This window comes from Gallinula chloropus, assembly GCF_964237585.1.
Source record: "Gallinula chloropus genome assembly, chromosome: 9".
NCBI classification, from domain to species: domain Eukaryota; kingdom Metazoa; phylum Chordata; class Aves; order Gruiformes; family Rallidae; genus Gallinula; species Gallinula chloropus.
Genome location: NC_140094.1, coordinates 3,934,088 through 4,056,219, shown reverse-complemented (window position 1 = coordinate 4,056,219; position 122,132 = coordinate 3,934,088). Strand labels below are relative to the sequence as shown.

The following is a 122,132-nucleotide window of genomic DNA, read 5'->3' as shown; positions in this document are numbered from 1 at the left end:
TGCTCCTGATCCCCACAATGCCCGTGTGAGTCAGACAAAAGAAGTAAGAGTTCATCTCTCCACCACACACGGTGTATCAGCATCAGCCGTTGTCAATAAATAAATACTTTGTTTTCTTTGTCTTATTTCTTTATTGCTTTTCCTATACCACTAGGAAGAAGCTCCAGTTCCTGGTTGCAAGCTGTGTACACATCTAAATAGCAGGAGGGGAGTCTCCCAACCCTCAGGCCCTGCAATCCAGCATTTCCCCCTCTGCTTTTCCTTACCTCCTCTCAAAATGAATCAACCCCATTACTGATATAATGTCATGAGTTAAAGGAAATTCTTCCCAGGAGGAAAAACACCTACCCAGAATCTCCTTCCCTGAAGACGTACTTACCCCCCAAGGTCCACGTCACCAGCAGAACTGTGATAAAGCTCAACATCCTCTCTGCAGGTTGCATTGGGCACTAGGTCTTTGGAAGCAGCCACCTGCAAAGGGAGAGGAGAAAGAGGGAGCTGGAGCTGGGCTGCTCCAGGAGGTTGGGAACATGCACAGACCATCATCTCAGCTCCCTCTTGTGGTTTCTGCTGCCTGGCAGAATCCCGCTGCCGTCATGGTCCATCAGCAGTATCCCCTGGTTTGGGCTTTGGCAAGGTGATGGGGGAAAGCAGCACCCCCCCCCCTGTGAAAGCTCTGTCAGGAGGTACCAGCTGGTCTGAGAAGACTTTTCTGCTGGAGCAGGACCAGTACCCCCACCTTGGGGTACTCCAGCAGTATGTCCACAGCTCCTCATGCATGGCAGGAAGGCACTGAAGGGTGCCAGCTCCATTACAGACACACAATCACACTCTTCATCACAGACACATTTCAGCTGGTGATTCCCAGCTGATGTCCCATCCCATCCCAGCAAAATCCAGGCGCAGACAAGATGGGATCAGCCTTATCATGGAGTCAGGCACCCCAAAGTGTGCCAGTACCACACACCAAGACCTCTTGATCATCTCGATGGCACTCTCATGCCCAGCCTTTCTCATGATGTGTCACCATCTCACTGGCCACAAAGACCCTGGATGCAGTGGGACCTGAACCTCTAAAACCCTGGCCAACACCTCACTGAGGAGAGGACTTCCCACCCACGAACAGCACAGGTTACATTTAGTCTTTGGCCATGAATGATGCCATGCTGCTGCTGCCTTTCCATGCCCAGGAATGCCTTAACTCCAAGACAGTGCTTCCCACCAAACAGAGAGGGCTCTTGGCCTCTCCTTCCAGCCCTGGGGGTGCACCCAAAGACCAGCATCACTTCAGGGAGAGCTGTGCTGCCAAAAGATGCTGGCATTGCACAGGTTTTTCCTACATCACTCTGCTGCAAGCCAGAGTAATGCTTTGAGGGGCTTTTTTGGGAGGCAAAAGGGGTTGTTCTTTATTGTTTTAACCAAAGCATAAGGAAATGCTGGGTTCAGAATGGCTTGGACGTTGCCAGAAGCTCTGGAAGGTTTATTTCTGGTTTATTGGGAATTGCTGCCACTGGTGCAAACTGTAGAACCTGAGTCACTAAATAAACTGTCCACCTGAGATTTAAATATCACTATTGGCACCCGCATCAGCGGCGCCCACAAAACAATGCCTGTGGCTGGGCTCTGAGAGCAGCCCCAGCTCCCTCCTGCCAGGCATTCCCATGCTCTGGGCCTTCTGCACCAGAAAGTGAGCTGCTCCTCCAGAAGGGACGTTACCATGTTCCTCTTCAGCTTTGGTGGCTGCCCATGACATGGCTTTAGCGTTAAAACAACCTCAAAGCACCTCAGCTCTGGCTGTATCTTCAGCTCTGGACTCTGGAACCTCCTGTATGAGGAAGCTGGGGCTGCTGGAAGTCTCAGAGCTGCTGGGAGAACCATCAGGAGGTGTTCCTGGCTGCCCAGTGCCACTCCTGTCCTCCAAGAACACTTCCCTGGGTGAGGGACCGCAGGAGCTCTTCCACCCCAGCAGCACTCTGTCTGGTGGATGAGAGGTTTGGGTTGTGCAGCTGGGAGGAACCAGAGCCAGGTGTGAGCCCCCATCCCATAAGAAGAACATAAAAGTTTGGCCAATGGGTGAAGCTTGGAGATGCCCAAGACCCCTGGCCAGGAGCTGCGGAGCCCTGTCACCATCACCACAGGGGACTCTCCTGCCCCAGAGCTCTCTCCATTGAAAACCTCTGTCCCCTGCTGAAAGGGATGGGAAGGGCTGGAGATGTCCTGAGCAGCCTGCAGCTGCTGGGGGGCTGCTTGTGCACAGAGGTCCACGAGGCCCCCTGCACTGTAGGAAGGGGGTCACCATAGACACAGGTGGAGTTATATCCTGCTGACCTAAAGCACATGGAATGACAACCCAGCCAGGGTCTGAAGGTGCTGCAGAAGGTTGACCAGGAAACATGGAGCAAAGCCAAGGCTGGAAGTGTGTCACCACAGTCACAGCTCAGAACCCATCTCACTTCCCCATGGGTCCTGTTTCCAAATTCCCGCTGTCCCTGTGCAACCTCCCCTCTCCTCAGATAGGGAACTGCCCTTGGGCCACGTCATGAGGTGACACACCAGTTCTCACACACCTATCATCTCCTTGTGACCCAGCACCAAAACCCCACTATTGCCTGGCCAGTCCCTGACCCTGAGGGGTGGTGCCTGGAGGCTTTCCAGCCTCACTCATGGCCAACATGAGGCAGTGACAGCGGTGGTCTTGCTCCAAGCAGCAGATGGGACCACAGACTCCTAAGGTCCTTTCCCACCAATATCCTTCCCATGCCTCCATGCTGTCTTTGTGCCTCCCCATGAGCCACTGGGCACACCAGCAGGATGTGTCTCCCAACCGAGCTCCTTGAGCCATCTCCTTTCCCCTGAGCAGCTCCCCATGGCAGAACTTGGTCTGTAAAGATGTGGGGAAACAGTGCCACCACATCTCCCCTGCCCATCAAACCTTCTCCAGCTGTTGCTGGGAAGCTCCTCACAGGCAAGGCTGGATCACAGCAGCCCTTACTGGATCCTCTCAAAAAGAGGAACACACACATCTGGCTTAGGGACCCTGTGTCCAAGGAACATGGGCATCTCATGAGTGGTGTCCCACAAGCTCCTTTTCCACACTTCAGCTGAGAGCTCCAGCATCACCCTTCTCACTCTGCTCTCCCATGTGCTGAGAGACAGTTGCCAAACCTCCTCCAGCAAGGAGCCCCCTGCCCACACACCTGCCTCCCAAGCCTCACAGACCACCCAGGGCAGTCCTTCACACAATCACACCAGACCAACCATGGAAGCCCGTGGTGCCACTCACTGAGGGAAAGCTCTGCAGGCTGGGACCAGCTCCACAGACTTGTGAAGCATCAGGAAGTTTGTGAGGTCTGGTGAGCCCCCCAGGCTCCACTGTTTCACAGATTCCCCGTGCCACCTTTGGAAAGTCATTCCCTCCTTCTGCAGCAGATGGAACCGAGCAGCCACTTCACCAGCCTTACCTTCTCCCACCAGAGAGGATCCCTGTGCCCTGCCCAGAGTTGGAGCATCACACCCCTCCAAAAAATACGCTGCGTGGAGTGCAAACACATGGCTTTGCATGAGATCCCAGAGTGAGGATCTCCTCCTTCACCTGACCTGGGCATATTTGGCTCCCCTGAAGTTTGGGCTTCAGCCCCCAAATGCCACCTGTCACCTGGGATTCCAGGACACCATCAGCATCCCCAGGCAGCAGCATCCCCACTGCAGAGTTAACAGTGACCATACAGGCAGAGGAGAGCAGTCCCAAAGCACCCGAGGAGCCTGGAGCCCACTCCCTGTGGAATCACTGACAGATTGTCTCTCATTCTCCCCAGCACTGGGGGTACAGACTGGGGAACGTGTCGTCCCCCCACCCCCTTCCTGGATTTGGGACCAGGCTGCATCTCCCTAACCTCAGACATCATCCAGAAAATCCCAAACCTGTGCACAGGCTCCATCATGTGACCTCATCCCCCCTGTCCTCATGCAGGATCTGGACACCCCCTCACCCCCCACCCCCCAACACACCTCCCAAGTGCCCCACGCAGGCAGGGACGGGGCTGGTCCCAACCTCCTGCTGCCCCACGCAGTCGTGTGCGTGTCCCGTGCGAGCAGGGACGTGACCCCCTCCTCACCCCACCTCACCCACGCGGCCCCACCTCCCAGGAACCAAACGCGTGCCCCGACCCCTGCCCCCCTCACGCCCGGCCCCATCCCTACTTGTCTCCACGCTCGGCTGCCCCCTCCACGGGCTACGACGGGCGCACCCGTCCCCACGCAGGCAGCAGCGTGCGTGGCCCCGGCTCCCAGTGCCTCACACCAGCGGGGTCACAGGTGGCACCGATCCCCCCACGCATGGCCCAGACCCCCGCCCGACCCCCCCCCACACAGGTGGGGACACATGTGGGACCGATCCCCCAGATCCCCATGCAGGCAGGGTCACGCGTGGCACCGAATCCCCAACACAGGCAGGGACACGTGTGGTCCCGATCCCCCTCAGACCCCCCCTCAGACAAGGACACACTTGGCACCGACTCCCACACACACCCCCCCACAACACAGGTGGGGTAACACATAACCCCAGTCACCCCCCAGGACACCCCCCACGCAGGCAGGGACACGCGTGGCCCTGACTCCCCCAGCACCTCCTCATGCAGATGGGGACACGCTTGGCACTGACCCCCCACACCGACCCCCACAACCCCCATGCAGATGAGGACACAGCTCCCCTCAGAGACCTCCCCACAGGTGGGGACACGTGTGATCCCTGCACCCCACAGATCCCTCTCACAGATGGGAACACACGTGACCCCTGCGCCCCACAGATCCCCCACACAGACAGGAACACAGGTGACCCCTGTGCCCTACAGATCCCCCACACAGATGGGAACAGACGTGACCCCTGCACCCCACAGATCCCCCACGCAGACAGGAACATGCATGTCCCTGACCCCCCCCAGGACCTCCCCCGCAACTGGACACACGCGTGCCCCCGACCCCCCCAGGACCCCTCGCAGCTGGTCACACGCATGTCCGTGACCCCCCCCCCCAGATCTCCCCCACAACCGGACACACGCATGTCCCCGCCTGCCCCAGGACCCCCCCTCCCCCGCAGCCGGACACACGCGTGTCCCGGCCCCCCCCAGGACCCCTCACAGCCGGACACACACGTGTCCCCAACATCCCCCCCCCGCAGCCGGACACACGCGTGTCCCTGACCCCCCCAGGACCCCCCGCAGCTGGTCACACGCGTGTCCCCGACCCCCCCAGGACTCCCCGCAGCTGGACACACGCGTATCCCCGCCTGCCCCAGGACCCCCCCTCCCCCGCAGCCGGACACACGCGTGTCCCGGCCCCCCAGGACCCCCCGCAGCCGGTCACACGCGTGTCCCGGCCCCGGCACCGCCACTCACCTGCGCGCGGTGCGGCGGGAAGTGCTGCGGGGCGGGCGGCGCCGGCGTTTACATAGCGCCCCGCGCCCGCCGCCGCCTATAAGAGCGCGGTGCGGGACGGAGCCGCCCGAGCCCCGCCGCTCCCGCCGCCGCCGCCACAGGTAGGTACCGGCTGGGGAAAGAGCCGCCGCTCCCCCCACACACACCGCCCCGCACCCTGGCCGGGCGCCCCGCCGAGCAGCCCCGCCGCCCCCCACGCTGCCTGCCCGGCTTGGTGGTGAGGGGGGGTCCCGGCTTAGGCAGGGATGGGGAGGAGGGGACGCGTCCCCCGTGGCTTTTTGCACCCCCCGTGGCTTTTTGCACCCCTCTTTCGGGGGGGTAGGGAAGCTGTGGGAGTTCCCTCCCACCCTGCTGCTATCCCTGAGCTGGTGGCTCTGTTACCAGGGGGCTGGATTTCTCTTGTTTCCATGCAAAATACCGACCTGCAACCCTGAGCAACCCCTAGACTCTCCTCTGCCTTGAGGAGGCTTTGGCTGGGCACGGCCCAAAAGGTCCCTTCCAGCTCCAGTCGTTGCAGGGTTGGAAAATGGGGTGTCTGTAAGGAGAAGCTGCTGGGTGTTGGGAGAACTTTCTGCCTCCTCCACTTTTGGCCCTGGCCAGCCTGGGGTATTGTAAGCAAAAGATGAGTTGTCCATTCCTGCTAAATTACACAGCCATACCCCTACATGGAGGATGCTCCCCAAGGCCCCACAGCCTCAGCTTCTCCCACCCTGAGCTGCAGGCGAGTGTTTTCCACTCCGGGGCTGTAAGAATGCCAAGGGAACTGGTCTTCTGCACGGGGCAATCAAGTGAGAAAGTTTGGACAAGCATCAACAGCAATGCTTGTTTCCCTGGAAATTCTCTGTGAGGCTATTCCGAGAAGCAGCGAGGCGCAGAGGGAATGCCAACCAACGCCCCTCCGTGCTGCTGGGGAGCTGGATTCACATTTAAACCCAGCAGCATTTGCCACGTTATATCCTGGGCTCTTGGGTGCTTGGGGTTTATGGCTGAGCTGTTTTGAGCTGTGTTTGGGTGAGCCCTGGCTGGGAAATCCTTCTTTGCCACCCCGAACGGAGCGTGGGCAAAGAGGCAACCAGCGGGATTGGAGCGATCAGGGTTTAACTGGGCTGATCCCCTGGTTTATTCCTTCTCTTTCAGACACTCAGTGCTGCTTTTGTGGGGACCCTGCAGCTGGAGAGTTGGGGACCGACTGCAAGCTCCTGCTGATCAGGTAATGGTAGGGAGAGTGGGGCTTGAGGGCTGCCCTTCTCCGGGCATGCCTTTCCTGGGAAACAGCTCAGAAAGGGTTACACAAAATAGCCTGATCTGAGATCCATCTGACAGTTCCCTTGGTCCAGGGCAGAGGGTTGAGGCAAGGTCAGGTCCAGGTCGGTTGTGGTCCAGGGGTAAAAACCCAGCAGTAAAAAAACCAGCCTTAACTTAAGGTGGGCAGCCTTAAACCCAGTTTAACAGGGTTAAACCGTTTGCTGTAACGATCTGGGTTACTGGGCAGGGAATTGTCCCGAAATCAGTGACCTCGTGCTCAGGGGAGACTGTTTTGTGAAGCTTCTTGTAGTCCCCACCTACTTTGAGGGGTTTGGGACCCCCTGTTCTGTGTCTGAGTGGCTCTGGGCTGGGTGTTACCCTAAAGCCAGGATTGATGATGGGAGAAAGCGGGACTGAACCCGACTGCTCCGTGCAGGGACAGGATGAAATGGTCTGTGGTCATGAGTCATGTTGGCTCCGGCATTCCCTGGCGCCGGGAGGCTTCCCGGGGTGCTTACGTGTGGAGATGCTATTAGAGAAGCAAAATGAAAGGACTAAGCATGTAATCAGCTTTGAAAGGAAGGATCTAACCTTGGAATGGGGAAGCTCTGTAGTTCCTAGAGCTGGTGGGAATTCGGAGAGGTGTCTGTGGGAGTTCCACAAGCTGTCATCCCGTTACCTGGGTCGTCTTCAGCTGTGAGATGTGTCCTTGATGTTGGCGTGCCCCTTGGCCCCACGCCATAGGTTCAGGGGTTGCTTTCTGGTCCCTCTGGACCAAGCCCAGGAACAGCCCTCCCTCCTTGCCTTGCTCCTCCCCACAGAGCGCTTTGGGGCTCCCAGTGAAAAGCCTCTTTGAGGGGAGGGGTGGGAAATGGGGGTGGTGGGCTTTCGTTCTGCTCAGCAGTGGTGACCCCTGCCCAGGGGTGGTTTTGCTACTGTGGATCCAGTGTCCTGGGTGATTCCTTGTCGTCCTGGAGGAAGGTGGTCTCCCTGGCTCGTGGGCTCCATCCAAGGGCAATGCCACATCTCCCACCTGCTGTAGGGAGAGACCCAGCTCTGCCTGGGGAGGAGCTGCTCGACGGGTTTCTGGGCTGGGGCTGCTCCTTGGGCTGCAGCAGGACAGTGGCTTCTGGTTCCCCTGGCTGCCACAACCCCTCCAGGCTGGTGGAGCCCGGCCCCAGGCGCCTCCTCACCTCCACCAAGGAGGTTTTTTTGGGTGGTGCGTTTCTCTTTGGGGAAGTATTTTGCCCTGCCCGTTTCCTCACTGCGTCACGTTTCCTTGTCCCTCGGGGGAATTTTGAGGTGGACCTCCTGGAGCTTGTCATTCCAGAGCTGAGCCAGGGCTGGCCAACCACCAGCTGGAGGTGCAGGGACCCTGCTGTGACCACCCATCTCCCACAGGCTGCCAGAGGCACAGGATGACGCTCTTCAACGGCATCTACCCCTTCTACCCCCAGCAGAGGAAGGCCTTCGTGTTCGATGTCAGCACCATCATAGTCATCGTGGTCTTCCTCACGCTCGCTTGCAGCTTCCTGCTCATCATCCCAGGCATCCGCGGACGGGCGGTGCGTGACCCCTGTCCCTGGGGATAAGCATCTGCTCCCCACCTTTTTGGATGCTGGGACACTGTTTGGGTTTGGGTCTGACCTCTGATGTCCCACCTCTCTCCCTGCAGAGGTTGTACTGGACTGTCCGGGTTCTCCTCAGCCTCGTCGTGGGAGTGGTGATCGTCGGTAAGTGTTGCGCAGCCCTCGGAGTGTGGGTCTGGGGGGTGGGCAGGGTTTGCTGTGGGGTCTGACCTACCCCCCCTGCTCTGCAAAGCGGTCACATGGCTTCTCAAAAGGGCTTCCCTGTTCCCGGTGAGGGGGCTGAAACATCCCATGGTCACCAGAGAGTCGAGAGGGAGCTTTGCTGGCTGTGGCGGCCCCGTCAGTGTCCATCAATCCCAGCTCTGGTGGGCTCCAGTGGGCCCCCTTGTTCCTCCCAAGCTGCCCACTGCTGAGGGAGCACAGCCAAGCAGCTCAGAGGGTGGCTCCAGGAGCCTTGCAGTGGCATGGAGAGAGCAGGATGAAGCCTAACACAGGGCAGGGCAGATTTTGGGGTGAGGGGGGTAAAGACCTTCCAAGGAGCAAGGTGGGAGGGGAGAAAGGACCAGATTGGATTTAGGGGAAGCCGGGAACTCTGCGATCAAAGGGGCTTGTGGTGGGAACTGGGCTGTGGGATTTCCAAACCGGGCAGGGCGCTCAGACCCGTGAGCTGCGGATGTGGCAAGATGGGGTGGAAGGTGCCCGGTGTGGGGAGCACCCAGCCCGGACCCTCTGTCACAGAAACAGTGCAGGGCGGGATGGGTCACAGAGCTGCCTGGAGAGGGAGCGAGCGGCGCAGCCGAAATGACTCAGCCCCCACCCAGCAGGCAGCCAGGCTGTGGCCAGCGGGGACGCACGGGCGAGTCCCGCTCGCCGTGGTCACCCTCCACCTGGGGATGTCCAGGCGCTGGGAGATGCCACCCGAGCTGCCTGGGAATACCAAGGCCACAGAGAGGTGGAGAGCCAGGACTTGTGGAGCCATCCAGCGCTGCTCTGGTGATGGGGAGGCGGCCGGGCGCTGCTCGAGCAGCCAGGAGGAATTAGTTGTTATAAAGGCAGCGTCAGGGCTTCTGTCTGGCTGCAGCAGAGCACGTTCAGCCCCACAGCCAGGAAGCATCCCCGTGGGGCCGCTGCTGGGTCGGTGCCCTCACAAGCTGGTTCAGCAGCAGGACTGATTTTTGGGCAGGTTTTCTTTTTGGGGTGTATTATAGTCCTATTTATAGAGTTTAAAACCTTCACCACCTGCAACCAAAGCATTCTTTTTGCAGGGTGAAGGGATGCAGAATTAATTGTGGCAGGTGCTTCAAAAGACTTAATCTGCTCTAGAGTTTCTGCACTCTGAAAAGCAAATCGCCACCTTTGCTTTCAGCTCTTTTCATTGCTGGAAAACTCAGCCTACTGCAAAGTAGGCTCCATTCCAAGAAAACATATACCAGAAATGCCTTGATTTATTGGTTTTAGGGATTTTCCCCTTTCTTCCCCACCCCTACCCATGCTGAAAAGCCTGTCAGAGCTGTGACAGCACCTGTCACCCCGCTGTGCTGTTGGACACCGATCGTCACTGCTCACTAACAGTGTGACCCAGGGAGCTGGGTATTTGGAATGCAACTCACCCCTGTTCCCGAAGCTGAGGAGAGGACTCATTTCCAAGCTCTGTCCCCAAGTGCTGTGATGCTCACCGTGGTGGGGAGCTTGAGGGGAAGTCCCGGAGAGGTTGTCCAAGGAGGAATCAGGCTCATGGGGTTTGTCCCTGGGGATCTGATCTGTCCTGCTCCCGGATTGAGGGAGTGGATGCTCAGCAAGGGGAGGACATGAGCTCTTCCAGGGCGTGGGAGCTGGTTGGGGCACGTCTTGGTGGCTGAGTCAGCTCTCCTGCCCTCCCTACACTCCCTTCCAGCGCCGCGGAGGGAATGCCACCGTTCGTGCTCACCCACCGTTGAGCGCAGCAAAGCCTGAGACCAGCCCGGCTTTAACCCCAGCTTTGCTTTTCCTGGCAGCTGTCCAGTTCACGGGGGACTGGGAGACAGGATGGGTGACAGCAAACACCTCCTACAAGTCCTTCAGCCCTGCCCTGGTGAACGCGGACATCGGGCTGCACGTCGGCCTGGCCGGGGTGAATGTCACGCTCATGGGTGAGTCTGGGGTCCCCATTTGCAGCTCTGGCTGTGGCTCCAGAGAACTCCAAGCAGGATCTGGGTGGCTCCAAGTGCAGTCTGGGTGGCTTTGACCTGTGTTTGGGTTCCTGGGGCTCTGCCATCCTTGGGGTGCCTGTGCTCCTGGCTGGCAGCTGGGACACAGCAGGGACCTCAAGTCTTCTCCCTCCGTCAGGAAACCCAGTGCATCAGATCAACGAGACCATCGACTACAACGAGCACTTCTCCTGGAGCTTCGATGCAGACTATGACCACAGCTATGGTGAGGGCTTGGAGAAGGGGCTGCCCAGCCCCATCCTCTACGTGGCAGAGAAGTTCACCAGGCACAGCCCCTGCGGCGTGCTCAGCCAGTACCGCATCTCCGGCCACTACGCATCGGCCACTCTCTGGTGAGCCTTTCTCTTGCCAGGGAGATGTGAGGACGTAGGAGGGGCCCTGCTGCCTTGTCCTGCTGCCTCCGATAGGGGCAGCGATGGCACGCTGCCATGCGGTAAAGCTGGTGGCCCTGTAGGCACCTTGGGGGGAGCAGATAGGAGCTCCTGGCTCTCTCTGCTGTTCAGCTCCACCATGGCTGCACACAGGAGAGTGGAACCTGGTGCAGGTCCTTGCTGTGGTGTGGTGGTGATGGCAGGGATCCACCTCCATGGAGGGAGTTGGAGCTGCTGTCCTCAGTGGCCCAAAGAGGGTCATGTGTAGAATTCTCCCATCCCTATAGAATCCCAGACTGGTCTGGGTTGGAAGGGACCCCAGGGATCACAGAGCTCCAACCCCCCTGCCACAAGCAGGGCCACCAACTTCCAGGCCTGGAGCTACACAAGGTTGCCCAGGGCCCCATCTGTGAGGGTCTTTAGTGCCTGGGAGTGGGAGCAGAGGAGGATGAGCTGGGGATGCTGTTGCTGTGGGGCCAGTGACAACACTTTGGCAGGATCTGCTGGGCAGTGACATGTTGCTGCTCATTTGGGTGGAAGGAGAGCTGGTCCACAGCTGTCCAGAGATGGTCCCCTCTACCATGGGTTGTGAAGAGCAAGGGCCACATCAGGGCTGTTTGCCCTGCTCTTTGATGGCAGGAATGTGGAAAAGAGGAAAGTGGCCTGGCAGCACCATGGAGCAGGAGCTCCTGGCTGAAGGCTTCCCCTGCTCCTCAGCCAAGTCCAGAGCTGCTGCAAATGACTTAGAACTGTTTCTGCAGTTACCCCAGTCCTGTGTGCTGCTCTCTGGGGTCTGCACTGCCCCACACATGGAAGGGTGGGGAGCTGGGATTGTACAGGTACACTGAGCAGGGTGCTGTGGCCTTCATGGGGCTGGTACAGTCTGCATGAACAGTGGGAAGATGAAACCACATGGCTTCTGTCGTCTGGAGGTAGCCATGTGAGCATCACACATCTGGCTCAGCCTGGGAGGCTAGGGATTACTGCAGCCCCCCCATGGGGGTTCTTGGTTCATACAGTGCAACCTGGAATCCAGGTTCCTCCTCCCAGGTAGAGAGAGCATCCTAGTCCCTGGCACTTGCCCCACTCACCCATGGGTCTTCTCTTGTCTGCAGGGTGGCCTTTTGCACTTGGCTCATCTCCAACATGCTCTTCTCCATGCCTGTCCTGGTCTATGGTGGCTACATGCTCCTGGTCACAGGGGCCTTCATGATCTTCTCGTTGCTCTCGTTCTCCACCGTGAGGAACTCCCTGGTGTGCCCCATCCAGTTTGGGACTGCAACACTGCACACAGGCTATGGGGGGTCTTTCTGGCTCACACTAGCCATAGGTAAGGATGCCAAGCTACACCAGGGCACATCACCTTGTCCCTCTTGGTGTGCAAGACCCCTGGGGCTTCCCTCTGCCTCCAGAAATGGAGGTGAGGGAGCTTGGGGAGTGCAGCCCACCTTGGTAAAGCAGACCCTGGCAGAGGTGTGGAGAGGACTGACAGATGGGGAGGGACACTATCCCCATCTGAAGGGCTTTTTAGTCCCCGAAGTGTAGTAATGCACAGAGATGGGGGTTGCTTGCCTGGGTTTCAAGACACTCAGTGCAGCAGCTGAAGCCATCTCATAGAGTAGAAGGCCATCTTCCATCAGAGAAGTCATTGCTCCCTGCCAGGGGGCCATCAGAGAAGAGGTGTGGGGTGGGAAGGGTGCTGGTGTTTACAGGCACACTCTCAGAAAGCACGTTTTCTTCCAGGCTTGCTCTGCTTTGTGTCTGGGATCACTGTTGTTGCACTGCACTACTTCAACCTGGACCTACTGAAAACCTTCTTTGACCTCCGTGAGGAAGCAGCAGAGGAGTGCCTGGAAATGGACGAGGTGTATGTCAACCCTTGTTTTGTGAGGACAGGGATGTCTCTTCCTCAGCTTCCCAAACTCAACCCCAACAACGCCTAGAAGAAAGTTCTTCCTGCTCCTTCCCTGAAGGGGGCCCGAAAGGGCAGAGCACAAACGCTTCTTGATGTCCTCTGAGACCCATTTCCCCATCCAGCTGCCTTTGAAGAGTCTATGCTGGGGTGGGTACTGGCTGAGCAGTACCTTCTCAGGCTCCATCCCCCTGATGGTGCCCTCCCCAAAAGGCCAGGCCTTGCAGAGGGCCACCAGGCTGCACTGGGAGCTGCTCACAGCTCTGGTGACTTGAGCCACACACTCACCTGGGGAATCTGTCCCATGAGGAAACCCCTTCCTGCTCCATGCCCTGGCACAGCGCGGTGCCATGACTCTCCCATGGCCAGTTCCCACACCAGAAACTGAGCTCACCGGAGAGGTTTCTCACGGGGAACACCCAGGACTCCAACAGCCATTGATTAAACCAGCTTGTTTCTTTCCCAAGCCCTGAGATCTAGTGTAGACCTCTAAGTGTACCTAGGAAAGCCAGGCACTGACCCAGACTCCATCCAGCTGGATGCTGCGTGGGCAGGAGTGGAAAACAGCTGCTCCAGAGATACAGCCTGAGTAAACACCGGATGGAGTTGGCTGGGGGGGTGGGGGGGTGTAGTGATGTCATTATTTTCACTTTCAACTTGGGCTTCTTTAGACAAGACTTGTAGCCTAGCATGGGCCTGAAAGGATGCTGCAAGGAAGGAAGGAGAGGGAAGGATGAAGTTACCCTCTCCCAGCCGGAGCCTGGGTGGGCTGGCTGGGCTCACCGTGCAGCCAGGAGGCAGGTCCAGCCAAGGTGAGAAAGGAAGAGCACCAGGTTGGGGTGCTGCAAGCAGAAGGTGGGCTTCAGCACCACCAACCCCACTGGCCTGGCAAAGTGTCCATGAGCTGGCATGAGGAGATGGCTTACTGGAGTGCTGGAGGCCCGAGCAGCTCCAGCCCAACTGCTGGCAAAGGGCATGGGCTCAGTGTTTCAGCTCTTTCCCTTCTGGGAACAGACCCTCACTCTTTGCTTTCACGTGATGGTTGTTTCACTGACATGACTTGTTGAGTGCCAGAACTCTCATTTTCAAATAAACTTCACTAAAATCCTGCCCCTTTGGAACACTTTGGCTGGTTTGGGGGGCGTAGGGGGTGTGGTGGTTTCTTAAGAGGGGTCTGTGGGGCATACCTGCTGGTGAGACCCCCCAGCTCTGCCCTGGTAGCGTGGCCTGGAGGAAGTCTGAGGCCTGCTGCCATGCTTCCAGGGGGCCCATGGAGAGAGGCTCGTGGTGGGGAGCAGGAGAGCCTCCCAAAGATTCCAGCTAACCGTGGGGCAACGACAAAAGCCTTTGAGATTAAATCAACAACACTCCCTTGGGGTAAAACAGGGCGCTTTCTCCTGTCTGTCTTGTGTTCGGGTGTGTTGGGGCTGGAGACATCATGGGAAGCTGCTACCACTGACCACAAGTGCCTGGCTCTGGCGTGGGGCAGACCCCGTGCCCTGAAGGCACAGGAGGCTGGGGGGTTTCCCTCCCTTTCTGGCAGTCTCCAGCCTCATCTTCCCTCTCCTCAGTGGTGTCCCCACCAGCAGGAGAAGCAGCAGCCTGTTGCATCAGGCGTACGGGGACATGAGCCCAAACAAAGCAGAAGCAGAACTCAGTCTGGGTGGAGTGTGGAGACACCAGGCCCCTCTGTGTCTTGCCTGCTTCCTGGCACATGTGGAGCAGCCAGGGTTTCTGCAGCAGACCTTGCAGGGGGCCAGCAGAGCTGTGGCCATGGTGGGGGATGCAGAGACCCGCTGACACACCATGTCTCATGCAGAGCAGGACAAGCGGGGGCTGGCTGTGTCTCAGCAGCCAGCCACAGGCAAGGGAGACTTGCAGGCAGAGGGTTTCTTCCCCTGCCACCTCAGCAAGGTGCACACATGAGGGATGTTGCTCCAGGATGTTGTCACAGCAGCTTTTTAACATGCACAGCAAGAGCTGTGGCTGTATGACCCCGACCCCCACACACCCTGCCCCCCCCTGAGTTGCATCACTCCTCCTCTGTCCACCACAGCTCCCAGCTCAGCTTCCTGGCTGGACCCAGCCATTGTTGGGCAACATGACATAAAAGAATTGCCATTAGCTCCCTGGCTCTCAGCTCAGGCTGCCTCTGGCCCCGTGGTGTCCAGGGAATGTGGCATCTCACCAGAGTCAGTGCCAACGTTGGAGCAAGCTCCATAAGTGTCTCGGGGAGGTAGGCAGCCTGGGGGTCTGCAGGGACCATGCTCCCCATGCCTGGAGGCACTCCTTGCACCAGGACCATGAAGCCACCATGCCACTGAGCCAGCAGCAGAGCTGCCCACTCCTCTGACCTCCTGCCCCAGGCTGAGCTGCTCTGGGGAACATGCCAGGGAAAGGCAGAGGTTTATGAAGTCTGAAGTTCAAGTCAACAAATCAAAGAGGTTTGGTGTGCTTTGGCTCTAGTCCAGCTGTAGGCTGAAACACCTCCTGGTAGATGCGATTGGGAACATCCTTGTTGAGGTTTCCCAAGCCCAAGCAGTTCAGCTCCAACCTATTTGTAAATGCTTGTTGGGTCTTCTGGGTCCTCATTGCAGGCTCTTCCATCCAGAGTGGGATGGCCAGGATGCCATAGATCCCAGCACCCTCTCCCCAGACAACCTGCCCCATGGTGTTCCTTCTGCACACCTCTCTGCTGGGATGGGGATTGCTCCCATCAAACCTTCCACACGTGGAGGGTCACCCAGCAGCTAAAGTCCTCCTGCTCTTTTGCCTGGGGATGCTCCCATACCCTGTTTACTCCCTGTTGAGTTGCCCTCATTGCCCATTGTCAACTAGCTGGGGTCAGGTGCTCCATACAGGACCACAGATGGTGCTTTCTTCCCTTCCCCATGGCTACCATGTCACAGCAACGAAGCACTTGTAGTCTGCCAGCCCTCAGAGGGACAACCTCTATCAACAGCCAAGAGGTAGACCAGGTCCAACTTATTTTATTGAGACAGAGGGGCAATAAGTGTGCAGGAAACAGGAAAGAGAAGAATTGAGAGAGTTGCAAAACCCATGAGGAGGTAAAGGGGTGCAGACCTGAAACGTGCTCCCCTCCCTGCGTGGGCAAGGTAGCTGCCAGCTGTCAGCAGCCAGGAGTGGGTGGCTGCATCCACCTTGGGTGTGTAGGATTTTGGCATCGTGAGCCCCACGACATGGCAGGAGGAAGCCCAGCCTCCCAGACCATGCATGGAGCTCCCCTCCTGCTAATCAATGAGAGATGCTCTCCAGGGCACCACAGAGCTTCCATTTCCATCTCCTCCTCCACTTCCCTCCCACCAAAACTTCTTGTCTTCCTTCCAGAGGCTGCAAAAGCGTTGATAACTCACTGGGGGGGGTGGCTGCAGTTTGGGGGTGTTGCACCAGAAGAAGCAGGAGTCAACCAACCAACCCCCTGCCTGTGCCATCTCCAGTCCAGTGCCATCTCCAGCCCAGTGCACCTTGCAGACACGAATCGAGCTTGAGCTGTGGGGTGTCAGGATGGCTGCCCAAGGTCTGGTTCCTCCAGCATTGTGGACCTCCTTGCCAACCTGCTCTTCACCCCAGACCCAGAGGAAATGCTGGATACAGGGCATCCTGGTGAGCACAGTTCTGCTCGCTCTTCCTGACCACTGATGGGAAGAGCATCCCTGTGCAGAGGGGACTTCTCCAGGCCTTCAGGGTGGGGGTGGTGTTGCCAGGGCTCTACTTCTTCAGCTCATATCTATGTGTCTGCAGTCATTTGGTCTCTCTCCAGTTTGTTCCGGTTCAGCCTCTGTCTTAGGGAGGACACTTAGGGATTTTTGGGGATGGACTAAGGGGAAGGACAGTAGTGCCATGCCTGTGACTGGACAGCCAGGGATGGGGCATGGATTCTCCTCACCCCAAAACCTCTTCCAGCTGCTGGTGAGTAAAACAGCCACAAAAAGAGTAAAAATTTTTTAAAAATTATAAAGATGAACCTGTTTGAGATGCCTTTCCAAGCTTGGATACTCTTGTCATCCAGCTCTTGTTATGTCTCCTTCTTGCCTGTGCTTCTGGAAGGGTTGGACCAGCACATGAATTTGGGAGGGGTGTCCCTGGGCTTTGCGCTGCCTCCCCCCAGTGCCCTACAGCTGGGTGGATGTCACCTCACGAAGCTCACCCAGGGGGACCATCAGCACATCCTGCACGGAGGAGCTGGGCTCAGCTGACAGGTAGGATTTGTCCCAGCCTTCCTCTTCTTCTCCCTTTCCCTGGTCCAGGTTGAAGACAAGCTTCAGCTTCTGCGGGCGCACGGAGTTGAGGACGATGACGCCCAGCCCCAGCAGCAGGCACAGCAGCCCTGCAACCCACAGCAGGGAGACACATCAGCACCTCCTGCCCGCTCTGTCCCAGCCTCATCCAGGACTGGATCCGGAGCTGAAGGCTGATGGCAGGTCCATCACCCAGGAGGTCAAGGGAAAGTCTTATTTTCCTCTCCACAACTGGACTCCGCCACCAGTTTGGGCTCCCCCAGTACAAATGTGGGAGCAATGAACGAAGGGCTAATGGCCCAGAGAGTGTGGGGGGAAAGGCTGGAGGAGCTGGGCTTGTTCAGCCTGGAAAAGAGGGGTCTGCAGGGGGACCAAACTGCCATCTCCTGCCACTGAAAAGAGCCCATCTCTGCTCAGAGATGCACAGCTGTAATGTGGGGCATTCTGGTTTGAGGAAAGGAGGTGACAGCCACCCATGAGGGGAACAGCTCTGGGACAGGTCCTGAGAGGCACTGAAGGGATCTCTAGCCATTGGGACAGCCACCACCAGACTGACCAAGGCTCTGAGATTAGCCCTGCTCTGGGACAGACACCTCTGAGGCTCCTTCCAGGACAGGTCATCCCCTGACGCTGAGATTCGTGACTTTGATGACACTCCTCTGGGCACACCTCCATGCAGGTGACATTGGCTGTTCAGATCTCCTGGCTGCTCAATTCTTCCCCCTCCCTGAACACTCCCCACGCCCCCCCAGTCTTGGTGATGCTGTCCTAAAGTCTTGTGTGTGATTTAATAACAATTAATTAATTAATTAGTTGATCTGTGACCAGCCATGGAGACAGAAGTGACGAGGCACTGCTGGTGCACCGCTGAGCATTATCACTGCAGGGGTGGAGAACAAAAGCCCCAGGACCATGCTGGGCACTCACCTGTTGCCAATGTCAGCCAAAAGGACCCACCATAATCTGTTTGCAGGGCAACTGGGCCAAACTGGACGGGACACTTGAGGGTGTTCCTCGCGGTGACGAAGAAGAGCAACGAGAAGAGCATCAGCGCGGCGGTGAGCAGGAGCATGTAGCCACCGTAGAGCAGGATGGGCATGGAGAACAGCAGGATGGAAATGAGCCACGTGCAAAAGGCCATCCTGTGAAAGGACCACAGAACTGAGCAGCAAGTGTCATGCTTGGAGCCCCTTCTCAGGATCTCCACGTCCCAGTGGAAGGACGCAGCCCTGGGCAACCGCTCTGGCTGGCCTTGCTTGAGCAGGTGGGCTGCACAGGCTGAGCTAAGGAGGTCCCTTTCAACCCAAATGATTCTCTAACTGCATGGATGGTAGAGCTCTGGGACAGGTCCTGCAGTGGCAGAGAGGGATCTCCACACCTGGGGACATTCAGAGTTGAACTTCCTGAAGCCCTGAGCACCATGACACAGCTTTGGTGTCAGCCCTGCCCTGGGCAGGGGGCTGCAGTAGAAACCTCTGGAGGTCCCTCCAAGTTAACTCCTCTGACTCCACCACTGGCTGCCCCCAGGCATCTCCCTCCTGTCCAAAGGCAGAACATCAAAGAGAGACCTTTGCTTGGAGAACCACACAACAAGCCATGCCCACATCTGATTCAGCATCTGGACTGAGCCCAGCTGCCAGCCCTGCCCTGTGTGTGGGGCTGGGGTTTAGCTTGCTGGGGAGGTGAACTTAACAAACTGGTCTGATTCCAAGAACAATAATTTGAAAAATGACATCAACCTCCCTGCTGTGATTTCCACCTTCTCAGGAACAGCAGGATTTGGGCAGGGCTAGCTACCTTTCCTGAAAATAAAAACAAGATGTGGGGAGGCACCCGGAGCCTGCGTCTGCAAGGGACTCACAACACTGACCCTTCTCTGCAGTGCCTTTCCCATGACCACTGAGGCACATGGGGATGCTCTGAGACTCCACCATCACAACACACAGAGAGGCCCTCAGCTTTACACTGCAAGACAGACTCTGAGCACCCTCTTGATGGTCCCTCCAGGTCCCCACCAGCAGGTCGTATGGTCTCTTGGGCGTGCAATAGGACCCCCCCTCCACTTTGGTTGGTCTTACTATGGCTCCAGATCTTGCCTGGGAGAAGATTTGGCACCATAAACCCCACAGAGTTGCACCTTTCCTTTAAATGAAGAATAATTTTTCTCCAATGGCAATTTTGCACGTCAGGGCAGGGGACACAGAAGAGGACTCTGGGGAGACGGGCAGGCCAGATGCACGAGCATCCCTCTTTCTTGTGAAGAATGGGTGCCAGAGACCATCCAAGGCTTTGACACGGGCTCATAAGGAAGAAGGAGGCTCCACCAAGCTTTCTCTGCATTGCCTGGTTCTTCCTACCTCTTCACTGAGCAGAGATAGGGCTGACCTCTTGCTTCAACTTCACAGGATCACAGAGTCACCAGGTTGGAAAAGACCTTTAAGATCATTGAGTCCAACTGTCCCTGTCCTGTGCTGACCCAGATCCCTGAGCACCTCATCTACCCATCTTTTAAATCCAGCCAGGGTCAGTGACTGAACCCCCTCCCTGGGCAGCCTGTGCCACAGCCCCACAACTCTGCCAGGGAAGAACTTTTCCCTCCCATCTGCTCTGACCCTGCCCTGGGGCAGCTTGAGCCCATTGCCCCTTGTCCCATCTCCTGTCCCCTGGCTGAAGAGACCATCACCCACCTCTCTGCACCCTCCTGTCCGGTCAGTGGAGGTGGGGAGAAGGTCTCCCCTCAGCCTCCTCTTCTCCAGGCTGAACACCCCCAGCTCCCTCAGCTGCTCCTCAGAGGATTTGCCCTCCAGCCCCTTCCCCAGCCTGGTTGCCCTTCTCTGGACTCACTCCAGGACCTCAATGCCCTTGTAGTGAGGAGCCCAGAACTGGACCCAGCACTCAAGGTGTGACTTACCACAGTGTGAGTGACGCGTAGTGGCCGGAGATGCGGTACTGGCTGAGCACGCCGCAGGGGCTGTGCCTGGTGAACTTCTCTGCCACGTAGAGGATGGGGCTGGGCAGCCCCTTCTCCAAACCTTCACCATAGCTGTGGTCATAGTCTGCATCGAAGCTCCAGGCAAAGTGCTCATTGTAGTTGATGGTCTCGTTGACCTGATGCACTGGGTTTCCTGAGGGATGATGAAGACTAAGGACCTTTCTCAGCCTCGGAGGCAGCTCCAGGACTTCCTGGTGTGGGGCCTCGAGGGCCCACAGCCCCAGTACCCAGGTGCATGGCTGCCAAACCTGCACCAAATACCCTCCTGTTGTGATGCACACTCACCTACCAGTGTGACGTTGACCCCGGCCAGGCCGATGTGCAGCCCGATGTCTGCGTTCACCAGGGCACGGCTGAAGGACTTGTAGGAGGTGTTTGCTGTCACCCAGCCCGTCTCCCAGTCCCTAGTGAACTGTATGGCTGTGAAAACTCCAAAGGTTAGTCACAGCCTGGTGACAAAACATCTACCACGATGGTCACCGTGGCCTGAGCATCACCTGCCCCACCTCAAGGAGCAGAAGCCTTGCACATCCTTCTGCAACGGCAGCTCCAAGAGCCTCACTTGGGTTGGTTCCTCCCCAGACACAGCTGAGTCCCTAGAGGCAATGGGGCTGATGTGTGGGCACTGCCTGGGCACTGGTCCTCACCCAAGCACCTGCCAGTTTGTCTGGGTCCTCTGACAGCTGGCAGTGTGCTTTCAGGGACTCCCCTGGAGATGGTCTGTGCATACCACCACCAGCCTTGGGACAGGGGACAGATGGGTGCTTGTACCTCCCACCACTTGCCGGAGCTGGGTCCCAGACACAGACTCATAAACTCATCCTTGTGATGCTTGGCTGCTCTATTCACCCTCCCTCCCTCACCTTGCTCCTCCAACCCTTGTGTTTTGGGCATCCTTGAGCTTCCTCCCACCCCCAGGTCCCTCGTGCTCACCGAGGACCACTGCTCCCACGAAGAGGCCTGTTACCACCCGCAGGAACCAGAAGAGTCGCTGTGAGGGGTGAGCAGAGGGAGGAAACTGGTCTCAGATGTTGCTGTGGGCACCCCAGCAACAAGAATGTCATTTAGAAATGTTGGCCAGTGAGAAACGGGCCCGTCCCTCTGCTGGGAAGTGACCCCATGGGGTCTGCAGGCAGCTGGCATTGGGGGGTATGACAAACGTGGCTGGGGCATCCCTGCCATGGGTGGGGAAGCAGCAGGGAGGATCCCTGGGAAGCCCTTCCCTTTACAGGAAGGGCAGTGGGACACTCCCTTCAATAGCTGAGGTGGGATTTCCACACCACTCCAGACCTCAAGTGTTTGGATGGGCTGACAGCCCCCCACGGCCGGAGACAAAAGCGGTGGCCAAGGGTCAGCAGTGTGTCCCATCAGCCAGCCCGGCTTGTGTAGCCAGGCATGCAACATGCATGGGCTTGTGGTGGTATTGGGTGGGCTTGTGGTGGTATTGGGTGGGCTCGTGGTGGTATTGGGTGGGCTCTGTCCCATGAGCAGCACTGGGGCACACCTGGTGCACCCCTCCTTCTTTTACTGGGATTTCGGGGAAGGTGGGGTGAGGTCTTTGAGCCTCACCCTGTTTTTCCACTCCCAGGAAATTACTTGGGCTTGCTTAGAGAGAAACCCAGCCAAGCTCAGGTCTGGGCACCATGTGAGTTGGGGATGATGGTGTTCAGTGTCTCCAGCATGGGGGTGGACTGGAGCTCAGCCCCATGGTTTGCTAGAGTTCCCAGAGCCCTGGCCAAGAACCTGAGGGCATGTTTGATCCCCAAGTCTGTTTTCGAGGCTGGGAAGACGGAGGGAGGTATGTAAGATGCACAGAGCAGGGACCAGAGCCCCCAGCCCCTCTACTTACCCCCCTGCCCCGGATCCCTGGCAGGATGATGATGAAAATGGCCAACATGGAGAGGAAGACGGAGATGATGATGGCCTGTTTGGTGTCAAAGTGGAAGCACGCCTTGGTGCTGGGGTAGAAGGGGAAGGAGCCATTCCACAGCGTCATCCTGCTGCCCAGGGTGGCTGGAAATCAGCAGCAGGAGAGATGCTGGGGGACAAAATCCCACACACCCAGCCGTGTCCTACCCACTCAGCAGCGCGATGCTTGTGCCGGGCACGGCTGTGCATGAACACGCGGTGACACATCAGGGCGTGCGCCCAGGCCTCCCCCAGTGAGTCCCTCCACCTCCCCAGTGAATCCCTCCAGCTCCCCCAGTGAATCCCTCCAGCTCCCCCAGTGAATCCTTCCACCTCCCCCAGTGAATTCCTCCACCTCCCCCAGTGAATTCCTCCACCTCCCCAGTGAGTCCCTCCACCTTCCCCAGTGAATCCCTCCAGCTCCCCCAGTGAATCCCTCCACCTCTCCAGTGAATCCCTCCAGCTCCCTCAGTGAATCCCTCCACCTCCCCAGTGAATCCCTCCAGCTCCCCCAGTGAATCCCTCCACCTCCCCCAGTGAATCCCTCCACCTCCCCAGTGAATCCTTCCAGCTCCCCAGTGAATCCCTCCACCTCCCCCAGTGAATCCCTCCACCTCCCCCAGTGAATCCTTCCACCTCCCCCAGTGAATCCTTCCACCTCCCCCAGTGAGTCCCTCCACCTCCCCCAGTGAATCCCTCTACCTCCCCAGTGAATCCTTCCACCTCCCCCAGTGAATCCCTCCACCTCCCCAGTGAATCCCTCCACCTCCCCCAGTGAATCCCTCCACCTCCCCAGTGAATCTCTCCACCTCCCCAGTGAATCCTTCCACCTCCCCCAGTGAATCCTTCCACCTCCCCAGTGAACCTCTCCACCTCCCCAGTGAATCCTCCCACCTCCCCAGCGAACCTCTCCACCTCCCCAGAGTACAACCCAGAGCAAATCAGGTTTGGAGCCACCGAGGCACCCACTGCGGTGCTCAGATTGTCCCCGAGTTATGCCAGGGAGCCACGCACACACAGCCGGCCTCTCGCTCCCCTCCTCTGCCTGCTCTCCACCCCTGGTCTCTGGCCTGTGCTCCCACCCTCCCTGGCTCAGCTCCTTCTTGCACAGCCCGTGGGTGTTGTGCTCAGGGTGCTGGGTGAATCACCACCCAAACACGGGCTGCGCCCCGGCGGCTGCTCCTCTCCGAGCTCCGAACGGAGCCAGCTCCTCACTCTCCAAGGGAATGGGAATGACCCAGAGGGGACAGAGAAGCAGCCTGTCCCTGGCAGCAGGGTGACCATCGCCACCCACCAGCCCTGTGTCCCGGGAGCTGGCTGGAGGCAGCGCTGTGCCACCCCAGGCAGAGGGATGCTGCTTTCGGGAATCTGACCGTGGTTTTTGCCATGGCGTTTGGCCAAGGCACTTCCCTGCCAGCAAAGGGCTCGCTCAGCACCCCCTGGGAGTGGGGACTAGTCCCAGTAGTGGCTGCAGAAACACCAGTGCCCCCTTCCCCATGCTGTGCCTACCTCTTCTGTGCCTGATCCCAAGGGCTGGCTGCTGTGCTGAGCCGCGGTGCGCTCCGGGATGCTGCTTCCCCTGGAGCTGGGCCAGGAGCCAGCCCGACGTGTCATGGTTGTATCTCTCCCTGATTTTTTTTCATGGTGCACGCCCCCAGCGCTGGCTGGATGCTGGAGCAGTTCCCATGGCTGATCATTCCCCTCCTGCGTGCCTGCTGAGCCCTGGGGCAGGCAGGAGAGCCACAGTGTTGCAGAGGTGAGCGATCCTGGGAGGCTTTTCCCTTCTTTTCCCCCACTTTTCCTGCAAAGCAATAAAAAGTCCAGCTGTTCCTTATAGTGTGAAGACCCTGGGACTGCCACGATCCTCAGGAGCTTCAAAGCCCTCACCTGCACTGCCCAGTGAAGCTTCTCTGCTGAGGTGACCTAGCAGGGCTTTGGGTCTTCTCGTTGACCCTGCTCCAGGCTTGATTTGGAAGGTCCCAGCCAGGACCACGTTGGCCACTGGGCAAGGGGACACAGTGGCTGGTGAGCGGGACCAGCAGAGAGGTGCAGATCTAGAGGGGCTCCAAGCCCTGCTATGCAGAAGATGCTCAGGTTACTAACTCCACCACGGTGTAGAGGTGATGGACACTTGAGCTCTGGGGATTCACTCTCATTCTGTGGCATTTTGGTTGGCTGAAGCAGGTCACATTGATGTGGAGAGGTCCCAGCATGGCAGGAACCCTCTCCTGACCCACGTTTTGGGGCTTCCTCTGAAACTGGCACAATTACTGCCATTCCCTGGGTCTTTCTTTCTGCAGCACAGTGGATGGGGGGGTCTGTCTTTCTGCATCACAGAAAGGGGCTGGGACCCCTGCAAAGGTAAAAAGAAGCTTTTATTTGTGCCCAGCAGGAACCAAAGACATTTATGGGCAAAGACTTTTGTTTCTCCTCAAGTCCCAGACTGATGCTACCCAATTTGAACACCAAATCCCTCCCCAGGGAGGGAGATGTCTGCTGGCACCAGGGATGCGGCGTCAGCTGCAGCTCTGGCAGTGTCTGCAGAGCAGAGGGAGACGTGGGCTGCCCAGCAAATGGTGCAGAACATCAGGAGCGATTGCTTGAGATGCACGTGGGGCTTTGGACTTCTTGGAAAGGTGGAAATGCCCTCCCTCCCACTGAGAAAGTGCCTGGTAACTGGCAGGCTGGGATCAGTTAAGGTGGGGAGGATGCAATCGTGTCAAGTGGGATGTGGGATGAGAAGGGGTCTGGCCAGAGGTTAGACCGTTACTCACTGTGCTCCATGGAGCTGGCTTGGCCAAACTAATGTGTGGGGTTCACCTGGGGAGATGCCCTGTCATCAAAAATGAAATCAAAGGCAGGGGGTAGTCTCCTTCCTTCTCTAGACAAGGTGCTCAGCAGCACAGTGCTTGTGTGCAAGGACACTGGGGAGCTCACTGGGCTGCACTGGTTCCCTTATCTGTCCCCAGCAGTGATGGAAATGGGGTGTGATGGTAGTGGTGGGGATGCTCCAGTTCCCTGGGGTGCTGGTTGGGTCATGGGATGGATGGCAAGCAGGGGAAAGCTGCTGGATGTACCCCTCACCCCGCACTCTGCACCCATGAAGAGGGCCTACAAAAGCCTGGGCCATGATGATAACTGGGGGTTGGGTTTTTTTCCCTCTCTCTAATTTTCTGGCTCTTTCTGCAGTAGTAAAGGTGTGTGGTTCCTTGGGTGGCTTCCAGGGAACAGGCCTGGGGACTTGTTCTTGCTCGCCAGGAGCACGCTGAAGGCGCTGCTCCCACCAGCAGCACCCTGCAGTCACTTGGGCAGCCCTCTGCTTCACCTGTGAGCCATGGACAGGGTGATTAGGGGTGAATCAACCCACGAAGGTCACCTGAGGGAGGTGGGGGCAAGGGGAGCAGCACCAAGCCCCTCTTGCACAAGCAGCCACACAGTGTTGGCTCAGCCGCCCTCTCTTGTGGTGCCAGGAACCAAGGCGGGGATGGCACGGGGACGTGCCCAGGCAGGGAGGGAGAGTTGGGGATGGAGAGGGAACCCTGTGCTTTGAAAAGAGGATTTCTGCCTGACCCTAATGAGTCAAGCATGGTGCTTCTGTCCAGGTGTCCACCTGTGCCATTGACTGTCCCCATTGCCCTTGTGTCCTGGTCCTCAGTGTGGGGGATGGGGTAGCTGGGGCCAGGTTGGGGCTCTGTGGTGATGGAGTCCATCCAGTGTCCCATCCTGACAACCCCACACCTCCTTGCCTGGGATTCTCTGCAACAGCTACATGACCCATGATGGAGCTGCTTGCAGGCCCTGCTGAGCAGGACCTGGGTGTCATGGTGGATGAGAAACTTAACATGAGCCAGCAGCGTGCTACAAGGGGGAATGAACTAAAGCTGGAGGAGAGAAGGGTCAGATGAGATATTAGGGGGAAGTTTTTTCCAGAGAGTGGTGAGGGGCTGGAACAGGCTGCCCAGAGAGGGGGTGGGTGCCCCATCCCTGGGGGTGTTCAAGGCCAGGTTGGCTGGGGCCCTGGGCAACCTTGTGTAGCTCCAGGCCTGGAGGTTGGTGTCCCTGCCTGTGGCAGGGGGTTGGAGCTCTGTGACCCTTGGGGTCCCTTCCAACCCAGACCAGTCTGTGATTCTATGATTCTATGACAGGAGGAAAGATGTAAAGACCCTCTCTGGCCAGTTTCCACCTAGCTGAGCAGAGAGGTTCACGGCACTGTGGCCATGGTTTGGCTCTAGGTATATTTGCAAGAAAGATCTGTTTTTCCATCTCTGCTTGGAAGTCACTTAGAGATTTTGAGAGAAGAGGAAGGTGTTGCTGCCCAGTACACTGCCCAGAGAGCTGAGTTTCATATCTCATGATGGAGACAGCTCAGGGTCAACTGAGATGGAGGTAGAGCTCAACAGGAGCCACCCATCACCCTAGCAGGAATTGAAACAGGAGGGGTTTCAGCCACATTTTAAGGAAATCCTCATCCAGAAATTGTCTTCAGCATTCTCCTTCCAAGACCCATCATGCAGGAGAGGAACAAGCATCCTGTGTCCTGGACCTTGAGAGGCATGTACCAGAAGAGCACCTCACTTGGTGCTGCTTCATCATCTTTGCTCCCAGCCCCTAAGAGCCTTTCAGCTCCTGCCTGTGGTTTGCCAGCTCCTGCTGCAGGTTTCCACGTGCTCTCAGAGGCCCAGGGGACAGAAACCCCGTTGCCCCCTTGTCCCTCTGCATATATACCCCCATCCCACCCAGAACCCCCCATCACCTCCCAGACTGCCTTTTTCCTGAGGGCCCCACTCATCTGACAGAGCTCTGCTGCCCCAACACAAGCATTGGGAAGCCTTTGGGACACACCTCATGAAGGATTTCCCCATCCCAGCCTGGGGAGCCCTGTCCCCACAGATAACAGCCCTTCCCGCTGGTTTGACGTCACCGCCATCGACTTGAGCTTCCCTGGGCTTTGCTGGGGCTTGTTCACGACCACACGTGGTAATTAGCACTTTCATCCCAGGCTTCGACTTTCTCTTGTCACCTTTGTTGTTAGAGACCTGATTAAAGCCACACACACTTTTCCATGGAACTCCTGGCTCCCTGCCAAGCCTTGGAATGAGCGCTCAGAGCAACGCTACCCCACCTCGGGCTGGGAAGCGGGTCAGTGGCTGAACACCCTGTGCCTTGGCTGTGGGTAGAAGATCATCTGAGTATCTGTTCCAGCCAGGCAGAAGCACCAGCAGCATGGGGTGCAATGAGAAAAGACCCAAGGGCTGCTCTGCTGTGCGTGGGCAGAAACACCACGAGATGGATTGCTGCAAACTCCTTGCTTAGTATTAAAAATACCCCAGCCCATAGAATGAAGGTGGCCTTCTAGCAGAGGAGGGGTTGCCTTAGCTTAAGTCCAATGAATGGTCCAACTGGAAGCAGTGCAGAGTTTTGCAGGGCCTCTGGAACCACCTTGCACATGGGTTTGGTCTTGCAAGACCCTTACAAGGTCTTCCAGGGACCTCTTACAGACTCAGAGTCCCTCCACGTGGGCTAGGACCATCCTGCTGGGGGTGAGCTTGGAGCAGGGGGACAACCATGTTGGTTGAAGATATCCAAGGTGGGTCTAGGTTGGCCAAGCCTCCCATCCATGTTCCCTACCAGCTTCAGGTGTTACAAGGGCTGGTGGATTGCAGTGCAGAGCTGCAGAGCTTTTCCTGCCCAGCAGTCCTGTCAAGCACCACCATGGGATAGCACATCTGGCAGCGGGTGACAATCCTGCTGTGAGCAAGAGGTTCAGCTCGAAGCCTTCAGAGATCTGCCCACTATTTATACAAGTCTGGTGGCTCTTTTCCTCCTACCCTAACTCACAGAGACCTCACAGCAAAGCTGCTTTCCTAAACCCTTCCAGGGCATGTGTCTCCCATCCTCCCCGAGGAAGGGGAGGAAGATGGGCAGCCAGCCCTTCATGAAGTGACGTGGTCTTTGAGATCTAGTGCTGTCACCTGGGTGTTCCCAGGCAAGAGAGAGTCCACCTTGGCCCAAGCCCCAGATATATATTCCCTAGAGTCCTGCTGCCCAGATGGGAGCTCTCTTAGCCCTTCCCTTCGCACAGCATTCACATCCAGGTCCTGGAAGGGGTTTCTGCCCTCCACACCAGCAGCACAACCAGGTTGGAGCTGCTCCTTAGGGGCATGATGGAGGTTGGTGGCTCCCTTGTCAGTGCCACCACCCTTGGACCAGTTTGTGCAACAGGTTTTGGCTTGAAAACATCCAGAATGAGCACAGATTTCCTCCTGGAGACAAAGGTCTTTCCTAGGTCATGAGATGATGGGGGATGCCAAGACCATTGGGGCACCGACAGCTGGGAATGGCAAAAACTGAGTGTCCTGAGTTCACACTTTCTAGATCCTGCCTGGAGCAAGGAGGAGTCCTACTCTGTCCCCTTCTGCCTGCTGCTTTGGAAAGGGGCCTTGCCTGAATTGCCCCTTCAAGTGGCTTCCACCACCAGGAAGACACCGCAGCACTGGGACGCTGACCAGTGTGTGTTCTGTAAACACCATCTCCTGTGGAGCAGACCAGCCAGTTGCACAACTCCTGCCACCTTTCAGCGTGGTACAAGGAGGCCAAAGGTTGGCAGGTTCCCCAGCACAGCGATGGGCTGGGCAGAGAAGGGATGGAGAAAAGCCCTGAGGAAGAAGGACTTGGGGGTGTTGGTTGATGTACAGGTCCACATGACCCCGCAGTGTGCGTGGGGAGCACAGAAAGCCCCCCGTGTCCTGGGCTGCACCCCCAGCAGTGGGACTGGCAGGTCAGGGGGGAATCTGCCCCTCTGTTCTGCTCTGGGACACAGACCCCCTGGCAGTGCTGCCATCAGCTCAGGGGTCCCCAGGACAGGGGGGACACAGAGCTGTGGGAGTGAGTCCTGTGGAGGCCACAGAGATGCTGTGAGGGCTGGAGCCCCTCAGCTCTGGAGCCAGGCTGGGAGAGCTGGGCTGCTCAGCCCGGAGAAGAGAAGGCTGCTTCTGGGGAGAGCTCCAAGCCCCTTCCTGGCTCCAGGAGAGCTGGAGAGGGGCTGGTGCCCAGGGCAGGGAAGGCCAGGCCCAGGGGAATGGCCTTCAGCTGCAGGAGGGGGATGGAGAGGGGCTGGGAGGCTGAAATCCTTCCTGGGGAGGGGGAAGGCCCTGGCACAGGGTGCCTGGAGAAGCTGGGGCTGCCCCAGGATCCCTGTGAGGGCTCAAGGCCGGGTTGGATGGGGCTTGGGGCACCCTGGACTGGGGAGGGTGTCCCTGCCTGTGGCAGGGGAGGACTGGGGGGATGCTGAGACTAGAACAGTAAGAACTGTCTGGATGATAAGATCTGTGTGGACCAGGGGAATCTGGCTCCCTGTCACCTCCAAGGAAAACCAGGGAGGTACCAGATCTCTGCCAGGCCTCTTACTGTCTACGAGAGCACGCCCCTCGCTCATCTTTGGCTGAACCCCTTCTGAGGGTCCTCAGCTGCCAGCCAAGGACCTGATGCAATGAACTGCTTCACTACAAGGTCCCATATCCATGTTTTCTAAGGTGGAAGGTGGTACATGGCTCAGATCTTCCTCCACTTCCCTGGAGACCCCATCCTCAGTGCCTAGAGCTGAAAGCTGGCCACCTGAGTGTGTGTGATGCTCCTGGACTACTGTGAAGGCACCAGTGCTGAACTGCCATCCAACATCCTCTGGGTGGATGGAAAACCACCCATGGTTTCCCACTGCCTGAGATCCTTCTGTGTCACTGGAATCCCCCTCTCTTTCCACGTTGCCAGGGCTTTGCAGTGAGCTGATGGGACTCACTGTGGGGAACAGGTCTCCGTATCAGGATGGTTCACAACCCTACTCTGCACCTAACCTTGGCTCCTCTGTGCCAGGATGCTCTGCTCCCTGCCACCTGCAGACTATTTTCAAGACAACAGGGGTGCCAAGTGCTGGACACCCCTTTCCTTGGGCTGCCTCAGCCTCTCTGCTGGTTGGGTTTGCCTTGGCCAGGTCAGGTTTTGCTGTCCATGTCAGGATAAGAAGAGCTTTCTCTGCAGGAGTGTGGGGAAGGTGTTCAGGAGATTAAGATTTGCCTCCTGATAGCACCCCACGTCCTTCTCCACCTCTTCCTCTCCCTTCACCATTGCTGGGTTTGTTGGTCTCCAGTGGAAGAAGGGGGTGGGGGGTTTGTCTCAAGACCCCTCGAGGGGAAGGAACACGCCAACCTGGGACCTGCTGCCTTTGCTGAGGGCACAGCAGGAGAGCCAGTCCTGTGTGAAGGAGGGTGATGGGGAGCACCTCCCCAAGCCTGGGACACCAATGACACCAAGCGGTGGCAGGGGACTCTCACAAGCCTCCCCAGCTCCTCCTCCTGCGGCAGCCCCACAGGTAAAACAGGAGCAGACATCGGTGGGGAAGGGGGCTTGTCTCAAGTTCTCTTACCTCACTTCATGTCCTTTTCCTATCCCTGGGGTCACAGGTGGCCACAGCCTGTGGATGGATTCCAGGAGACCAGCTATGGGCACAGATGTCCCTGCTCTGAGCTGTCACAGTTTCTGAGGCTCTGTGCTGTGGGTCTGCTCTGAGGTGGCCTCTGTGTGACCAGGGATGTTATCCCAGTGACCTCTCCCAGTTGGCTCAGTGTCCTTGTGGCATCTCTGCTTGCAGGGTACAGAAGCTGAGAGCTCCACCATGAGCACGTCCCTGGGGCCAAGCAGCTGGTGGTGGTATGGGACCATCAGCTCACATCCCAGTCAAGCTCATGGGAGGGTGACCCATGGGAGGGAAGCCTTGAACCAGAGCAGCAAGGGGAACAAACACAGCACTGTGGGGAGGGGGAAGGATAAGCAAAAGGAATTGTTCATTTCCCCAGCCCAGACACAAAGCTTTGGTCCTGGAACCCCTCAAGGACTATGACCCAGTGAGCGATGGGGAGTTGGGCTGACAGACTCTGCATGCTGTGGACTAGTGGGTGAATGTTGGAGAGGCAGATGTCAGGGCAGGGCTGGAGAAAATTCCAATGAACAGTATTCCTCAAAGGTTCTTCTGCCCCTCTCAGAGGGTAACAAATGGGACAGGGTTTGGGGCTCGAGAGGTGGCTTGCCAAGCAATGGAGCAGCTCACCCAGTCCTCACACCTGGGGGTTCCCAAGACCTGGGTGACCTGGTCTGACCCCAGGACTGACCCTGCTTGGAGCAGATGCCTGGACTAGAGATCTGCTGAGGTCCTCTCCAGCCTGGGACATTCTATGTTTCCAGGATGGTGTCCAAAGAGGTGCTGGGCACCTTCCTTTTTGGCAACAGGTTTTTGGGGTTTGTTTCCCAAACCTGACTCAATACCCAAATGTTTTAATGTTCCCTTCATTGACAACAAATTCAATTCAGGTCTGGTTTGCCCATGACAGCGATGGCCAAGTGGCATGCCCACCTCTGCCTGGACCCACAGGATGGTGGTGGTGGGGGAGATGGGGGGCAGGCAGCCAGGCAGGTTCTTGCTGGGAGGTCAGGAGAAGGAGGATCCCACCTAGGTATCTCATGCCAGCTTTCTGCTGTTATGTTGAGGACCCTGGTCACCCTCCCATGAGCCTGACTGAGTGGGATGTGAGCTGGTGGTCCCATGACACCAGGTCACCAATCCCATTAGGCTGTGGGTCCTTCACTCTGCCGGCCCAGAGGCATCTGGTCTGCTCCAGTGTCAAACACGATACACTGTGTCATTACTTTCCTTCTTTCTAATTAGTTTTAAGCCTGGGCTTTGCTACAGCTAATGAAAGGCGAGCTGGGGGTCACCCTCATCCTAGCAAGCCTGGGCAGAAGGAAAACAGGTTGGAGGAAGGTTTGCTGCAGCCCTGGGGACGAGTGGCTGCAGAGGGACAGTGGGACACCTCTTGAGCGAAGCTGGTGGGTAGGAGACCATGAAAGACACGCTGTGGGAATAGAGGTTAAGCTGCTGTGGTGCTACTGGTGGGGCTGGTGACAGCAGGTTGGAGAACCTGCAAGGGCTCCGAGGGGTAGGGAAGGGATGGTGTCCCCAGGGGCTGCAGCCACACGATGGCTCTGGTGAGGCAGGGGAGGCTTGGCACGGCTGAACCATCATCGTGTGCCTCCTGGAACGCTCCCTCCCAGCCTGGTCCTGCTCTTCTGGAGGATGAAGGGCCCTGGCTTTGAGGCATTTGATGGGGAGGGTTTGGAAGGTGATGTTTGGGGGAACCTCACCCCAGCAGACACAGGAGTGTCTAACAGGGGACAGGAATGGAGCCCTGTGAGCCACTGGGCAGACAGGCAGCTCCACAAATAACCTGCAGCCTCATTCTTTTTCCCCAAACATGAGCTGGTTGTGCCCACAACAGAGCCTGCACCCAAGGCTGAGCTCAGAGGAGGAGCTGTGACCCCATCACACAACATCCCTGCAGTACCCCTCTTTCAGGGCCCAGAGCTGCCAGCCTGCCACACAGGACCTGGGGATCCCGTGATGTCCCCAGCTGTCCCCCACACTGGTGGCTCCAGCTCTCACCTGGCTTAGGATACCCTGTGTACCACTGGCACGTGGTTTGCAGCACCATACCATCCCCTGAGAAGCATCTCCAGGCCTGGGGCTGGGCAGGAGGCAGCGCTGTGCCCTAGTACAAGCAGGTCAGGGTGTCACATCTGCCCCAGGATCTCTCCCAAAGCTCCCCAGAGCTTGTTTAGGACCAGGAGCCTTTCCCTCACTCAGGAGCACGTTTCTGCAGGAACAATACATTCATAAACACCACCTGCACTGTGAGCCATGTCGAAGTGAGAGGGAGCAAGGCAGGAACACCTAGCACAGCAGCCTTCTCCCCTCTGCTGGTCATAAGCACACTGTGATGCTGGAACATCCCTTGACGCAGCTCTGGGCTCCCCTGGCTCTTGGGAGCAGCACTCTCCTCCCCCCAGGAGCTCAATGGTTTGGTTGAATTGAGCACCAGAAGGTGCACGTGTAGAAGCTTCTGGTTTCATTTGTGACATGGCTCTGGGAGCTGCTGGCAGGGCCACCTCTGCCTGGGGACAGCCCCAGAGGTGGCTGAGAGACAGAAGGGGCAGCAGGAGGTCTGAAACCAGACCCTGCTCCCAGGGCTGTGCTCCATCACCCAGTTTGGGCAGCCCTCTTCTTCAGCTGCCCAAATGCTTGCCCACACACACAAAGCAGAGGGGCACCAGGGGATCCTCCCAACACAGGCACAGCCACAGGCTGAGGGGCCAAGGCTCTGCACCTGCACACAAGGGACAGCAGAAGGGACAGCCAAGGCCTCTGAGCCTACAGCAAACCCTGGGGCACGCCCCAAGGCAGGGATCCTGCTTGAACCAGAGCTCCCAGCAAAGCCCCAAGGAGGATGTTTTTGGGAGAGCAACCTCCTTGCAGCACAGAGGGTTAGCACGATGCTCCAGTAAGCGAGCGATGCCATCAGCTCATCCAAGCTCAGGTCTCCTTCAGTGAGCAGGGGCTGAATCCAAACCCCTCCTGGCTGCAGAGAGCCAGGAGCTTCCCACAAAGCCACTCTCACTACACCCTCTCCCTGCCCAGGCCCTGGGGGAGGTTCTGCCTTCCCCCCCCCACCCCCCTCCAGAAGAAAAAGGCGGAGAAAAGCATGTGCAAAGAGCCAGTTTTATTCACAGGGGCACATCAGGGCTGGGGAAAGCAGACAACATACAGGGAATATACAGGGAGGCTCTGCTCTGCATAGGAGCAATCACTATTAACAGAGAGAATAAATACAAGTGATGTTGCTACAGTAACCCACATGGACGATGCTCTCCTCCCCTTGGCCGTGCCTGGCCGAGCCTGCAGACCTCATCCTCCTGCTTCAGTTGGAAAAGTACTTCTCCAGCACCTTGGTTAGAAGCCCTGTCTCCTAGAGGAAAGGCAGGAACATGAGACATCTGTGCCCACCAACACCACCCACCAGGCACCACGGGGCAGGAGATCAGAGAAGTGTCCCGTTCAGACCACAATGGCACTTTCAGGGTGGCTCAGGACAGCATGTGAGAAGGAAAGAGCCAACAGCCTGACTCCTGCCTCCCATCCTGTGCTCCAACAGCTGGGCCACAGCTGGCAGCCAGTGGGAAACTTCACCAGCCTGCTGGGTTGGGCTTCAGAAACAAGAGGAGCCTCGGGGCCTGATTCAGCAGAGAGCTATCTGAGAAGGCAAAGACATGGGGAACACAGCAGGGAAGAGGGACAGGGGGGATTCTGGGGGACAGAGGGGGGATTCTGGGGGACTGCATACAGCTCAGAGGTCCCAGGACTACGCCAGGCAGCATCTGCCTTCATGCAGGAGGGCTCTCCCCACGCCCCTGGAGCCACACCACTCCATGCATGTGGTGTCACCCCACTCATCTCCCAGAGAAACACTGCCACACACCCAAGATGATGGCAAGGGATGCAGACAGTCCTCCCCTACCAGCCAATTCCTTGTCACGTGCAGCAGCGGGACGGCAGCGTGAAACCCCGGTGTGCTGAGAGCCAAGCCCTGCCTGCCACCTGTGCTCAAGGGGGGTGAAAGAAAAGCCCCTGCTCACACCCCCCTTCTGCTCCAGGCAGCTTCTGCCACCACGAGCACAGAGCAGCACCCAGGCTCTTGCTTTGCAAGGGATGGGAAGTGCCTTGAGACAACACCCAGCGCCAAGGGCTAACCCACACAAAGGGAGAACAAGCCAAAAAGACCAAGCTCTGGGGGTTTATTTACTGCTTGGAGGAGGCCCCACAGAAAGGAAGAGCCTGTTTGTGCATAGTAGGTGCACCACCCACAGAAAGGAAAATCCCACTGGGTTTTAAATACAGCAACATTTGGAGTGAGCATGTGAATTCCTGCCTCGCCGGGCAAGGGAGAAGCATCTTTGCTTTACTAGACAGAGCTGAGATGGAAGTGCCAGACCCTGATCGGGGGCAGACAGAGAGTTTAGGGGAGCAGAGCTGTCAAAGAGCTCATTTGGCAGGTGGGAAACCCAGCACAGGAGATCAGGCAGAGCACAAGCTGGGTGTTCTTCAACAGTCGCACTGGGGGCGGCAGGAATTTGTGCTGGCACCGTGTCACCCATGAGAGTTCATAAAAACAGGGTCCCACAGAAGAGTGTAACACAGATGGGACTCAAACCACCAGGGAGAAGCTGTCCTGTAGCACCAGCTGGCAGCTCAGAGGTCAGGGCAGCAGAGAGAAGAGCAGGGAGGCAGGAGATGGAGCTAGCAGGGTGCTCAGACGTGCCTCTGAAGGGCTGAACCAGACCCATCACCCATCAAGGTCCCTGCTGCCATGGAGAGGTCAGCAGCACACAGGGCATGGGCCAAGGGGAGGTTTCAGGTAGAGGAGGAGAGCGATAGCTAGCTGAGCATCAGGCACCCAAGATGCAACAGCACACCCACAGAAGGCATCCCACCCCCCAGAGAGGCACTGGGCAGTGGGACAGGACACCGGGCAGCGTGTGCCCAAGAGCAGCAGAGCCACCCACCAGCATGGGCTTGCCAAAGCCTGACAGCCAGGGCTGGCCAAGCACCAGCACCCACCCAGCAGCCTAAGGCAGAGCACCAGCTCCGGGCAGGCTCCACCCAAACACCTCCACAGCAGGAGCAGCGGCCACGCAACTCACCCACCCAGAGAAGCGCGGCTGGCGAGCCCGCGGCGCGCGCTCAGGAACATCACTGTGGGTGAGGCAGGGCAGCACACCCACCAGCTCCTCTGCCAACTCAGTGCAGCAAACACCCTCCCTGAGGGGGATGGAGGGATGGAGGGATGGAGGGATGGAGGGATGGAGGGATGGAGGGATGGAGGGATGGAGGGATGGAGGGATGGAGGGATGGAGGGATGGAGGGATGGAGGGATGGAGGGATGGAGGGATGGAGGGATGGAGGGATGGAGGGATGGAGGGGGATTTGGGACTTTCACAGTCCTCTCCTCCCCTTCCAACTGCATCTGAAAAGCAAGAGCTGCAGCAGCCACAGTGTCTCGAGAGGAGCAGGGTGGGCTGATTGCTACAGCCATGCCCAGCTGCATCTTCACAGTGGAAAGCTTTCTGTCCTGATGGGAGAAGGTCTCTAGGAAAGCCTCAAATTTAGCTTGGTCTGCTGAAACTGAGTCAAGACGGTGCTTGAACAGTCAGTGCCACTCAGGCTTGCATCCCTGCAATCCTATTCCACCTCTGCCTTTCACTCCTCCCAAAAAAAAACCCCACAAGAGAAGGAGCAAGCACTGCTAAACCTGGATGAGAGAAACAGCTTTACCTGTGCACAGCGTTACTGAACAGCTCTGAGTACAGCAGCTCACCAGGACCACACATGTAGGAGCCACCTAAGAGGATTTCATCCCTTTTGGGCTCTCAGTTACCTCCTGCAGTGACTGGAAAGGGTGACACACCAGGGAAGTGCACAGGAGGCAGCGGACAGCAGGGCCACATGGACCAAGCAGCTCCACCTCTGTGTCCTGTGGCAGGATCCGTGTGTGATCAGGTTATCCAGTGGGAGCTGGGTGAGCTCCAATGTAAGAGCCACATAGAGGAGGCTGAGGATCTGCTGACGCACAGCGGCACTCCCAGAGCTCTTGCCTGCTCCCCAAGAGCCCCCCCAGCAGCACAACCACCACACACCTCCTCCACACAAGCTAACAAAGCAACCTGCCCCTCAAGCAACAAAGGAACCTGACCACAGTGACACAGACCCTCAACAGGGACATCAGACACCCAGGACAGACTTCTTTCCCTTCCTACATGGTGGCATGTCCCTCTTGGCCTCTCTCTACAGAAACAGAGGGGAGAAGGGATCTCCCTGCCCCTGCAGTCACTCGACAAGGGGAAATTTCTTCACGGCAGCCACAGTGGCCAACTGTCCTCTCTGCACCTGCTGAGGAAGAACCAGGTGCTTATTGATAACCCCGGGGCTGGGGACTGCCAGCATCCCAGCTCCATCACAGCATCCCAGCTCCATCACAGCATCCCTCACACACCTTCTGTTTGGGACCACGAGCCGCTGCCCAGCTAGACACGAGCTGAGGGTGGCTGCTCTGCCCCTTCACAGCTAGCCCTAAAGAGTGGTTTAAGGGGGGTTAACAGGAGCAGAAAGGGGAGAGGGGGGGAGGACAGGGGGTACACTCTCAGCAGCCGTGCAGATGCTCCCTCTCCAGCAAGGCTGCAGATGACCACCTCCACCACCTCCCTCCCTGCTCCGAGCACCTGGTCCCAGGGCAATATTCACCTGGTCAGCGAGGTCATATTTCCCTTGGTTCTCATCCAAAAGTCTCTCTTGCAAGAGGATCTTCAGCAGCTCGCGGGTAAGCAGCTCCATCATCTCCTCCAGCAGGGCTCTGAGAGAGGGGCCGAAGACCACGGGCACGGCAGGATCCTCGGGCGCCTCCAGGCGCGGGGAGCCGGCGACGCTCTTCTTCCCCATGAAGTGACCTGCAGCGCAGCCGTGCGTGGGCACCAGGCGCGGGCAGGGGGCCCCGCACCAGCCCAACGACGGGTCCCCCTGCGCCCGCAACCAGCCAGCCCGGCGTGAGGAGAAGCCCCGGGGGAAACTTCTCCCTCCCGCCGGCGGGGAGCCGGCGCTGAGCGGAGGGACAGGGAGGAGGCGGCCCCGCCGGGAGGGTCCCCTCGCCCCGACGCTCACCACGGGGGTCCCCCCGCCGCCCCCGGAGCTCCGCAGCGCCTCTCTCCCCCCACTCCATCCCTCCCTCCCCGCCGGTACCTGTGGCCCAGAGGTTGCCGCGGGGGTTGACCTTGATCTTGGCCGCCTGGCTGCGGTGCTCGGCGAAGTCCAGGTGCACGGCGGGCCCCAGCGCGGCTCCGCAGAGCAGCAGCAGGAGGCAGCGCAGCGCCGCCATGGCCGCCCCGGCGGGACCCGCTCGCGCCCGCCGCCTCCGCGCCTTATAGAGCGCCGGGGAAGGGCGGGGCCGCGGGGCGGCGCTGGGCTTCCCGCCCTCCCGCCTCACGCCCGCTGCCTCAGCGCTGCTGTCCCGTCCCGTCCCGCTCCCAGCTCCAGCCGTCCCATCCCGCCGCCTGGCCGCGGGGCGGGGAGATGCCGGCGCCCCCTTGCCCGCAAGTCCCGCGCTCCCCGCACAGGAGGTGCCCGGGGTGGGTTTGTCCCTCCTCCCCAGTCCGTTCCTCCCTGCCCAGCATCCCGCTTCTCTTCAGAACGAGCTCAGTGTGAGCCGGCAGCGGCTCTGGCAGCTCGGGAGGGCGATGGGACCCTGGGCTCCATCAGCAGAGGGGTGGCAGCAGGGACAGGGAGGGGATTGTCCCTCTCTGCTCTGCCCTGGGGAGGCCCCAGCTGGAGTCCTGTGTCCAGAGCTGGGGCCCCAGTACAGGAAAGATGTGGGACTGGTGGAGAGGGTTCAGAGGAGCCACGGAGATGCTCAGAGGGCTGGAGCAGCTCCCCTATGGAGAGAGGCTGAGGGAGCTGGGCTGGTTCAGCCTGGAGAAGAGAAGGCTGTGGGGGGACCTCATTGCAGCCTTCCAGTCCCTGAAGGGAGCAGAGACACAGGAGGGGAATCAGCTTGTTAAAGGGCAGACAGGGGCAGGACAAGGGGGATGGGGTGAAGCTGAAGGAGGGAAGGGTTAGAGGAGATATTGGGGGGAAGTTCTTTGCAGAGAGAGTGGTGGGGGGCTGGAAGGGGCTGCCCAGAGAGGGGGTGGGTGCCCCGTCCCTGGGGGTGTCCAAGGCCAGGTTGGCTGGGGCCCTGGGCAGCCTTGTGTAGCTCCAGGCTGGAGGTTGGTGTCCCTGCCTGTGGCAGGGGGTTGGAGCTCTGTGACCCTTGGGGTCCCTCCCAACCCAGACCAGCCTGGGATTCTCCCTCTGCCCAGGAACACAGTCCACACCATTGCAACTGGCCTTGTACAGACACCAGCCAGCACCCACAACCAGCTCTCAGCACTCTTGGGCACAGCTGCTCTGGGCTGCCAGCTTTATGGGTCAAGCTCTCCAAGGAATACCCACCTTGACTGAGCCCTTCCTCCAGGTACACGGCCTAGGACACCTTGTTGGTGAAGACCAAAGCAAAGAGGGCACAGAGTACCTCAGCTTTGCCTGTACCTGCTGCCACAGGCAATGCTGCCTTCATGGACACTTCCCTTCTTCAGCCTTCTACATCTATTCTGGAGATGCTCGAAGGAACATTAGGTCTTCTCTAACTACAGCAGCACTTCAATTGAGAAGGGCTTGGAAGATCCCATCCTTATGGCTGCCAGCTTTGTTAAGCTCCTTTACCATCCAAGAGCAGCCTATGGGGTCCCAGTCTCCACCTCCCCATAGAGGGTGAAGCCCAGAGCCTGCATATCACAACTCACCTTTCCCACCCCCTTCAGCAGCACAGACCCTGGTTTTCTGACCACTGCACTCAGACCTGCCACTGATTGTCCTGTTCTCCATCAGCTCTGCCTTTGCCACCGATGGGACAGGGCTACACGTGCCCAGTGACAGCACATACAGAATGGCACCTGGCCACACCAGGGGCAGAAGTGGCATGGGACAAGGACATGGGCTGCCTACACCCTGTGTAAAGCTGGAACCATTTGACCATAGGGCCCCCAAGACACAGGTTCTGCTCTGTTTCTTCTTGCCACCTGCCCACAGCCCCCAGGGGCTTCCCAGTTCCACCTTTACACAGGAGCGCTCTCAGGGGCTTAGACCACCACAGGACAAACCCGTGTCCCCAAAGTGGGAAAGAAGAGGTGAACCCAGAAATCTTACCCAGTATGCTGGGCTCTGTGTCACACACATAGACCACTGTCAGGAAGCAGAAGGTCTGAAGGCTTGGGGGCTGACCAGGATCCCTTGGCCAGCAACACAGCTCTCTCCACAGCCACCATACCTGAGAGGTGAGCAGGAGAGACTCAGAGATGGCCACCAAGTTCAGAGAGAGTCCAGCTCATCAAACACACTCTTGCTAATGAGGCAGGTCCTAGGGCAAGCTGCAGGCTGGGATGAGGTCCAGTGGGAGCAAGCAGAGCCAGGCAGAAGTGGGGTGAGATCATAACCAGGCCCTGCTAAACTGGAGACCAACACACCTATAACACAGATCAGTGGGAGACTGAGGGCTGAGCTTAAATGCCTTCCTGGGCCCGGAGGGGTGGAGGTCCCAGGTGAGACCCATTAAGGCCTATTAGTGTCCTCAAGGACCTCAGCTTCTCCAGATTTGCAGCTCCACCACTTGACAAGGAGGCGCTGGCTGGTGAGGGAAGAAGTGCCTGAGATGACCCAGTCCTCCTGGGAGCCAGCTCAGGGAAGATTGATTAGCCATGCCCTCCTCAGCTTTTACTGCTGTTAAAGAGAACAGGGCTGGAGGAGATGTGTTCCTCTTCCATAGCAGGGGATTGGAGTCCAAACTGCAAATGTGGAGGGAACAAACCCCAAAATATGCTCCCATGCTTGACACACATCCCTCAAAGCTGCGGGTGCACCCTCTTGGGTGGCCCTTTCCTGCCCAGGAGGTGTGCCATGACGATGGGCATGGACAGCTAGGAGATACTGCCTTCTAGATGGTTCACCACCCATCAGGAAGGTGGCTGTCTCTGCTAGCCTTGTGTCTATGCTGGAGGTTCTGGGCTGCAACAGGGAGGAACCCTGAGGCACTCTGTCCTGCTGGTGGCTGTGACCACAGCCAGGTGGCTGTGACCACAGCTCCAGTCCCAATGTCCCTTGTCATTCCTCACAAGCCTTGTGGGAAGGTTTCACTGGTGTTTGATTGTGCTGACTGAACTGATTCCCCCCCCCCCCCCCCCCCCCCCAAAAACACACACACACACAATCTTAACTGTGTCTAGCTCTGGAGTCCCAAACATAAGAAAGACAAGGAGCTGTTGGATTGAGTCCTGAGGAGGCCATGGAAATGGTGTGAGGGCTGGAGCCCCTCAGCTCTGGAGCCAGGCTGGGAGAGCTGGGCTGGCTCAGCCCAGAGAAGAGAAGGCTGCTTCTGGGGAGAGCTCTGAGCCCCTCAAGGGGCTCCTGGAGAGCTGGAGAGGGGCTGGTGCCCATGGCAGGGAGGGCCAGGCCCAGGGGAACGGCCTTCAGCTGCAGGAGGGGGATGGAGAGGGGCTGGGAGGCAGAAATCCTTCCTGGGGATGGGGGATGCCCTGGCACAGGGTGCCCAGAGGCTGTGGGAGCCCCGGGATCCCTGGCAGGGCTCAAGGCCGGATGGGGCTTGGGGCACCCTGGGCTGGGGGGGGAGGAGTGTGGGGGGGTGTGTCCCTGCCCATGGCATTGGGTGGCAATGGAGTCTCTGAGTTCCCTTCCCACCCAAACCTGCTGTGATTCCACAGTCTGACTGGACACACAGCCAGAACCCACCCAGCTTTTCTGTCTTCCAGCTGGAGGCTGCAGGTGCCTCACAGCCCCTCGGGCAGGGGGTGAGGGGGGGAGCACCAAGGCAGCTCTGCACTGCCCCATCCACACCTCTGCCTTGTGGGACACAGCATTGGCAGGGCTGTTGCTGCTGCTCCAGCTGTGCACACATGTACAGACAGACACACACACACACATCCACACAGCCACATGCATGCACACACCCCTTGCAGCCCCTGCCTCTCCTCCAATGCCCTGACTTCTGGCTACATACTGACAATAATACCTGGCTTGAAATGGACTGACAGGGTGCAGAGGGGGTGCTGGGTGGGAAGGAAGAGCCTGGCACAGCCCATGAGCCTGTTTTCTCCTCATGCTGGGGAAGGGGTGTTGTCTGGGCAGCCCCCAAGCTGCATTCCTGCAACCTTGGAGCTGCTGGCATTGCTGCACTTGGGAGTGACTTGTCTGCTGCTTTATCCCCCCCAAAATATCGTGGGCTTCACTTGGGGAACTGCCCTGCACTGGTGGGGGGGATCCTCTCCCAGGGGCAGGGTCCTGGTGGTCCAGCAGGACTGGATCTGTCACGGGGCTTGCTACAGCTGCTGCTCCCTGCACACACACACAGCCAGAGGTGCTGGAGAGGGAGGCGAGGGGTCGGTTACCTGTAGGATTAGGGAGGATGAAGCCAGGGATAAAGTGATCCCAATTACAGAGAGGGCAGAGAAAAGGGACCCAGGGAATTAGGGTACCTACCGAAGCGTGATGGGGATGGGGGGGGTGGAGTGTGAAGTCTCGCTCCTTCAGGGCAGCACAGTGCTGCTGGGAGATTAACTGGGAGGCAGAGGCAGCCCCGGGGCCAGGGGCTGAGCAGCAGGGAGCCAGCACGGCATTGCAAACAGGGAGAAGGCTTTTGTGCTGCTCTGATCCGCACCGTTCCCTCCCGCGCATGCCTTACCCCCACCTTACCCTGTCAGGGTGGCAGGGGAGGACCAAGCACCAAGGAGGGACTGCAAAGCAGGCTTGGGAAAGGCTGGGAAAAGGAGACCTGGGAGTTCCTGCCCTGCTGCAGTGTCCTAACAAATGCTGAGGAGACGCCGTGTTAATTGCAGAGTACTGAGGCTTGGCTGGATGGGGTGTGTGTGGGAGACCTGAGCCCATAACCGTGACTTCAAGCCTGGGAAGAGCGATGGAATAGCTGCTCAGGGACTTGGTGGAGGCTGGAAGTGGGAGCACAATTCAGGGCAGCCAGTGAGGTTTGACAGGATGTTTCTTGTGCAAGTGACCTGAGCTCACTGCTCGCTGCTAAAGGAAACTGCACAGCTGGGCTCCAGGCAGGGCTTTGCCAACACCCTTCTCCTCCTCTGCTTGCTCAAAACCAGCCTCAGACACCAACGGGCTGATCCCAAGCAGGAGGCTCAGCACAGCTCACCCCCTCTCCAGTGGTGTAGTTCCAACCAAGACAACTTTCCAATGAAGGTTGGATGGGTGCTGGGCAGCCCCTGGGCAGGCATGGGTGTTTGATGAGCTGGGTCCACCCAGAGGGTGATTTACTGCACCCAGGAACAAAGACCACAGCTCAGGCTTTTGGGGCTGGAGCAGGCTGACCCCACTGCAGTCAGATTCCTCCGTTCCTGGGAAGGCAAGAGCGCTGCTCCCTGCCTCTGCCCCATTCCCCCAAGGCTGAAAGAACACAGCCTGAAGCAGCCTTGCTTGTGGCTTTATCTCTACGTTTCCTTAGCCTGTATCTTCTTGCAGAGAGGTGCTATTGTTCCCCATTTGGGAAGAATAACTGGCACCACAACCTGGGTTCCAGCCCTTGCTCAGCAGCCTGGCAGGGTTTGTGACAGATCTTCTGTCGCTGCTTTCCTCCAAATTCAACATGCAGAGCCACCCCCCACCCCCAGCCCAGTGCCTGCACCCCCAGCCAGCCAGCAGCAGGGAGCCAGCACTGGGTGGCGGAGGAGGTGGGAGCCTGCTGATGTGACAGCTTTGGTCTGGAGCCTGCTGAGACCCCCCCCCCCTCTAAACACACATCCCCCCACCCCAATCAGGGCAGGAACTGTCACCGCAGCACTCTGCCACTGCTTGCTCTCTCCAGCTCAGCAGAGGTTCCCCGGGCCGCCGGAGGAATCTTCCCAGCTGCTCTATCCAAACCCCCAACGGCCCTGCAAATCCCATTTGAGAAATGGATGCTGCAGCTAAAAGGTCACCCAGCTGCTTCCACGGGTGGCGCAGGAGACGGGGGCCTGTCGGCCACCCGCTCCCTGCAAGGGAGGACAGAGGTGACTCAGCAAACACTCCCATCAGCACTGACATCCGCGAGGCAGAACGCTCGCCTGCGCACACAGACCGCTGTCCCCTCTCCCAGCAGGAGCAACCCTTTGGGGTTGGGTGGGAGCAGCCCGCAGCCACCTCCCCGCAGCCCCACGCGGCTCCAGCAACCATCCCTTCCCTCCCAAGGCAGCCACGGAGCTCCAGGGATCCACCGCTTGTGCCTCTCTTCTCCCTGGCTGCCTCCAGTTGGAGGGAACAGGGATTGGCTGGGCCAGGCTCTGTTTCCCCCCCAGTAATTCCTGCGCCCCATTTATTTTCTCGACGGCCGCTGACCGCTGAGCTGACATTTCCACAGCTCAATCTGTTCCCGCCCCGACGTTCCAGATGGCAACGCTTAACTCAGACCCCGTGGTTTTATAAATAGAGTTAAAATTGGTTTTTCCCCCTGTGCACCATTTCATATTTATGTCCATTTGAATCCCATCTCTTTTATTGCTTGGTCTCTTTCCACAGTTGATCTTCAAGCACACAACCCCTCATACCAGCAGCAGACACCGGTCCATTTGCCTGATCGTTTCGGAGTACGCTGCATGTGGTCCCCCACCCAGCTCCCTGGTGTTTCCTGCTACAGATTGTTGCCTCCTACCTTTTGTTCCTTACCTTTTAGCAAACCATTTCCTCCCTGTAAGGACCTCAACTCCTGTTTCAGGGCTGCTTCCCTTCTTTAGGAGCCTTTGCTGGGGGACTGGGGTCAGCTCTCTTTAACAGCTGTCTCCATGGTCTGGGTGAGGGGATGGGTGCCCCCCCAATACACTTGCAGGTGACACTGGTGGGAGTGTTGACCTGCTCCAGGGCAGGAAGGCTCTACAGAGCGTTCTTGACAGGCTGGACCCATGGGCTGAGGCAATTCTATGAGGTTCAGCAAGACCCAGTGCTGGGTCACAACAGCCCCCAGCAGCGCTACAGGCTGGGGCAGACTGGCTGAAGAGCTGTCCAGCAGAAAAGGACCTGGGGGTGTTGGTCAACAGCCGTCTGAACATGAGCCAGCAGTGTGCCCAGGTGGCCAAGAAGCACAACAGCATCCTGGCTTGTATCAACAGTGGTGTGGCCAGCAGGACCAGGGCAGTGACCATCCCCTGTACTCAGCTTTGATGTGGTCACACCTTGAGTGCTGGTGTTGAGGTTTGGGTCCATCACTACAAGGATACAGCGGTGCTGGAGCAGGTCCAGAGAAGGGCAACGGAGTTGGGAAGGGTCTGGAGCACAAGTCTGGTGAGGAGAGGCTGAGGGAACTGGGTGGTTTAGTCTGGAAGAGGGCTAAGAGGAGACATTATTGCTCTCTACAGCTCCCTGAAAGGAGGGTGTAGCCAGGTGGGGCTCAGCCCTTTCTACCAAGTAGCAAGCCACAGGACAAGAGGAAACATCCTCAAGCTGCACCAGGAGAGGTTTAGGCTGGATACTGGGACAAATGCTTCATCCAAAGGGTTGTCAAGCACTGGCATAGGCTGCCCAGGGAAGTGGTGGAGTCACCATCCCTCTGGAGGCACTTGAAAAACATGTAGATGTGGTGCTCGGGGATGTGGTTTAGTGGTGGCCTTGGCAGTGCCTGGTTAATGGCTGGACTTGATGATCTTAAAGGTCTTTTCCAACCCAAAAGGATTCTGTGACTTTGCCAGATATGTTTGGGAAATCCAGGTGGCTGAATGCAGTGACATCACACCTCTCAACTCCAACAAGCTCCAAGCCTACTCTTCAATGCAGCCCTGCTCCTTCCCAGCCCACAGGTCTGGTTCCCAGCCTACAGACCCCAGTGTCTCCACCTCAGCCCCCGTTCTGTCCTGCGGCGCCATGGTGGCTTGAGAGAACGGCAGCTCACCACAGCAAAGAGCTTCTGGGTTGGGGTGCCTTCAGAGCCCACTCCATCCAGGCCTGGGGACTGGCTGCTAGCCTCACAGTCTCTCATCCCTTTTGCAGGTTCTGCTGCTGGTGCCCAAAACCTGAGAACAGCAGAGGACACTCAGGGGTGCCCTGTCCCCATTCGAAGGGCGACTCGTGGGCCTACAAGCTGTAGCAGAGCTGTGGGATGGGCTCTGTTCACAAACCCTCTGAAAGGGGAAGGAAGATTTTCACCAGGTGGAGGAAGGAGACCTTCCCCTAACTACACCAGACTCTACAACCAGCGCAGCCAAAAGGCCTTTGTAAGGCCGGGCCTATCGCACACACAACAGGCCTGCCTGGAAACACCCATCTCACAGCACATAAGGCGAGGCCCACTTGCCACCTTCTCCATGGAATTTCACCTGGATACATCTCCCAGAGAGGTGGCTGCTCCAGCCCAGGGGAGACATGGAGCTGGAGAGCTCCAGACACGCAGAGCGGGTGCTCCCAGGCCCTGCAGATCTCCACTGGGGCAGGCAAAGGCACCTCAAAACCGATGGCTCTAATAAACACCAAACACAGGGAGCAAAGGCCTCCGGTCCCCCAATTTGTCTCCTTCACAGGGCTCCTGGTGCCAATAAAGCTCTTTAGCTGTTTCAGCCCCTTCTTCACAGCTTCACCAAGGCCGGGTCAAATTTACAGTCCCGCCATAGGCCCCAGGGGGTGTTTTGATGCATTTGTCTCCTTTGCACAGATTAAATCCCCCCTGTTCTATTGCCTGTCCACAGGCAGCGGCTGTGGCTTATAAAAGAGAGAGTTTGAAATCTCCTGCACCGTGTTTCCAGCTCCTTTTCCATTCTGTGAGTTCCATTTAAGCCATGAAAAGGAACTGCGGGCTTTTCCCCACGGTTCCCCACTCACCCCACGCCCATGGGGCATCCTACAGGCAACAGCTCCAGGAGAAGACTTAAAGAGATCAAAACACCATCTGGTTTCCTTGCAGGTGAAGCCAGGCCAGGCTCAGATGTGCCCCAGCCCAAATTACACAGCAGGAACCTGACAACCCAGCTGGAGTGAATTGAGGGCCCAAGAAATTAAGTTGTAAGTTCATTTTCTCCATGTTATTTTGTGCCTTTGTCTCTCTGGAAACCAAAACCCCCTCACAGGATCTGTTCCTACAGCAGAGGGGGAGGTCGGGAAGGAACAGTGATAGGATTCACAGGTTCAACACTGCCAAGTGTCAGGTGTTGCACTTGGGCTGAGGAATCCCAGACAGATACAGACTGGGAGAGGAGCTCCTGGAGAGCTGAGAAGGACCTGGGGGTCATGGTGGGTGAGAAACTCCACATGAGCCAGCAGTGGCTCTGGCAGCTCAGGAGGGCAATGGGATCCTGGGCTCCATCAGCAGAGGGGTGGCAGCAGGGACAGGGAGGGGGTTGTCCCTCTCTGCTCTGCCCTTGTGGGCACCCATGGTGCAGGTGCTCTTTCTAGTTCTCTTTCCCCAGAAGCCAGTGGTGAGACAGCCAGACCAGTCACTGCCACTCACCAGCTGCCAGCAGGAGCACGACACTGACAGGAACCGTGAACATTCCTGGCATCACCCAGGCTCACCTTGCAGCCCCCGGGCTGGAACCAGGACATTCCTCCTCTGATTCAGCCACTGAGTCACTGGCACTGCCTGGCTCCCCAGCCTGGGGTGCACGAACGTCTGCTCTGCCTCTCCCCAGCTCCAGCACCAGAGCTGTCCTCACGTGGCACGCTCTGCCCAAGCCACCTCTCCTCCACATGGTCAAGGAGCTGAGCCAGTCCCAGTGGCACATTCCCAGTGGGAAGTGGTCCCACAGCCACTCACAGACAAGGCTTCATGCTGCAGTCTCCCTGGAAAAAAGAACTTGGACCTGTCCTGATCTGAAGGGCATCAAAGTGGCCACGAGATTACTGGGCCATAGAACCCTACGCAGTTTGGGTGGGGAGGGAACTCTGAGCCTCCCCAGTGCCCCTCTGCCATGGGCAGGGACACCCCACCCAGCCCAGGGTGCCCCAAGCCCCATCCAACCCGGCCTTGAGCCCTGCCAGGGATCCCAGGGCAGCCCCAGCTCCTCCAAGCACCCTGTGCCAGGGCCTCCCCCATCCCCAGGAAGGATTTCAGTCTCCCAGCCCCTCTCCATCCCCCTCCTGCAGCTGAAGGCCATTCCCCTGGGCCTGGCCCTCCCTGCCCTGGGCACCAGCCCCTCTCCAGCTCTCCTGGAGCCAGGAAGGGGCTTGGAGCTCTCCCCAGAAGCAGCCTTCTCTTCTCTGGGCTGAGCCAGCCCAGCTCTCCCAGCCTGGCTCCAGAGCTGAGGGGCTCCAGCCCTCACAGCATCTCCATGGCTCCTTGGGACTTGATCCAACAGCAACATGTCCTCCTTGTCCTGGGGACCCCTGAGCTGATGGCAGCACTGCTGGGAGGGTCTGTGTCCCAGAGCAGAGCAGAGGGGCAGATTCCCCCCTGACCTGCTGGTCCCACTGCTGGGGGTGCAGCCCAGGACACGGGGGGCTTTCTGTGCTCCCCACACACACTGCAGGGTCACGTGGAGCTGTACATCACCCACACCCCGAGGAGCACCACTCATCCCTGGCCTCCACTTGGACACTGAGCCATTGGCCACAACTCTTTTGAGTATGATGGTCCAGCCAACTCCTTATCCACACCCACGTGTCCCCACCTCACAGACCCCAGCCCCAGAGCCCTCTGGATGAAGCTGCCTAACACTTACTCCCCTTTAACCAAGCACTCCAGCACCATAAACCTACAGAGACAGCCTTCATCTCAGGGAGCTTGGGCCCCCAGCCCATGACTCCTCAGGGCTCACCTCCCACCCATCCCCTGTGCACCCAGCTTGGATCCCAAAAGTCACCAAGGAAACAGCCCGGCGTCGTTTTGCCCAGCGCAGCGGCTGCTGCCCATGGAGGGCTCCTTGCCCTGAGCTGCGGATGTGACTGACAGTAATTAAGGAATGAAATTGCCTACCAGGAAACCCGCTCTGTTTTGCCTGTAACCACAACAGAGACAGACACAGCCTTAGTCCTGGCAGAGGGTTTTTTACCTTCTGCTTTTCAGAACCAGACCTTTCGACACCCACGTCCTTTACAAGCAAATCCCACTCCTGCTCCAGCACCGAGATCTCCAGCCTTCCTAAGCCTTAAGCCTCAGAGGCTTTCCTGGAGCTGGCCTGACAGCTTCACCTTTAACAAAAAACAGGAAAAACACCACAAAACCCCCCAAAAGCCTCATCAAGTTCTAACAGCAAAGCCCCTGGGAGCGCAGCACCGCTCGCCGGACGCCTCAGCGTTAGCGCCCAGCTGACCCAGAGACCCTGCACGCTGTGGAAGCCTTTCTGCTCAGCAAGGAGTAAGTCTGATGAGGACAGAGCCAGCACCAGCTCTTTGTCATCCTGCCCCTGACCTTCTCAGGTCCCAGCTCGTGCAGGCTTGTCCCCAGCACCCTCTCTTCCCACCATGCAGGGAAAGCATCACAGGGATGCAGGAGGTGATGTAGCACAGGGGCTGGTGGGTCTTGGAGCTGTGAGTGGGTTAACTGCTTATTTATCCTGGCTCTAATTAGAGCCAACACCTCGTTTCACAGCTGCAGGTAACACAGAGCCACGTGCTCAGCTACACCGAGCTGAAAATAGGCAGAACTGGGGCCAGGGAGATGAATTCCAAAACCTAACACTGCAACCCCCTGGCTCAGGGCCAGTGAACCCAGGAGAGAGCAGCCCACCCACACTGTGCTGCCATGGGATTTGCCCCCATTTTACCCCAACCACCCTCTGTTTTATAAGCTCCTCCAGCTCCATGACATCACCCAGCATGGGGTTGGGACAGACAAACCTTTCCGTGTGTGCTGAGGTGGGGGTGGCTGCTGCTGCCAGCAACCTCTGCTCTGCCCTGGTCAGGCCCCACCTGGAGTGGTGTGTCCAGTGCTGGGCTCCCTGGGATAAAAAAGCCAGGGATCTCCTGGAGAGAGTCCAGAGGAGGCTACGGAGACGATGAAGGGCCTGGAGCATCTCCCCTGTGAGGAAAGGCTGAGTGAGCTGGGGCTGGTCAGCCTGGAGAGAAGACTAAGGGGGGACCTTATTAATGTTTATCAGTATCTTAAGGATGGGATGCAGGGGGAACTGGCCAGCCCCTTTTCAGTGTTTGTGGGGACAGGACAAGGGGCAATGGCTGCAAGTTGGAGCACAGGAAGTTCTGCACCAACATGGGGAAGAACTTTTCCCCAGTGAGGGTGAGGGAGCCCTGGGACAGGCTGCCCAGGGGGTGTGGAGTCTCCATCTCTGGAGAGATTCCAGCCCCGTCTGGACACTGACCAATATGAGCTGGGGAGCTGCTCTGGCAGGGGGTTGGACCCCATGAGCACTCCAGGTCCCTCCCAACCCCTGTGATTCTGTGATGCTGGTGGGGTAACCCCACCACAAGCAGGACGGGTCCCGCTCCCCCTTCCCAACACCCTGAAAAAGAACATCTCACTCAGAGTGGGAGCTTTTCCATGGATGCTCCTTCCCAGCTGATCCCTGCAGCCCCGAGGATGGGAGGTGATAAATCCTTTGCATCTTGGGCCCGTTTTTCCCCTCTTTTTGGTTACAATGAGCTCAGTGGCAGCGACACAGCCGCTGGTGCCTGCCCTGGCTCCTGCAGAAGGCGTGAAAGCGAGAGGACGGGGAGAGCAGCGGCGGCAGCGTTCCCAACGGGTTTTCACTGGGAGGTGTCGATCAGCAGGTTTCAGAAGAGCTCAGCTCAGTCCTTCATGTGAGCCCACGTTAAACACACACCCCCCCACCCCCAATTTATGCACAGAGACAGCTGAGGCTAAAGGGGAAGCAGGGAGCAGAGCCCCAGCCTCAGCGCTCCCTGCAAAGGCAGGATCGCTGACCCACGTCATCAGGGGGTGCTCCACACTGAGGGCAGCTCTCAAGGAGAGAGTCCCTGCTCCCTCCCTGCTGCCAGGTTTGGCTTTTGCCAAAGCCCCCCATCTGTGACTCAGGGGGTTTGGAGAAACCCTGTGTCCAAATCTTCTTACAGAATTAATTACTGCTTTTTAATGACTAAGTTATGATTACCCCATGAACCAGAGGCCCAAGCAAGGCGCTGTGCTAGGGGCTGGACCTGCTTGTAGACCCCCAAACCTGAGGATGATTTCTTTCCTTCACTCTACCCTGGTTAAACCCACCTCGTGCTGGGGCACCACGGGGCACCCCAGCTCCTGAGAGTTAACTGAACCCATCCCATGGACAGAACTAACAGCACACACCTCCCCTCTGGAGATGGGACAGGCACAATGAGGTACCTATGGCACACACCTCCCCTCTGGAGATGGGACAGGCACAATGAGGTACCTATGGCACACACCTCCCCTCCGGAGATGGGACAGGCACAATGGGGTACCTATGGTACACACCTCTCCTCTGGAGATGGGACAGGCACAATGGGGTACCTATGGTACACACCTCTCCTCTGGAGATGGGACAGGCACAATGAGGTACCTATGGCACACACCTCCCCTCCAGAGATGGGACAGGCACAATGAGGTACCTGTGGCACACACCTCCCCTCTGGAGATGGGACAGGCCCAACAGGTACATACCTAGGAAACCAAAAGCAGCCCCCTGCCAGGTTGCCACCCCTCCCTGCCTGCTCTTACTCCATGTTTATTGATCCCTGCTGCCGTGCAGCCCTGGAGCGGGCGCCGAGAAGGGGGAATGTGGGATGTGGTCAAACGAATCCACAGACTCTGCCCGGGTGAGAGGGGCTGTTAGACTTTGAGAGGGGGGCTGTTAGGCTGGGGGAAGCAGGGACAGGGAGCAGACAGGCTCCTGCTGCCCAGGGAAGCTCTGCTGGTAAGGAAATGGCACGAGGGCTCAGAGGCAGCTGGGGCTGGAGCAGCCATGCCCTGCACTCCCACCTGCCCCAGCGAAGGGGAATGAAATGCTTTCAGGGGTCAGTATGGACGCCATGGGGGTGAGGGTCCTGTCATGGCTCACTGCAGCACAGATCCATACAGAAGCTGGCATCTGCAGAGCCTCTGCCCTGTGCCTTTGCCACGGGCTGCCTGCTGACCCCCATCCCCACAGGCAGGGGGGCACAGGCCTGAGGAAGAAGCCTCAGAAGAGCCGCCACGCACCATCATCATCATCATCACGACGAGCACTTTCTCCTCCCAGGCCTCAGGGGCTCAGCCTTTCCATCACTTCTTCTGGGTGAGCAACACAACAGGGCCAGCTGAGGGCTCATTAGAGCCTGAAACTTGTTTCCAAAACCAGTAAAACTTTACTGTCCCACCTCACTCAACGCTCCCCACCTCACTCCTCCTGCTACCCAGCAAGGACTGCTTTCAGTGCAAAGCAACCCCTCACCCCAAACACCTCCCCTTCACCCCAAACACCTCCCCCTCACCCCAAACACCTCCCCTTCACCCCAAACAACTCCCCCTTCACCCCAAACACCTCGTGGTCTTCTGGAGGGTTATTTCAGTGTGAGTTACAGCGACAGGGAATGGAGCTCTGGCTCCAGCCTGCTTATTCTCCAAGGATAAAGGAGAGGAGCAGCTGCTACCTTTCAGTAAAGAGCCTTCCAGTCCCTGAAGGGAGCTTAGAAACAGGAGGGGAATCAGCTTGTTAAAGGGCAGACAGGGGCAGGACAAGGGGGATGGGGTGAAGCTGAAGGAGGGAAGGGTTAGAGGAGATATTGGGGGGAAGTTCTTTCCGGACAGAGTGGTGAGGGGCTGGAAGGGGCTGCCCAGAGAGGGGGTGGGTGCCCCGTCCCTGGGGGTGTGCAAGGCCAGGTTGGCTGGGGCCCTGGGCAGCCTTGTGTAGCTCCAGGCCTGGAGGTTGGTGTCCCTGCCTGTGGCAGGGGGTTGGAGCTCTGTGACCCTTGGGGTCCCTTCCAACCCAGCCCAGTCTGGGATTCTAAGAGCCAAGTTGGTTGGCCAGGCTGGAGGAGTCAGGCTGCAAGGGTGAAGCCCAGGTAACCCTAACGAAGCTGCACTCGGGGTGATAACGAAGAACATGGCAGGGCTCATACTGGGCAAGATGCAAAAAAATCATCTTTATTCCTGTTCTGAATTGTAAAAAAACCCTCACCAAACCCCTCACCTCCACAGCTTGCTGCTGGACCAGTCATGCTTGCCCAGCACAGAGGCACGGACTGAGAGGACGCAGTCCTGTCTGCAGGCACTTTGAGAGGAAGCTCAGCTTCAAAAGTACAACCACCAGACAGTTTGGCTTAGATTTTTAATATAAAAACTCACTAAAAATGCTAAAATGTGACAAAGGGTTGGAAATACTGTTGACAAACATTCGCCCTGACGCAGTTAAAAAAAACCCCAAACCAAAGCCAGACTGGCAAGAAGCTTTGAAATGCCTGGTTTCCTCTTCCTCCCTGCAACACTGTCACCTACTGACAACCTTCATCTTCAAAAGCACGACCCATGGCACCTCCACCTCGTAGCTCAGCACGAGGGGCTACTCTCGATGGACCAGCACGAACAAGCCCAGTAAGAAGAGGACAGCGTACTGGAAGGGAAAGAAGACATGAGCACACGTGTTTGGCATCTAAAGAGGTGGTGAGAGCAGCCAACAGTCCCATCCACGTGGCCAAAGTCGTTCTGGTTGGGGTGGGGAGGAAAATGAGAGGGCTCTTACCTTAAATTTGGGGTAGTCGTTCATTAGGATCGTCACTATTCCAATATAGGGCACGAAGCTGCAAGAGTGGAGGTGATAGTAAAACAAATGGTATTGAAATCACATGCAAATCATGTGAGTAGTGGCTGAGGGAGCTGGGGGTGTTGAGCCTGGAGAAGAGGAGGCTGAGGGGAGACCTTCTCCCCACCTCCACTGCCCTGCCAGGAGGGTGCAGAGAGGTGGGCGATGGTCTCTTCAGCCAGGGGACAGGAGATGGGACAAGGGGCAATGGGCTCAAGCTGCCCCAGGGCAGGGTCAGAGCAGATGGGAGGGAAAAGTTCTTCCCTGGCAGAGCTGTGGGGCTGTGGCACAGGCTGCCCAGGGAGGGGGCTGAGTCCCCACCCCTGGGTGTGTTTAACAGAGGGGAGATGAGGTGCTCAGGGATGTGGGTCAGCACAGGACAGGGATGGTTGGACTCAATGGTCTTAAAGGCTTTTCCAACCTGGTGACTCTGTGGCTCTGTGACTTGAGGGTGCAGAACTAACATGGAACAAGGCTGGGCCTTGTGGCTTCATTCTGATGGAAATCCCATAGAATCCCAGACTGGTCTGGGCTGGAAGGGACCCCAAGGGTCACAGAGCTCCAACCCCCTGCCACAGGCAAGGACACCAACCTCCAGGCCTGGAGCTACACAGGGTTTCCCAGGGCCCCATCCAACCTGGCCTTGAACACCCCCAGGGATGGGGCACCCACCCCCTCTCTGGGCATGGCTGAGCCTGTGCTGCCTTCGCATGGTGGCCCTTCCAGCACCAAAACCTCAGGGTGCAGCCAACTGCTTGCCACCAGCACTTAAGCCCAGCTAAGAACTGAGCCACCTTTTGGGGGTTTAACTCTCTGCAGCACCTTCTGTGATGCTTTCAGGCAGGTCCTGAAAACCCAGCAGGTGTAGGGGGAGAGGGCTGGGGCAGGGGGGAATTCAACAAGAGGATTGGGGGGTGAGGGCAGGGTAACAAGCCACATCTTGCAGCTTCACTTACCCCCTTGCTCTGCCTACTACATCCTTTTTCTCCAGCCAGTGCTGCCCCCGTTTGTAGAGCCCCCTGTCATCCACAGCGTTGTTGTCTCCCTTCGTTAAGAACTTGATGTCACCATTTTGCCTGGCAGAGAGAAGAGAGACAGGTCAGGCAGAGGAAAAGAGCTCAGGAAAAGCTGCTCTGGGACAAGCACGTGGAGGCTCCGTGAAGGTGTGAGGAGCAATCGTGTCCTACGTGTTGGAGCAGGGTGGAAGAGGGGGAGCTCTGTCAGGTGCAGCAGGAACAACAAGTCCTGGCCCCAGCCAAGCTTTTGGGCAGCTTGACCAGCAGGATGGGCCATTTCCAGCCAAGGTGCAGCTGTCACCACTTTGATGTTCATCTCTATCCCTCCTGAGCTGGGAGGGACCTGGCTCCAACTCCCAGCTCCACACAGCCCAGCCAAGTCAGAGCTGGCACTGAGGGCATCGCCCAGACGCTTCTTGCCCTCAGCCCAGCTCGGGGCTGTGACCCCTTCCCTGGGGAGCCTGTGCCAGCACCTGACCCCCCCTCTCAGCACAGAACCTCTTCCTGACACCCAGCCTGAACCTCCCCTGGCAGCTTCACACCATTTCCTGAGGTTCTGTCCCTGGTCCCCAAAGAGAGGAGAGAGATCGGCGCTGCCCCTTCGCTCCCCTCAGCAGGAAGCCACAGACCCCATGAGGTGTCCCCTCAGCCAGGGCTGTCCTTCTCCAGGATGAACAAACCCAGGGCCTTCAGCCTCTTCCCTCCAGACCCTTCCCCATCCTCACATCCCTCCTCTCCAATACTGCATCACGTTGATGCTTCTCTTGCTTCAATATACAAACATCAGGTTCTGGGCTTCATGCCGCCCCCCAAACTGAGACTTTGGGGCTACAGCAAAGTAGCCTCAGTGGTGGTCAAAAGCAAGCTGGAACTTAGACATTATTAGGAAAGGGAGGGGTTGGAAGGGGGACAGACCAAAGCAAACAATACCATCATGATACTGCACCAACCCACGCCGTGCCCACCTTGTGACTGCCCTGTGTGGTTCTGAACCCCCCACATCCTTCTCTGGAATGGGGAGAAGAACCAGCAAAAGCTCAGAAATGGGCCAACAAGGCCTGGAGCCACTTCCATGCAAGAAAGAGAGCAGGACTTTTCCACCTGGGAAAGACAGAACTGATGGGAGACATGACCCAACACAACCAACAGCCAGGACAGCTGCTCGCTGCCTCTCCCAGTACAGACCCAGAGGGCATCGAGTGAAACTCAGAGGTGAAGACAAGCTGCAGGTGGTGTTAAGCTCAACTAATGCCACACAAACCAAACCACATCCCTCTGGGAGGATGTTTTGGAGGCCAAAGCACCTCACTGGTTCAAAAAGCAAGTGGGTAGTCCCTGTGAAGTTAAAGAAGTTTCCACTACACGCTGTCTCCAGGCTTTAGTTCACCCCAGGGTGGATCTGCTGGCCAGACACAGCAGCCTGGAGCAGAGGAACCTTCAGCTTTGACCTGGAAACAGCCACTGTCGTGCTGTAGCTCTGCACACCACGTTCTGTGTCCTTCCCCATGGAGCTGGCCGGGCAGCCAGCGATGCTTGGCAATGCTCCTCAGGGATCAGCCAGCCACTCTTCCCTCTGGCACCTGAGGGGCAGGTGCTCAGCAGGAGCGTTCTCATAGAATCACAGATTCTATTCTCATCACTTGGTTGTGGGAGAAAGCAGGGGGAGAGAGCACAGAGCTTCCTTCAAAGCACATCTGGCTCACAGCATGGGAACAGCAAGCGCTGCCAGAGCTCGGGGATGACAGCCTGGAATAAGAAGATACCCAAAGGTGCAGGGTAATGTTGTTTCAGCTCTGAAGAGTGATGGTGGTGGTGCCTTTATTGAGGAGATTCAACAGCTCCATCAGGAGCCAGCGTGAGAAGCCCACAGCACGGCTGCTCTGCCACCCGACAGGCGACTGAACCCCTGGCACCAACGCCACTAAGTGAATTCCCACCCCAGCCTCAGCCATGAAGAATGAACTCAATTTTGCTCACCAGGGAGAAGAAAAGGCTGGGAAGTAATAAAAACCCACCCATCAAACCACGTTCTCACTGAGACAGTGCTGCTGAGAAGACTGGAGCCCGAGTCGGCATCGGATCAGGGAGAATGGGGCTTCTGTTTCCCCCACGATGCTCCCAGGGGGGGCTTTTCCAGAGCTGGCATGTTCAGCCCATAACTACACAGGGAGAAATGGGAAACTCCCACAATTCAGAGGATGATCCCCAATTCCAAACCAGCACCAGAAAAGTATTCTTCAAAGAGCAGAAGCAGCACCAGGTACCTCCAGGCCCTGCCTTCCGCTCTCAGCTCCCAGCCACAGCGTGGACTTGTCCACATTTCCTCTTCCCTAACAAGCAGACCAGGCTTTGTGCTTGGTTGAATGGCTTTACTGGGCAGGATTTAGGATTGTTCCATTCAAAAGAAATGGATAAAAAGCCCTGGATACCTCAGGAACCTCAGCACCCAGCGCTGCGACGGGGCGGGCAACGTCTGGAGAGGAACTGTGGCAATGGGACGCACACCTCCGCTGCTCCTCCTGAGTACACCCACCCAGCCCAGCTGTGGTGGTACTCTCCAAGGAAAACACTGAGGAAAATGACTTTCTTAGAAGTTTTGGGAATGGAATAAATCTGGATCAGTGGAGAATCGGTCCTGTCTACTAGGAGAGGCACCGCGCTGTCGCAGCCAGGATGTCAGCCGGGCTGTTGATGTGTGGGGAGCTGGTTGGCCTCGGTATTTGGCCAGAAAAGAAAGGTCCAGATGTCCCCAACAGCTGTGGCTGCCATGAATGCTTGGGGACAGGGACCCTCGCTGTCCCACAGAGCCATCCTCAAACACCACCTTTACCTATGGTTGGACTGAGCCAATCTCAGCGCAAGATCCGCGAGAGCTGGTAGAGCTCTGTTTGCTCCCACTCAGCAGGGAGAGATGCTGGGACCCCTTGGGACTGGTGCCCTCTCAGAGCTGACTTGAAGAACTGGTGATTCAGGCCAAGAATCAGGTTTCACTCAAAAGCCTTGCAGGGCTGGCTGGTGAAACACCCCCCTGCTCCCCCAAGGCTGGCCTGGAGCAGCCACGGTACCACAGGCAGGCTCAGGGCTGCATAGCAGCCTTGCTTAGCACACCAAGCCCTAGTTCAGTGACCAAACCAGAGAGGCTGCACTTTGTTCCCTCAGACCTGCAACCTGCAACGCTGGTTAGAGACTGAAACCTCATACTTCAGGTGTAACAGTGTGAAACTCCCTACAGGGAAGAGATGAAACACTCTGCCTCTGCCTGAGAGCTGGGACAGTAACGACAAGCTGTCCAGTCAGGTGCCATGCAGACACATCCCCTTCCTCCCTACCTCCTGCCTCTACAAGCAGGAGTTGTTTCACACACACACGAATCCAACTATAGCCACAGGAGACAACAAAGTGATGCTTGGACAGCATGGGAGAGCCCAGGGCACCAGCACAGGCTCCCAGTGGTTCCACTGGGTGGTTTTACAAGGAAAACCAGGAGGGCAGATTTTTCTCTGTCCAAAAAATCTCCTCAACTTCCTACAGCAGCTGGGTCCCTGCTGCTGACCCACCCCCCCCCCCCACTCTTTTACTCAAGGGGATGAGGAAAAGTGTAATTTAGCTAAACAACCCCCCCAAGTTCTCGACATACTTCTCATGGATTTTCAGGACACGATGGACTATAGGAATTTCCCTTCCTTCTATCCTAAAGACCACGATTTCTCCCACTCTGATTGGATCTTCGATTCGGTTCGTGAGGAACAGGAGGTCTCCCCTGTGGAACGCAGGCTCCATGCTTCCACTGCAAGAGAGGAGAAACAGGACAAGAGTTACACACTGGGAATCCAGTTTTGGACTTTTAAAAGCCTCACAGGAAACTCAGTGCTGAGATCCTACAAAAACCACCCCAGGGAACTGGTGGGTGTCTCACCTCTCTGACAACCAGATTTTCAATGGCTGTAGGGTGGCTGGGAAAGGAGCCCCGCCAGCAGCCAGCGTTACGGGCACGCTGGAGGAGGAAGAGCTTTGCTTTTGGGTGAACCTGATGAGGTTCAACACTGCCAAGGGTCAGGTGTTGCACTTGGGCTGGAGGAATCCCAGACATAGATATAGCCTGGGAGAGGAGCTCCTGGAGAGCAGCCCTGCTGAGAAGGACCTGGGGGTGCTGGTGGGAGAGAAACTCCCCATGAGCCAGCAGTGGCTCTGGCAGCTGGGAAGGGCGATGGGACCCTGGGCTCCATCAGCAGAGGGGTGGCAGCAGGGACAGGGAGGGGATTGTCCCTCTCTGCTCTGCCCTCCAGAGGCCCCAGCTGGAGTCCTGTGGCCAGAGCTGGGGCCCCAGTACAGGAAAGATGTGGGACTGGTGGAGAGGGGGCAGAGGAGCCACGGAGATGCTCCGAGGGCTGGAGCACCTGCCCTACAGAGAGAGGCTGAGGGAGCTGGGCTGGTTCAGCCTGGAGAAGAGAAGGCTGTGGGGGGACCTCACTGCAGCCTTCCAGTCCCTGAAGGGAGCAGAGACACAGGAGGGGAATCAGCTTGTTAAAGGGCAGACAGGGGCAGGACAAGGGGGATGGGGTGAAGCTGAAGGAGGGAAGGGTTAGAGGAGATATTAGGGGGAAGTTCTTTGCAGAGAGAGTGGTGAGGGGCTGGAAGGGACTGCCCAGAGAGGGGGTGGGTGCCCCATCCCTGGGGGTGTTCAAGGCCAGGTTGGCTGGAGCTCTGGGCAACCTTGTGTAGCTCCAGGCCTGGAGGTTGGTGTCCCTGCCTGTGGCAGGGGGTTGGAGCTCTGTGACCCTTGGGGTCCCTTCCAACTCAGATCATTCTATGATTCTATGATTCTAAGGCCTCTGATGAGCAGCATCCTCCCAGCTAGGGAGCTCCCCATCAACAGACCCACGCTGGCGGATCTGCAGCGCTGGGAAGCTTTTGCCATTTCATTTATTCCCCCTTAGTGTTTTTGCAGGTAGAGAGATCACCCTGGTGAACAAAGCACTGAAAACACTCAGGCTCCAGTATCCCCATCTGGAACAGACAGACAGGCCTGCTGAAATCTGTTGCTGTGATTCATCGCTTCGCTTAACGATCTCATGGCGGGCAGCGCTCCTCCAGCTATTTTTCTCCTGCCTTGGAAATGGCAATTGTTGCAAAATACTTAACCTGCTGAATTCCAAGTAAATAATGCAGCAGAAAACAAAAGGATGAACTTTAAGCACCTCATTTGGCTGCGTTTTATCTTGAGATGGTGCAGAGGGCGATCGGCAGAGCAGGAGATGGCATCGCCGGAGGAGGGATGTGACCCAATGCCCCCCCTGTCTAACTGGCTGGGAAGGAAAGGTGTGAGAACATCCCCCACCCCAACTTTGCAGGCCCAGCAAGAGGCAGCTGTGAGCAGCGTGTGTCAGAGACAAGCAGAACACCCAGCACAGCGCGGCCGCTCTGCGGGCGATGAACACACCAGCGCCCAGGAACTCTCTGGCCACAGGGTTTTGTCCCGGGCAGCAGGACTAGAGCTGGTGGTACCCACTTCTGTGAAGGCAACACTCAACACCTAGAACAGCTGCTTACAGAGCAGCAGCACAGCCTCAGGCTCCCTCCCTTTGCCTGGCCTTGTTACACCTCTCTGGAAGGCCCCCCAAAGAAAGCTGCAAAGGAGAAGTCAGCAGATGTTTTTAAGGAGGGAAGGTTCAACATAAAGCTTTCCAGGCATTTCAGGAGCCAGGTGGTGTTTACAGCCCCAGTAACTCCCTTTCGCTCACCGAGTTCCTTCCCCAGCATCTCAAAGGCCTCAGCTTCCTTCTCACTACCCAGGACTCAGCCACACACTTCAGCTCTTCAGGCAGACCCGCGGCGGATGCCCCAGCGCCGCGGTGCTCTGCTACCGCCACTTCTGCTCCAGGAAGCGCCGCAGTGAGACAGGGAGCTCTGCTGCCATCCCTCCCTCGCTGACCCCCTGCTTTGAGGCCTTCCTCCTCCCAGCATCTCCCACCACCCCCACTTCTCTGGGGGGGTCAGCAAGGCCCAGAAACGCTGGGCTCATTCTCTCACTGTTATGTCTTTGCTCTCCTCCCTCCCAGTGCACAGCCTGGCTACAGGGAGTGGGGTGGCCTTCAGAGAGCTCATGGCCTCAAGCTGCCCCAGGGCAGGGTCAGAGCGGATGGGAGGGAAAAGTTCTTCCCTGGCAGAGTTGTGGGGCTGTGGCACAGGCTGCCCAGGGAGGGGGCTGAGTCCCCACCCCTGGGTGTGTTTAACAGAGGGGAGATGAGGTGCTCAGGGATCTGGGTCAGCACAGGACAGGGACGGTTGGACTCGATGGTCTCCAAGGTCTTTTCCAACCCGGAGATGCTGGGATGCTGGGCCAGGCTCTTTGCAGGGAAGGCCACTGGCCCCCCTCACCTGCCCCCTGCACTTTCCTCCCGATGGAGCCCTTCGCTCACCGGGGAAGGGTCAGGACCCCGCAGCTGCCCCATCCCTCGGGTCTCCAGCCCCCCATCCCCTCCCAGCGCCGCGGGCTTTACCTCAGCACCACCACGATGGGGCTCTCGCTGCCCGTCACCACCATCAGCCCCTTCCAGATCATCAGGGCGGACGAGACGATCATGCCGAAGTTCAGCACCTGGTAGTAGAGCTGGGGAGGGGGACAAGGGGGAAGGGGAAGGGGGAAGGGGCGGTCAGGCCCCGCCGCCCGGCCCCATCCCCGGCCGGGCAGGACACCCCGTCCCCGCAACCCCCGCCCGCCCCCGGCCCCGCACCTGCCGCTTGTTCATCCGCCGCACATCGTCCAGAAAGTCCAGCGACAGCATCGCCGGCCCCGAGAGCGGCGACAACCGCCCGTGTGTCCGGCCCTTCCCACCCCCCCCCAGTCCCCGCGCCCAGCCGCGCTTCTTCCGCCGCCGGCCGCGCTCCTTCCGCCGCGTCACCGCCGGCTCCGCCCCCCGAGGAGAGGAGAGGGAGAGGAGAGAGGGGAGAGGGGAGAGGGGAGAGGGGAGAGGGGAGAGGGGAGAGGGGAGAGGGGAGAGGGGAGGGAAGGGGAGGGAAGGGAAGGAGAGGGAAAGGGAGAGGGGAGAGGGAGGGGGGAGAGGCAGAGGAGAGGGAGAGGAGAGGCAGAGGAGAGGGAGAGGAGAGGCAGAGGAGGGGGAGAGGGAGAGGAGAGGGAGGGGAGGGGGAGGGGAGAGGCAGGGGAGAGGCAGGGGAGAGGCAGGGGAGAGGCAGGGGAGAGGCGAGACAAGGGAGAGGAGAGGGAGAGGAGAGACGAGGGAGAGGAGAGACGAGGGAGAGGAGAGACGAGGGAGAGGAGAGACGAGGGAGAGGAGAGACGAGGGAGAGGAGAGACGAGGGAGAGGAGAGACGAGGGAGAGGAGAGGGAGAGGAGAGACGAGGGAGAGGAGAGACGAGGGAGAGGAGAGACGAGGGAGAGGAGAGACGAGGGAGAGGAGAGACGAGGGAGAGGAGAGACGAGGGAGAGGAGAGACGAGGGAGAGGGGAGGGAGAGGGGAGGGAGAGGGGAGGGAGAGGGGAGGGAGAGGGGAGGGAGAGGGGAGGGAGAGGGGAGGGAGAGGGGAGGGAGAGGGGAGGGAGAGGGGAGGGAGAGGGGAGGGGGGAGAGGAGGGGAGAGGAGGGGAGAGGGGAGAGGGAGAGAGGAGAGGGGAGAGGGGAGAGGGAGAGAGGAGAGGGGAGAGGGAGAGAGGAGAGGAGACGGGAGAGGAGAGGGGAGAGGGAGAGGAGAGAGAAAGGAGAGGGAGAGGCAAGAACGACGCCGAGGCAGAGCCCCCTTGGATGCTTTTTATTCGCGATACTTGGAAGTAAACATCATCATATAGCAAGGCACCAACGCCGCTGCGGGTTAAATAGATACGTGATGGCTCGGGAGTGCCCCCCGCTACCCTTAACTCTACGTAGGCTACCTGGAAACATCCCTAGGCTAACGAACACCGTATCAAAAAGTACAAAGAGTCCAAACCGGTCGTATCAAAACACGTGGAGAGGAGGAGGTGAGCGGTCCCAACGCAGGGGAGATAAATAGGTCTTAAATTATTTAAACATCGTCGTAGTAAACAATAAGGAGCGGGGTTCTGGCTCAACATCGTTAAAAAAAAAACAATGGGGAGAGAGGGAGAGGGAGAGGGAGGGGTGGTGTGGAAGGTGGTTATATTACACGGAGCGCGGGTGTGACGGGGGAACGGGCGAGGAAGGAGAGAGTCAATATGACTACGTGGAAAGGAGCGTCTCCCGAGTGGTGGGTAACGCGGTGCCGCGGCGGGAGGAGCGGCCGATGGAGCGCCAGGCCTTGTGGTGCTGTGGTGGGAGAAGAGAGACTGACAGAGCATCAGGCCTCGTGGTGCTGTGGTGGGAGAAGAGACTGATGGAGCATCAGGCCTCATGGTGCTGTGGTGGGAGAAGAGACTGACAGAGCATCAGGCCTCATGGTGCTGTGGTGGGAGAAGAGCGACCAACGGAGCGCCAGGCCTCACAGCGCCATGGTGGGAGAAGAGCAAGTGACAGAGTGCCGGGCCTCATGGCACCATGGCTCCCCAAGAGTGACCAATGGAGCGCCAGGCCTCACAGCGCCATGGTGGGAGAAGAGTGACCAACAGAGCGCCAGGCCTCACAGTGCCATGGTGGGAGAAGAGCAAGTGACAGAGCACCAGGCCTCACGGCACCATGGCTCCCCAAGAGCAACCAACACTGCACCAGGCCTCCTGGCACCATGGTGGGACAAGAGTGACCAACAGTGCACCAGGCCTCGTGGCACCATGGTGGGACAAGAGTGACCAACGGAGCGCCAGGCCTCACGGCACCATGGTGGGAGAAGAGCGACCAACAGAGCACCAGGACTAACAGTGCCATGGCTCCCCGAGAGCGACCAACAGCGCGCCAGGCCTCACACCACCATGGCTCTGTAACAGCGATCGATGGAGTGCCGGCCCTCGCAGCACCGTGGTGGGAGAAGAGTGACCAACAGCGCGCCAGCCCTCGCGGCACCGTGGGCTGGTCACGGCGCCCGGGCGCTGAGCCGATGCCGTGAGGATGGTTTCACACCCGCCCACGCCGCAGAGAGACACAGGGGGACGTTTTCCCCTTCAGGGGTGGGTGCCAACCCACCACCCAGCTCTGCCCAAGACGAGCCACTGAGTGCAGCGGGTTGCACCCACCCCCAGGCCGGCTTCCAGCAGCGGTGACACCACTGCCACCCAACCAGCGCGTCCTGAGGGGCACCGGGCCCTCCTGGACGCGACACGTGGCTTTGGGCTGTGCTCACCCGAGAGGATGGGGAGGGGGCTACAGAATTCTCTTTTTAAGGATGATTCAGGTCCAAACCATTCCATTAAATTGCCTTTGGGAAAAGAAAGTTGTTATTTGGGCAATTAAAAGTGAAATTAGCACAACTTACAGCTCAAACACGTGCTAACGCAGCAGATCCCCGATGGGCCGGCACGGTCCTGACACGCAGGTTTTGCTGAGGCAGCGTTAGAGGAGTTAAAATGAGTAAACCAAAGGCAGTATGGGAAGAGAAAACAACAACAAAAAAGCCATAAATAGGAGGAGAAAGAAAGCAAGAGAGGGAAGGTGAGGCTGGGGCTCCGGGCAGAGGCTGAGGCAGCGCACACTCAAAGGAGAGAGCTCATCATAAGGAAACTGCAGCTGCAGAAAGTGCTCCTTGATCCTCAGGAGTTGGACAAGCTCCAGCGAGGATTCCTGCCCTGCTTTCCCTTTTCACCTCTCTGGGCTGGCAGAGAGTTAGTGCTTAGGATGCAATGGCAGGTTTGGGTTATTTTCCTTTTTTGAAATTTCCCTTACAAATCAAAGTTAACGGAAAGCAAAGTCCATCCCAAGAAACCACCCCAATGTTTCAAACATTTCCCCCATCCCCACCCAGTCTTTTGAGTAAAAACCCCCTTGGACAACCCCTTCCCCCCACCCGCCCCCCCCTTGACCAAGCAAAAAGGGTGATGGGAGGGGGCGGGGGGGTTGTTTTTAAGTCTTAAGAGACTTTGAGTGATTGTTCTGCGAGGTGCTGTGAGGAGCCTCCACACCACACGTCTGCCTCTGTTCACAAAGAGCCGAGTCACTTGTGCTCTCCCTGCGTTTCAGGTTCTCCTCCTCCGCCGTAGTGTTCATCTCGCCGTTGTACCCCTCGTGTCCGTTCTCACTCATCTCCCTTTGTAACTTCTGCCTTTCATCATCTTCCTCCTCCTCCTCCTCTTCTTCCTCCTCCTCCTCCTCCTCCTCTTCCTCCTCTTCCTCTTCCTCTTTGACTTTATGCACGATGAAGAGGTGTCTGTTGAGAGAGATGTGTGAGGTGTAGCACAGGCCGCAGAAGGAGCACTGGTAGGTGGAGCTGTCTGTCTTGTGCCAGGGGATGTGCTCCTGGAACTCCGCGCTGACGTCGGTGGCGAAGCCGCATTTAGCGCATTTCCAGGGGGCTCTCAGTTTTTTGGCTGGCGGGGCGGCTGAACCCGCAGCGCTCTCTGCCTCACCCAGCTCCTCTGGTGCCGTCCTCTTTGGAGATTTCACCTTGAAGGGGGAAAGAAAAAAAGACCCAGAAGATTGAGGAGTTACTTTATTGTTGAAGAAAATCCCATCTGTGTTATCTTATGACACCCTGGGGTGAATGATGGTAAGCAGAGCCAGGCCTTGGGACTCCCACATGCCCCCTTCCCACTGGTACCCAAGCACCTCACCCAGGATCTCAGCTGCTCTCTTGCTTTGCAACCCAGGAGGGGTCGGCTGGACAGAAGCAGGATGGGGAGAGCAGGTGGGAACCCTGCACAGGAGGGAAGAGCAGGGACATGGGGATGGGTACGAGCCCCCTTCCCACTGGTACCCAAGCACCTCACCCAGGATCTCAGCTGCTCTCTTGCTTTGCAACCCAGGAGGGGTCGGCTGGGCAGAAGGAGGATGGGGAGAGTGGGTGGGAACCCAGCACAGGAAGGAAGAGCAGGGACATGGGGATGGGTACGAGCCCCCTTCCCACAGGTACCCAAGCACCTCACCCAGGATCTCAGCTGCTCTCTTGCCTTGCAACCCAGGAGGGGTCGGCTGGGCAGAAGCAGGATGGGGAGAGGGGGTGAGAACCTGGCACAGGAAGGAAGAGCAGGGACATGGGGATGGGTACGAGCCCCCTTCCCACTGGTACCCAAGCACCTCACCCAGGATTTCAGGATCTCAGCTGCTCTCTTGCCTTGCAACCCAGGAGGGGTCGGCTGGGCAGAAGCAGGATGGGGAGAGGGGGTGAGAACCTGGCACAGGAAGGAAGAGCAGGGACATGGGGATGGGTACGAGCCCCCTTCCCACTGGTACCCAAGCACCTCACCCAGGATTTCAGGATCTCAGCTGCTCTCTTGCCTTGCAACCCAGGAGGGGTCGGCTGGGCAGAAGCAGGATGGGGAGAGCAGGTGGGAACCCGGTGCAGGAAGGAGGGGCAGGGACACAGGGATGGGTATGAGCCCAGACACTCCTAACTCAGGTTTAACTCTGAACATTTCACCCTCTACTTTGGCTCCTCTCCTTACTTCATCCCCCAGCTCACAGCCCTGCAGCAGGCCTCTCCTCTGGGAGGATGGCTCACTTGCACATGGCCCATGGTGTGGGTCTGTTACTCCATCCAAGAGCAGCCTTTGTGTAGGGCATGGCTTATAGGGTACAGGTGAAGGTAGGGATTTAGGGTACAGCTTATAGGGTACAGGTGAAGGATACACTACAATGCTATGGAAAGCAGATGCCTTGATTTAAAGTGAATGGGGTCATCAGTCAACCAGGAATACAAGCAGTTACAATCCAGTTACACTGGCTGGAAAGAAATGACCCTGTCCTGCTTAGGAGGAATGCAGTTCTCACAGGTAATGGGTCTAGTAAGTATGTTAAACCAGGACCTTTTTGGCAGCTAGCAGAATAAAACAAAGGAGAAAGAGGAAGAATGTAACAGGCCCATGAAGAGAGCAGCAGGGGACAACAAGGGCGACAACAAACCTACGTGAGACCTGGTTACAAAGCAGACTGAAAAAAGGCTGGTAAGAACATGGGGCCACATGGTCAAGAGCATCTTGAAAAGCACAAGACACGTTGCCCTGGCGCTGCTGCAGCTCAGCTGCACCTTCAGTCCTCATCCTGACACTGCCAGAGAGGAGCAAGTGGGATGGAGCTGAGAGAAGGGGAAGGAAATTCACTCTGTGGATAAGAGGGCCTGGCTGTGGCCCAACAGAACAGCCCCAGGGAGCAGCTACTCGCCAGCTCCGCTTCTCTGTCAATGAAAATGTATCAGTTACTTCTGGTGTGTCGCGCTCTGGAGTCGGTGCTTTGGCCATCTGGGATAAGTCTGGGTTTTTGATGCCATGCATGAGGCTGATGTGATTCTCCAGCATGAAGGGCTGTGGGAACGTCTGGTTTTCATCTGTGCAGTACCTTGGGAATAGAAAAAAAAAAAAAGGGAAGAAGATTCAGGAGAGGCAATGCCCAGCTGCTCACTTCCACCCAAACCACTCTTGGTTATATGCCAAACCCAAAGGTGTCACTGGAGAGAGGTGCTGGTGAGCAGAGTATTATTAAATTACCCAAATATGTATCATATTTCATAATAAAACACTACCCCAAGAGAAATCTAGAACAGCTTAGGATTTACCACCATAAGCAGGCCTGAGAATGAAAGCAGGGCACGTGGAGACCAGGCCCACTGTGGTACATGCTGCACAAGCTCAATAATCAAGATGGGGAAGAACAAACTGACTCTCAGATGAGAGATGGGCACTCAGAGGGACACAGGGATGGCTTGTGTAGCACCGAGCTGGGTTCTGCACCCAGCGTTCCCAAGCACCAGCACAGGGTCCCATCCACAAGTCCCCATGCCCTGCAGTACAGTCCAAATTCTTCCTCAACTCCTGAACTTATCCATCAGCAGAGGGGTGGCAGCAGGGACAGGGAGGGGATTGTCCCTCTCTGCTCTGCCCTCCAGAGGCCCCAGCTGGAGTCCTGTGTCCAGAGCTGGGGCCCCAGTACAGGAAAGATGTGGGACTGGTGGAGAGGGGGCAGAGGAGCCACGAAGATGCTCAGAGGGCTGGAGCAGCTCCCCTACGGAGAGAGGCTGAGGGAGCTGGGCTGGGTCAGCCTGGAGAAGAGAAGGCTGTGGGGGGACCTCATTGCAGCCTTCCAGTCCCTGAAGGGAGCAGAGACACAGGAGGGGAACCAGCTTGTTAAAGGGCAGACAGGGGCAGGACAAGGGGGATGGGGTGAAGCTGAAGGAGGGAAAGGTTAGAGGAGATATTAGGGGGAAGTTCTTTGCAGAGAGAGTGGTGAGGGGCTGGAAGGGGCTGCCCAGAGAGGGGGTAGGTGCCCCATCCCTGGGGGTGTTCAAGGCCAGGTTGGCTGGGGCCCTGGGCAACCTTGTGTAGCTCCAGGCCTGGAGGTTGGTGTCCCTGCCTGTGGCAGGGGGTTGGAGCTCTGTGATCCCTGGGGTCCCTTCCAGCCCAGACCAATCTGTGATTCTATGAACTTCCAAGGTTCAGAGCAATAATCCAGGCAGAGGAGCTCACAAACACACTGTCCGTATGCAGCTATTTGTGTTGAGATAATGCAGGATTCAAGAGGCTCCAGCGGGCACGGCTGAGGTCTCAGAAGGAGATGTGAAAGGGATGTGGCATCTTCCACTTCTGGCTGACTGAGGGCTGCTGGAAGCAAGTGCTGGGTATCACAGACACATAAACCACCCCCTGCCCCCTGCAGCAGGGTGAAGCACACTGAGAGCTCCGTTAGCCATCGGGAAACCCAAGCCTGGCTGCGTGCTCCTCTGCTGCCCGCCGGCGTCACACGGGGACCGTCTCCATCAGCCATGTGCCAAGCTGAGCATGAGGGATGTTACCAGCAGGCTGCTCTGGAAGGCACAAATCACAGCTGAAACGTAGGCAGCCAGGGATGAAAAGCAACAGAGAGGAGATTAAGCGTCCCTGGGTGACAAAGACATCTTTCCAGAGGAGAGGGGATGATTCCTACTCATCTTCCAGCAAGTGAAGCAGCAGCAGTGATGTGAAAGGGCAGACATGCTCACTGGATGCTTTGGGTTTTTAACAGGAGCTGCTCAGATGATAAATCAAGATTTAACAGGGATGGAATTCTTCTCCCTCACAGAGGAAAGAGGAGAGGTTATTAAGTGGTGTTTATCAAAAATAAACAGGCTGAAAACCCAGCGTTCCAGACAGTGTGTACTCCAGGCTTGGAAAGGAAGAGGAGCCACAACCACCAAGTGAGTTAGGAAAGAAAATACACAAAACCATCAGAACATTCTGTAGTTCTGCCCTAATTTAGAATTCTTTTCATGTAAGCAGGGAAAGATGCTTTCCTAACCTGAACTGCTCCAGTGACAAGCTTGGCAGGAGGGTGTTTGAACAAGTCCCCCCCACACTGCTCTCTCCCTACAGATTTAACAAGAGGCAGAGACTGAAGCTGGGCAGGGGGAGAGGGGGAAGTCACAGCTTGAAACAGTAGAAGCCAGGGAGAGGTCACCTACAAGGCAGCATCCTGGAGACACTAAAATATGCTGCTGTCAGATCAAGGAGAAATTTGACTCTTGCTTCACATGGCAATCTGGGAGAAGAGGGTGAGGGTGACACGAAGTTAAGGTGTCAAAACCCTGGTAGGGAGTAACAGTGGAGACTGGTGCAAGCTGCCCGGTGGGAAGAAGGGAAACAGACACCAGTGATAAGGGAAAGAGAAGCAGTGAGGGTGGGATGCCTGGCAAGGACTGGAGGAGGAGTTCAGAGATGGGAGGGTCTGCAGGCAACAGAGAGGAGATTTATGGAACAGCACTCCAGACATTCTAAAGAGGGATCAGAGGGGAGACCAAACAGACGACCTCAGATCCAAACAAAGAGCAGCTGTTGGAGATGCTGGGATGAGTATTTCAAGGAAGAGGTTTGGTTAGAGGAGTTAGAGGAGTGCTGTGATTTCAGCAAGTCTCCTGCTACAGCTACTGAAGAGAGCACAACCACCGTCCAGTTCAGATTTCATCAGCAGATTGTGAGATGGGGCAACTACAAGCTTGGGAATGAAACACAACCACAACTCACTTGAATTGTAAGGCCAGCTGGGCCTGAGGGTCATTTTGATTCCATATACTCTGCTCTGAAAACAACTGGTCTGGAGAGAACGTGTGTGTAGGACTCAGCTGCTGCATCTCCAAAGACCAGCACCCCCCAGCTTAAAGCAGAAGGAAACAATTCATCTTCTCCAGAGCTTCCACGTCACAGCACAGTTAGAAGAGATGGAGAGTTCAGAAGTCCTGGCTTAAAAATCTCTTGGGAATGGGTTCCCATCAGGCCTGCTGGGGATGGGAATACTGTATCCATTTACTGCAAGCTACTGTGGCTCACCAGGAGGGCCCAAGCAATGAGGAGAATCAGCTTGTTAAAGGGCAGACAGGGGCAGGACAAGGGGGATGGGGTGAAGCTGAAGGAGGGAAGGGTTAGAGGAGATATTAGGGGGAAGTTCTTTGCAGAGAGAGTGGTGAGGGGCTGGAAGGGGCTGCCCAGAGAGGGGGTGGGTGCCCCATCCCTGGGGGTGTTCAAGGCCAGGTTGGATGGGGCCCTGGGCAACCTTGTGTAGCTCCAGGCCTGGAGGTTGGTGTCCCTGCCTGTGGCAGGGGGTTGGAGCTCTGTGACCCTTGGGGTCCCTTCCAGCCCAGACCAGTCTGGGATTCTATGATATGATTCTATGAAGTGCATGAGGGATGTACTCCTCTAGTGACTTCAGTGCAGTGAGCATTAGCACACATTAGCATTAAACCAAAAATGTAGGTAAATTAAAAAAAAGCCCCCAATCTCCATCACTGCAAACTGCCACCATCAATGTGCTTTTGTTCTCCTGCAGAAGGACATCCCAGAATGAGACAGGAAGCAAATCCACACGGTCACTGGGTGTACAACTTACTCTGCAACAGCTGGTGAGAACAGAGCTGTTGCAGAGGCAGATGTGCAAGTGGTGGGCTCGGTTCTGCACTGAGGTGGACTCACAGTTACACTTTCTGTCCTGGTTTTGTCTGGGCCAGAGTTCATTTGCTTCCCCAGCAGCTGGTTAGTGCTGTGTCTGGGGACTGGAAGGAGATCACTGCTGATAACACATTGATGTTTCTAGATGCTGCCAAGCAGCCAAGGGATTTTCAGTTTCTCACACGGCCCAGCCAGTGAGAAGGTGGGAGGGGGGATCTAAGAAGCTGGAGGTTGGGGAGGGACACAACACGGCCAGGACAGCTGACCCAAACCCATCAAAGAGATATTCCATACTATTCCATTATCATTATTACTATTATCATCCTTTTCCACTCTATTAAACTGCCTTGATCTCAACCCAGGAGTTTTACCTTTGATTCTCCCCCCAGCCCCACTGGGGGCAGGGAGTGAAGGAGGCTCTGTGGTCTGTGTGGTTAAACCACCTCAAACACGTTCACGGGCAACGATCTTCCTTCACTGCCTGAGGTCTCCAAATCCCTTTTCCCACTTTGAGGTGTGTCTTCCCAAGCAAACCCAGCAGGTTTAATGGTCCCTTGCCCTGCAGCTCATGCAGCCAGTTCTGCCTGTGTAAAGCAGCAGCAAGAACGACCGCCCTGGTCCAGTGGGATCTTACACACCTTGTGCAGAGGCACGAGAGCGACGTGTGACTACACCACCCACAGAGCAGCACAGGACTGGCCTGACATTTTATCAGCTGTCCCATGAGGGTGCCCAACCTAATTCCCATTTGGCACCTGCAGATCTCAAATCAAACCTTAGCCTAAGTTTCCAAAAGGCATTGTGCAGACAAAAGCCACCGAGTCTCATGTTTAACATATTCTTCTCCTCACTCTCACAGAGTCACAGAGCTGTAGGGGTGGGAAGGGACCTCCAGAGCTCATCAGGTTCAACCCCCTGCCAAAGCAGGGTCCCTAGGACAGGTCACACAGGGCAGTGTCCAGACAGGGCTGGAATATCTGCAGAGAAGGAGACTCCACACCCCCTGGGCAGCCTGTCCCAGGGCTCCCTCACCCTCATTGGGAAGAAGTTCTTACCCATGTTGGTGTGGAACTTCCTGTGCTCCAACTTGAGGCCATTGCCCCTTGTCCTGTCCCCACAGACACTGAAGAGGGGCTGGCCATTTCCCCCTGCATCCCATACTTAAGATACTGATAAACATTAATAAGGTCCCCCCTTAGTCTTCTCTCCAGGCTGAACAGCCCCAGCTCACTCAGCCTTTCCTCAGAGGGGAGATGCTCCAGACCCTTCATCATCTCCGTAGCCTCCTCTAGACTCTCTCCAGGAGATCCCTGGCTTTTTTTTAAACCAGGGAGCCCTCTCCCTCAGTAACTTCCAGCCTGGAGTAGACAGGAGCAGACACAATCTATCACAAAGGGCTTCCAGACCTGAAGGATTAGCCTGTCCTTGAACCCCCACGCGCGCAGCAGCGCCGGGTACGTACCAGCAGGTATAAACCTCCTTTGCTGTGTCGTGGTTGTTGCGGATGTGTCTGCGCAGGCTGCTGGAGGCAGTAAAGGAGCATTCACACCGTTGGCAGGGGTATCTCTTCATTGACTGGAACAGAAACACCTTTGAGCAGCAGGGAACTGGAGGCACTGACTGGATTCTAACACTCCCACCCTCTTCACAGGGACCTTACCTCTCAGGTGCAAATAAAGCGCCTCTTCCGCTGACAACGATCTCTGAGATTTTGGGCTCCCACTTAGACTCAGCCCAACAGCTGGTTAATACCAGCACTAGGCTTAGAAAAGCCAGGACTAGTTAAAGAACACTTGTTTAGGTTTGGTTTTTAAATAGGAATTGCATCAGCTGTTTGTCTCGTGGGCTTGTTTCGCTGCAGGACCCTCTGCAGAATCAGTGCAGTGGAAGGTCCCTTCTGCCCCAAAAGAAGGCAGGACCTCAGCATGAAGCACGAGGCCACTTACCCTCCTCTCTCCTCATTAATTCAGCACAATAAAAGGGGGAGAAGTTAATTAAAGAGAAGTTAATTAAAGAGCATTATGCAGTCACTCCTGTTACCCACGTGTGACACCCACTGCAGAACCACCCTGTAACTCGCCGCCGCCTCCTCCTCCTCTGGTCCTTCATACAACCCATGTGCATTCCTTTTAAAACCTTCTTGGCCTGGTTTAATGAATACATCTATGTGTTGAACACAAATATTTGGCCAATGGCCTACTTCTATAGGATTCCAAGGGGGAAATCCAGCACCCTCTGCCTGCCCCCATCGTCTCTTGACACTTATTGAGTGGGAAAATCCAGCGCTCCCCAAGACAAACTAGAAGGAACCAAGTCCAGGATCCTGAGAAGGGGACCCCAGTACATCCAACAAGTCCTGCTGCCACAGTACCAAGGAATCTGGTTACATCTTGGCCTATGTTCTGCCAGCAAGGAAGCATTAGCTTGACAGAAACAGGGCAAGGCAAGGCCTGAGCTGGATGAAACCAACCCCACTGAGACCCCTTTGCTAAGAATCTCTTGTAACCCAGTTGAAGTGAATCCTTACCCTTCCATGACTTCTCTTCATGTGGGACACATAGGTTTCCCGATCGGGGATCCACTGGGAACACTCCTTGCAAGTCCAACCAGCTCTCCTCAGCCTGGCCTTGGATTCGGGATTGTGTCCCTCTATCCTCATGTCCTTCCTTGGCAGAGGGGAGTGGGAAGTCCCGTTGGCTACCGACAGCTCCTTTGGTGGGGTATGAACCTGGTTCCTTGATGCCTTCTCAGGTTTCTGTCGCAAGTTTGGTTGCTCCTTAGGATCCTGGGGGACTCCATGAATGCTCTGGATAACAACAATGGATTCACAGGGAACATTCATATGGAATTCAGTGAATTCCCCTTTACTTAGAAAGAAATAACATTGATCATTTAAATGAATAATTTAAGCCCTGCAGCCCCCAGAACAGTATGCTGATGTCTCACTCCTGCATGTCTTCCCATTTCCCAGGCCTTTCCCTGGCAAAAGACCTTTCCAAGGAGCATGAAGCATCCATTGATGTTTCCTGAGTGACCTCTGCAGCTCCTCACTGCTGCCTGTTTAACATCTGGGATGAGAACTCTGGTTAAACAGGAAAGATGTAACGGAAGAGAAATGTTAGTTGTTGTTATTGGGAGAGCCTAAGCTCCCAAAACATGGAATGAAATGTTTGCTGTCATCTTGGGGGCTCCAAAGCTGCTTCAAAGGAGGGAAAGAGACAAGCTCTCCATTTCTTGACAGGCTGGAAAGGTGGGGCTGGGTGAACCTGATGAGGTTCAACACTGCCAAGGGTCAGGTGTTGCACTTGGGCTGAGGAATCCCAGACACAGACACAGACTGGGAGAGGAGCTCCTGGAGAGCAGCCCTGCTGAGAAGGACCTGAGGGAGAGACTTCCCATGAGCCAGCAGCGGCTCTGGCAGCTGGGAAGGGCGATGGGACCCTGGGCTCCATCAGCAGAGGGGTGGCAGCAGGGACAGGGAGGGGATTGTCCCTCTCTGCTCTGCCCTCCGGAGGCCCCAGCTGGAGTCCTGTGTCCAGAGCTGGGGCCCCTGTACAGGAAAGATGTGGGACTGGTGGAGAGGGGGCAGAGGAGCCACGGAGATGCTCAGAGGGCTGGAGCAGCTCCCTATGGAGAGAGGCTGAGGGAGCTGGGCTCGTTCAGCCTGGAGAAGAGAAGGCTGTGGGGGGACCTCATTGCAGCCTCCCAGTCCCTGAAGGGAGCAGAGACACAGGAGGGGAATCAGCTTGTTAAAGGGCAGACAGGGGCAGGACAAGGGGGATGGGGTGAAGCTGAAGGAGGGAAGAGTTAGAGGAGATATTAGGAGGAAGTTCTTTCCAGAGAGAGTGGTGAGGGGCTGGAAGGGGCTGCCCAGAGAGGGGGTGGGTGCCCCATCCCTGGGGGTGTTCAAGGCCAGGTTGGCTGGGGCCCTGGGCAACCTTGTGTAGCTCCAGGCCTGGAGGTTGGTGTCCCTGCCTGTGGCAGGGGGTTGGAGCTCTGTGATCCTTGGGGTCCCTTCCAGCCCAGACCAGTCTGGGATTCTATGATTCTCCAGCCCTCCTTTCTCCTGTTCCACGCTGTCTATTGCTGTTTACATGCACATGATTCAAAGCTTCACTCCTGAGAAACAAAATCAAGCACAAAGCCAGAAACCAGCCACAGAAGGGATACATCTCTAAGCCCTTTGCTTGTTCAAGAGGCCCAAATCCCAAGTCCCTCCCCCAAAAAAAGTTATTTTACCAAAGAAAATGGAACATACAGAAAATAAATAAGAAATGAAGAGCTGTGGGAAAGCAAAAGCAAGTAAAACAGCAACATACCAAAGAAACCTCAAGAAACTCCCCCAGGAACAACAACAGTTCATGCACACAAAAGGGTAATTTAGAGGTTTAATTGTGCAGGGTGATTAATAATGGGTAGAGCTTCAAACAAGAAGGCCCCAGGCCTCTGGAAGTCTTTCTGTGGGTTAGACACCAACCAGACTTCAAAACACGAGGCCTCATCTGAGAAGAGAAGCCTGTGTGCTCTGCACCTGATCCAGCTGACCTCTGCAGAAGCTCTTGGCCACAATCCCAGGGCTATGGCAGCTGCTGCTCTGCTCTCTTTGGGGTAAGACAAAGAATTTCCTCTATCCCCACCTGGAAGTCTCAGGAGCAGGTTTCTGAGCTGGGTGCATTAGTAACCATTACTCCACCTCTCTTGTTACTACACTGCTGGGGAGGGAGGGAGTGGGGGGAAGAGGCACCCAGAAACATCAACTGACTTCTCTGTGGAATCAGTAACTGGAAGCAGACCTTCCAAGTCATCCCACACTGATGCTTAACATCAAAAGGCTGGAAAGATGAGCAGGCTCATGGGTTCTTTCATTTGCAGGTAAGCACAGGTGAGCCAGCACCTCCTGTGACACCTCCTGCACCAGCACCCCCTGGTTAACACCCTTATTGCTGATCTGGAGGAGGGGATGGGGTGCACCCTCCCTAAGTTTGCACTGAGCTGGGTGGAAGTGTGGATCTGCTCAAGGGCAGGGAGGCTCTGCAGAGCCTGGAGAGCCTGAGCCAGTTGTATGAGGTTCAACAAGGCCAAGTGCCTGCACTTTGGCCACAACACCCCCCAGCAGCACCACAGGCTGGGGGCTGGAGAGCTGCCCAGCAGAGAGACCTGGGGGTGCTGGCTGAACAGGAGCCAGCAGCCTGCCCAGGTGGCCAAGAAGGCCAAGAGCATCCTGGCTTGTGCCAGGAACTGTGTGACCAAAAGACTGGGGAGGTGACCTTACCCCTGTACTCAGCCCTGGTGAGGCCCCACCTCGAGCCCTGTGTGCAGTTTGGGTGTCACAGTGTAGGAAGGCCATTGAGGTGCTGGAGAGGGTGCAGAGAAGGGCAACCAGGCTGATTGGGGATCTGGAGAACAGGTCACATGAGGAGAGGCTGAGGGAGATGGGGCTGTTCAGCCTGGAGAAGAGGAGGACTGAGGGGAGACCTTATTGCTCTCCACAGCTACCTGAAAGGAGGTGGCAGTGAGGTGGGGGTTAGCCTCTTCCCCCAAGGGACTAGTGACAAGAGGGAATTGTCTCAAGTTGTGCCAGGGGAGGCTCATAGTGGAGATTAGGAAAAATTTCTTCACCAAAAGAGTGGTGAAGCATTGGACCAGGCTGCCCAGGCAGGGGGTGGGGTCACCATCCCTGGAGGTGTTTAAAAAAGGGGTAGAGGAGGCACTTTGGGAGCTGGTTTAGTGCTTTGGTGGTGTAGGACTAACAGCTGGACTTGATGATCTTCAAGGCCTTTTCCAACCTTGATGTCTGGATGGTTCCTATAAACTCTGTGCTGCAGAAAGGAGTGGGATCTGACAGGAGAGGAGATGATTTAGTGCAATTACTACCCTGCCACAGCCAAAAGCTGCCTTCAACTTCCACCTCAAAGACCTGTCCATGGCCAAATAGGCTGAAAGACCAAAGTCCTGAATGGGGTGGGGGGGAGATTTCAGAGTGCTGGGGCACAAACTGCTGCAGGCAGGTCCCTGGGCCTGGGATCTGCAAATGAGCTGCACCAAGTCGTGTACCTCAGCTAGAGCCAGTCTTTTTAGCATTGAGGTTGAACGCCTCTTTGAAGGTCCCAGCCTTAATCTCAACTCTATTTTCCTAGCTATAATGCAGGAAGATGAGCAATCATCAACTTCACAGGAAGGCTTCATATTTTAATTCATTACTGCCTGCAAAGCAGCTCCAGATTTGCAAGTTAAAGGCATGAGGGGGGAGAGAGAGAGAGCAGAAGTTGGTTTGAATGGGTTTTGCTTTCAGTGAGCTAACAAATCTCCTTGCTTTTTAAGTATAAACAAAATAAAGTCACTGATTAAAAAAATTATGTCACTTTTTTTTCCCCTAATCAAAGGGAAAGAAAACTTTGCAAGCTTTTTCTTTGGAAAGAGTCACTGAGAAATCTTCCCAGAGGGTTTCCAGGGCAGCATCAATAGACACTGTACATAGAAACACCCTGACTGAGACAACAGCATCAGGCATTGATGGGATAATCAGATCTGCAAGTCCTTGCCTGCATCCCCCCAGAAACCACCAACAAATTGACAATAACCAGCTTTTCTTCTGTCTGAGAGAGAGATGAGTGGTACTGAGATTACTGCAGTGCTTACAGACCCATTTAGGTTGGAAAATACCTTGAAGGTTATAGAATCATAGAATGGTCTGGGCTGGAAGGGACCCCAAGGGTCACAGAGCTCCAACCCCCTGCCACAGGCAGGGACACCAACCTCCAGGCCTGGAGCTACACAAGGTTGCCCAGGGCCCCATCCAACCTGGCCTTGAACACCCCCAGGGATGGGGCACCCACCCCCTCTCTGGGCAGCCTGTTCCAGCCCCTCACCACTCTCTCTGCAAAGAACTTCCCCCCTAATATCTCCTCTAACCCTTTCCTCCTTCAGCTTCACCCCATCCCCTTTGTCCTGCCCCTGTCTGCCCTTTAACAAGCTGATTCCCCTCCTGTGTCTCTGCTCCCTTCAGGGACTGGAAGGCTGCAATGAGGTCCCCCCACAGCCTTCTCTTCTCCAGGCTGAACCAGCCCAGCTCCCTCAGCCTCTCTCCATAGGGGAGCTGCTCCAGCCCTCTGAGCATCTCCGTGGCTCCTCTGCCCCCTCTCCACCAGTCCCACATCTTTCCTGTACTGGGGCCCCAGCTCTGGACACAGGACTCCAGCTGGGGCCTCTGGAGGGCAGAGCAGAGAGGGACAATCCCCTCCCTGTCCCTGCTGCCACCCCTCTGCTGATGGAGCCCAGGGTCCCATCGCCCTTCCCAGCTGCCAGAGCCACTGCTGGCTCATGGGGAGTTTCTCACCCACCAGCACCCCCAGGTCCTTCTCAGCAGGGCAGCTCTCCAGGAGCTCCTCTCCCAGTCTGTATCTGTGTCTGGGATTCCTCAGTCCAAGTGCAACACCTGACCCTTGGCAGTTTTGAACCTCATCAGGTTCACCCAGCCCCACCTTTCCAGCCTGTCAGATCCCCCTGGATCTTGCAGATCAGCTGCCTGTGTTATTACCCACTAACACAAAACCTCCACTGGTGTTTCCAGGTAATAAATCACTGCAGCCTGGTTTTCCACTGACATGTTCCTCAAGAACCTTCCCCTTCCTCACAGGGTTGACATAAACTCTCAGTGAACTCCAGCCCTGGCTCTCTTATTAGTAGGTGGTGGGAGTTACCTACCTTCACATGCTTCATTAACTGCTGCTTCTGCAAATACACCAGCTGACACTGTGGGCACTTGAACACTACCACTAACAACTTCTTGGTGTTGTACTGGAAGTGCTCTTGGAGCAGCTTCTTCCTGTTAAAGACGGTCTCACAAGAGCATTTGTAGATCACCCTGCAACAATTGAAAGAAAGGAAAAGAAGAGTAAAAACCAGTCTTTCTTCATTAGTGATCTTAAGAAGAGGGCAGAAAAAGTCCTCTTGGCAACTTCAGAGGAGGGCTGAGCTCTCAATGCATTGTCAACATGCAACCACGTGGCCAACTGAGCTATTAACTCAACTGGGAAGAACAACAAATTGCCTGAGGGAAATCCCACAGCTCTCTAAAAATAAGCTTGCCTCTGTGGATGTGTGTCAGTACCTACGTGTGCCACGCACACATGCGTGTGCAGACCCCAAGCACACCAGCTAGCTGCACAACACTTGTGATCCCCCCCTTGCCTCAGTTCCTCCCTCTGAGCACACACTTTCAGCACTAGCTCAAGGCTCAGGGAGTAAAGTTACAGAGAGGAAACACCCAGGAGGTTTCTCTCTCCTGATTTTTGGGGGCAACGCTGCGTGGTGTAACTCTCCTCTTTGAGTGCCAGATGCAGCAGTTGCCCTGGAGCCATGTGCCAAGAGATGTCACTGTTGGTCCTGCCAGAAAAAGGGGTGACAATTAAGTTCCTTTTAGCTATGTTTAGCTCTTCCCTGCTCAAACTCCTACAGAGGAAACTGGGGTTGTACAGAGGAGAGCAGGCTGTGGCTAGGAAGGGACCACCACTGGCAGACAAAGCTGCAGATCTTCTGGGACGAGGGCAGAAACCAAATCCAGGAGCAACAAAAACAGGAGGAAAAGGGTGAATCCTGGAGCTGCTCAGCAAAGGAGAAGAAGAGAGAAAGCCAGAACACTTACTGAGTAGTCTTGTGAGTCTCTGTTGGGTGCTGGCTGGTGATGTGAGCCGTGGTGGTGTTGGCCGACTTGAAGGCCATGGGGCAGAAAGAACACTTGTGGAAGACTTCGCAGTGCTTCTCGTGGATGTGCACCTTGAGCAGGGCCAGGGTCATGAACACAGCTCCACAGTGGATGCACCTGGGGGGCACAAAGACAAAGAGTTACAGCCACAGTGCTGCTTCCAACAGGCAGGCAAAGTGGCACAGGTAAAGGCAAGCACCAAGCTACGGTGGCTTCTTCTTCCGTCTCTTCACTAGCCACGTGGGAAAGCTGAGGAGGAATGAGCTACTGGGATTCATAAACTGAGTGGATCTTGCAACTAGATGGTAGCAAGGAGCAAATGAGACCTATAGAAGAAGCCTTCAGAGACTAAACTAAGCCAGAAGGAATAAAGGAAGATGTGGTTCAGCGAAATGCCAGCCCTGGATCTGTAAAAGTCAATTCTGCCACAGGTACAAGTGAAGAGCTGAAGTGAAACTGTCTGGTAAGAGCTCCAGGCAGCAATAAGCAGCATAAATACCTGTTAGTCCCCAGCATGAAATAAAAAGAGTGTTCTCTAGGCTAGGAAAGCTTCAGTAACCCTGTGCAACTGCTTCTCATGCTCCAAAGCACTAGAAAATAATGACAGCAGCAGCAGAGAGACTGAAAACAGCAACAGGAACACCCAAGGAACTGATTAAGCTCATTAAAATCATTAAGGCACAGGTGTTGCCTGGAAAGTGCTTGTCTGGGAGGTGGGTGGATGCTCCAGGAGGAGGGAAAGGAAGAAGCAGAGTAGAGCCAAAGGATTCTTCTGGACAGTTGAAAACAGACCCGGGGCCAGGAGGAGAGCCAGGGCTGCCCTGTGAGTCCCAGCCTGCTTCTCCTCCCAACACACAACTACAACAGGCCTTGCCTGATACTCCCCAAGATCACAGAATCACAGAACAGTCCAGGCTGGCAGGAATCTCTGGAGATCATCCAGTTCCACCCCCCAGAGCAGGGTCCCCTCCAGCAGGCTGCATCCACGATCACGGGGTTTGGATGTCCCCAGAGATGGAGACTCCCCAACCTCTCCTGGGCAGCCTGGCCCAGGGCTCTGCCACCCTCCCAGCAAAGAAGTTCCTCCTCAGGGTTGGGGGAACTTCCTCTGCTCCAGTTTGTGCCCACGGCCCCTTGTCCTGTCCCTGGGCACCACTGAACTCAGCCTGACCCGTCCTCCTGAGCCCAGCACTCAGGGATTTGCCAGTACTGACAAGTTCCCCCCCTCAGTCTTCTCCAGGCTGAAAAGCCCCAAGTCCCTCAGCCTCTCTGCATCAGAGAGATGTTCTGGTCCCCTAAGATGGCAGCATCTGGCAGCATTACTAAACTTTACTCCTCCTCCCAAGAACCCACCTGCGGACAAACTGTGCTCCAGGAGCAGCCCAGCACCACCACTGCAAGGGCATGGGATGCTGCAGACACCCTGTACTACCCCTGCAAGGACATGGGGTGATGCAGACACCCTGCACCACCACTGCAAGGGCATGGGGTGATGCAGACACCTGCCCCTGCCTGCTCTTAGCCACACTGGCCATGGGGTTACCATCCCCACAGGAGCACTGATCCCGATCCGGGCACACAGCAGCCTCTCCTAGGAAGATTCAATCAGAACAGCTCACAGCAGACACCCACTTAGGGCAGTGTTCTGCATACACACCGTGAGGAGGCTACAGAGATGATTAAGGCCTGGAGCATCTCCCCTGTGAGGAAAGGCTGAGAGAGCTGGGGCTGTTCAGCCTGGAGGAAAGAAGACTAAGGGGGGACCTTATGAATGTTTATCAATATCTTAAGGATGGGATGCAGGGGGAACTGGCCAGCCCCTTTTCAGTGTCTGTGGGGACAGGACAAGGGGCAATGGCTGCAAGTTGGAGCACAGGAAGTTCCACACCAACATGGGGCAGAACTTTTCCCCAGTAAGGGTGAGGGAGCCCTGGGACAGGCTGCCCAGGGGGTGTGGAGTCTCCATCTTTGGAGATACTCCAGACCAATCTGGACCCTGACCTCTGTGACCTGTCCTAAGGACTCTGCTTTGGCAGGGGGTTGGACCCGATGAGCTCTCAAGGTCCCTTCCAACCCCTATGGTTCTGTGATTCTATGATTCTATGACAGCAGAGGAGCACAGCTGGGCAACCCAGAGGTGCTAACTGGATAACACCTAAAGGATAACTTCCTCCAGCAAGCCTGGAGTTCAGCTGCCTTAGAAATCTCTTCTCCCATTTGTTCTGAGGCCTGGTGTTTGCCCCGAGGCCTGGTGTTTGCCCCGAGGCCTGCCGTTTGCCCACCGTGCTCTCAGGGCCTGTGCAGGCCGCAGGCCCGGCAATTGCAGATGGAGCCCAGCTATGGAGAGACTGGCTGGAAGAGCTCCAAGCCCCTATCGAAACCAAACAAGGCACCAGATTATCCTTCCCTCTGAAGGAGCCTCCCGACAGTGTTTAGGAAACAAGCCCGCGCTTTGAAGTGACACTTCAAAAGATGGCGGTGCAGAAGCCAGCCTGGAGGAGCCAAACCCCCTCCCTGCACCCCCCCCAAAATACACACAGCTCTGCTGTTTTCTTAAATTGAGAGAGGGAAGTGGTGACAACAGCTGGTGGCATCTCTGGGGGAGTGTGGAAATGTTCTGCTTAGGTGGCTCTGCCTTTGAGCTGGTTCCTCACTCACGTGAGATGGGAGAGAGACTTTCTGTTATGGCACCACCAGGAACCCTGTTCTTCTAGAAGAATAAGATAATAATATGCTTGTATCAAAACCAGTGTGGCCAGTAGGTCTGGGGAGGGGATTGTGCCCCTGTGCTGGGCATTGGTGAGGCTGCACCTCGAGTGCTGGGTCCAGTTCTGGGCTCCTCACCATCAGAAGGACATTGAGGTCCTGGAGCGAGTCCAGAGAAGGGCAACCAGGCTGGGGAAGGGGCTGGAGGGCAAATCCTCTGAGGAGCAGCTGAGGGAGCTGGGGGTGTTCAGCCTGGAGAAGAGGAGGCTGAGGGGAGACCTTCTCCCCACCTCCACTGCCCTGCCAGGAGGGTGCAGAGAGGTGGGTGATGGTCTCTTCAGCCAGGGGACAGGAGATGGGACAAGGGGCAATGGGCTTAAGCTGCCCCAGGGCAGGGTCAGAGCAGATGGGAGGGAAAAGTTCTTCCCTGGCAGAGTTGTGGGGCTGTGGCACAGGCTGCCCAGGGAGGGGCTGAGTCCCCACCCCTGGGTGTGTTTAACAGAGGGGAGATGAGGTGCTCAGGGATCTGGGTCTGCACAGGACAGGGACAGTTGGACTCAATGATCTTAAAGGTCTTTTCCAACCTTGTGATTCCATGATTCTGTGATTCTATAATAAATTCCCAAGTATAAATGGAGGAACAAATGCTCAGCCTGATAGCACTGTCTGGCTGGCACATCCAGGGATATCTGATGGGCTTCTTCCACAAACGCTCCCCCAACTAACAAGAGATGGTTCTGCATTACGTTCAGTTTTAGTAAGTAGCTCATATAGAATTAGGGATGAAATGAGACTAACTCAGGGTCAAATAATCATGAGGTAATTTAATTTACAGTAAATGGAGGTTTAAACAACAGCCACTTCGTAATCAAGAATCCCAGTGCCAGAAGGATGAAGTTTGATAAAGTAAACTAATTAGCAGAACAAAGAGGCTGGAGGATGGCAGAGGCTTGCCATGTAATTTCTGCAAATTGCAAATTCTGCTATCATCTCCCCAGCAAGGGGGAGTAATTTGCAAGGGAAGACTCTGACAGTGCCTCAGGGCAAGGAGGGGTGGTGTAAAGCCTTGGAAAGCATCCTGGGAGAGAAGATAAAGCTTGGAGATGTTGTCTTAACCCTCTGAACATTTCCTCTGCCATCACCTTCCAGCCCCTCAAGTCTCCAGAGGGTGTGGAGCAGGAGATGGAGCAGAAAAGGTGCCACATCAGTGGAAAAGGTGGGGAGGTGATCACAGAATCACAGAATTACAGGGGTGGGAAGGGACCTCCAGAGCCCATCGGGTCCAACCCCCTGCCAGAGCAGGGTCCCTGGGACAGGTCACAGGTCGGTGTCCAGACAGGGCTGGAATCTCTCCAGAGAAGGAGACTCCACACCCCCTGGGCAGCCTGTCCCAGGGCTCCCTCACCCTCACTGGGGAAAAGTTCTTCCCCACGTTGGTGTGGAACTTCCTGTGCTCCAACTTGCAGCCAGTGCCCCTTGTCCTGTCTCTTGGCTTGGACCCAAGTGGAAAGGAGCATTTAGGACAGGCCAATCAACTTCAATTTTTAAGACTCTTCCCACTTTCAGTGTAAAGCCCAGCCCCAAAGAGAGCAATCTTACTCTGAGCTGGGTGTTAGCAGAGGAGGAGACAGGCTGACCACAAAACCAAGCCCAAGCTCAGGCATCAGAAATTCAAGGATGCCAGGGATATAGTGAGAAGCAGCACAAGTCCAGCTGATCCTGGGAAGGATTTAAAAGTACTCCTCAGCTTTTCAGCTCTGTGAATAACAAAAGTGAAGGGAAGAAGTGAAGTCCCTCTGTGACCCTGGGGCAGACTCCATGGATTATCTGGATATAGTTCTGCAACTTAAACTTTGTTCCTTCTGTTTTTGAACAGTGGCAATGACATCAATGCTCTGGCAGGATAACAAGGATGGCACAGCCAGAAGTTGTCCTGTCTGATGGACACAGCTTACAAAGATGTGACTTTGAGAAGTCAGAGAAACTCAGCTTCTAGAGAAACTGTGTTGAGCTAAACCATCCCTCAGCATCATTCTTGAGCTCTGCCTTGGTTTAGATCTTCATTAATGTCGCTGGCAGAGAAAGCAGCTATTTGCTAATGACATCTGGAGACGGATGGAAGCTCTGGCTGCTGACAGGGATTAAGGCATCATAAAGATATTACTGTAAGACATCTGGAATGAATCATGTGTTTTAAAAATGCCAGGTCATATACTTGGGAGTCAGGACCAAGCCCTGCTGTGCACTCTGAGCCCATCATCGGCTGGAGACAGAGGAGAAAGGGCTTGCACTGGATCGCTGCTTCCTACACAAAGCAGCTCAGGCCAGCTGGGATCAGAAGCACCCAGGAGCATCTCAGCACAGTGAAGTTGTGCCTACATTTGGGATTCTGAGGTGCCACTAAAGGCCAAAGAGCTGCACCAAACACATGGTTAGTGTTCTGACATCTACTCCATTCCCTTTTTTTCCCATCACAAGGAGAACTTTTCCTTGCTTCCCCCCCTAAGTTTCCTTCTTCTCTAAGATTAACCCATTTCTAAACAGCCCTGAGTACCACAGATATTTAATTTGCCATGGAATTAATTCTTTGTTGTGGGCTGTGCCCCCTAAAATCAGATCCCACATAAAAAAAAACCCTTATCTGTATATAATTAAATTCAGCAATGGTTTATTACGTGTCTCCTGTCTTCATGGTTGAAAGAAGAAGCCCTTGAAAAGTGATGTCAGAACAAACCACACACAGTGGAGACTTCCTCAATTTGTAGGCATCTGAAGAGAACAGCTCTGGGAGCAGAAAGTGCCAGATTCATTTGAAATTTTCAAGTATTTAATGCCAATCAGAGAACAAACAGAACTTTAAGGAATCTTAAAAAGGTCACCTAGTCTCCTCTCCCAAGCAAATCATCTGTGCCTTAAGAGCCATGCTGCAGCTGAGGTGATCTAAACACGCTGAGGAGGAAAAGCTTGTAGGGAAAAGTAATGTCTTTTATTAAAACAATCAATTTGGCTGGAGAAAAGACAATGCACACACATATACACCCCCTACTCAGAACCCTGGGAGCCCTGCTCCATCCATCTCAGCTCAGGAGAAGTGTTTGGGGAGCTGCAGGAGCATACAGGAGCATAATGTATGCCTTCCTCGTGAAGGCACACATCCCTCAGTCCCTTACAACTGCCATAAATACAAGTTCAAACCTTAAAGAGATTTAGAGGATTAAGATCTGCAGTCTTTTTGCTGGAAATATCAATCCTGAGATGCCCATCTGCAACTTGAATTCAACACAAGCATCTTTCAGCTTAAAGCTGCCTCAAAACAATTTCTGCTCTCAGAAACCTCTGAAATCCATTTAGTAATTCCCCATTTCAAATGTGGTTTGTCATGCTCTCCACCACGCTCTGCCCAGGCTACATCCTCTTTCCTTTCCGTTCTGAGGAAAACACATTCCCAAAGATCACAGACTCACAGGGGTTGGAAGGGACCTACAGAGCTCATGGGGTCCAACCCCCTGCCAGCGCAGGGTCCCTAGGACAGGTCACACAGGTCGGTGTCCAGACGGGGCTGGAATCTCTCCAGAGATGGAGACTCCACACCCCCTGGGCAGCCTGTCCCAGGGCTCCCTCACCCTCACTGGGGAAAAGTTCTTCCCCATGTTGGTGCAGAACTTCCTGTGCTCCAACTTGCAGCCATTGCCCCATGTCCTGTCCCCACAGACACTGAAAAGGGGCTGGCCAGTTCCCCCTGCATCCCATCCTTAAGATACTGATTAACATTAATAAGGTCCCCCCTTAGTCTTCTCTCCAGGCTGAACAGCCCCAGCTCACTCAGCCTTTCCTCAGAGGGGAGATGCTCCAGGCCCTTCATCATCTCTGTGGCCTCCTCTGGACTCTCTCCAGGAGACCCCTGGCTTTTTTATCCCAGGGAGCCCAGCCCTGGACACAACACTCCAGGTGGGGCCTGACCAGGGCAGAGCAGAGGGGGAGGATCCCCTCCTGTGACCTGCTGGCCACGCTCCTCCTGATGACCCCCAGGATCCCATTGTCTCTCTCAGCCCCCAGGGCACACTGCTGGCTCATGGCCACCCTGTCACCCACCAGCACCCCCAGGTCCTTCTCTGCAGAGCTCCTCTCCAACAGGTCACCCCCAGCCTGTACTGATTCCAGCAGTTATTCCTTCCCAGGTGCCAGACTCTCCACTTGCTTTTATCAAACCCCATCTGGTTTCTCCCTGCCCAGCTCTCCAGCCTGGCCAGGTCTCTCTGGATGGCAGCGCAGTGTCCTGCGTGTCAGCCACTCCTCCCAGCTCTGGATCAGCGGGTACTTGCTGAGGGTGGATGCTGAGGGTGGATGCTGAGGGTGGATGCAATTCCCTCATCGAGGTCACCAATGAAGATATTAAAGATATATAAGATCTAAACCTCAAGTTCCCCATTCTGGGCCCCTCAGCAGGGGCCCTTCTGGAGCTGCCCTGACCAACCTGAAGCCCACTTTGCGGGCGTAGTGCAGGCAGTTGTCCTTGACGTGGCTCTGGAAGTAGGCGGAGCGGCAGACGGCCCCGCACTCCGGGCAGCAGTAGGGAGACTTGTGAGCGTGGATCCTCTGGTGAGCACAGTAACTGCACTGGTTGGGCAGCATCATCTTGCACACTTGACACATCTGATGGAAGAAAGGCTCTGTTAGCTTTCTCTATTTGCTTCCCTTCTCTACCCACCCCCCCACCCCCCAGTTCACCATGGAAAACTGTCAGGTTTAGAGGAAACTCCAGCACATTCCTCTAGGATTAGCATTAACTCTGTGAAGCTCTTCAGCCTGCCTCCTCCTCCTCCTCATCCTCTTCCACAACAACCCTAATGAAGTTCACCATTAGCCGTTCCCAGTGGCAGTATCCCACTCCTACACCACATCCCTAGAGAGAGGGTGGATGCCCCATCCCTGGTGGTGTTCAAGGCCAGGTTGGATGGGGCCCTGGGCAACCTTGTGTAGCTCCAGGCCTGGAGGTTGGTGTCCCTGCCTGTGGCAGGGGCTTGGAGTTCTGTGACCCTTGGGGTCCCTTCCAACCCAGACCAGCCTGTGATTCTATGTTCCTCTATGGTTATTTTCCCTTTTTTTCCCCCTACAAAACCGACATCTTTCCCCTCCTGGCTCTGGAGATGTTCAGCTTGGTCACTGCTTTCATTTCTGCATTAAGGCACTTGAGAAGGAAAGCCCTTTTCTTCAACAACCCATCACCCTGCACCAAAATCATACAGAAAAAAGAAGGAAAACCCCTTTGAACCCTCACTGGAAGCCCTTCCTGCTGAAGGCAGAGCAGTCCTGACATGTTGCAGCCTTCCCACCCCCCCCCACCGAAACCACAGCAGCGTGTCTTACAAAATTTCTTAGGACCAGATGAAATCTGAACTTCCAAAGACCACAAACCACATGTGCCATGACACCCTTCCACAAACTCCATGATAACTAGGAGTTCTTCTCTGCAAAGACTCGTTTTTCTCCCTGTTTCTGCACCCTTTGTGAAGTTTCCTTTTCCCTACATGGAACCCCGATCCCTGTCCACACCGTTGTGCAGAAGACACATCATTTACATGACATGTATGGTGTTTCATGTGGACACAACGTCCTGGTTTGGTTCTGTCATCTCTGAATGTAGACAGCAATAGGGCCAGGTTAGAAATTAAGAGACATTTCTACTCAGAAAGAGCGGTGAGGCACAGGAACGGGGTGCCCAGGAAGGTGGTGGAGTCACCATCCCTCCTGGTGTTCAAGGAAAGGTTGGGTGCAGTACTTAGGGACATGGTTTAGTGAGTAATAGAGGTGGTAGGGGGATCACAGAATCACAAGGTTGGAAAAGACCTTTGAAGATCCTCAAGTCCAACCAATCCCATCCTAAACTAAACCACATCCCCAAGTACCTCATCTACCCTTTTCTTAAACACATCCAGGGAAGGTGACTCAGCTCCCTCCCTGGGCAGCCTGTTCCAAGGATGGTTGGACTAGATGATCTTGGAGGTCTTCTCCAACCTTAATTCTATGATTTCAACAGCAGCATGGGAAAATGGGAAATAGAAACGTCCTCGGGACCTCTCTGCAAGAAGCTGAGCAGGACCATAAATTCTTCAAAACTCTCTTAATCTCCAAAAATAAGAGGTACGAGGAGAAATGAATGTTCAGGGCAGTTCTACTGTCTTTTATGGCATTTTTTTTCCCAGCTGAATTTTGATCCACACCAGGAAATGTGACTTTCTGGCACTGTTAGACCAGGACTCCTCTTGCTTTGACCTCCAGGATTTCAAGCAGAGTCAGCACAACCACAAGCAAAAGCACCTTTGCCCTCACAGCTTAGCAAGAAGCATTTCCCCCTGAATCCTGCCCTGTCAAAACCAATTTAGTTTCGATTTTAAGGCAGCAAAGAGACAGTTTGGGGTTCACCTCTTCCTCCCCAGCACGCCATATCCACCACCCCAAAAGCTTCCTCAGCCCCCTGGCAACCAGCACACATTCCAACCTGGAATTTTCCTTGGTGTGGATCTAAAATATGCCCAAACTGCCTGCTATTTAATGGGCTCCTCACCCAGGAATGCTCAGGCTATAGTGGAGGAGCTGTGAGCACCCATCACGCTCAGCAGGGACCACGATACGCTACCTCAGGGCATTAAAAACCAGGGGGACAACTAGCAAGAGGCATCAAAGCAAGTGGTTATCTTCTTCTTAAGGCTCCACAAGAACAGGAGGCCTGCCAGAGAGCGTGTACACATGATAGGGGAATGAAAAGCAGGACTGGGTGAGGACAAGGCTCAATGAATTTATTGCATCTGCAGACGCCGGGGAAGAAGCTGGAAGGATTCCCACGCTGACACCACGCTCTGCGGGGAAGGAGGGGAGGGGAGGGGGGGGATAAAAAACCCCACCCCAAGCCTCTGAGTTCAGATCGTCTTGGGGAAGAGAGAAGGAGTTAGAGAGTAAACAGCCACCATGAAGAGGGATGAGTCACAAGGAGAAATTAAGTAGGAATAGGGAAAACTGTCGTCTTTATCCGGCGTTACTTCTGGGCTTGGGAAAAGCCAGCGCAGCTTCTCCCTTCCTGCTCCACAAACCCACCCGAGCTCTCCAGAGGAACCACCAACCACATGGGGAAGGAAAATCCAACCTGCAGATGGGTCAGGCTGCCTGGATTCCCAAAAGCAGCTTTGCAATGTCCCTTCACTAAAGGATTTTAAGAAGAGGAAGGTTTCTGCATGGATAAATGAGTGGAAGAAAGGAATAACCCATCGGTTCTTTGAGGGAGGAAGGGCCCTGGGAAGTTCTGCTGGGTTTTGGGGCTCCTCAAAATAAACTCCAAGTATCTGAAAGGGAAATGAGCAGTGAAATGGCAAAGGCTGCTGATCCTAGTTCAGTAACTCAGCGTGTTCCTAGCCATGAAGAACCACAAGGAGACCACACAGGACTGAGTAACCAGGTAATAAAATTCCAGGTTCTATTTTGCCATTGAATCAACCAAGGGATAGAGCACTAAAAGAACCCCAAAATAACCTTCAGTGGAGTGAAAAAACTATAATTGGCATCTTTATGCTGACACCCATCCTTCCCTTAACACCTGTGGAAGAAGCAAGGCCAGAAATCCTGCCCAGAGGGATTTCAGGAGGGTCCACAGACCCCCTGACACCAGGAGCTGCTGAGTTCACCGGGAGACACCGGGCAGCTGCGTGTGGGCTCCCCCCACAGAACCCATCATCCTGGAGCTGGAGGAGCAGCTTTTTCTTTTGCAACTCTTCTGCTTTGTAGGAGAAATCATAACTTGGTTCCAGATGTCACATTTTTATCTCTTTCCTAGTTTTCCATGACTTTTCAAAGAAGTCTGGCAGCAATTTGAGACGTTCATTAGTCAGATATTTCTACAGCACGTTCCCAGGATATGATTTGGAGTTGTGTAACGTCTGTGTTTCTCATCTATTCCCATAACCTAGGCTTTAATCAGGAGTGATTTATTCCCTTTTTGCTTTCATCCTGGTTTGCCCGCCACATTTCATTTGGGGCTTTGCTTCCCTCAGCCACCTTCACACACAGAACCTCAGACACTGCAGAATACTTGATTTTATTTCCAATTTTATTGAGCAGCTTCAGAAAAGGGAAGGGGTAGAGGGGAAGGAATATTCACTGAAGGAGAGGGAAGGTTGAAAAAACCTACTGCTCCGAAGCAGCTCATCTGTGAAACCAAACCCTGTGGCCACAGAGGTGTTTGCACATTGTAGTTGATGCAGTTTGGCTTTGGTAACAGCCTGCATGGTGGCAGCACCTTTCTGCTTCACTGAAATGATGGGCTACAGGACTCAGCCTCAAGTTTCACAGAATCACAGAATCACAGGGGTTGGAAGGGACCTCCAGAGCTCATCGGGTCCAACCCCCCTGCCAAAGCAGCTCCCCAGCTCATATTGCACAGGTGGGTGTCCAGATGGGGCTGGAATATCTCCAGAGAGGAGACTCCACACCCCCTGGGCAGCCTGTCCCAGGGCTCCCTCACCCTCACTGGGGAAAAGTTCTTCCTATACTCCAACTTGCAGCCGTTGCCCCTTGTCCTGTCCCCACAGACACTGAAAAGGGGCTGGCCAGTTCCCCCTGCATCCCATCCTTAAGATACTGATTAACATTAATAAGGTCTCCCCTTAGTCTTCTTTTCTCCAGGCTGAACAGCCCCAGCTCACTCAGCCTTTCCTCACAGGGGAGATGCTCCAGGCCCTTCATCATCTCTGTAGCCTCCTCTGGACTCTCTCCAGGAGATCCCTGGCTTTTTTATCCCAGGGAGCCCAGCACTGGGCACAACACTCCAGGTGGGGCCTGACCAGGGCAGAGCAGAGGGGGAGGATCCCCTCCTGTGACCTGCTGGCCACGCTCCTCCTGATGACCCCCAGGATCCCATTGCCTCTCTCAGCCCCCAGGGCACACTGCTGGCTCATGGCCACCCTGTCATCTACCAGCACCCCCAAGTCCTTCTCTGCAGAGCTCCTCTCCAGCAGGTCACCCCCAGCCTGTACTGATTCCAGTGGTTATTCTTTCCCAGGTGCCAGACTCTCCACTTGCTTTTACCAAACCCCATCTGGTTTCTCCCTGCCCAGCTCTCCAGCCTGGCCAGGTCTCTCTGGATGGCAGCACAGTGTCCTGCGTGTCAGCCACTCCTCCCAGCTCTGGCTCAGCGGGTACTTGCTGAGGGTGGATTCTGAGGGTGGATTCTGAGGGTGGATGCTATTTGGTTCATTCACAAGTGTGGTTTTTCTTCTAAGCACCAGTGTGGCAAAGCACCCTGGATCAGAGCAAGCTCCCAGCTTCTCTCCTGCAGCAGGTTTGCTCACTGGGGTAAAGTCTGGGAGGAGTGAGGGCACCATCCCCATCAATGCGCTGCCTGAGAAGGGAACTTGGGGCACCAACCCCTTCGCTCCTACCTACTGCCCACACTGTCCTGGTTTTGGTCAGGATGGAGTTAACTTCATTTGCAGCAGCGGGTGGGATGCTGTGTTTGAGAGTTAAAATGGGAGCAGTGCTGATAACACCCTGATGGGTTTAGCTGCTGTCAGACAGTCAAGGACTTTCTCAGCTCTTCGTATTTCTCTATTCATGAGAAAGGAGGGGATGAAGCCAGGACAGGTGACCCGAACTGCCCAAAGAGAGTATTCCATGCCAATTCTGTCCTGCTCAGTATAGCAGGGGCTGGGGGGAGGAGGAGCAGGGCAGCTCCGGGACATGTGGTTTTTGGGGGACGGTCGGGTTCTGGGACAGCTCTGGGTGGCACGGCCTGAGCTGTGGGTTTGGTGAGAAACTGCATTGTGTAGCAACAGTTTCATAGATTTTTTTGCTCTAAAGTCCTGTTGGCATTGTTATATTTTAGTAAACTGTCCTTATCCCAACCCACGGGCTTTTGGTTTCTCAGTTTTGGGGTTGTTATCTGCCCCTTTCTTTTCCCTTCCCCTGCTCTTTTCCTTTAAGGAGCAGGCAGCTGTGTGGATCTCTGCTCTCAGCCAGGGTAAAACCACGACACACACACAAGCAGCAAGGGAATGGGCTTCAGCACAAGCTAACCAACTGCACACTGGGTTTCAGAGCATCTCTGCTGTGATAGTTAAGTGATGTTGATGAGTTCACATCTATTCAGGGGACGTCCCCAACTACAAGGGTTCTCCTTGTTATGATCACCACGCAGCTTCAGTTGAAAAGACAGAGCTTACCTATGCTGAGCCTAGGGCATGGCATCAGGGCTGTGGAAAAGATTCCTAAGCCTAATGACCTCTAAAATTTAAATTAAAGAAATAAATTACTAAGGGCTCAGAGTGAAACAGTTAGAGGGGAACAGAGACTGCATTTTTGGAAGGCAGATGTTTGAAAAGGAGCGCTTGTCCTTTACATATTCAAACCCCAAATCCCCCCAGCAGTGGTGCCCCAAAGCCCTGGTCCTTCCCAAATCCAGCCCTTTGCAAGTCCTTCTCTGCCTGCTTCAGGCAGAGAAGCACAGGGGCAGCTGATGCTTCTGGCAGCCCCTCCCAGGCGGTTAGACACAAGCAGGATGCTTCTGCAACCCGCAGCCCTGGGCATAGATGCTCCAGCGCGTGGCACCGCGATGTGCCAGCTCCAGCAGCACGTCTGGTCTCAACACCTTCATCTCTACAACCCCACACTCCCCTCTTCCCCACCTCCCACAGGCCTGACTGTTTGCTACAGTCAGGATCCAGATGCTCAGAGGCTTCTTTTCAACTTGGTTTCCTCCAACCACCCAGGTTACAACAGTGCTGCACAGACGGTACCGGTGTGGGAAGCGGGGAGCTGTGCCGCTGGTATGACTCAACCCTCCGCGTCCCCGGGTGCTCCTCAGATGAATAGACATGAGCATGTTCCATTTATAGAAGGGAAAAAAAAAAACCCAACAGAAACTCCAGTTTATTAATTTGAAGAAGGAAAAACTAGAGCCTAACAGCCCCTCTGCAACCAGGTTTCAGTGACCCAGCCTGGCCCTAACATGGGCTTTTCATCCTCATCAACTCCTGCATGCTCTAACCTTGTCACACCCAAGGTATTTTGCCTTGGCTACAGCTGCCAGGTTTAAGATGTCACTCTAAGGAAGGCTGCTCAACCTTCAGTCTGAAGGATATGAATGACCACAAGCCACCTTTTGATCCAAAACTTCTCCCACCCATCCTCACCTCTGCCACCATCCCCCTCCACCTCACATCTGCTCAGCGTTGCACCTCACCTCCTCCTCTCAACCTGCTGAGAGGCCAGAAAGCCAGTGGCATCCTGGCTCGTGTCAGAAATAGTGTGGCCAGTAGGTCTGGGGAGAGGACTGTGCCCCTGGACTGGGCACTGGTGAGGCCGCACCTCAAGTGCTGGGTCCAGTTCTGGGCTCCTCACCATCAGAAGGACACTGAGGTCCTGGAGCGAGTCCAGAGAAGGGCAACCAGGCTGGGGAAGGGGCTGGAGGGCAGATCCTCTGAGGACCCCCTGAGGGAGCTGGGGGTGTTCAGCCTGGAGAAGAGGAGGCTGAGGGGAGACCTTCTCTCCACCTCCCCTGCCCTGCCAGGAGGGTGCAGAGAGGTGGGCGATGGTCTCTTCAGCCAGGGGACAGTAGATGGGACAAGGGGCAATGGGCTCAAGCTGCCCCAGGGCAGGGTCAGAGCAGATGGGAGGGAAAAGCTCTTCCCTGGCAGAGTTGTGGGGCTGTGGCACAGGCTGCCCAGGGAGGGGCTGAGTCCCCACCCCTGGGTGTGTTTAACAGAGGGGAGATGAGGTGCTCAGGGATCTGGGTCAGCACAGGACAGGAACAGTTGGACTTGATGATCTTAAAGGTCTTTTCCAACCTGGTGATCCCGTCCATGCTCATTTCTATCCCTGCACCGTGCTCACAGCCCAACACTCCCAAGCCTAACATCCTCCTCAGACCTTGCCCAAGACCAGCTCCTACCCAAGAACACCTGAATCACCCCAAATCACCAGGCTGCTGAAGCCTCAACAAAATAAGGCCTAAGACTGTTAAAAAACCACAAACTACATTCTTCTGTGCTCAAAAAGCAGCAGCAGCAGCATGGATCTTAGGCAATGCTGCAGCACCTAAGTGCAACTGTGAATTTTCTCAGTGTGGAGATCTCTCCTCTTTATGTCATTTCAAGAGTTTCAGTGGCAGGTGGTGATGGCTGCCCCCCCTGCAGCCCATGGAGAAGTCCCTGGTGAGGCAGGCTGTCTCCTGCAGCCCATGGAGGACAGTGGGGAGCAGAGATTCCCACCGGCAGCCTGTGGAGGACCCCACACTGGAGCAGGTGGAGACATCTGAAGGATGCTGAGAGCCTGTGGGAAGCCTGGAACAAGCCCCTGGCAGGACCTGCAGCCCGTGGAGAGACAGGCCCACGCCAGAGCAGGTTTGCTGGGGGGACCTGTGACTCCATGGGGGTCCAGGCTGGTGCAGTCTGGGTCTGAGACACATGCTGTGATTGATGACTGCACCCCATGGAAGGACCCACACTGGGGCAGCTGGGGAAGAGCTGAAGCCCATGGGAAGGACTCACACTGGAGAAGTTCATGGAGGACTGTCTGCCGTGGGTGGGGCCCCACAGTGCAGCAGGGGAAGGGGGTGAGGAGACCTTCCCTGAGGAAGATGGAGCAGCAGAGACTGTGTGATGGACTAACCCCAACCCCCATGCTCTGTCCACCTGTGCTGCCTGGGAGGAGGTAGAAGAGCTGGAGTGAAGCCCAGGAACAAAGAAGCCACATTGAGGCCGAGTTGCCCTTGATGATGATGAGTGACATCCCTGCCCTGTCCTCACCTCAACCCACAAGCTTTCTCTCATGCTTTCTCCTGGGGGCCCATTGAGAAGGAAGAAGGAGAGTGGCTGTGTGACCCACCAAAGTCAGGCCACCAGCAAACCGCTGTGCCTCTCACACTGTGACCTGAAACCTGAACTTCAGTTGGTAAATGACCACTCACTGGCTGACACTGAGCTTTCACATCCCCGCTCCCCAGTCACCAGTAGAACCCCCAAGGTTTCACAGCACCTCTCCCCTCTTCTTTCTTAAAGTGACAACGTTACAGCCCTCTGCCCTTCCCTCCAACCTGCAGGGACAGGACTCACACTGGATAAGTTCATGGAGAACTGTCTGCCATGGGTGGGACCCCACAGTGCAGCAGGGGAAGGGGGTGAGGAATGTGTCCCCCCTGCTAAGAAGGAAACATCTTGTGAGGAACTGACCCAAACCCCCATACCCACCCACCCCCAACCCCCCCCACCCCATGACACCTATGGGAAGGAAGGGAGAGAAACCATGGATAAGTTGAGCCCAGGAAGAACAGAGGGGTGGGGGAGCTGCTTTAAGATCTGGTCTTTGACCTCCACCAGCTTCAATTCCAGGTAGGCTTTGGCCTTCCTACATCATCCCTGCACACTCAGAGCCTCCACTTTCCTCTCAGGTTACTCTTCCCTGCTTCCACCTTCAGCACATCCCTTTCTAAGCTCAACCTTTGCCCTGAGCTCCTTGTCCATCCATGCAGGCACTGTGGCATTTCTGCATGTCCTGCTCTTTGTTGGGATGGACTACTTCTGGGCATGGAAGAAGTGGCCTTTTAATATCAACCTTCTTTCTGGAAGCTCTCTTCCTTTCAGGGTCTTATTCCACAGGGCTGTTGAAGCAGACCCCTAAAGAGGCCAAATTCTGCTCTCCTGAATCCCAGTGTTGTAATCTTGACTTTTGTCCTCAGGACCCTGAACTCCACCTGATCTCATGGTCACTGCATTTGACCTTCACATTCCTAGCATGCATTGTTGGTGAGTAGCAGGTCCAGCAGAGCATCTCTCCTCATTGACTCCTCACTGCTTGGGTCAAGAAGTTACCATCAATGCTGTCCAGGAAGCTCCTGGGCTGTTGACAGCCTCTAGTGCCTCTCAGGGTGGCTGAAGCCCCCCATAAGAACAAGGGTCTGTGAACATGAGCCTGTTTCCAGCCCTCTGTAGGTGGCCTCATTCACTTGTTCTTCCTGGCCAGGTAGGGGACAGCTAGTACATCACCCACAGTGGTCAGCTCTATAATCCTGGTCCACAAGCTCTCAGTTGGCTCCTCAGCCACCCCCAGGAAAACTCCAGGTACTCCAGCTGCTGCCTCACATAACTCCCCCTCCTTGTCCTCCCAGCCAGTCCTTCCTCCAGAGCCTGTGTCCATCAACACCCCAGTCACAGGAACCACCTCACCACATCTCTGTGATGCCAACATGAACACAGCCCTGCAACTGCTGCAGATCTCCAGCTTCTCCTGTTTCATCCCCAAGCTGTGTTGAGACACTTCAGAGAGACATCCCCTCCTCCTACCATCTCCCCACATCAGCAGGATTCAGCAGACCACCACGCCCCAGCCCACTGCCCCCAGAGCTCTGAAGTTGCTTTTGATGCTCTCCTGCTTGCCCCTGGCAGGATCATTGGTGTCCACATGAAAGAAGAGGAGGGGAACAGGAACCTTCCTCTTGCTGCCAGAGGACACCAGCTTCCAGCCTCAGTTTCCATTCTACCCAGGACAGCCTTTGTCTCTAGTTGTCTCCTGCTCCATGCCTGCAGCCATGTCTTGGACACCAGTCTGGGGACCCATGCTCATCCTCCTCCTCCTCCTCCCCCAAGGTGGTCTGTCTCTTGAGGGCTGCAGGATCACCAGGGCCATTTAGGAAGTGTGGGTGGGGAAAGAAGAGACAGTGGCATTGTCACCTTATGTGGCAGTGGATCACACCCTGGTTTAAGCAGACCATGGAGCTGCACCCTAGCTTTTCTTCCTCCCTAGCCTCTCCTCCTCCTCATCCCCATGATGTTTTGGCCCTAGGGTGCAGGCTCTCACTCCTGCTCTGCCTGGAGCACATTCCCTCCACAGGCTTTCATCCTAACATGCTCCATCCCTTTGGTTCTACAAAATCCAGAGGGAAAATTTCCATATAGAACAAAATCCATCCTCACCTCCACCTAAGGGCTGCATGAATCACCCATGGTTGGGAAAAGGAGCAAATGGGGTTTTAAAGAGCCAAGGGAATTTTTGGGTTGAGTTTTTAATCCTCTTGTTTTCTAAATTAAAACATGAACATGGAAGGTGGGGGGAAAGAGGAGAAGAATGGCAAAGATATGGAGATACAGGCGCTGGGAAATTACCAGTACAGCATGTGGTCCCACTAACTTCTGGCAGGTTTCAACCAACGTTGATCTGAGAGGGGGAAGGAAGCAGAATAAAGACAAGGCAGCAATAAAATTGCTTTTAAATAACTCCAGTGTAGGTGAGGCATACACAGGGCATGTCACCACTCACTGAAGAACCTTATTGGACAAGTAAAGGGTGAGAGAAGAGGAAAAAGGGAGGGTGGGGGGAGAACAAAAGCTCAAAGGTCCAAGAAAACTCAGAGGAGGTTTATTCCAGTTCCTAGCTACTTTGGTGGATTTGGGGCAGTCAAGTAAAAAAAGAAGACCCCTCTCAAAAAGAAGTATGGGAGGTTTGTGGTTACCAGTAGATGGATGGTTTTGCTCAGGAGGGTCAGAAGTACTTTGAGTTCTTCTGTGTTACTGTGCACAGGTCTGACCTTGCCAAAAAACCCAATGAGCTCCATCCCAAAACCACTTTGTGTCTTTTGTTCAGGACTTGTGGAGCAAAGCCCTTCCAGAAGACACCCCTCTGATGGTTACAGAGAATCCTCTTCGTTTCCCACCTGAACCTATTTTGAACCTGGCTTTGCATCATTGTTGCCCCTCAACTTAAAAGCAGCTCTTCCCTGTAACAGTCCCACCAGACACAGTGTGTCCATCTCTGTATCCAGTCTTGCTCTGTAAGGAAAAGCTCATCCCACCTGGAGGCACCAGAAGCTGCCCAGGTTTTGTTCATCTCCTGCAACCTGAGCTCAGCCCTGAAAAAGCTACAAACACCTCAGTGATGGTGAGGAGCCACCCAGGCGGTGCTGGGACACCCAGGGGACGCTTCTTCCTTGAAAATGTCCTTCCTGACAGGACAAAAAGCACCACCAGCCTCACCTTAAGAGCAGCAGGACAGGAGACCCACCCTGGCTGCTGCAAGGAGCAGCCAGCAGCTCTCTGCAGCCCCACAGAGCAAACACCGGCCGGCTCCAGGCCGGAGTCGCTGCTGCCCAAGGCCGAGCCCTTCAGCCATGGTCACAGCACCTCTGGAGTCACAGGGAGGAGAAAAACCCACCAGCAGCTGCTCTGTGCCCCAGAGAAGGGAGTGAGAAGGTGTGAGGAGCTGTGGAGGCACCAAGGCCAGGGAAGGGGGGAGGAGAGGTCTCAGGTGCTGCAGAGAACGATGCCCCAGCAGCCCCTGGAGGAACCCATGGTGGAGCAGGTGTCCCCCCACAGCCCGTGGAACAGGCCCAGACCCCACCTGCAGCCCATGGAGAGGCCCCATGCTGGATGGAGCAGGGGGAGAGAGACAGGAGATGCTGTGACCTGCGTTGGAGCAAGTTCCTGACAGCACCTGCAGCCCGTGGAGAGAGACAGAGACACAGAGATGAGTGAGGGAGAGAGAGAGAGTGAGAGTGCCCCATGCCAGAGCAGGTTTGCTGGGAGCACTTGTGACTCTGGGCCTGAGGGAAAGAGACAGGCTGTGATTTGTGACTGCCCCCATAGCAGTGACCCACACTGGGGCAGCTGGGGAAGGGCTGAAGCCCTGTGGGAAAGGACTCACACTGGAGAAGTTCATGGAGGACTGTCTGCCATGGGTGGGACCCCACAGTGCAGCAGGGGAAGGGGGTGAGGAATGGCCCCCCCAGCTAAGAAGGAAACATCTCATGAGGAACTGACCCAAACCCCCATTCCCCCAGTCCCTGCCCCTCCCTGTGCCACAATGGAGGGAAGAAGGGAGTAAAATCCTGACTGAAGTGAAGCCTGTGAAGAAGGGAGGGGTGGGGGGAGCTGCTTTAAGCTCTGGCCCCACTTCTCATCACCCGACTCTGGTGTCACTGGGGGTGCAGGGCAGTGCCATCAGTTAAGAGTTTTCTGTCCTTTATTCCCTGTTGGGCCTGTTCTGCCCGTGATGCTGATTGTGGAATGATCCCTCCCTGCCCTTATCTCCACTCCTCAGCCTCTGAATATCTATTTTCTTCCCTGTCCAACTGCATAGGGCAGTGACAGAGCAGCTTTGGTGGGCATCTGTCCTCCAGCCAGGGTCAAACCCTCACACCCTCAAGAGATCATCTTTCCCTTTCTCTGGTCATTCTTCGCTCACTTATCCCGCTTTATCCCTGATGAAGAGGGATAACCACCCCCAGGAAGGGTATCTCCAGCAGCAACAGGGAGTACAAACACAAACCTGACAGGTACTGCACTTCAACACAAACCCTCTGCACAACTCAGGCTCTTCTCATGACCCAACACACACACATCCTGCTTTTCAACTCCTTCACCTCACTCCTGCTTGATCTTCAAGACCATCTAGACCCTCTTGTAAAATACTCCAAGCTTTCCATGATTTCTCCTTGTGCTGGTTCAGCAAATTTCACTGCCACATTCATCCTCTGAGGTCCTTCCCAGAAATACAGACTGCAGAGGCATCCAAAAGCCATCAGAAGGTCCTGTAAGCAACCCATCCCCAGCTGCAGCTACCTCCCTTTTGCCTGATTCTGCTCCAAACTCATCATTCAACCTCTTCAGTACAGCCCACATGGCATCTCATTGCACACCAAGGAGATTAGGATCTACTCATTTGTCTGCTCCAAAAATAAATTAGAGAAGATGTGTATCACATTAATTTGGCACAAACCATGTATTTAATTACCCTTTTCTTTTCTCCCCCTCAAAAGAAGCATCACTGTAGAACCCAACCCTGCTGCAGCCAGACCAAACAGACCTGAAGATACACTAAACATCTGCTACCACCTCTTGAACATCTGGACAAGCATCACTGCTTCTAGTTTGAACAGCATCCAACCTACCAGATACTCCAAGGCACATAGTGCTTTCTCCTTGCAGTTCTTTAAGGGCCTGGAGCATCTCCCCTGTGAGGAAAGGCTGAGTGAGCTGGGGCTGTTCAGCCTGGAGAAAAGAAGACTAAGGGGGGACCTTATTAATGTTTATCAATATCTGAAGTGTGGGATGCAGGGGGAATGGCCAGCCCCTTTTCAGTGTCTGTGGGGACAGGACAAGGGGCAATGGCTGCAAGTTGGAGCACAGGAAGTTCTGCACCAACATGGGGAAGAACTTTTCCCCAGTGATGGTGAGGGAGCCCTGGGACAGGCTGCCCAGGGGGTGTGGAGTCTCCATCTCTGGAGAGATTCCAGCCCCATCTGGACACCGCCCTGTACAATATGAGCTGGGGAGCTGCTCTGGCAGGGGGTTGGACTCGATGGGCTCTGGAGGTCCCTTCCAACCCCTGTGAGTCTGTGATTCTGGTGCTTGAGAGACATTAAAACAGGCCACACCAAGCCACTCGATTCACAGGCTTGTAAAAATTGCAGCATTGGCCACACAGGTCTCCAAAAACAATACCTGTGATCCATTAGGATGATCCACTCAAAAGCAGCACCCAGTAAATCCAGTTCTTTCTTTCTGAGGTGAACTAGCTCACAACTCACAAATCCTCTGTCCTCACCATAAGCTGCAGAGATCCCACCACAGTGTCTGGCTGAGATGAACTGCCCTCAGCTAGATAACAGTGAGCCAGGTGGGATTTCCCTGCTGGGCTTTGAACAGCTGCAATCACGTAGCCACCACAAACCTAAAAATGGAATACTAAGGTTGAGCTCTTCTTCATTTTTCTAAAGATCCTTCTAACCCAGCTTCTCAACCCCAGCACTGTCCCCTTTTCTTCTCATTCACTTCAAATCTCCTCCTTTCCCTGCTGTCCAGGCCTCATCCATACCTTCCTTCCTTCCTCCCAAAGCAAGCATGACCCGGCCATGCCTGGGAAACACATTCCCCTCTTATCACTCCTACCAACATGGACTTTACCCAAGGCCATTCAGAAAGATAAGACCAAATATTTCCCAAGCCACCAAATGGAATGAACAAACAAGAAAAAAAAACCCCAAACAACCCCAAATCAACTCATTTCCCTTTTAAAAAGATACAGAAAACGTGAAGGTGTCAAAGCACCTCATAAAGTCACCACAGCAAGAAATGCAATTAAAGTGAGAAATCTTAAGTATCAGCACAGGACATGTTTTCTCCTGGAGCAGAGCCAGCTTAGGCTGTTCCCCTTCTCCAATCCATTCTTCCTGCTTCTTCCTGCAGCTTGCTCATCCTTCAGCTACACCATTGCAACTCCTGGATAACTGGAGACATCATACTGGGAAACACATCTTTCTCCCCACTGTTTCTTTCCTTCAACAACCCTTCCTCCTCAGCAAGCTGACATGCTCATTCCATATCAGGCCTGAAGTGGGTTTTGGGTTCAAGCACCATGTCTGAGCACTTCCAAGTCTGTTTGGTGTCTCAAGTTATGGTCATATTAGATGCACATTGTGGTTAACAACCCACATTTGGTGTCATAGAATCCCAGACTGGTCTGGGTTGGAAGGGACCCCAAGGGTCACAGAGCTCCAACCCCCTGCCACAGGCAGGGACACCAACCTCCAGGCCTGGAGCTACACAAGGCTGCCCAGGGCCCCAGCCAACCTGGCCTTGAACACCCCCAGGGATGGGACACCCACCCCCTCTCTGGGCAGCCCCTTCCAGCCCCTCACCACTCTCTCTGGAAAGAACTTCCCCCTAATATCTCATCTCACCCTTCCTCCCTTCAGCTTCACCCCATCCCCCTTGTCCTGCCCCTGTCTGCCCTTTAACAAGCTGATTCCCCTCCTGTTTCTCTGCTCCCTTCAGGGACTGGAAGGCTGCCACTTAACAGAATAGCTTCTAAGAACACTGCCCATCAGCACACCCAGCTTATTTTCCATAGCTCAGGGGTCTCCATCCCATGGTACAAACCCAGGTGATGCAGATAAATCACTATCTTTCCTCTTCAGCCCAAGATACTCTTTCCCTTACACATCCATCTATCCATCCCAAGAGTTCATATTTTTGGGACAATCTGGTACCAGGCATCTGACCAGTTCCAGATGGTAAGTGTTAGGTTGTGATACAGCAAGGACCTGCCCTGCTCTGTCTTCAAGCTCTTCAGAAAGGCCTGAGTCAAGTTATGGGTTTACACAGACAATAGCAGGGTACTTTCTCAAGGAGGCACAGTCAAGGGTTCGTGTCTGAATTGGGAGACTGAGTAATGCTGTGGGTTTGCCTGGCTGGGTGCTGGGGGAGGAGGGGGGGCTGCAGGGGCAGCTGCTGCAAGGAGCAGCCAGCAGCTCTCTGCAGCCCCACAGAGCAAACACTGGGCCGGAGTCGCTGCTGCCCAAGGCTGAGCCCATCAGCCATGGTCACAGCGCCTCTGGAGACACAGGGAGCAGCTGCTCTGTGCCCCAGAGAAGGGAGTGAGAAGGTGTGAGGAGCTGTGCAGGCACCAAGGGCAGGGAAGAAGGAAGTGGGGAGGAGGTGCTCCAGGCACTGGAGAGGAAGATTCCCCTGCAGCCCGTGGAGAAACCCATGGTGGAGCGGGTGTCCCCCCACAGCCCGTGGAAGATGAGGGGGAGCAGAGATCCCACCTGCATCTCATGGAGAGGCCCCACACTGGAGCAGGGGGAGACACAGGGAAGATGCTGCAACCTGGCAGGACCTGCAGCACATGGAGAGACACCCACACTGGAGCAGGTTTGCTGGGGGAGCTTGTGACCCTGTGGGCACCAGGCTGGAGAAGTCTGGGCCTGAGGGACTGAGACACATGCTGTGATTTGTGACTGCACCCAGAGCAGTGACCCACACTGAGACAGCTGGGGAAGGGCTGAAGCCCCTTGGGAAAGGGCTCATGCTTGAGAAGTTTGTGGAAGACTGTCTGCCATGGGTGGGACCCCACGGTGCAGCAGGGGAAGGGGGTGAGGAATGATCCACCCCTGGCCAAGGAGGAAAACAACTCATGAGGAACTGCCCAAAACCCTCACTCCCCCATTCCCCACCCCTCCCTGTGCGAGAGTGTCCTTATGTCCACTCCTGAGCCCCTCAATATCTATTTTCTCCCCTGTCCAGCTGCACAGAGCAGTAACAGAGAGGCTTTGGTGGGCGTCTGACCTCCAGCCAGGGTCACACCACCACAGCCAGCCATGGCAGAGACTGGAGATCACCTCCCCAAATGCTGGGGATGGGCATGGAGCCCTTGTTTGTGGAGCTTGTGGAAGAGACTGCACTGAGACCAGTAACTCCAACTCCAGGAACTGCAATGGGAATCCTTCACCTCTCCTACCTCCAAGGTTGGTTTAGACTCAAACAGGATCTATTGCATCTTCCAAAGTAACATAAACCAAGCCTTGGTACACACCAAGGAGCATCTGCTCCTTTTCATCAGTAGAGACACAAGCTGGAGTTTCCAAGGGGATTCAGACCCCCCAGGCTGCACCTATGAGGGAGGTCTAGGAAGGCAGTGGAGACCTGAGCAGGGCAGTACTAGAGCAAGGCAGGAAGCCACCAACAAGGCTCCTGAGTCCTCCTACGGCAACAGCTCATCCCTCCCACCCAAACAGCTTTCCGCCTCCCCTACCACACAGTTCACCTCTCAGCCAGTCCTGTCCTGACACACACTTTACCACACTAACAGCAGAAAGAGCACCCAATGTTCAAAGTGCTACAGAGAAGACTTACACCCAAGCTCTAGGAAAGGTAAAATTAAGTCCTGGCAGATCTCCTCTAGCCATGCTTAGAGCTCAAAAACCTGTTGCAGGTTAACACCTCCTTGGTGCTCCCCTGCAGCGCTCCTGTGCACCTCATCCAAGTCAGCTTTGATCGCCAACACCTTCCTTTGATGCTCAAGGATCTCCACAGTCTCCTTACTACCCTCTTTTTGTTGGCAAAGGGTGAAAAGAGGGCAAGAAAGCCACACTCAAGGCCTTTCCACGTGCAGGCAGCTGGGCTCACCCACCTGTACCCCCAAAACCTCCCTACAAGCACGTTTTTAGGCAAAGCAACACATTTGCCACTGCAAGGCCTATTTTTTTGACCCCAGAGGACAAACTCTTTCAACTCAGAGCGATTTAACTAGTAACATTAAAGTCAAGACTTACCAGTCTCTCATTATCTTCTGAGGTTCTCTGGTAATGAGCTGCTAAAGCAACGTAATCCTGCACCTGCTTGTTACACTCTAAACACTTCAGTCCATGCCGGATTAGTCTCAAGGGGTCCACAAAGAGAGGCAAGGCTGGCTGAGCATTAGCAGAACCTCCTACCCCACCTCCTGAAGCAGCACCGGGCTTATGAGGAGGAGAGGGCAAGTACAAAGTCTGAGGAGCCAGAGAGGCTGAAGAGCTCGTAGGAGAAGGTGAAAACATTTGGTCTAAGGAAATGGGTTTCATCAGCAGCTGAGAACACTGCATGATAAATCCTTTGCTCTTATGGTCTCTTGCATGTTTAAGCAAGCTACACTTATTATAAAAAAGGAGCATAGTTGAACACTGAGTGCACATGACTTCAATGTGAACGCTGCGTCTACTATAGTGGTGAGTCAGGCTCTTCTCTAAGGCAAACGAGTCCCCACATTCCAGGCAACAATACCCAGAGGCAGGCAGATTAATACTGGTGTCTGGCGGCGGGCTGAGGTTTGGAGTATACACTGGCACCGGGTTGGCACTGTGCAGGAGCTTATTAAACGCCTCCACGACGAGGGGAGCAGCCTTCTTGACCTGGTGCACCAGGGGCACGGACATCTGTGTCACCTGGGGCTGGTTCCGCCTCTGCGCGGACGACTTGGCCGCCACGGATGCGGCGACGCTGTGGGGGACCAAGTTGAGATTGGCCAAGTGCACGGCTTTGGGGAGGAGGCTGGAGGTGGAGGCGCTGGCGGGCTGCGTCACCACCCCCTGCTGCTGCTGCTGCTGCTGCCTCTTCACACCCACTTTGATGGTGCCGCCGCCGCAGTTCGGCAGCGGCGATAAGGAGACGGAACACGTACTGGTTATGGCAATGTCTGTTTTCACACCCTCTGCGTAAGGACTGGTGATGTTTGACAGCTGGACGGCCACTGCAGCCCCATTTTTGGCGGGGTTCTTGCTCGCCTCGCTTTCCATAACCGCGCTCGTGTCAGGGGATGGGAAGGATTTGATAAACTCTTCGGCAGATGAGGTTTCCACAGGTGACTCCTCTGAAGATTTGCCCAGCTCATCGTTTTCTGGCAAAATCCTAGTTACAGTTCTTTTAATCTCACCAGAGGATGTCTTGATAGTCTTTATCCTAACTTTGGGAATCGCTGGCGGAGAGCCGGCTGCCATGGAAGGAGAGCCTTTCCCACTGCTGTCGCTGCACACGCTTCGAGGACTCTCGGGCTGCTTGCTGGCCTTCCTTACGACCTCTAAGGGGCTTCGGGGACTCTTTGGCGACTTGGGCATTTTTGGACTTCCCTTTGTCCCATCTTTAAAAGGACCAGGTTCCTTGGTAAGGGTTGGCTGATCGCCTTTTGGAATACACGCAACCTTTTTGGCCTGAAGAGCTACTAACGCCGCCACGCAGGATGACAACTTGGAGTGGGTCGGCTTTAACCTCTGCCGAGGCGGTACGGACGAAGACACGTTCAGCTCGGGCACAGAGCCCTTACTTTCTCCTAAGTTATTGTGAGGGAGGTCTCCAAACACCAAGCCTTCTCCAAGAAAGCTATTGGTATCCACCAAGTCCTTGCTTGACTCTGCAAACCTCTCCGCCGCTTTGTCTTGTTCCCTCCTGCTCATTTCCAGCCTGCTCTCCTGCTGGCAGTGGATTTCCAGCTTTTGTTCCTTTTTACAGTACTGGTCAAACATGCTCAGTTCAGGCTCTGGGACCTTCCTAAAATGATCTAGAACTGAAGCTCCTGTGGGCATATACATTGAAGGTGGTGGAAAATAGGGAGTTTGGGCGTGTTTGGGTTTGTCCCCAATACTGTTCTCTTTGAACGCCTCCTCCGGTTCCGGGCTGGAAATGGGGCTGAACTGACTAAACGTTGGCAAAGGCTCTGATTTGGACTGGTCCAGTTTGTCAGAGTAACTCCTTGAGCTGTCTCCATTGATGAAAGTTGACTCAAACTTGCCATAGTTATGCACCAACGCGTGAGCCTCCGACGGCAGGTCGGACCCACGAAACCCGTTGTGGAGCAGACTGGGCCCGAGGTGGTTCCCCTCCTTTTCTGCTTCAAAGGACTCCTGGCGACTCGTGTTCTTCACTATCACACTCACAACAGGAGCATCAGAGGGAGGCAAAGAGTGGGACAGGGACACGTTCTCATCTATGCAGATTCCTGATGACTTCAGGTGGTTCTCGTTCTCCTCCCCGGCTGACGGGATGGTCTCCTTGGCATCGAGGCTTGTCGCATCGGGGATGTCAAAAGCAGCCAAGAGGTCATCAAAGTCTGGGGTTTTCATGTCCCCCATGATGAAAGCTACAATTAAAAGCACAGAAAGCACTTTGTCAGGTACATTTCTGCCAAGGACAAATTCTGTAAGGCTCAACTGCATAAACATCATATGTGACATGACCCACAACTGCCCACGGTGTGAATGCAGCAGGGTGTGGAGGCTGGAGACACCTGCAGCAGGGAACTTCAGCTCCTGCTTCACCTCTCCTGCCATCAACCATTTAGACACAGAGGTATCAGCCCAGCTGTTTCAACCCCACAGGGCATCACATGGAGCAAACCTTTCCTGTCCTACCTGCACCAGGAGGGCCAGTACAAGCTCAGGTGCTGTCCTGTTCAAGCTAGCAGGGGCAGGTGACAAGGGACAGGAGTTGCTCGCTCCCACCCTGCCACACAACCTGTTTGGGGGTAGAGTTGCTCCTGGTGCTTTGAGGAGCACAGTCAGAGACAGCATCCCCCTCTCCCAAGGACCCCAAGAACAGGGATGCTCCCAACACAACCTTTTAAATGACACCAAGCTCATGCTGGGGACATCTTTTCAACCTGTCAGATGTATCACTATCCCAAAACCACTCCACTCTCATGGTCCTCAATGGGAAAGATTCAAGAGCACATGAGAATAGTTTTTTTGTTCAGTTGGGGTTTTTTAAAGCAAATAGGCAACAATCAGCACTGATATCTCCACAGACTGTCACACCTGAAGAATTTGGTCCTCCATCAAGGAAAAAAAGGCAGGGGTAAAGAGGTGGACTAAGAGAAATAGTCCCCAAAAGTGAGGTGACTCCCCACCAGGAGCAGTTTAACTAAGTCTTCAGTACATATTTCAATCCAGCAGCTCAGAGCATGGCAAACCAGGGTTTATTTGAAACAGGGGCAGCCCTTAATGAGGTAACAATGCAAGGCAAAACTGCTCAAAGCCAGAATAAAGGATCACATCCAACTCCTGACAAGAAATGGTGTTCTCAGCCAGCTCTCTCTTTGTAAGTCCTCCAGGAGGGAAGCAGGGATTTAGACACTCGCCACAGAGACCCAGGACAGCAATAATCAAGCTCTGATGAGATGCATAATGAAAACTGACAGCCCAGAGTTACTTGAACATTAGAGTTCACTACTGCCAGGGATACTGGTTTCCCCCCTTCAATCAAAGTCTATTCCAGTTAGTGCAATATAGAGACCTCCCAAACATCTAAGAAGTCATTATTTTAATACACCTTCCATTTAAACCCCAAATTTACATTAACACGCTCAACAAACCACCCAAAGAGCATCAAGTGACCTAGCAGAGCACCAGTTCCTCCTCCCTGGCACAGGGCACCCAAGGCAAGGTAAGTGCTGCCACGCTCACTTCACCTGGTCTGCATCAGCGCCTGCCAACACCAGCAGCCAGCAAGGGAGACTGAGAAGGTGGCAGGAGCCCAGGAGCACAGAGAAGAGCTGGGAGGAGGACCCTGGGACAAGGCAGAGGAAGAGAAAGAAGCCGTCCCACACCTTCCCAAAAGGCCAGAGACTTAAGGCCGCTTTCATTATTTACAGTTGGGTTTAGAAGCCTGTCAGGCATCATGTTAAACCAAACAAAGCACAACTCTTCCTGCCAGGTACAGGGAACAACTCCAACCCAGGCCAGGAGAAATCACTTCAGCACAGAACAAGAGGATGCACTGATCTCTGAGCTTCAGCTCAGCCCTGCTGACAGACAGACAGGCCCTGGAGGTGCTGCTTCAGTTAATCTACTGCAAAACGCTGCGTGGAGATCTACTTGGTCTAAAAGCAGCTTGCTGTGGCATAGCTTAACCTTGTTCTGCTTCTGAAATTAAACCACAAACACAAATGTCCACAGAGGGCTGCAGAGTAATTCACAGTCACAGCCCTCAGCAAGGTAGGGCAGCTGTGCATTAAATCCCTGGAAGCCCAGCAGCTTATCCAGACGCTTCCCATCACCAGCCACTCGATAAGGACTCTGGAAGCACCGCAGATTACTGCGGCTGGCAAAGAACACAGACCTGAAACTTCCCCTTCCTTTGGGTGGGAAAACTTGTGCCAGATGGAAGAGAGCTCCAAAAAATTCTGGCACACAAATCCTTCTGCGAGGAAGACATTTCATCCAGAACCCAGAATGCTCAGGTTTGGTTTGTACAGAGGAGAAGCAGCAAGCTTGCCAATCACTCCTGACTCTTCAGTCTCCAACACCTATCCACATCTTCAGGCACAGCAGTGGTTTAAAATACAAGACAAAACAAACTGAGGCATCCACAGCACTGCAAACCAGGCTCTTCTTTTAAGAAGCTCTGCATCCTCAGAAGCTTTCACACGCATCTTTGAGCCCTGCACAAGCCTACTTTATGCTCTATGCCATCATGAGAGCACAAGTCTCTCTAATCAACCACCTCTCCACAAAACAGCATCTTAAACTTGTCCTATGGGAAGCTACAATTTCTCAGAAATAAAGCAGAATTGGACCCCAATTCTAGAGAAGGCCAATAGAATGGATTTTAAATGGCCCACGTTCAAAGCTTTGACTAAATCTTGTTTATTTCTGTCTCAGATAACGAACAGAAAAAGTCTATTGAAGGAAGTGATACTAAAGCCTCTCACAAACTGGCTTCTAAGAGAAGCTGAACATAAAGCCTTCGATCCTTACTCCATCCTCCCATGGAGGACTTGGTCCAGGACCCAGTCTCAGAACCCAGTTCTTCCTCTCTGCTTGCCTGCTGAAAACATGGAGGTTGAGATTTGCAAAGCTATAGAAGAGGTGAATAAAATCAGCGAAGAAGGAGGACTTGTGGAGTAGGACACACGTAGCTCAACGCACAAAACCAACCTCACACGTTTCTCCAGGAGACACAGAGGCCTCTGAGCAGTGCAAAACACCAACCTCACCGAGGTACCCCCTCAAGAAAGGACCAGGGCCTTCTGCTGGGGCCCAGCTTCAAAGCTCTACAGTCAGGCAGAGATCCCACGGGCCCAGGGTCCCACGTCAGCACCCTACAAACCTTTCGCCGGCGGTGCTATTCCTGGGGACCTTCGGCGACCTGTGGCAGCTCCTCTGCAGCTTCCCAGCCAGCGTGCACCATACTGTTTGGAGGAGGAGGAGGTTCGGGATTGCCGCCTGATAGGGAAGTGTGAAGATGCAATTACCTCAAGGTTAAATAAGAGAGGGGAATAACAACAACTGTAAATATTTATGAGTGCAAAGCCAAGGGGGAGGCAGGAGGGAAAACACAGGAGGGGGCTGCTGGGGTGGGCATGGAGGAGGCAAGTGACTGCGGGAGGGCACACAGGGGGAGGCCGGGGCTCCCCTGCCAGGGGAGCTTCGGGCGGGCAGGGACTGACCGCAGGAGCAGGGCCGAGGAAGCCCGGGCAGCGCTCGCCAACTGGCGGCGGGCAGGGAGCCGGGAGGGGGGGAAGCGGCTGTCAGGGCAGCGCAGAGGGGACGGGGCCCGGCACCAGCGGCTGGCCCGGGAGCAAACCGGAGCCTCCCACGGCCAGACGGGACGCGGCGGTAAAGTTTGGGGAGCCCCGAGTTTGGGGAGCCCCGGGGTAACGGTACGAGCGGGGCCTGCGGCTCGCCCTGCCCGGGGCGGCCTCGCTGCCCCCACCCCCTTCCCGCGCCCCTTCCCCGGTCCACGCCGACCCCACGCGCGACCCACCCGAGACAAAGGCCCGGGGGCCGCCTCCGCCGCTGCCCGGGCCCCGCCGCCGCGCTGACAGGCCGGCCCGGCCCCGCCGCCCCCCCGGCCACACGTGGGCGAGCCCCGCCGAAGTTAGTTTGTCCCGGCGCCACCGGGCCGGACCGGGCCTGGTCGGGCCGTGGCGGGGGCCGGCAGCCGGAGCCCGCGCCCACGGCTCGGCTGTGGGAGGAGACGGGGAAGGAGAAGGGGGGAGGTGGGGGGGTGGGAAGAGAAGGCGGCGGGTGCCCCGCGGGCCGGAAGAGCCGGTGCGGCGGGCGGGCGCGCAGGGCTCCGTCTGCCGGCGGCGGGGCCGCCCGCCCTGCCCGCGGGGCGGCAGCACCCGCCCGGCCGTCCGGCGGGAGGGCGCCGGGGGAGAGCGAGCGGGAGGGGCGGGCCCCGCCGCGGCCGTGCCCGGGCGAGGAAGCGGGCGGGCGGGCAGCACTCACTCACCCACGCAGGCAGCTCCTCCGAGGGCCCCGCCACCGCCGGGGCCCCGCGCAGGCCTCACCCCGCACCGGGCACCAACGGCCGCAACATGGCGGCGGCAGCGGCGGGCGGGGCCGGGGGCGGGGCGGGGCTGGGCCGGGGCACGGCGGACCGCCCCTACCCCCCCTTCCCCTCCCCTCTCCACCCCTGTACCAGCCCCTACCCCCCTTCCCCGTTCTCCGCGCCGGGCCCGCGGCGGTACCGGCAGCCTTCGCCTTGGGGTGCGGCCTCCCCGGGGCGTCGCGGCCTGCATCGCCCGGAGCGGGCGGGAGAGCTGCCGCTCGGTCTCCGTGCCCACCTTCCCCTCAGGGGCGGGCCCGGCCTCCCTGACAGGAGGCGCCTCACGGGCCTGTCCCGCGGGTTCCTTCGCGGGCGCCTCGCCGTGTTTAACGTGCCCTCGGCAGAAGCCGCTTCCCAGGGCTGCTTCTCCCTGTCACCCCGCTCCGACACGGGCCTGATGTTCCCCCCACCATTAGCCTGGCCCAGCTGGATTTAATCGCTGTCTCTTGGCCAGCACACCAATGGCGGCGAGAGCCGTGCCCCACAAGGCTGGCTAGCGGTGCCTGACCATTGACACTGGTTGCTCAGCATCCTTCCTTAGCTGATAAAACTCCCAGGAACGCAGAGTTTAAGTCCTACAGATCTAAAAAACCCCCCCAAAAACCACCCCAAAACCCACACAAAACTACATACTAGTTGTAACCATGTTGGTTACGTCTTGGGTACAGTGGTAATATGGACATGGTTCTTGGGTACAGTAGTTACCATAAGGCTGGTTCTTGACACCTCCCACAGCCAGCAATGGATTTGCTGGAGAGCTGTGTCCTGGAGCCTTCCCCTCCCCATGAGACCAGAGGCCCAACGAAGGGATGCTGAGCTGGTAAAGGGGTTGGAGCATCTGCCACACCAGGAGCGGCTGGGAGAGCTGGGACTGTTCATCCTGGGGAAGAGAAGGCTCTGGGGCAGCTTCTCCATGTCTGCAAGGAGGGTGCAAAGAGGGTTGAGAAAGGCTCTTCTCAGAGGTGCCTGAGACTGAAAGACAAACAGAAATGCAGGAGGAGGTTCCCTCTGCACATCAGGAGATGCTTTTCCGCTGTGAGTGTGGCTGAGGAGGTTGTGGAGTCTCCTCAGAGGCATTCAGAAGCCATCTGGATTCCTGGGCCGCTGGCCCTGCTTGAGCTTGTCCCAAATGAGTTCTGGAGGTCCCTTCCCCCCTCAACCACTCTGCGCAGCATTTTGTGTTCGGGTATGAACATGTCACCTCCTCCCATTGTAATAAAAGACGAGTATTTCTCAAGTTTGTCTGTCCTGTGACATGGCATTTCTACCACCTGTGCCCAGTGCCAGACATACAGCTCTCCCCAGACCACATTTCTTTCTCATCCAGCCCAAGAATTATCATCTTCTCTTCCTGTCATCAGTCCCGTGGGCAAAACACTTGTTGGGTTGGGGTTTTTTTATTGACACTTGTAGCTTCACTTCCTTCATTTCTGAATTGGTGTCATCACCTTTCTCCTTCTGGAGGTGACAGCCGGTCCCTCCAGACCCAGCAGAAGCATGAAGGAAGTCACACAGAGAAGACACTCGTGGCATCCATGGCGGCCGTTACCTGTATTTTTAGCACACCTCTACTAAAAGCTGCTCAGGAGCTGACAGTCACATCCAGTCAGAGACCTGACACCTCTTACACCATCAGAAAGATCCTGCCGCAGACCTGAGCAAGTTGTGGCTTGCAGGAAAGCCGCTGTCATTTGAAGGATCGTGCTAATTAACAAATAGAGAGCCAGTGGGAATTGAGCTCCATCCCAGATGGCCAAGGAGGAGAGGCAGCCCTGGAGTAGCCAGGTGGGAAGCTGCATTCCCCTCCTCGAGGCAGCTGAGGCAGGAGGAGAAGGAGAATCTATATTCTTCTCTATGATCTAAAAACAGCATTTCTTTTTAAAATTTTTGTTCCAATGTGGCAATTTGGCAAATAAATCCATCCTGTTAGGCTCATTTCACCATCTGAGCTGAAGGATTCACCATGGAAAGAGGCAGACGTGGGTCTGAAAAGAGACACAGCCCTGTGTGCTTGGGATGTGCCAGAGCAGGGAGCAGTGTTGGGGAAGACAACAGGCCCTGCCCACGGCCTGGCTCTCCTCACCCAAGACACAGGCCCTGACAATATCCTCGTGTTCCCATGAGACAGGAAAAGCTACTCATGCTGAGAGGATTTTGATAATCACATTCTCAAAACACAGTGGCCTTGAAGGCAGGGCTGCAGACTGCCCTAAACCAAGAAGTTGTTATGGGAGGGTACTTGGGAGTAACGGAACAGGTCAAGAACCAGCCATGGTCAAAACAGCAGGTGTGCAGATGCTTTTAGGCATCAAAGGTAAACTAAGGCTATTTAGCTATAAGATATGTTTATCAGAACTCGTTATAATCACTAACAAATGAGTGGGGTGTATGTAACCAATTGGCAGGTTTTTAGCTTGCCACGTTTGCAGTAACAAACGTCTATAATCTGTGTGATTTCACCCAAGAAATGGCTTCACCTAAAATTCATATTGAATTATGTGTTGCCCATCACCCATCCCCGCAACCCTGAGAAGCCCCACATCCTGGTGCCACCTCAGTGAGGGAAGCTCCAGGGTGAAACACCCTCAAAGCCATGTCCAGCTGCACCTGAGATCTTCACTTTCTATTCTTCCTGCTGCCTGGGGTTGTAGGCACTCGGTTTTTCACTGGGGGAAACTGGTTCTTGCTGGGTGCTGGCAGTGCCAGAGGGTGTCTGTAGGCAGGTATGGTGAGACATGGTTTATTTCTACATCACAAACGTGATGGAGTCTTGAGCACTCACGCCCAGGCAGCCCTCAGTCTTCAAACCAGCGATGACTTTGTTTCTGCCAGAGCTCCATGTGACAGAGAATGGAGCTGGTTGCTAAACTTGGGCCTTACAAAACTGTAATTAATGTTGCAGAAACTCCAGGGAAGGTTTGTTATTGGCAGGGTGAGAATGAATCTCCAGACACAAACATTCCTCTAAGATAACAGCGTAGCCTTCGGCGTTATCCACACACACACACACACACAAATTGGTGTAGCTTAAATAAGGGTAATTAATTACACAGATGTCATCTGGTTAAAAGCGTTTACACCTTTCACTCTGCCTCTTTTGTCTCCCTGACTCCCAGGGCATGCCCTCTGCCTTGCCCTGAGAGGATTTTTTCCCCACTTTTTGTTTCTTTACAAGTTTGCTGATGAGCTGATGCACCATTTAATGAAGATCCCTCTATATGACCACTATGAACACAGGAAAAACCTGCCTTTACTCCACATCCATGCTCAAGGCAGCCTGAACTCACCCAGTGGTTCTGGGACTTGCTAGTGATGATTGAGACCTGACCTTAAATTCCTGTGGGAAATCAAAGTGAATCAAGCTGTGTACCCCAGTGAGTCTGGGGTTAGGAGTAAGAACCCTAATGTGGCAAACTCCTGTTGGAGAAGAACTGGTTTGTGCCCTTGCCTTTGATTCCTATAGAATCATAGAATCCCAGACTGGTCTGGGTTGGAAGGGACCCCAAGGATCACAGAGCTCCAACCCCCTGCCACAGGCAGGGACACCAACCTCCAGCCTGGAGCTACACAAGGTTGCCCAGGGCCCCATCCAACCTGGCCTTGAAGGTTGGCCCATCAGAGGCTCTGGTACAGTACAGACATGCTCCAAGGTCCGGGCAAGCGAGGACCCTTTGTGCAATGTGCTGACAGCTGAGACAGTGCAAAGCTCTGGGCTTCATGTTGCTTTGCCCAAGTAGTGTTGCTGCAACTGCCTATGGGGGCCTGTACCCCATTGCTGAACATGGGTCGGGCTCACAGTGAGCCCCTTCTTCTCAGGTGGGCTCCAAAGGACAAGGGGCAATGGCTGCACGTTGGAGCACAGGGAGTTCCACACCAATCTGGGGAAGAACTTCTTCCCAGTGAGGGTGAGGGAGCCCTGGGACAGGCTGCCCAGGGGGTGTGGAGTCTCCTTCTCTGGAGAGATTCCAGCCCCATCTAGATGCCAACCTGTGTGACCTGTCCCAGGGACCCTGCTCTGGCAGGGGGTTGGACCCCATGGGCTCTGGAGGTCCCTTCCCACCCCTGTGATTCTGTGATTCAAGGAAATGGGCTCACTCCCATGCTCCAGGCTACGGCAAGAGGACCAGCTCTGGATGGTTCTTCTGCTGAAGCAATGTTTGATGAGACTACAGCCTGGGGCCTGGCCTCAGGCCTAGGGAAGGTGGAGGACAAGGTGGTTTCCCCACATTTCCTGAGGCAACAAAACTGCCTGGTGCTCGTCTTTGTCTTTGTGCCTCCAGCAGCTCTGTGTGATGGCAGCAGGACCAGTGACAACCAATCCAGTCTTCACAAACCTCTTCAGGGAAGAAATTAAACTCCATTACTTCCCTCATCAGCTTACACCACCTGCCACAAGCAGGAAAATGAAGACAGGAGTACCTGGCTGCCAGGTAGGTGCCAGACAGAGGAAGAGCTGCTGGGGCAGAAAGACCAGCAGCATCAAGCCACAGCCCACGTTGCTCCTGGAAGCTCTCCTGAACTTAGCTAGAAAGTTCAACCAGAGCTTGGGAAAACTACAAGGAGATTAACTCTGTCCTAAACTGCACATAGCACCCTCCCAGGAATTCCAACACAGCCCTGCCTTGCTGTGCCTCACCAGGAAAGCCCAAGAGATCACTTTGCCTGCTGGCAAAGAGATGTAGATGCAGGTGCAAAGTTGATGCAAAGGTGGAGCTGAGGGAGAAGCAGGATGTTCTGGGCTTGGTGGCAGCTGTTACGTAGTCCTGTAGTTTGGCCAACACGCTGAACTGCAACAGGGTGGCCCTGGGTGGGCAGGTTCAGACCCAGACTGGGTTTTCTGCATAAAGCCTTTTCTTCAGTTGCACCTGGAGCAGGTCCAGGGGAGGCCACAAAGATGATCCAAGGGCTGGAGCAGCTCTCCTGTGCAGCCAGGCTGAGAGGGTTGGGCTGGTTCAGCCTGGAGAAGAGGAGGCTCTGGGGGGACCTTCGAGCCCCTTCCAGTCCCTGACAGGTGCCTGCAGGAAGCTGGGGAAGAACTGCTCCTGAGGGCAGGGAGTGACAGGATGAGGGGGGATGGGTTAAACTGGAAAAGGGGAGATTTAGGTCGGGTATTAGGTAAAAGCTCTTCACTGAGGGTGGTGAGACCTTGGCCCAGGTTGCCCAGAGAGGTGGGGGAGGCCCCATCCCTGGAGACACTCAAGGTCGGGCTGGATGGGGCTCTGAGCGACCTGCTCTAGTGCAGATGTCCCTGCTCACTGCAGGGTGGCACCAGATGGGCTCTGAAGGTCCCTGCCCGCCTCACACATGCTGTGATTCTATTCCATGATTCAATTAGTTTCTCCATTGAAGCTTAAGAGTAGAATGTTTATTTCAGACATACCCTGGAAACCCAAACAGCCTGCCCTTTGGCTCCATCCTTACCCCCTGGAGATGGACCTGATGGGGAAGCAGAGCTTGTGTCCCTGTCACTGCAGCCTTTGGTTATAACAGGCTCTGGGTTGGTGGGTTTTTTTCTTTCAGGAGGAATGGGCAGTCAATATGGCCAGGCCTGAAGGTAATGGGGCTACAAGGATGATGAAGGGCCTGGAGCATCTCCCCTAAGAGGAAAAGCTGAGTGACCTGGGGCTGTTCAGCCTGCAGAAGAGAACACTGAGAGGGGAACTGACAGGCTGCCCAGGGGGGTGTGGAGCCTCATCTCTTGAGATGAATAGAATCATGGAATCCCAGACAGGTCTGGGTTGGAAGGGACCCCAAGGATCACAGAGCTCCAACCCCCCTGGACCCTGACACGGGGAAAGGTTTGATGTCAGTTCATCTCCCCGTTCATCTCCAAGGGGTAGTTATCATCCTGTTATTCCAGCTCCCACACCAAACCAGTCTGGTGGCTTTGCTGGGACAGCCTCCATCCTACCAGCAGATATTAAATTACCCTGCAACTCCTCCAGCTCATGTCATGCTTCTCCCAGGACAACCCACAGCTTGGCTCCACAGCTGGGGTAAGGTGGCCAAAGCTTGGAGCCTGGCTGCCTGCTGGGAAGCAGGCCAGCTCCCTCTCACCCTTTCACAACCCCAGAACAGCCTCAGGGTCCCACAGCGACACCCAAGGCAGGTTGGCTTGTGCATTTGTTTGTGGTAGGAGCTGGTTTTTACCTGCATGGTGCCCTGATGTGGCTCCTCTCAGCTCCCTGTGTGGAGCTGTGCTCCAGGACACTGTGCGGTCTCTCCCTTCCCCCAAGCTCTTGGGCAAAGGGAAGGCCAACAGCTTGGAAAAACTGCTGAATCTCCCATCCAGTTTGGAGTTTGGGAAAGTAAATGTCTTGCTGCTGCCTTTGCAGCTCACAGTGTTTCACAGGTGAGGGCAGAGCCCCCCCACTCCCCCACCCCCAACTGCTCATCCCACTTCTATTCAGCAGGGAGGTAAAAAATGGCCAGGACACCACAGCTGTAGTACAGCTTGTGTTCTGCCTCACCCCCTGCTCCTGCTGCCTGGCACATGTGTGCCTCTGCCTCCTGCATCCCCCCTGCCTCCTGCATCCCCCCTGCCCCCTGCATCCCCCCTGCCTCCTGCATCCCCCCTGCCTCCTCCATCCCCCTCTGCCTCCTGCATCCCCCTCTGCCTCCTCCATCCCCCCTGCCTCCTGCATCCCCTCTGCCTCCTCCATCCCCCCTGCCTCCTGCATCCCCTCTGCCTCCTCCATCCCCCTCTGCCTCCTGCATCCCCCTCTGCCTCCTCCATCCCCCCTGCCTCCTGCATCCCCTCTGCCTCCTCCATCCCCCTCTGCCTCCTGCATCCCCCCTGCCTCCTGCATCCCCTCTGCCTCCTGCATCCCCCCTGCCTCCTCCATCCCCCTCTGCCTCCTGCATCCCCCCTGCCTCCTGCATCCCCTCTGCCTCCTGCATCCCCCCTGCCTCCTCCATCCCCCTCTGCCTCCTGCATCCCCCCTGCCTCCTGCATCCCCTCTGCCTCCTGCATCCCCTCTGCCTCCTGCATCCCCCCTGCCTCCTGCATCCCCCTCAGCCTCCTGCATTGTTTCTCATTTCTGCATTGTCTTTGGCTCCTGCATGGCCTTTCCTTTCTGCATCATCTGCCCCTCAGGAGGTGGTGTGGGCAGAGCTATTTCAGATTGGGGCAGCCCATCCTGGTGCCACATAGCACATGGTTGATGGCCCTCTGTAGGCCTTGAGAAGAAGCTGGAGGTGAAAGCTGGTGTTAAGCAGCAGTAACTGCTCTCCTGGAGAGGTCAGAGCCTTCAGCAACCCCTCTCAGTGCTGCAGCTCCCAAGAACCCGTTTTAAATGCAAAATCTATTTCCTAGAAGTTGATCTTCACTTGACAATGCCTTTCTCTCCCTTCCTCTCCAGACCTTCAGGCTTTTTTATGCCTGGGGAGGGGGAGGGATAAAAAAAAAACCCTTGCATTGTCCTTCAGTCCAAACCTGGCTTTAACTGAGACAGGGTGGGGTGTCCTGGGTATCCCAGAGCAGGCAGAACAGGGCTCCACTCTGCCTTTGACAATAAGCTGCCTTCAGCCTTGTCTGTCCCTGGAACAAGAGCTCTGTCTGGAGCAGAGTCAGGCTGCAGCTGAGGAGCAGCCTGCAAGGCCTGTGGCTGCCTGGCTCCCAACCCTGCCTCCCTGGGAAGGGGCTGCAAAGCGAAGGCTCCTTAGGGCTGCGCCTCGTGGGTGACTCCAGGCTGCATGTCCACAAAGCACAGGAGGGCTCTGGCACCGAAAGGCACTGGCTGGATTTTATCCTTCTGTTCAACAGTAGAGTCACAGAATCCCAAACTGGTCTGGGTTGGAAGTGACCCCAAGGGTCACAGAGCTCCAACCCCCTGCCACAGGCAGGGACACCAACCTCCAGGCCTGGAGCTACACAAGGTTGCCCAGGGCCCCAGCCAACCTGGCCTTGAACACCCCCAGGGATGGGGCACCCACCCCCTCTCTGGGCAGCCCCTTCCAGCCCCTCACCACTCTCTCTGCAAAGAGCTTCCCCCTAATATCTCCTCTAACCCTTCCCCACTTCAGCTTCACCCCATCCCCCTTGTCCTGCCCCTGTCTGCCCTTTAACAAGCTGACTCCCCTCCTGTGTCTCTGCTCCCTTCAGGTACAGCAGAAACTATCCCACCCAATTAATGTTCCCTAACGATGGCTGGAGGGTGGGGACGGGAGAAAGGCAGCACAGTGTGTCAGGGCAGAGCATCTCACAAGAGGTGCAGGGTGCTGACTGCTTCTCCTTCAGACCAAGCTTGGGGAGGAAGGTGGAGAAAGGCAGGAAACTACAAGGGGCTGTGACAAAGAGGCCTCTCAGTAAAAAAAAAAACCCACAACCCCAAGATTTGTTACAGAGAAAATTCTTTTTATGCCTTAAAAAGACTCTGGGCTGTGATGAAAAGTGAGCACCGTGCTAGCACAGTCAGAAGTCACCTGAAAATGAAGTTTGCCAGAGGAGGCCTCCTCTGACCCCATTAGCTGGGGACATTAGAGTGTCTTCATGTCCTTTTCCACCCAGTGAGCCATTCATTGGGCCCTCAGCTCCGCTGCGCCGGCGCTCGGGCTGCTGAGCGATGGGCCGTGGCTGCTGGGATGTGTCAGGGAAAGACATTGCAGCAGAGGACAAACAAATGGCTCTGGCCTTCAAGAAACCATTTCCCAAAGGTTGAACTCGGATTGACTCATGGCTGGAGACGCACTAACCGCCCTCATTGCCGCCCACCTGGGAGCGGGAGCGCTGCCCGTGAGCGCCAAGAGTGGAGAGGAGCCAGGAATGGAGGAGAGGCCTGATTCCATCATGGATTGAGAGAACCCACTTCCTACAAAAGGGCTGGTTAGAGCAGTGATGAAGGCAGAGAGGAAAATGACAACGGGGCAGGCAGGGGGACATTATAACCTGCAGCTTTGGGGTAGGAATCACAGACTCACAGGGGTTGGAAGGGACCTCCAGAGCCCATGGGGTCCAACCCCCTGCCAGAGCAGCTCCCCAGTTCATATTGCACAGGTCGGTGTCCAGACGGGGCTGGAATATCTCCAGAGATGGAGACTCCACACCCCCTGGGCAGCCTGTCCCAGGGCTCCCTCACCCTCACTGGGGAAAAGTTCTTCCCCAGATTGGTGAGGAACTCCCTGTGCTCCAACTTGCAGCCATTGCCCCTTGTCCTGTCCCCACAGACACTGAAAAGGGGCTGCCCATTTCCCCTGTATCCCACACTTCAGATACTGATAAACATTAATAAGGTCCCCCCTTAGTCTTCTTCTCCTCTCCAGGCTGAACAGCCCCAGCTCACTCAGCCTTTCCTCACAGGGGAGATGCTCCAGGCCCTTCATCAAAAGGAAGGAGATGAGCAATGAGGGAATTGGCCTGTGTGGGGGGCAGCAGCTTTCTCATCCTCTCCTGGAACCTCTTGCTAGACGTGATGTACTGGGCTGAAGGGGTTTCTGTGAATGTCCTTTCAATTCCCACATCCCTGTCCCCCTGGGCAATGCTGCCCAAGCTGGACAGAGTCCTTGTTGCTCTCTACTGCCACTGCTGTCACCATCACCTGCAACCCCCCGACTCTGAAGGTGATTTTGGAAGGGAGGGGCTGATCTTCTAGATCCCATGCTCAGGATGAGGACCTGCACGTCATGCCCAAAACATGCTGTGGTATTGTGGGGCTGGAGTGGACAGTGGTCTCTTCTCAGACCTTGGCTTCTGCAGTTCTCTTCACTGGCCATCAGCCTTTGCAGGGTAGAGAGCAGAGAGCATCGCTCTAGACAAGCTTAGACCTTGGCTTTGGAGCCAGGCCTGTCAGAGTCAGGCCCAGCAGAGGCTGCACATCACTCAGGTACTTCAGGTAGACCCAAACAACATTAAACAAAGGCACAGATACTGGAAAAACAACTGTCCTGGGGACTCTTCTCCATCTTCAAATGCTACCAAAGCCATCATCCAGACCAGATCTGCAGGGAGCAGCAGCTGTGCAGAAGCACACCAAGCTGGAGGACCAGATGCAAATCCTGTCCCACAGACACAGAATCAGAATCACACAATCACAGAGCTGTAGGGGGTGGGAGGGACCTCCAGACCCCTTGGGACCAACCCCCCTGCCAGAGCAGGGTCCCTGGGGCAGGTCACACAGGTCAGCATCCAGACAGGGCTGGAATATCTGCAGAGGAGGAGACTCCACACCCCCTGGGCAGCCTGTCAGATCTCTGTGCAGCACACTCACACCCCGCTGCGCTCGTCCCACGCTGAAATCCTCCCACCTGAGAGGATTCAAACGGTCTCACAGAGCCTGGGGGAGGAAAAGCCAACCTCCCCTACGAATTTGCATAGCCATGTGCATGAGAAACCCCCCTCAGCAGCAGCAAGAGTCCTCCTAAAGCAGCTGCTCTGCACTGCCTCTGACCTCTCAGGCGTGATCCCTGGGGAGACCCTACCAAGCAGCTTCAAGAGAGACAATCACACCTTTCAGCAACAGGATTTCCAGTCCATGTCTGCACCAAACACTGGGGATGCTCCACTTTTCTCTGCCCATGCTCTTTGCTGGATGCTTTTGCGTTCAACAGGCAGAGGGGACCACCTTCTCTTTCCCTTCCTCTCCACTGTCTGTGGAAGATGCAATCCCAGCCATGCTAGCTAATATTCTTCTGCTCTCCAAGAACCATCTCTTGTTCCTCTCAGATTAACCCACGAACACAATGAAGTTACGCTTAGAATTGCTCCCAAGATGCTGTTTCCCTCCCTCAGGTTGATAAGAGAGGGTTTTTAGGAGGAGTGTGAATCCCCATCCTACTGCTCTGGGCAGCCCCCAGAGCATCTGCATCCATGCATGCCCCTCCTCTACCACCAGTGGGGCAGGTGACCCAGGACAATGTGAAGCCTCAGCTGGTGTGAGCAAGGAGGAGCATCCTTGTGGTGGCCACAATTCTGGTTGCATCTTTTCCTCATCAAAAGCAAGTTTCAGGAGAGCGTGAGAAGGCAGCTAAGTGGGGTTTCGTATCTGTAGTCTCCTAGAAGGACCTGAGGTGGAAGGACATCCTGGATGTCCCCAGCCTGAACTTCTGCTTCAAGACAGGCTGTTTGCAGACCATGATCAGCTTGCTGGGAGTGAGTTGACTGAGCAAGTCAGTGATTGCTCAGGCCACTGCTCACGTGGCATTCCCATTTGGAATTGGGGCTTATAAGAAAGATGGAGAAAGACTCTCTACCGGGGGCAGGGGTTTTAAGCTGAAAGAGGGGAGAGTTAGACTCAGCAGAGGGGTGGCAGCAGGGACAGGAAGGGGATTGTCCCTCTCTGCTCTGCCCTCCAGAGGCCCCAGCTGGAGTCCTGTGGCCAGAGCTGGGGCCCCAGTACAGGAAAGATGTGGGACTGGTGGAGAGGGGGCAGAGGAGCCACGGAGATGCTCAGAGGGCTGGAGCAGCTCCCCTATGGAGAGAGGCTGAGGGAGCTGGGCTGGGTCAGCCTGGAGAAGAGAAGGCTGTGGGGGGACCTCATTGCAGCCTTCCAGTCCCTGAAGGGAGCAGAGACAAAGGAGGGGAATCAGCTTGTTAAAGGGCAGACAGGGGCAGGACAAGGGGGATGGGGTGAAGCTGAAGGAGGGAAGGGTTAGAGGAGATATTGGGGGGAAGTTCTCTCCAGAGAGAGCGGTGAGGGGCTGGAAGGGGCTGCCCAGAGAGGGGGTGGGTGCCCCATCCCTGGGGGTGTCCAAGGCCAGGTTGGCTGGGGCCCTGGGCAACCTTGTGTAGCTCCAGGCTGGAGGTTGGTGGCCCTGCCTGTGGCAGGGGGTTGGAGCTTGTCCTGGTTTTGGTCAGGATGGAGTTAACTTCATTTGTAGCAGCGGGTGGGATGCTGTGTTTGAGAGTTAAAATGAAAGCAGTGCTGATAACACCCTGATGTTTTTAGTTGCTGTCAGACATTCCAGGACTTTCTCAGCTCTTCATATTTCTCTATTCATGAGAAAGGAGGGATGAAGCCAGGACAGGTGACCCAAACTGCCCAAAGAGAGTATTCCATGCCAATTACATCCTGCTCAGTATAAAGGGGGACTGGGGGGAGGAGTAGGGGGTGGTTCCAGGTTTTTGGGGGAC

At 55.8% G+C, this 122,132-nt stretch overlaps 5 protein-coding genes across 5 annotated transcripts; 1 reads left to right on the top strand and 4 right to left on the bottom strand.

Annotated features, from left to right (window-relative positions):
• Positions 1-8,095: 8,095 nt before the first annotated feature.
• Positions 8,096-12,787, top strand: DUOXA2 (dual oxidase maturation factor 2; the record flags this gene model as incomplete). The annotated part of the gene is made up of 6 exons (XM_084267906.1): positions 8,096-8,242; positions 8,353-8,410; positions 10,261-10,395; positions 10,592-10,805; positions 11,960-12,174; positions 12,588-12,787. The coding sequence occupies 6 exons, from the start codon at positions 8,096-8,098 to the stop codon at positions 12,785-12,787; spliced, it is 969 nt and encodes a 322-aa protein (XP_084124032.1).
• A 4,102-nt stretch (positions 12,788-16,889) lies between these two features.
• LOC311195052 (dual oxidase maturation factor 1-like) lies at positions 16,890-22,003 on the bottom strand (the record flags this gene model as incomplete). The annotated part of the gene is made up of 6 exons (XM_084268353.1): positions 16,890-17,104; positions 17,943-18,157; positions 19,927-20,140; positions 20,293-20,427; positions 20,941-20,998; positions 21,857-22,003. The coding sequence occupies 6 exons, from the start codon at positions 22,001-22,003 to the stop codon at positions 16,890-16,892; spliced, it is 984 nt and encodes a 327-aa protein (XP_084124479.1).
• An 11,713-nt stretch (positions 22,004-33,716) lies between these two features.
• On the bottom strand, positions 33,717-37,721 carry NMB (neuromedin B; the record flags this gene model as incomplete). Its single annotated transcript, XM_084268190.1, has 3 exons — positions 33,717-33,764; positions 37,094-37,296; positions 37,586-37,721. 3 exons carry the CDS (start codon positions 37,719-37,721, stop codon positions 33,717-33,719), a joined length of 387 nt encoding a protein of 128 aa, XP_084124316.1.
• A 14,870-nt stretch (positions 37,722-52,591) lies between these two features.
• On the bottom strand, positions 52,592-60,900 carry SEC11A (SEC11 homolog A, signal peptidase complex subunit). Its single transcript, XM_084267943.1, has 6 exons — positions 60,821-60,900; positions 60,587-60,696; positions 57,724-57,873; positions 54,027-54,146; positions 53,011-53,068; positions 52,592-52,881 (listed from the first exon to the last, which is right to left on the bottom strand). Exons 1-6 carry the CDS (start codon positions 60,869-60,871, stop codon positions 52,831-52,833), a joined length of 540 nt encoding a protein of 179 aa, XP_084124069.1. The 5' UTR covers positions 60,872-60,900; the 3' UTR covers positions 52,592-52,830.
• A 3,143-nt stretch (positions 60,901-64,043) lies between these two features.
• On the bottom strand, positions 64,044-105,867 carry ZNF592 (zinc finger protein 592; the record flags this gene model as incomplete). The annotated part of the gene is made up of 8 exons (XM_084268385.1): positions 64,044-64,583; positions 66,293-66,470; positions 71,505-71,617; positions 72,570-72,848; positions 77,747-77,906; positions 78,687-78,863; positions 85,927-86,105; positions 103,540-105,867. 8 exons carry the CDS (start codon positions 105,865-105,867, stop codon positions 64,044-64,046), a joined length of 3,954 nt encoding a protein of 1,317 aa, XP_084124511.1.
• Positions 105,868-122,132: the final 16,265 nt, after the last annotated feature.

Coding starts and splice junctions, on each gene's coding strand:
- SEC11A (XM_084267943.1), bottom strand. CDS start 60,871: ATGCTGTCGCTGGACTTTCTGGACGATGTGCGGCGGATGAACAAGCGG. Junction 54,147..57,723: donor GTCCTGAAAATCCATGAGAA/GTATGTCGAGAA, acceptor TCTCTCTGCCAG/GCAAAATGGTGACATCAAGT. Junction 52,882..53,010: donor ACGACTACCCCAAATTTAAG/GTAAGAGCCCTC, acceptor TTTCCCTTCCAG/TACGCTGTCCTCTTCTTACT.